The sequence below is a fragment of the Pinus tabuliformis genome, chromosome 8 (genome assembly GCF_031772625.1).
Source record: "Pinus tabuliformis cultivar Carrire ecotype Pingquan chromosome 8, CPIR1, whole genome shotgun sequence".
Taxonomy (NCBI): Eukaryota; Viridiplantae; Streptophyta; class Pinopsida; order Pinales; family Pinaceae; genus Pinus; species Pinus tabuliformis.
Window position 1 is genome coordinate 1563614246 of NC_142294.1, and position 144179 is coordinate 1563758424.

General features: G+C 39.1%; 1 protein-coding gene across 1 annotated transcript; it reads left to right on the top strand.

Moving 5' to 3' along the window:
• The first annotated feature begins 31953 nt into the window (after window positions 1–31953).
• LOC149241959 (cytochrome b-c1 complex subunit 9, mitochondrial-like) lies at window positions 31954–62823 on the top strand. Its single transcript, XM_089374089.1, has 4 exons — window positions 31954–32192; window positions 32366–32490; window positions 32731–32778; window positions 62362–62823. Exons 2-4 carry the CDS (start codon window positions 32383–32385, stop codon window positions 62410–62412), a joined length of 207 nt encoding a protein of 68 aa, XP_089230215.1. The 5' UTR covers window positions 31954–32192; window positions 32366–32382; the 3' UTR covers window positions 62413–62823.
• The last annotated feature ends 81356 nt before the right edge of the window (window positions 62824–144179 follow it).

The window sequence follows — 144179 nt, forward strand, 5'->3', positions numbered from 1 at the left end:
AATTTGGGCGTCTAACCGGTAGCTTTTGAATCCTGGTATTTTGATGGAAATTGGAATGACCATCCTGTCTCCAATGCCACTGATTTCTTTCACTGGTTCTTCTTCTGTATTCAGCCCAGTTGTTATGTGTGCTTTGTAAAATATAGACAATATAAATTTGGAATTGAGTTCATTTAGTTTCTGGACTTTAATTTGAATTTGTTCTGTTATGCTGACTAATTGTTGTATGTCTCTCCGTAGACTTTCTTCAAGTTTTCTGATGTCTGTTAGGACAGCATCATGGCCTGATTCTCTGTTGGGCTCTGGTGCAGATTCTATTGTAAACCATTTTGTAGGATCAAGGTCTTCATGAAGATGGGATTCGATAGTTAGTGCGTTAATTTTCTCTTCGATATGTCTCCTTGGGATAACTAGGCTTGGATTGAGAGAATCCATCTGCCTCTTGAGACTAGCTATCTGTCGTTGAGTATTATTATAAGAAAACATAAGGAAATCAGAGAGATATGTACAATCACCTTCACTTGTAGCATCATCTATTACTAAAATTTTCTTAAATGCATTTTCAGTGTCACTATCAGAGTCAGTATTTATAGAAAAGTATTCAAACTTAGAATTTGATTCAAAGACTAAATCCCATTCAGCTGGATTATGTGAGAAGTTGAACATTTCCATAACTTTGTTTTAGATCCCTCTTTTGTTCTTTTATGGACATTTATTTGCCTAGTGATCTTTTCTCCCGCAGATGAAACATTTTGATTCTCTAGTTGGTTTTGATCTCCTTCTGAATACATATCTATTCTTGGGGAATTTGCTTCCTTGATGTTCTTTCCATTTGGAGTGATTAGGGAATCTACGTCTTGGGCTGGAGCACTTACACTTTTTTCTTTGGGATATATGAGAACTCTTACTCGAGGAGTTCTTAAAGCATCTAAAGTGGTAAGTTTCTAAGAAAGAGTTGCAAAGATTAGGACTGGAACTTAAACTTCTTCTTGACATTCTTTCGGCTCTTATAAGCTGCACACTTGTTCCTAAGAATCTGAAGAATATGATGTTGTAAAGAACCTAAGGATATAGTATCTATTGAGATACTTTGAGAAGATAGTGCCTGGTGAACAAGCTCTGGAATTTTTTCGGGAATTGATGCTATATAATGACGCAGATATGCAATATTTTGGTGGTCTGGGATTTTATAGTACAACTTTTGCATGGTGAAATAGTATTCATATAACAAATCTAGGTTGCACAACCTTTGACTCATGAACATTTGTTCATAAAGGTCTAAACCTGTTGATAGAGTACCAAGAAACTCATGGGATAATGCCATTAACATTGCTTCAAGGGGATCTTCATTGTCTAAAATTGCAAGTTGTTCAGATCTTTTCAATGTTTCCCACCAAAGTCTTGCATTACCTGTTAGTGCCCATGTCACCTGTATGACTACATCCTTCCATGTGGCTTTGAGGTCAACTTTTCTCTGACTGGACCATGCATTAATCCTTTGCAGTAAGATCAGTGTTTGATCTCTGTTCAAACAATCAAAATTAATAAAAAAGGTTGATCCTTGGCTACTGAGAGTAGGAGTAGTTTCTTCTTGAGCTTCTGTTGACGACATGAAACAAGCCCATTTAGAAAATGGATTGGTTTGGGACTGAGATCCAATATCAGACCCTGAAGTTCTTGGAGCTTTATGTGAGAAGTGAAATGATTCATTTCTTTTATGTTTAGAAGACTCACCAGTGTCTTCTTGTCCTGCCATCTTGATTTCATAAGTTTTGAATCTTTCTAACTTGGTTTTAATCAAATCTAGCTTTTCTCTAGCTAATCTAGCTCCATCTGTTATTCTTGTAGTATCTACAAATTCATCAGAAATAGCTTTCAAAGATAAGGTAGAAGATGACTTAGAATTTTTGAAATAAGAAAAATTCAGGCCTTTAGCTTCGACTTCTTCATAATTGGGAGGAGATCTAGGTCTAGGTAAAGAGTCTTGAAAGCTAGACACTGCCTTATTGATAACTCCTAATTGAGTTATGATTTCTTTTAGTTGCTCCTCTTGCACATTCTGATGAGCATACATAGTATCATATGTCTGGTGTATCATTCTAACATGATCTTTGACTTCAAGAACATCTTTGGCTAAATCATCTAACTTTTGAGGCAAACATACAGACTGATAATTATTGTCATTGAACAATTTGACTGGTTCGGTGTTCAGCTTCTGAAGATGATCGATAATGCAAGAACTGAAGATCACTTTGAACAGAACCATTTTTTTATTTTGGGGCAATATTTGTTGGCTCTAAGCTTCTCTCAGGAAGTGTGATTCTGTTTCTAGGTTTTTCTCTGGGAAGACTGTACATTTTTATGTCAGATGTGGGAATCATGACACAATCAGGACAATCTGAATGTTGACCATGGTGTGACTGAGAACTGAATGGAGTATCAATAGTATGATATTTCATTTTGGTATTTTTTTGTGTTATTTTGGCAATACACACATGACTGAGAAGAAATGGATTTATGCATTTGTACATGACTACCAAAACTAATAGTAGGTATAATAGAAACTGACAATCTCGGAGGAATAGGTGTTTTTTCAAGTTTTGCTGACAAACTTCAATTTAAAGGATTAGGATTTTGGAATCTGAGACTGGTTCGACCATCTCCTATGGGTACAACTCTCAATTGGTGGGATGTGTTAGCTAATTGGGGATAGTTTTGAGAGAGAGGTTGGTATGAACTTGACCATTCTTAAGGTAGAGTTAGCTCACTAAATCCAATCCCGAGTGGAGTTGCATTACCTGGGCCGACTATAACTCCCTCTTTTAGTGCTCTTTTATGCAGTCTGCAATTTATAGGGTGCATGCTTGATGTGACAAAACGGATACAAAATGTGGTATGAAGTTGAGCTATCTGGGTATTTGGAGCAAAGTTAAACCCATGGAATTGGATAAAGGTTTGCAGGAATTCATTAATATAAGGGTCTGTCAATGAGACTTGATAACGGGGGATTACTGATGACCATGCAAGATCATTATTTAAAGGACTTTGAAAACCTCCTATTAGTGCATCATTAAAATCATTAGCTCTGGAATCAAGGACACAAGTTAAGCATGAAGTATTTAGTATAGGTCGCACAAGAGGATTGATTTCGAACTGTATAAGCCCAATATGAATGTATTTAAATCCATTTTCAAGACCCCATTCTATATCTTCCTTATGGATCAAAGGAACCTGGTAGACTTGCTAAGACAAGGAAATGGGAATATTTACATAGGAATATCGAAAGAGACTAGCATCTCTAAATTAAAACACGGGCATATTATATATCTTATCCACATCAATATCTGGGAGAGTCCAGTTTGGTTGGGGATCAAATTCTTGAGTGATAGATCGTGTATTATACAAAACATCCTTATTTTCCTTATTTAATAACCGAGACAACCAAGACCATTTTTTCTCATGTGCTTCTTTACGTGTTTCAAAAAACAAATAATTTTTCCTAGAATCCATATTATCCAAAGAGAGAAAGTAAGAGACACCTGAAAAATCGCAAGAATACTTTGCAATTCATTGTCTAACGCCTTCATGCCCAAAACATGACCTCAACTAGTCTTCAACAGGGACTTATCACAACATATGACCTTCCGCTTTCGCCTACAACAGGTGACCCTTTCTACCTCTACCTTGGTTTGGATCTAATACGAGATAACCTAGATTGATTGTGCAGACGAGATAACCTCCCTTGAACTTCACTAAGGTATGATTTTGATTATGTCTATATTTGGTTTATCTAACATGACATGTTTGTAAGAAGAAGATCGGAGATGATGAGCAAAATGGTGGATTACAGTTCACGTGACTCTCCTTATAGATCAGCTGAGCAGCATGGGGAAGAGTATTCTCCTGACATAACAGATACCTTGAGAAGTCTATAGGAAAAAATCAGAAGTTGCAAGGTAGATAATGATAGGATAATTTAGTCATAGGAAAGGCTTGCCAGAGCTCAGGAAAAGCAATCAGAGGCAAATGCAATGACTCTTCAAAGCTTATCAGATTTTCAGAGATAAATACTATCAAGAATAAGTTATGGATAGGAGGAAAGGACAAATGTGGCATATGGTAGCAGGTCTTGTGGAGGGCATAGGTCAGACAGGGATGACATGGTCAGAGGTGGTAGATGAATGGATACACCTGATAGGAGAGGTAGTGGTTATGTGTTCTATTATAGTTCGAGATCATAAAGACATCGTGGTCATCATCAATATCATCCTTATAGGAGGAGTGAGAAGCAATACTTACCGGAGTTCAAGAAAGACAAGCCTCCTACCTTTTATGGAGAGGTGAAGAAACTAGAAGATGCAGAAGCATGGCTACTTGGGATGAAGAAGTTCTTTGATCTGCATGATTATTCAAAGAATATGAAGGCCATGATAGCTATTTTCAGTCTCAAAGGGAAAACAAATATTTGGTGGGAAGATGTGAAGTGTGTCAGATGCATCAGGATAGAGGAGTTGAGTTGGCATGACTTCAAAAGCCTCTTTAGGAAGAAGTACTTGTTAGAGAGATATTGTGATGGAAAGGTTAAGGAGTTATACAAGTTGAATATGGGATCAATGACATATGAAGAGTATATGACTAAGTTTCTAGAGCTATTGTTGTGTAGGCAATCCTTTCTATGGATGTAAATGATCCCTCTAATCCTATGGGAGTATCTAGCAACAAACAAAGACAAATATGTGCAAACTTTCCTAGTTTATACTATAAAACATAAAGGATGATAGATGACCTACCTCACTCTGATGCTAACGTTTGTTAGTGTCGTCCTTGATTCTTCCGCTTCCAAGTTGAATCTCCTCTTCGTTGTTATGGATGAATACCTGCAAGGAAAATCACATGGAGACAACAAACACATACATAGAAAACACCATTCCAATATAAACCATATAATAAATCAAGGAGTATTATACTAAATGAGAAATGATTGACACATTTATGGAAATCAAACACATAATGTATTATTAATAAATGGTAAAGGGATTTTTTTTTTTTTAATGAGAGCTCGTGAACCATGGCAGACTAGGGTTTCTGACAAACCCTACCACAGCAGGAGCACAGGTGCGGTAGGGTTCCAGTGTAGCGACGTGGTCTCTCGAGCACTGTCTTAGATGCACTGACAGAGGCTACATAATGAATATTCAGATGGGGGAGGCCACAGAGCCTCCACCCATAGATAACAATGACAACCGAAATAACAATTGGAATAATGATGAAACTGAAAATCCATCGTCTAGAACAACGACATAGTAGCAGAATCAATTCGCCCAGCAGCAGGAGATGGAAGATCTGAACAACAGGAAGGAGAAGACCTCCAATGGAAATGTAGAACCCATGAAGGCGACATCGTCCACATGCAAGCCCATAGCAGCAGATCACCCCAAGATCGACTTACCAAGCCATCGAATCAACGCCCAAATACAATTCATGAAGGATCATGCACTTATAGGTAAATTCATTGGTTTCTGGCCCACCAAGAAAGCCTTGCAAGGATGGATTACTTCAAAATGGAAACCAAAAGGACATGTTACCCTACAGCTAGGGCCAAAAGGTTTCTTCACTGCTATATTTAATTGCATTGAAGATAGGAACAAAATCTTAGATGGTGGCCCTTATTTCTTCAATGCAACGAGTCTATATTTAAGGGATTGGATTGAAAGATTTAATACAGATAAAGAGGACTTCAGCTGGGTGCCAGTCTGGATTCGAATGTACTCCTTGCCTCTAGAATATTGGGATGAAGAATTGCTAAAAGCCATTGGCAACGTACTAGGAGAATTCATAAAGATTGCAAAGGAAACAAAGCTCCGAAGACACACCTCGTATGCTCACATCTGTGTCTACATGCGACTCGGCAAAGCCTTCACGAATTCGGTAAGCCTTCTTCATGATGACCTTGAATGGATTCAGCCCATCGATTATGAACATGTTCCCTTCAGATGTAGAAAATGCCATGCTCATGGCCATCTATTCCGCGACTGTCCATTAAACGCTTCCCCCAAAACCAGTGATAACTCGGAAAAATCTGACTCTGAAGGATTCACCAAGGTCGCCAATCGAAAGAAGCACACCAAAAAGCCCCCATCTGTCCCCAAAAACCCCTTGCCCACTTCCTCTACACCCTCCACCAGTAATAGCTTTGACATTTTGTCACAACATTCCATGCCTGAAGCAGATTTGTCCAAAACGATTGAACCATCCACCATGCCATCCACCTCACCTCCACTTACTGAGTCTAGTCTGCCTTTGCATGATCATAAAATCAATTCAAAGTGAGCAGCCTCTCATCCATACCCATCCAAGCAACAGACATAGTACTATGGCAAGCAAAAGGAATGGATATTGACAGCTTTTCACTAGATCTAGCTAAGACAACTGTTAAGTTATGGTATGTTCTATGCTTATAACAGTTTACTTCTTTTTCTTATTATATTCCACCGATTAGAAATCACATGTACATAAAGTAAAGTGCAGATAGAACATTAAACGATCGACAGAAAACAAGCCAAGACAAGAGACACAAGATGTGGTGGCTAGCCAGGGACAAACCCCACAATGTGTGGGGAAACCCTTTGATCAAATCTTCTTTTATCTTCAATAATTCAGTAGAGAGAAATAGTACAATAAATCTGATTCATATCAGCAGTAGCAAACCCTAGATCAGTAGCATCAGCATTAGCGGCTTCATTATCAAACTAGGGCAGACCATATCTCACAAACCGACAGTCGGATTGACTTCATTCCACCACCAAAAGTTTCGACTTCCAGAGGAGGTTTAGATGAACCTACAGCGCAGTTCAGATGAGGAGATCTTCTAGGCCACGCAAGTCAATCTTTACTTCTGCAGTTGCAGCTTCAGTTTCAGCAGTTTCCGGCTTCAAACTAGGGCAGTCGATATCTTGCAAACCGTTCGTCGGATTGACTTCATTCCACCACCAAAAGTTGCGGCTTTCAAAGGAGGTTCAGATGAACCTACAACACAGTTCCAAAGAGGAGATCTTCTAGGCCACGCAAGTAAATCTTTACTTCTGCAGTTGCAGCTTCAGTTTCAGCAGTTTCCGACTTCAAACTAGGGCAGTCGATATCTTGCAAACCGTTCGTCGAATTGACTTCAGTCCACCACCAAAAGTTGCGGCTTTCAAAGGAGGTTCAGATGAACCTACAACGCAGTTCCAAAGAGGATATCTTCTAGGCCACGCAAGTCAATCTTTACTTCTGCAGTTGCAGCTTCAGATTCAACAGCTTCCGGCTTCACATGTGTGAGAGAGAGAGACCCATTTCAACGCAGTAGAGAAGAGACTCATATCTGCGCAGTAGAGAGAGAGAGATGTGATGAGATGAGTGAGTCTAAATGAGGAAAAGTCCTCTTATATTTATACACAACGTTGGTGGGTGAATCGATGCGACTGTTGGGCTTCTGAGCCTACATGAGTTGTAGGTCGGCTTGATAATAATTCCATAATCAAAATAAATTCATATCTCCATGAATACTTATCGGAATTGGATGATCTTTATATCAATCCTACACCTCTCGACGAGAGGAATCTAATAAAAACATTATTAGCCATGAATAAGATGACCCACATGAAGTTTTTCCCTGGTTGCCAATTTTAACAATAACTAACTCAATGCCTGAGAGCAGCCAACAAAGCCACATGGAAGAAGAACCAGAGAGCTTTGACCTCGGAGACCTAGACATCTTCAGTCTTGAACAAGCCTGCAGAAAGAAAGAGTTTGACAAAATTCTGGACAGGCAGCTCGAAAATCTGGAAGTAGTCCTTTCAAGAGTGCATCAACAGAGAACCTTAGGCATACAACCAGGCAGCAGCTGGGATGGAAAAAACATCCACAAAGATGGTAAGAAAAGGGGAAGAAAGATAGATCTGCAAAGAACCATCATCATTGGGGAAATGCTGGTGGAGTCAAGCAGATGCTCCAAGTTAACTAAGTACTATAGACCGTTACCCACTGGTCAACCATGAAGCTCATCTCATGGAATTTAAGAGGGCTCAATAGTCCTTGGAAATACATAATGATAAAAAACATGATACAACATGAAAAACCACAAATCTTCTTCATGCAAGAAACAAAATGCAACAATAAAACATTGAGTTCTACTCTATCCAAAGCTTGGCCAGGATGTCAATCAGTTACGGTGGATGCTTCTGGTGCCTCGGGAGGACTTGTCATCGCTTGGAATACGCAAGATATCTTACTCATAGAATTTCATGCCTCTCATCATCTCATATAGGCTACTTTCCATATCATAGGAACTAAATATACAAGTTCATCTATCAAATGTATGTTTTCCTCAAGACTCACTGCAAAAGATCACGCTGTTAAACACATTGGAAGCTCTCAATTCCACCAGAACCCACCCATTGTGGATTATAGGCGAGGATTTCAACATGATTACCAAACTGGAAGAAAAAAAAGGAGGCAGAGTCAAATTGGACAATGAAAGCAATCGTTTCAGAGATTACATACAAAACAACTGGCTGATAGATTTTCCATTCAATAATGGAATCTATACTTGGAATAACAAAAGGTCAGGCTCCCAACAAATTGCATCTCAGTAGGATAGATTTCTCATTTCAGACAATGCCATTCACCTGGGAGGAGACATCACAACCTCAATCTTGCCTCTGTCAGGCTCAGATCACTGGCCCATTTCACTTCAGTGGCAAAGACTGGGAGACTCTACCAGAAGGCCTTTCCGATTTGAAACTTTCTGGCTTTCTCATCCAGACTTCAAAAATATAGTCAAAACAGCCTGGGAAAACTTCACTCCTCCTGAAGGATCAATAATGTTTCAATTCCAACAACGACTAAAGAATCTCAAAAGGAAAATTAAGCAATGGAATCACTCCACCTTCAGTAATATCTTTCAAGCTCAAAAAATGCTTGAGAAAAGCATGATTGAGCTCCAGCAGAAAATTATTGAGGAAGGGAGAACTGAAACACTAGCAAATCAAGAACAAGATCTTCTCACTAAGCTAGAAGACAGAAGAAAGCAAGAGGAGATACTTTGGAAACAAAAATCGAGAATCATATGGTTAAAAGAGGGGGAAAGGAATACCAATTTATTTCATCACACAACCATCTAGAGACAAATTCATAATCACATTGCACAACTTCAGAATCAGCAGGGAGAAAGAGTAGAGGAACATGATGACATTGAAAGAGAACTCCTCACCCATTTTAAATCTGTACATCAAGAGCCTCAAGTAAACAGGCAACCGGCCATAAACAAAATTCTTCAGCATGTGCCAAAGATTATAACAGAAGAGCACAATTAGCTATTACTTCGACCGGTCACTCTTCTGGAAGTCGAATCAGCAATAGCTCAACTGACATATGGGAAAGCTCCTAGACCTTATGGGTTCACCTCCAACTTTTTCCATCACTTCTAGGATCTCATCAACCTAGAGGTTTGGAAGGTGGTGGAAGAATCTCGGACCATGCACTGGCTTCTTCCGTCTCTAAATGCAACCTTCATAGCTCTCATCCCCAAAGAAGAACAGCCAAACACTCTAGAGAAGTTTAGGCCCATAGCACTCTGCAATGTTATATACAAAATCATCTCGAAAGTCATCACCAACAGACTCAAGCCGCTGCTCCCCTTACTCATCTCGACGTCAAATTCTAGATGGCATAGTCCTGACGCATGAGATCATCCACTCACTAAAGCACAACAAATAGGCAGGTATGCTTCTCAAAATTGACTTATCTAAAGCATTTGATAAATTAAGTTGGACATATATAAAACAAATGCTTACAGCTTTTAGCTTTAGCCCAACCTGGGTAAAACGGGTTATGAATCTCATATCATCCACCTTTTTCTCCATCTTGGTAAATGGCGTCCCCTCTCGCCCTTTCTCCCCCTCTAGAGGCATTCGACAAGGCGATCCTCTCTCCCCCTTTCTTTTTGTCCTCATGGTAGAAGGCTTAGGTCGCCTTATAAAGCATGCTCTTCATTCTCAAAACCTTAGAGGCATCTCTGTCCATGGAACCTCGGCCATCACTCATCAACAATTCGTGGATGATAATATGATATTTGGGCACCCTTCAGTCCAAGAAGCTCATACACTCAAATCCCTGTTAGATACCTTCTCTGAGGCTTCAGGAACCACCATTAACTCTGTTAAATCTCAAATCTTCTTCTTTCACACTCCCCCAGTAACACAAAGAAATATTGCTAGAATCCTAGGTTTTTCTATCGCCAATCTTCCCTCCAAATACTTGGGCGCACCATTGATCGACTCTGCTATAAAGCACGCATCCTGGCATCTACTCCTAGAGAAACTTGAAGATTGCCTATCTTTATGGACTTATAGAGCCCTCAATATGGAAAGCAGGCTTGTTCTGATCAAAGCGGTACTACAAACTATGCCTCTATACCTCTTCTCTATTCTCACAGCGCCGAAATGGGTGCTCAAAAAGATCAAGGACCTACAATGCAACTTTCTATGGGGATCCTCAGGGCATAATCGCAAATGGGCCCTAGTTAAATGGTCGATAGTTTGCACTCCAAAAAAGCAGGGAGGCCTTGGATTGCGGGATCCTCAACATAGTAATGCAATGATGGGGGCAAGATTATGGTGGCAATGGTTATCAACCCCACACACACCATGGGCCAAATTATGGGCTGCAAAATATGCAAATAATCGACCACCGGAAGAGCTTATCAGACTCACAAATAATGATGCAGGCTCTCTAATTTGGAATGCAGCAAAACAACACAGGGCAATGATACAACAACACAGTTTTTGGGAGATAAGAGACGGTGGCACTGCCCATTTTTGGGTTGACTCATGGCAACAACGACCCAAACTATTAGAAGCCATCCCTCCCCAAAATCTTGAGGAAAATGCTATTCATCAGAATGAAAAAGTCTCTCAGCATTGGACTCAACATATCAATCAGGGATATAGGCAATGGAAAAAGGTCGAACAGATCATTCATCACGAAACGGACGCCTTCTACAAAGAAATCCACTTAGAGCTCAACAATAGGAAAATCAGATATTTAGACAAAAAAGACATTTTAAGATGGGGATACACCTCACGGGGAATATTCTCAACCAAGGAGGCATATGGGTTGATGATTCAAGCTCAGGCACCAGTGGACCCAGTCTGGGAATGTATGTGGACACCTGGAATATGGCCCAAAGTATCTACTTTCATATGGCTGCTTTGTCATAAAAGAATTCTCACATGGGACAATCTCATTAAAAGAGGGTTCCAAGGACCCTCATATTGCCCCAATTGCAAGCAGCAAAGCGAAACCATTCAGCACCTCATGGATTCTTGCAACTTGGCCAACAAATTATGGGAAAAACTTAGCTTCAGATGTCAAAGAGCCTGCAGAATCTCAGGGGACATTACAAGTACCATCCGTAACTGGGCCTCCGCTCCCTATAACAACAAGCTACTAAATTCTCTATGGCAAATCCTTCCAGGTCTGCTTCTTTGGACAATTTGGAAGGAAAGAAATAAGCGAATCTTTAAGAACCAATGTACCCCCTTGGATATTATATGGAGAAATTTTTGCCAGAACATTCAGGAAACCTTGGCTTTCCAGCAATGGCAGGCAGATGACCTTCCCACTCAGGCATAGGAACGGAATATTTGGGAGAACTAGAACATCCAAATTTCGTCGGTTCAAGATGATCACAACATCTCTACCACCACTTCTAGGCCTTCCACTCAATGGAATTCCCCTCCAACAGGTGTGATCAAATTAAACTTTGATGGGGCCTCAAAAGGCAACCCAGGCAAGGCAGGCTATGGAGGCATATTCAGGAATCATGAAGGCACCCCTCTTCTACTGTATTTTGGATCAATTGGCTGGGATACGAATAACTCAGCAGAACTGGAAGGACTATGGCAGGAATTATGTTTGGCTCAACAACATAATTTTCACCCTGTTATAATAGAAGGGGATTCCCAAATCCTCATCAACATGGCTACCCAAATTCAAATGGGGACCCCGGCTTCTAAAGTGGCTACTAGTTGGAGACTGGTGGCTTGTTTAGAACTCATTGAGCAAAGGTTAAAAAATAGAAGAGCTATCACCTTCAATCATGTCAAGAGAGAAGGCAACAAGGTAGCTGATCTACTGGCAAATACAGGGGTAGACCACGATCAAGTACTTAGATCAGGAACACTCAACATCCTTAATGATAGCACACAATTGCAGGAATGCACTGACCTGGTGCACAAAGAAGCAAAACTCCTAGATGCAGGTGTACACAAAGGATGACATGATGGCAGAAGAACGGGCCAGCAAGTGGCATCGCCACATAGCCACCTGTAGGCTCGCACACAAAGTATTAAACTCGTCTTACAACAATAGTAAAGGCCATTCAATGCGGCACTCGAACCAATTCACCAGCACCATCCCACCTCAGCTCTGCATCATGGAAACCTCAGGTAATATTCGGCCCACCTCCTCTGTTTTTGCCCCTCTACCTGTGAATTGCAATTGCCCTCTGGCCGTAGTGGAGCCAAGCACATGCACTGCAACAGGCAGGCGTTGCCATATTCTCTGCTGCATAGAATTTGGAATAGGCAACCATTACTCTCAGAGTCTGATATGCAACCTGACTCTCGCTTCTGAGCCCTCTGAGCCTTCTGCCTCTCACTTCAACTCAGTGCCGGCTTCTCACAAGCAGTCCCTTCCTCCCCACGCCAATATGCCTTGACTGCGCCAGCGAATGTGTAGCAGGAGGGGCAGCAGCAGAGGTAGATTGCTCCGTCCTCCGCCATCAATGGTCTCTGACTCCTCTTCCCCCTCGTCTAACTACATCTCAGCTTGTTATCCTGGTACACGTAGCGGTAGAGGCTGCACTCGCGCTGTTCGCACCCAACCCACACAAACATGTCCATCAGCTTCAACTCCCCCTCCCAGCTCTCAGCATTCCAACCATTCGGCCCAATTCACTTACCATTGCTCTCTGAATCGACCTACTATCACGGCCACCATTATAGTCACGTTTCAGGAGGAGCCTTCCAGCGATGAAGGACGTCCCACCTGCGCTTCGGAGAAGAGTGACACTGCTCAGGGCGAGCCACTTGCAGCAGAGCCAAATCGAGAAACTCTGGTGAAGGAAAACACGGGTGAGCAGCCAAAAGACGAGGAGGACCTCGACGCCTACAGATGTCTGATTATTGAAGAACACCCGTCAGCTTCAAATGACACCTAAAACAACACGCGTCTTCAAGATTCAGGTTCCCAGATACCAAGTCTATGGATTTACTTTTGCATTTTTGAGCAAAATAGCTAGTTTTGCAATTGAATTCAATATAATATCACTTTCTGTTCATATGTTGGTTTCCCCTACGAGGGTAGCGAATTTATTTTGGATTGGACTGGTTTCCCACTTCTGGGCAGTCTTCATTTTTTATTTTTTTTGCAATATGCCATGAACCTTTGCTAAGCACTGCAAAGGTATGAGCCTCCTTGTATCAATTTGTTACAATAATAGATTTTAGACTTATTTAGAAAAAAAATAGATGGTAAAGGGAGCATTACAACCACTTAAGCCTTCATGTTGGAAGCCTCCTTTAGGTGAGTTTCCAAGTCCTAGCCTTAACCTTCGAGCACTCCTTTCTCCTTAGCAAAATGGGTGGCATTCGGGCATAGTTCAACACTAGGAAGGCAACCAAGCAATAGCCAACTTGTTGTGGATAGTAGGGATCTCATTTATAAGGAAGGAGAGGGAGTTAAGGATTTGTAAAAGGAGGGAGAGGTTCCACATCTTAAGGGAAAGATCCATGAAAGTAGGATCAAGGACCAAGAATGGGAAAATCACGTTCCAATCCTTATTCACTTGTAACCAACTCGTCATTCTCAAGACTTCTGGTAAGAGAAGCTTCTCCTCCACTTTAGGAAAAATTGCCTGAAGAGATTCAATGCGAGTTTTCTTGATAAGAGTCGCATTGGCAATGCTAAGACAATATAGTGCAACACGGTACCAGCACGGGTCACTAGTGATGAAAAAAGCATTGATCCTGAAAACAAGGTTTTTGACAAGTTTCTTAAGAATTATTTCAAGGCAAGTTTTCTTCTTTTTTTTTAGGGATGCTTGTGAACATGTTTCATGGTGAATACACTGAAAACTATCGTCATTTTGACACTTCAGGATATGATATAGGGAGTGTGACCAAATAATGTATAACAGATACCCCCTAAAGCATGAAGGCGGAATGGGAAGTGATGGTTGAAATGATTTACAAGTCAAGGCAAAGACCTGAAGAAATACCGCCATGAGACTTGCAAATCAAACACGATACAAGATATTTGATGTCTCTGATGCAAGTATGCCTAATAATACATCTCTGAATAGGCATCTAACAATATATGAATCCACAACATGGACGCAGCTATCTGAATAGAAAGGATCATGTGTATGGATCCACGGCATGGAATCCACCATCTGAATAGAAATGATCATGTGTATGGATCCACGACATGAACGCAATCATCCGAATAGAAAGGATCATGTGTATGGATCCACGATATGGATGCAACCATCTGAATAGAAAGGATCATGTGTATGGATCCACGGCATGGGCGCAACCATCCAAATAGAAGGGATCATGTGTACAATCATGAATATCTAATAACTCCATGCAACCTGGAATTTTTCAGACGAAACCCAAGGTCTTCATCTTTGTCTCGATCCAACCAAAGTACGAATCCCACCATGTGAATAGATGTGTCGAAGTCAAACATGGTAGAAACCACTTGATTACCGGTCAATGATTTGAACCATTAACAAGCACAAGAAAAACCACCAATAATGGCGATGGTCCTCAAGGTACAATAGCACAATCCAGGAGTGTGAACAATGAAGTTGAAATCGAACACTCACAGAATCATTCGATTAAAGGTCAATGATGTGAACCTATCATTGAATGTGAAGAACTTGCCATTGAGGCATGCAAGCTCCAAGGTACTGAAAAGGAGTTTCCAAACCATCTTCCCCGATAATGAGTTGGGGTCGACATGAAGTGATCCATCGAAGGAGGGCCATAATGTTTCCCACATCATCGACACGAAACATAGTATTTTGCAGAGTTGGCAAGAGTGATTCAGGATTGTTGCAGAAAATTCAAACATGGTACAAGTGGTTTGAATTGCAGAGGGGACTTCTCTTTAACATATCGGTGACACGACTCCAAAATTTGGCAGCATTTGACTCAACATAGGATCAGAGGTCATGGTGACAATAGGATATAATCAAATGAGAGGCAAATGGATTCCCAAAACCGAGCAGGCAAGTGACAAAGTAAGGATAACTCAAACCCGTCACGAGATACATACAAGTGTCATGTTCAAGAGCGACATGCTACCTTTATACAAAATACGTGATATATGTTTACTTCCATTTTTCCCCACTATTTCTGCGAGCACCTCATTATTTTTAATCTCAAGCTTGAAAAGGATACCATATGCTTGTCGTATAATTTCATCCTTCGGATGAATCCATCCTAGTATTTTTAATGAGCCCGACAGAGGGGTAACTTAGTCTCGTCATGGTGACAAGTCCTTCAACGTTTTAGTTTTACGAGCCCGACAAAGGGGTAACTCGACATATTTTTCATGTTTAGAGAGTTTGAAAAAGAGGCAAAAAGAAAACTCCAAAGGTCCCTTTTCATAGATAGTCTCTCGAATATGAAAAGGTAGAAAACAATATTCAAGAGAACCTCTTAGCCACGTGTGACTAAGGTATTCCTTCTTCGTACCTAGTCTATCTTAGTGCGGAAAACGGTTAAACTTATGCTGAGTAGGCATCTTTTCATTTACTTTAATGAGTTCGAAAAGGAAAGTGTTAGACAATATTTTCATATTTTTGGAGTCTGAAAATAGTTGAAAGAGGACTCTTCCTAGAGGAACAAGTGGTATAAAGGGTAGCAATTGGTTCCAGTCACGATGGAACTGCTCAAAACATGTAAAGATCAAGAGGCTAGCTAATAATACCACTCTCACAAATGTTCCTCAGGCAAGGGTAAAATAACCAAGTGAAAGTGTATGATCGGCCAAAGAGATGGTGACGATGGAATGAAAAAACAAAGGGCTCATCTAGCAAAAACAAGCTGATAAAAAAGGCAATCAAGAGAGGTAAAGTGGAAATGGTTTCATCTTTACACAAGCTTGAAACATGGGAAACTATGCTTGGGGATACTTGAACACGATTTCATTTTTTCACAAGCTTGAAACATGAGAAAAAAGCTATGCCTGGATTTGGTTTCATTTTTACACAAGCTTGAAACATGGACAAACTATGCTTGAGATTGGTTTCATTTTTACACAAGCTTGAAACAAAAAAAAACTATGCTTGAGATAAGTTTGCATGCCCCCAACATAATGACTCAATTCGAGGTACATGCCCCCCAAGCTTCATCTAATTCACCTAAGTAGACTACTGGTTGCTAACGGGTGGATGGAATGAAGGTTCATTTATGAGATCAAGTGAAAGACTCGACTCAGAATTTACGAGATCTAATCAAAGACTCGAATTGGAAGGGGATTTGTTTCATTTTTTAATGAGCTTGACACATGAACAGAACCATGCTCATGACACCTTGTTTCATTTTTTAAGGAGCTTGTCACAAATAAAATAACTCTGCTCCGACACCTTGTTTCATTTTTTAAGGAGGTTGACACAAGAGAAGGAACTCTGCTCTGATACCTTGATTCGTTTTTTAAGGAGCAAGAAAAGGAATTGTGCTCTAGGAACCTTGATTCATGGCCCATAAGAAGCCATGGCTTCCAAGAGGTTCTCATCAAATGAGAGAACAACGCTTTGGAAGGGATACATGTCAAGGGATCTAATGGAAAGATCAGGCTCCAATGCCCCCAGTACATGATGCACTATATCACTGACTAGATCATCAATAGACGCAGGCATGGAACAGGTGGCCACATAATTAACTTGTGGCAAGGGTGATACCACTTGCATATAAGGACCATTTAGGGATGTTGGTTGATTGAGAGCCAAATTAGGACCAACGAATGAAAGTTGATCAATGGTCACAATTCTTCCTTCATGCGGGAAACACATTACTCGAAAGAGAGAAGAGACAAGAGCTCCTGTGACATAAACATAATCATGGCTGAGGAGTAAATTAAAATATAAAGGGCCTTGGAAAACCATCACGTCGATATAGATGATCTTTCCTCCCAAAGTAATAGGAAACTTAGGAAGGATCCCTGACGGTTGATTGGTTCCTTTGGTTAAAGCTAACAGATTTTGGGTAATAGGCACAAGTTGTGGAGAACCTAAAACTTGCCAAGTAGTTTAGGACAAAGTACTAACCGATGTTCCTTCGTTTATGATTGTGCCAGGCACATGTATATTATAAGGTTGTACCATGATCTATAAGGGCACATAAGAAGGAACACGATATCCTGTGAGTCGACTCCAATCAAAGGAAGCGACCATACTACTTGGAGGGGGTGCCATGGGAATGGGAGAACTACCCCCTTGCATTAATGGAATGAAAGGATCACGCCCATGAACCGTGGGAACGGGAGGATTTCCCCCCAATCATTGGAATTGGAAGAAATAAGAAGAACTTGAGTAGTATGAAGTTCAATCTCTATGGGAAAGGTACGATTAGCTGAAGGTGGAATCAAGTCAACCACTTTCTCAAGCAATGGTTGGTCGGGAACAGGCTCATGGGATTCACATTCAGAGAGAGTGGGATTGACTAGAGATGAATTCTGATCAATCACTTGATCAACTAGTGGAGGATCAGGGGAAAGCTTTCGATAACCAGTCGGAAGACGAGGCTGAGAAGTTGTAAGGTTGTCCAACACTTTTGAGGCTTCATCCATATAAGGACAAAGGTGAATAAGATGATTCCCTTCACATAAATTACAAGGAAATTTGACTTTACCCTTTTTCCCATGGACCTTACTATCACTAGTTGAGGGTTTGTCACCAACATGATCTCCAGAGGCTGATGACAAAGGCCGATGTGAGCCTGTAGACCACACTTCTAATACCTTGGGAATACCAGGACAATCTCTAAGAAGGTGGTCACCCTTACAAAGCATGCAAGGCAATTTCACTTTTTGGGGTTGATTGGAAGGTTTCTCCCTACTAGTTGCATCCATAGCAATGGATGCTTGGTTGTCCCCCTACTTATTTTTCTTCTTCTTAATCTTCCTTTACTTCTTCTTATTATCCACCTGGTTACTTACTTGTAGGCCTTCATCAAATGAAGAGGAAGAAAAGGAAGAAGACCGAATAAGCGAAGAAGGCAAAGAGTCAACTTTAGGATTGGCTGGAGGTTGATATGGTTCAAGTGGAGGAGAAACCGATTGAGAGGCAGTTTGGAATTTTCGGAACCAAAGGGGTAAAAAACAAACAAACTAGCAAACCAATGGTAAATCTGGGAAGGGACAACGTTGCCATATAAGGAGCACCAATATTTCCAAAAGAAGGAAAAGGACCAGGATTCCCATCAGAGGGATTTCCTTGATTGGTGGACTCAGGAACTATTGCCATTAGTCTCAACCTAAGATCTACTAAGGATTATTTCCACAGGAAGGATGTTGTTCCATGGTCAATTAATTTTAGAACTTAACAAAAAATAAATCAAAAAAGGGTAACTAGGCATAAAGGTTTACCAAGCAACCATGAACTGCAATATACACCTTGGTGAACCAAGGACTTAACATACGACATCCAATCTCCCTGAATGTTGTGTTCGGTGTATCACAGTATACAAGGCGATAGACTCGGTTACCTATGGATGGATAACAACCTATAGGGGACTCCCAAAATATGCACGACAGTATGTGGGAGTGCATTTCGTAGTAGTGTTGTCTAATGCATAACCATTCGATGAGATCATTCCCATATACTTACCATGCGTGGAGCACCTCCTATATACCCAAAAGTACTGGAGAATGGTCCTATACACTTCCGTATGTGGAACGAGATTTCACCCCCAGGATGCAACGCTGGAAAACAACGACAGCTCCTACGTTTAACGACGTCGGAACACGTCTCTAGCCTATACCTCTAAATGTTTTCGTTAATGTTCCAAATGCTCCTTAGGTTAATTGAGGTCAATTTTAAAGTTGATCTTGAATTTAGTTTCAATTTCAAGGCTCAAAATCGAAGTCACCTGAACACACCTACAATGCAACTAATATGAAAAAATGATTCTTTCCATTTCAATGAAGGTTATCTAGCATAGGGAAGAAGTTTCAAACATTGATACAACAACCAAGTATGTGACAAACAAAACTTCCTAACTAGATCTTTCACTTTCACTATTCCAATGCACCCACCAAAAGTAAAATGAATTTCAATTCACTAAAATGCACCTACGTTAATTTTTTCGATTTTTCTTTTCAATGAAAGAGAATGCACTTTTCAGCTTTCAACACTAAGCAATGTAATATATGCTCAATGATAATCCCAAAAATGACTTTTCAATGCAATGTAATCTAATGCAATTTCAAAAAGTAAACTTTGAGATGAAACCGAAGAAAATGCAAATGCCATTTCTTTATGGTTTCTAAAAGAACTAATAATGCTTTAACCATCAACAAATCAATATTCCTTCCACACATGCAAGCAACAAACAATAAATTCAATTGACCCAAAGAACTAAAGACTCAACCAAAATTCTCTTTCACTACTTCAAACAATGGGATGGACTTTTGCAAACGCATAAGATATCAACAAAAATAATGGAAAGTTCTATGCACATAGAGCAAGAGGACACTTAAGAGATTAAGACACACTCAACCTTTCTGGTATAAACCCTAAAAATTCTCATTTTTTGGACCAACGTTACTTTAATGGTTAAAATCCGCGCTAACAGGGGTTTTCAGCACTACTTTAATGGTAAAAGCCTGTATTGACATGTTGAAAAGGTCTTTAGCGCAACTGTAATGGGCAAAATCAAGCTTACAGTGCCACTGTTTCTAGAGAAAACATATTTGGCAAGAAAGACTTAGGAAAATGAAAAAAGAACTCAAAGAGATATCCAAAGTTGACACTCTAAAGAACATACTACTTAGAATGTGGACCTATAATGAACCTAAGTTACACATCATTAGGAGGTTGGCCAAACTAATAAAAAAGACCAAACATAAAAATGAGGCTTGAAGGTTTATAAGCTCCCCAATGGAGTTGCCATTTTTTTGTGTAGGCAATCCTTTATGCGGACAGAAACGATCCCTCTAGTCCTATGGGAGGATCTAGCAACAAACAAAGACAAATATGTTCAAAATTTCCTAGTTTATACCAGAAAACACAAAGGAGGATATATGACCTACCTCACTTTGATGCTAACTTTTGTTGGCGTCATGCTTGATTCTTCCGCTTCCAAGCTCAATCTCCTCTTCGCCATTATGGACGAAAACCTACAAGGAAAATTGGAAAATTGCATAGAGACAACAAACACATACATAGCAAAAACCATTCTGATATAAACCGTATAATAGATCAAGGAGTATTATACTAAATGAGCAATGATTGACACATTTATGGAAATAAAACACATAATGTATTATTAATAGATGGTAAAGGGAACATTACAACCACTTAAGCCTTGATGTTGGAAGCCTCCTTTAGGTGAGTTTATAAGTCCTAGCCTTAACCTTAAAGCACTCCTTTCTCCTTAGCAAAATGGGTAGTATTTGGGCATAGTTCAACACTAGAAAGGCAACCAAGCAATACCCAACCAGTTGTGGATAGTAGGGATCTCATTTATAGGGAAGGAGAGGGAGTTAAGGATCCATAAAAGGAGGGATAAGTTCCACATATTAAGGGAAAGATCCATGAAATTAGGATCAAGGACCAAGAATGGGAAATCTTGTTCCAATCCTTATTCACCTGTAACTAGCTTGTCATTCTCGAGACTTCTAGTAAGAGAAGCTTCTCCTACACTTTAGGAAAATTTGCCTGAAGAGGTTCAACGTGGGTTTTCATGATAAAATTCACGCTGGCAACGTTGTGACAGTATAGTGCAACAAGGTACCAACATGGGTCACCAGTAATGCAAAAAACATTGATCCTGAAAACAAGAATTTTCACAAGTTTCTTTAGAATTCTTTCAAGGCAAGTTTGTTTTTTGTTTTTGTTTTTTTAAGGGATGTTTTTGAACATGTTTCATGGTGAATACACTAACATCTTTCGTCATTTTGACACTTTAGGATACGAGACGGGGGTTGTGACAAAATATTGTATAACATCTATTGAGGTATGTGCTGTATCTTAAGGATGAGAAGACAAAGGTTCAAAGATTCATCAGTGGGTTGCCTTTAACATTTAAGGATTAGATTGAGTATGATGAGCCTCGGTCATTGGAGGAAGTCATTGGAAAGTTGAAGCATTGTTATGAGCAGTCTAAGCATAAGTCTGAGCCTAAGTGTGATTGGAAAGGGAATGACAATATTAAAGGAAAGTGGGATAAGAAGCGAGGAAGACCTTAGGATGCAGGTAACAAGGAGAATGCAACGCCATACAAGAACTTCAATGCAATTGTCAAAGGACATCGGTCTCAATCTAAGGAGCAGAACAAATGCGATGGCAAGAAGCCTCTACAGTGTTGGACTTCTGGTGGAGAGCATCGTAGGAGAGATTGTCCACAACATCAAGGTGACATACCTTAGATTTAAAGTGCTCGGGAGGTGTAAACAGTTGGGGATGTTGGTCAAAGCATTCCTCGAATTTATCCACCAGTGGATAATAGGTAGCCTGATCAACATACATCTATTATCAAGATTGAAGGTAAGCTTTGTGATCAAGTTGTTTATATTTTGATTGATCTTGGGTCTGACTGTAGTTATATCAGTCCTGGTTTGGTGGATAAGTGTGGCTTGAATAAAGAAGTGCATGCAAAATCTTAGTTGGTGCAGTTGGCTACAGGGACCAAGAAAAGAGTTCATCATTGGGTGAGATATTGTGCATTTGAGCTTAATGGTATGTCTATTTCAACTCATTTAAATGTGCTTCCTTTGGGTTCGTACGATACGCTTTTGGGCATGGATTGGTTGTACATTCACATGACTAAGGTAGATTGTTATGATAAGGCTATTGAGTGTTTAAATGATGATGGGGAAAGAAGAATCCTCCATTAGTGAGAATGGTTACAACTATGCAGTCAAAGTGCGGTTACATGAAGGGATGTGTATTGTTTGTAGTTCATATTTCCAGTGACAAAGGGAAAGATGTTGAGGATGCTAAAGGCTTGAAGAGGTATCCTATTTTGCAACAGTTTCAAGATGTATTTCCAACAAAGATTTTAGAGTTACTGCCTCATAGGGAAGTGGATTTATCTATTGAGTTTATACCAGGGGAAACACCAACATCAAAGGCACCTTACAGAATGAGTACTCCAGAGTTGGTGGATCTAAAGTTACAACTTAAGGAAATTCTTGATAAGTGATACATTAGGCCAAGTGTGTCGCCTTGGGGTGCACCAATGTTGTTTATAAAGAAGAAGGGCGATATTATCAAGTTGTGCATTGATTATAGACAGTTGATCAAAGAAGAGGACATCTATAAGGCTGCATTTTGTACTGGGTATGGGCATTATGAGTTTGTGGTAGTTCCTTTTGGTCATACTAATGCTCCAACTATTTTCATGTGTTTGATGAACAATGCGTTGTGTCCTTGTCTAAATAAGTTTTTGATATTGTTTATTGATGACATATTGATATATTCTTAGAATGAAGAAGATCATGCGAAGCACCTAGCATAAATATTAAGATTGTTGAGAGAGCATCAGTTATATGCCAAGCTTAGCAAGTGCAATTTCATTCAGACTGAAGTTCATTACTTGGGACATGTTGTTTCCAAGGAAGGTATGGCATTGAACCTGGAAAAGATGAAAGCTATCATGGAGTGGCTAACTCCTAGGAATATGGATGAGCTCGAATTATTTATGGGACTAGCAGGTTATTACAAGAGGTCCATTAAGAACTTTTCACTGATTTCCCATCCTATTACATCTTTGCAATCAAAAGGAAAGAAGTTTGAATGGACATAGGAGTGTGCAACTGGTTTTGAGCAGTTGAAGCATTTTCTTACAAATGCTTCGGTCTTGAAGATTGCAGAACCTAATAAGGAGTTTGTGGTATGTACAAATGCTTACAAGAGAGGACTTGGTGGAGTCCTGATGTAAGAAGGACATGTGGTGTGCTGTGAGTCAAGGAAGTTGAATGAGCACGAGCAGAAATATGTGACTCACGATCTTGAGTTGGTAGATATCATTCATGCCTTGAAGATGTGGAGGCATTATCTTCTTGGTAGGATATTCATCTTGATGAGTGACCACAATGAGTTAAGGTACTTGTTTGACCAACCCAATTTGAATTCCAGACAAGCTAGATGGTTGGCTACCCTCAACGAGTTTGACTTCGAGATCAGGTACATCAAGGCTAAAGAGAACAGGGTTGCAGATGCTCTCAGTAGGGGAGTGCAGGTGAATTACATTCCAACAGTGAGTTCTTATGGGATAGACTTGCAGGAGTGGATGTTGCAGGATGGGCAACATGATGACAGGTATCAATAGTTGAGGCACAAGTTACAATAACAGGGTGAAGAAGATAGGGATGAGGAGTATCCTCTCACGACAGATGGCTTGGTTAGATTTAGGAAAAAGATTTATGTGACGGTTGACAATGAGCTCAAGAATCTTATCTTCAGGGAGTTTCATGTCAAGTCATATTTAGGTAACTCGGGATATCACAAGACATTGGCAACGATTAAGAACTTCTATCGTTGGTTGAAATTAAAGAAAGAGGTGGCTAAATTTGTTGCGAGATGTTTAGATAGTCAACAGGTAAAAGCAATGTGTAAGCATTCAGGTGGTTTAATACATTTGATTTCGATTCCAAAGTGGAAATTGGAGGTCATTTCCATGGACTTCATTACAATTTTTCCAAGGACATCGAGACAACATGATTCCATCATGGTTGTGGTTGACAGGTTAAGTAAAGTAGCGCACTTCATTGCAATTAAGACTATGAATTCTGCTAGTGAGGTAGCTTAGATTTTCATTAGGGAGATAATGAGGTTGCATGGTGTTCCTAAGAAGATTATATCAGACAAAGATGTCAAGTTCACTTCCAAGTTTTGGAAGGAGTTGTTTGCAGGTTTGGGGATAGAGCTCGCTTTCAATACATCTTATCATCCACATACATATGGATAGACAAAGAGGGTCAACAAGATTCTTGAGGACATGTTGATGATGCATGTCATGCATTAGCAACGAAAGTGGGAAGAGTATCTTCCACTAGTGGATTTTGATTATAATAATGGGTATTAGGAGTCCTTAAAGATGAGTATGTTTGGGTTCTTTACGAGTAGAGTTGTAATACTCCTATAAGTGGAGTGATCTAGTGAACATGGTGTTGATCAGACCGGACATGTTGGCAAATATGGAACGAGAAATGTGGGTTATTAAGAGGAATTTGAAGGCAACACAGGATAGGCAGAAGAGTTATGCAGATTAACACAGGGAATTTAAGGAGTTTCAGGGTAGGGAGCATGTGTACTTGCACACCAAGCCCAATAGGAGCTCCTTGAGGATTGGATCATGTGCCAAGCTAGCACCTCGATATTGTAGGCCTTTTGAGATTCTTGGAGGATTAGACCAGTGGCCAACCAACTTGCACTACCTCTTACAGTGAAAGTCTATGATGTTTCCATGTTCCATTGCTTAAGATATATGTCCAGGATGTTGATCATGTGGTTGACTAGTCTATATTGCATGTGGAACCAGAGCGAGAATTCCATCCAAAACAATAATGCATATTGCAGCGGAAACAACTCATGCTCCAAAATAGAGCAATCGAGCAGGTTAAAGTGCAGTGGAAGCACTTTGGGCCCGATGAAGCTACATGGGAGATGGTTGATCAGATGCAAGCTTTATATCCTTCATTATTTCCTGGTTCAAGAAAATGGGTTTTTGGTATATGTATATGTATATGGAGGTTGTTGTAAATATCACAATGAGCTGGGTTATAAAGCTCCAATGAGAAGATTTTTTTTTTCCAAGTTAGATGTCATTGTAAATACTGCATCTTACTGTGTTATAAATATCCATGGGGAGTATGTTTTGTTTTTCAGCGGTTTGTTGGTAATAGGTGTCATAAAACCCTGAGGGCAGTGTTCCCCTAAGGGGAAGGGTTTGTAACAACTCCTAGTTGATTTTCCATGTAAATAAAATAAGACCAAGGTCATGTGACGTGTATTCCAAGTTGAATGTTGGGAAAAACACTTTAGTGGACATCACTTGTGATTAATTAATGGCTATGGAAATTGGCAAAGGCATATAGGCAATAATTAGCATTTATTTATGAAAACAAAGGAAAATAGGAGAAAAGGAAGGCGAAGAGACACAAATTTGCATGCTAAGGGAAATTAGAGGAAAAATGAAGGAAAATGAAGAAAATAAAGACCTCAATAATAAAAAATCTTATGAGGATTAGTTCACAACTTTTATTAGTTGATCCTTTTGATAGTTTTGGGTTGAGCTCTCTTTCATTCTCTCGTTCTATTGAACACTTACATAAATCTTGGAGCATTCTTGGAGCACTTGGGCATTCACTTGGATTGGGAGAAAGAAGGCAAAGGAAAGCAGGGAAGTGCAAGGAAATAGTTGGATCAACAACTACAACTGGATTGATTTGAAGGTAAAATGTTGTATGTGCGACTTCCTTGCTAATTTTTGGATGCATTGTATATGCATGTGAGTCTTTGGTTATGTGTTATCATTGGCATGGAGATTTGCCTAGATTGACATTGGGTTTTAGCCTTGCCTTGCCATTTCCTAGATAGCCATGGCGTTGTGGGTTTATTCCATTTGTTGTTGTTGTTGGTTTCTTTTTTATTTTATTTTATTGGTGCTCAGGTTCCTTATGGTTGTGGGTTGGAACAAACGCCTTGGAACAACTTGGGTTGAGTTACTAGTTCCTAGAGCTATTGGTTGGGACAAATTCTCTGGAGCCCTTGGTGGGTTGAGTTACTAGTTCCTGAAGTCGCGATTGGAACAAATTATTTGGAGCCTTGGAAAGCCGTGGGTTGAGTTACTTGTTCCTGGGACCCTAGACAATTTGGGTAGAGACTGATCTGGTTGATGTTAGTGATTTCGGAACTATAGAGGTGGAATCACTATGGTTGAGGGTTGAGGTGGTTAGCCTTTGGAAGTTCTGGTTTGGTTTATTCCATGAGATCCCACATTTGTGCTTGGAATATGGGGCGGGGGTGATTGGATAAAAGAGAGATTTGGTTTAGCCCAATCTATGGTCGGGTGGGACATGTAAGTCCCTAACTTGGTTAACATTTTCACATGTTAATATGAGATAAATTCCTATTATGATCTGTGAGCATTTGTAGTGATTGTGTTGGTGATATTATGAGTGATTTTTCATGGATTCTATGTTGGTTATTTACTGGTTATATGTTGGTTATGATGTATTCTATCTATGGCTCTTGACATGTTTTGATAAGTTATGGAATGGTTGATGAATACATGGACTAACAAGTGTTATTGCAACTAGCTAGAGAGGGTTTAGAGCCTTCTTGGTGATTCTTAGATGAAGACCATCAGTTTATGATCAAATATGCATTCATGACTTCTAGCTTACATGGTTGCTATATGTTTGACCAAATACCTAGTGTGTTCTAGGAAGTCTAGGTCAAGTTTCTAATTCATGTTAAATATGATTCTGGAAAGTTACAGGAGGTTCTGGGTAGTGGTATGGAGGCTAGCTTGAAAAAGTGGCTTAGCTCTTGGGACCGCAGGTACTGAACTGAGGAATTTAGTCCATAACTGCATGGAAGTAGGCCTATGCGTGCAATCAAAGGCCTATAACCATATCCTTACCTTGTTGTGTGTGCGGTTGGGGTGTTGGGTTAGTGAAAAAGGGTTCCAATTCAGGGATTGATAAGTTGAGGTGGTTGTTTAACTCCTGAGTGATCTGTAGTCCCTATAGGATGTTAGTAAGTGTTCAGTTTGTAGGCCCCACTTCCTTAACTAGAACATTGGAGGTCGGGTCATGTCATAATGACACTCATCTCATGTTTATCCCGACGAGCTTGTGAATTAGGGTAAATATGGGAGGGGTGGTTACAATGAGTATGAGTAAGAATCACACCTTGAAATTCACCTCTCCTCTTTTCCATCACTAGCATATGACCAAGAACCTCAACCATGAGTAAAAGAAGGATCAGAGACAAAGGAAAACCTTGCCTCGGGCCTCTTTGAGCATGAAATAATGGCAAAGCAAAGTCATTTATCAGGATGACAAAGGATATATAATTTAGACAACTCATGGTCCAATTAATAAAAGGAACCTAAAAACCCACATTAGTTGGAAGAAGTTTGTTGAACAACCAATTTACACGATCACACGCTTTTAAGAAGTCAGTTTTAATAACAACACCTTTTACCCTTTGAGTTTTTTTGCTATGCATCCCTTCTTGAGCAACTCCAATTGCTTTGTGTATTTGTCTTCCCTAAAGAAAACCAAATTATTCCTTTGAAATGGTTTTTGAAAGTATAAGATTAATCCTTCTAGGAATCACGTTTGATATGACCTTATATACATAGTTGCATAAAGAAATAGGCCGAAACTCTTCAAAGGAGCAAGGATTGTCCACCTTAGGGATGAGGGTTATGAAAGCAAAGTTGAAGGTTGCTAGAACCCTACACTTGCAATGAGATTCATTTACAACTCTTAACATATATTTGCCAATTAGATCATAAAACCCTAAAAAAGAATCAATAACCCATCCATTAGGCCCCGAGCTTTTGTCCTTTTGGAAGCTGGAAAGCACTAACTTCAACTCATCCTCGGACACTTCCTCCATATGAGTTCTATTTTTTTCCTCCACCAAAAATCTTGGAAAGAATCAAGCCACTCTGATAACTTCTGCAATGTTAACCCCCTTATGTTCCTAGAAGAGGGTTTGAAAATGGTTCCTGCTGAGAGTAGCAAGGCCTTCAAAGCTTGAGATCGCACGTCCCTCCTGATCCTCCATGCTCCAAGTATTCAATTTTCTACCATTTACATAGACATGAAAAAACTTTGTGTTCTCATCACCACAATCCAACCAGATTGCTCAGCTTTTTAAATGCCAAGTAGCCTCCTTATTAGCTAGAATCTCCTTCCTTCTAGCTTGAAGTATGCTCAACTCCTCTCTAAACTCCTAAGAACCAAATCCATCTTCCCTTGATTTTGAAAAAGCCACAATTTTATGTTCCACCTCCACCAAGTCTTCCTCCTCCCTTCTATGATTAATTGTAGCCCACTCCACAGTCAAATACTTGATATGTTTTAGATTGGCCTCAAATTGTTTGGCAACAAACAAACCAGATTGTACATCAAAAGAATGGAAATTGTCTCTAAATAATGATAGGAAACTCTCATCTTCTAACCAACTATAATTCATCTTGAAAGGATCGACATGCTTATAATTATGCCCTTTCAACTCTAACAAGATAGGGGAGTGATCAAATTCACCACCAGAGCCTACCCATTAATGAAGAAGAGGGAACCTATGCACCAAAGATTCTACCACAAGAAAATTGTCCAATATTTTGTCACACGTCCTTCACCTACATGATGGTTCCTCCATGTGGTTTTTAACTTAATAGGTTTTAGATCAATCAAGTTCTTTGTGTTAATTTTGTGTGAAAAGAAATCAATGAGAGAATCAACTATGGCACGATGACCCCACGATTCAACAACTCTAAAAGAGTAATTTAAGTCTCCTCCAATAATCAAATTCTCTTCTCCCAACACATATTTCTCAAAGAAGTCATTCCAAAAGGACACTTGATCTTTATTCAACCCATACAGATTGATACATGTAAAGGTTTTGTCCAATTCCATTGAAAAACCCACTAAAGCTAAACCAAAGGTAATATTCCAAGAGTTATGTGCCAAGATCTTGCAAGAATCCTAGCCCAATGCCAAGCCACTTGATATACCTCAGGCATCCAGAGCAATGAATTTAGGAAAGAAAGAAAGACCCAAGGATATTCGATATACAATCTCCCTCACCAAGAGTTTCTTGAAGAAAAAGAATACCAGGATGCTCCAGCTAAACCAATCTCTTTAATGCAATTTTTTTGGGGTTACTTGCTAACTTGCGATAGTTGAAAAAAAGAGCTTTCATTGGAAAACCCCTTGCATGGCATTCATGGCTCTAAGTGCCCCATATATGGAAGTTTTTCTACTTGTTGTCATCCCCTCATTGGCTTTGGTTTTGGCTAAAGAAATATGATATTTTCTCCCCTTACCCTTCATAGATAAAGAAGAACCAATTAATTGACCAAGTCCTCCATGAAAATTCTCAGAGGCTGGAGGACTTGTCTCAGCCTAAAATTATAGAGGGCATCACCCTCATCCAAATCACCATTTCACCCCAAAGAGACAAAATCTACCAGTATAGAATACTCTGACATACCACCAGAAATTGGAAAAGAGACTTGCACAAGAGAATGAGAACGGAGTGACTTTTGAGTGACCAACAAATTAATTCCTAAAGAAGATTCACCACCATCTTTCCCTAATTCTAAAAAATAACTTACAAGTAAAGTAACAGGAGGAAGGGAAACAACATTACCAAGTTCCGAAGGGGGCACACTAATCTAGATGTCTGAAGCCAAAGGACCTAGTCCAAGAGCATCCACCAAAGTATCCTTCAGAGTGTCCACCATGGAGCATGACACAACGAATCCAGTCGACACTGAGGCTCACCCCCAACCCAAACCTTCCTTTAGAAACTTGCATTAGCAACCCAAGCCCCTACTGTTATTCGTTGATACTTAATTCCTTCATCAGAAGCTGAGGGTTTTTTGAAAGGAAGACAACAATTGAATATTGAATGGTCGTATTTATGGCACCTCTTGCACCTAAACAAAAGACCTTCATAATCCAACATTTGAATTAGATCTATACTCTTTCCAATATTCATGGTCTCATGTAGGTTTTCTCGAAGATCCAAGTTCACAAGTACATGAGCCAGTAGGAAAATATTTGGTCTCTTTGAAAGAGAAATCCGCATCAAAAAACCGACCCAAACTATTCCCCAAATTTTCAAATCTTTGTCTATTCCACATATGTGATGACAAACCTGGAAAGTGAACCCATATCGAAACCACATCTAGCCTCTCTCTGCTAGCATCAAATAATGAAGACCAAGGCTTGAATATTAAAGGAGTGGAATCAATGGCCCATACCTCTTTGGAAATCTTTCCTGCCTCCTCATGAGATTTGAAGTTATCTGTATCGAACCCTTGGCAAGGAGAAAGATTCTTGACACATCTTAAACCAATGGGTTGATATTTTCATTCCTCCACTGCTTAAGGGTCTTTAGACAAAATTTATGGCCGCTGGTCCTTCCAACCAAGGATTTCTCCACATATTCCACTGCATGAGCCATCTCCACATCATCTCCTAAACAAAGTTTGTAAGCAGCCAAAGTTTTTTCACTTTTCAAAACTTGATTCTTCTTTCTTCTAGGTGCAAAATCACGACCAATCAAGGAATGTAGGCGAGGTACTTTTGTCTCCACCCTAATCTTTACCTCTCTAAATCCATTATTAGCCCTCGACACAAAACCCTCATGAATTGCTAAGACTTGTGATAAACCTACCTCAACAGTAGAAAAATTTACACCCGATAGAGGAACCCCAAAGATCAAACTCGAAACCGTTGGAAAAACACTTGCAACAGAGGGGACCAATCTTGACAAAACCCCACAATTGCTTGAAAAATAAGGGAAGCTTAGATCCGGAAAACCCACCAAAAACAACTTCTGAAACCCTAGAAAATAATCCCTAGAGAAGGGTGGGTATGTGGAAGTAAAACCCCACAAATTAACCGCATGAGAAAAATTACCATATGGGGGGGGGCACATTTACTTGAGAGAGCATTGAAAAAACCCACAAATATATGTGAAATGAAGGGAGGGAATCACCTGCATGTAGTCGGTTCTATGTCATTGTGGGCCGCCCAGTATCAAGAACAAAGTTTTTTTTTTGAGACTTCATGACCAACCCTAAAACCCAACTCTTGATACACCATGAAGCCAAACACCCTTCATTCTTCGCTCAAGATGATGACTTCCTGGTTCATAGCCAATATCTTTCCTACGGTTCAAACCATGTTTCATCCCTTCATGGTGCTGCTCCTTCTTCCATTCACCTACATTTTACATTACTACCAACCCGTCTAATTAATAAGCAAATAAAAACTTAATACTTACAATAAATTTACAATATAATAAGATTCTTAACCATGGATGTTGACCCCCACTTTTACCATGGACATTATTAACTTCTAAATAGGGTTTATTACAATACCATGGCTTATCAATACTAAAAATATTTCATGGATATTCCATAGAGATTAAATAAAGGTTTTAATAAAATTTAAAATTAGAATACTTATAGATGCCAAATTTAAATAAGAGCCTAGATCCATCTTAAATTTGGATCTACCAATAGCCAAGAGGGATCAAATCTCTTTTCACTGCAAAAATAATTTACAACTTAACAAATTTAATCCTTCTAGACACTTAATAAATCTAAAATTAATAAAATCTAAACTATATTAGATCTAAAACTTTTGTGATCCATAATGTAAAACAAATCTTAACAATATGATTAATGAGAAAAACTTTCTTCTACACAATCTAAACTAATTTATAAAATAAAATATATATATATAAACTTGGTTAAATCTTTAACATTAAAACTTAAAACTTAAAACACACCGATATAAGGAGCTTTACTGCTAATTTGATTGGTTCATTCAAATGTTTTAGATATAATAATTTATCAATGTGGTGATAGCATTGCATTCCTTTTAAAGAAAAAGGGCGAAAAAAAGATATCTCATATCATCCACACATCATGTGATCGAATCCTTGCCCTTTTGGACCACTTTGTTCCCGAACCTGAGAGAAAGAACCGAGAAACTTCACATCAATGAAAAATCAAACATTCTATTCGCGTGGACTATTAAGAACACGCCCACATCTCTGCAACTATTACCCTAAAGTTTCAAATAACATCTCAATATAGACGACGGAGGGCACTTGGATTGCCCTCTTTTCCACACGCATTGCTTCTTCTCCTCCGGTTCATCACTTGCCGTCACCTGCCTCGTGTTGATTTATATTATTGTTGTACATATGGAAAGATATCTAGTCCGAAAGTAGCCACAGGAACATAGACGATTTATTTTTGATCTAGCATTATCTTAAAGTTATTTTCTACATATTGGCGAGGGTTCTGATAATTTTCTTTCACAGATCTGATAGTGGATCTAATGGCCAAGACAAGCGGCGGCCTGTTGGAGGGGGCTTATCGCCTTCTTATGAAAAGGAATTCTGTCTACGTGACTTTCATTGTCGCCGGCGCTTTCTTTGGAGAACGGGTAATGATTTAGTCTCATAGAGGGTTCTGATTTCACCTAAAATAATACGACCTATGCATTAGATGGGTTCTGCTTTTGGTTATTTTCATTTTATACCTTATTTTCGTTTTGTTGTCTACTAGTGATTTCTGAATCAAGCTTTTCAGTCTTTGCATTTTTTTAGGAGTTGAACATAAGATTGTATTGATGAGCTGTATTATGCATCGTGGGCTAAGATGCCTCTTATATTTTGGGTTGCAGATGGTCGACTATGGAGTGAACAGAATATGGGAATACAACAATATCGGGGTAGCTTATTCACTTGCAGTTATTTTATAAATCTTGTGCTTTAACTTTCACATTTTGGTCAAATTGTATGCTGCGTTTTATCTTCCTTGTCTTGTTTTAAGCAATGTTTTAAAACTCAGACTCGGATTCGGAACCGGCTGAGGGTCAACTCCGACTCGGACGAGATGATTCCAATCATTCGGTCTTTATAAAAAGTATATCAAATATTTAATTTTAACCCAAAAAAAACATATTTTTAAGATTTTCATTCATGTTTCTAAACTCAAAGCATTAGAGTAATAGAAAGAAGACAACATATGATCAAAATATGCTCATGAATATATCTCTTATATCAAAATGGCACCCAAATGCACTATCCAATATATGTATTATATGGAGATTAGAACAAAAACACATAACCAAGGAGGCTCTAAATGGCCTCTACAACAAAACAATACAACTGCAAGACTACAAGTCACTAATACATAATACTATCTCATTGATCAACATGATCAATGATCGATCATCAGTGATCACCACTGCTAGACATGGCAACATCACTTGGCTCAGACTTTGAATCAGAGTTAGACAGGGAGGAAGTGCCTGTAGTTGGAGGACTTGGGGCTGGTACTAGTGGATCTGCATCTAATTGATTAGTCCCTAATGCATCCAAGTCCATATCAACATCAAGATCAATATCCTTGTCAAGGCCAAACTCTACCGGTTGAATCTCCAATACCCAATCTGAGCTCTGATTCAAGTCGGACTAGTTCGGTACCGAACCGGTCCCCGAACTGACTTAAGGGCCTAGTCAGACCGAAAGGGGGTTTTGACGAGTTGAATCGACCTAGTTTAAAAACAGAGGTTTTAAGTTGATTACACTTTTTGGTCAACCTTGATGCTACCCTTTTATCTGTTGAAATTGTAACTAGGTTCTGTCTCCATAATGTATAGTTTGTCATTGATTATAATTTGTTTGACATGTTTTTAATGTTGGAGCCAAAAATATTTTATTATAAGAAAGAAAAAATGAATTTTGCCCCTCAAGTAGGCCAAGTCGACAGTCCAAGAAGATAAGTTGGCTCAGCTTCATGTGGCACCCGTTCACATGACTAGAAGGCTATAAGCCCAAACATATCCCCCAAAATGGCACTTTGAACAAGCATATACATCTTTGAATAACCCTGTTACCTCATAAGCTTGCCCAGCCTTATACCTTAGCAGCGATCTAAGCCTACTACCGTAGCTAGCTTGGTGTTGATAACTTTATCAGTAGTAGTGCTTAGCCCTAGCCCTTGTGTATCGATGTGCAGTTGCTCTGTGTATCTTTTTTTGAGTGTAGCTTGATCTCTGTATCTTGCCCACCCCTGCTGGCTATGCCTGTGCTCTAGTTGCTTTCACTCGGGCAACTTCAATTTCTAATGCAACTTTCACTCCTGCCCTTTCCCGCTCACATCCTTTCAACCAACCTACGGGACAACCAACCATAGCTTTTCATAACTATGTGGAAGGCGAAGATTTGAGGTAAATCTCTTTATGATGCGAAGTCTCTCTGAGGAAACTTGAATTATCTTTGTGGAATGCCAGCCTGTGACAAATGTAATGGTTTAAGGCAGAAGGTGATTTGTGGCTTGTGACAGACCTCAGTACAGATCTTTTTTGGACCATGTTGACGCATATTTTGTCTTGGATCTTGGAGGGTGGACTTGGCACTTGGAGGTTGGTTATACTGGTCAGTATGTCTATGACTTTGATTTTTCTTGTTAAATTGATTCTCTAAGGAAGGATTGTTGGGTTTTCCCCTTGCCACTGACTTAATCTCTAGTGTCTATTGTCTCTTGTGTACTATGACCTTTACTTTCTTTATGTTTTTGAATGTATAATTGCTTGATGACATAACTGAATAAAGTAAACGCTAAAAGGAAATGTATATATTAGTCACAAGTAATTATCATGATTAGAAATTCAACTTTGCAATTGAATTTCAACATGGGATTAGAGTTGATGGTGAAAAAGCAACCTAAAAGTTGGAAGTCATCTCAATTTAGTTCCACATCTCATGAAGGGTGAAGTCATCTAATATCTGTCTCAGTCCTCCATATATATATTGCTGGAAGGCATAAGCTTCTGGAGGGCGAGATATTCTGTGGAAAATATCTTTGTTTTCCAAAAGTTATGTATAACCTTTGTGCCAAAATGTTGAAAAAGTTCAAAGCTAATTACTGGAGGAAGAGCGTCTGTTCTATAAGAAATTGTAGTTCGATCCATAGAAATCATTCTTAAAAGATTGAGAGTCTAAAGGCCCTAGAAGGGATACCTCAGAAATTTGAAAAATTGAAAGGCCTGTTTAGATGTCCCAGAGCCTCAGGAAGGTGATCAAAGCAACCAAATTGACAAGTTAGCATCTCCAGTGTCCATTCTTCAATGATCAAAGTTCTTGTAAAGGAGAGTCTGAGATTGCATCTCAAACCTAAGTAAAGAAAAAGACAAATCCCTCTTTAAGACTTAAGACCGAAATCATCAAAGGAATCAGATTGCTCCTCAAGGTGTTGTAATTGAAGGCCATCAAGAATGAGTTGATCCTTCAAATCAAGGTCTTATACCTACTCCATGCAAGTTATGTTTCAGTAAGTTGTTTATGCAGTCCCAACGACAAAGATTGTCTATGGAAAATCAAAGGAATTTATCATCAGGTTTTCAAGAATGAGGAAGGTCAAAATCTAGTTTTAGTGGGTTGAAAAGCTTGAGTCCTCTTCTAGTATTCAAAAGTTGTCTCAACCAATTCTCAATCTTAGAATTTATGATTGAGAAGAAACCTCCTCCATCTAAGGTATAAGTCCTAGGTTGAAGAATATAACATATTCAAAAGTCTGATCTCTATTTAAGACATCTCCAAACCAAATCAGTGTCTGAAGATTGATCTCATTACAGGGATGGGATGTTTTTGATCCAACGATGATCTCAATTCCATATATAATAGAATGTGACACGTCATCAAAAAGAGCTGACCTAATAATGGAAGCTACTCAAAGAGATTTGAAGATCCTCCGATCTGGTATGTATTTCTTATTATTCTCATGGATTTGATATTTTCACCTTGTTTCTATGTGTGCTCCTTTGAGGACCAGAAGGCCAAAATCTCGAGTTACAACGAGATCTGAAGTTTAACATGTAAGGAAATTAAGGAGATTGGTTGACTACAAATTTGAAGGAAACTTCATGGAATTGATTTGATGCCGAGGTGTCTATTTTAGAGGCATGATAAAAGGGGTGCATCTATTGCTACTATCTATCAGTGAAAAAGAGGTTGTACTCCTCTTAAGAAGAACAAGTCTTTAACTTGAGGCCAAGTTCCTCCTCAAGGCTAAAGGTTGAGTTACAAAACTTGTTGAAGCAAAAACTCTTGGTTTGATGGACCGGATCATGTTGAATCTGTCATATGTCTCTCTTAATGAGGACATCTTATTTGATATCTTGCTAAATTGGATTTGAACATATGTATCTAGGGTTTTTTGATATAGGAATATCTAGGGTCTGTGAAACCCTAGCAAAAAGGGTTTTGAAAGAAAACCATAGATTGTTAACCCTAACAAGGGTTGGATCAAGAAAGGCTTAGGGTTTGTGGACAAAACCCTAGGATTGCACGTTTCTATTGAAGATAAAAACCCTAGAAGGTATAACATCATGCTGAGGACGAGGATGATGAAGTTGCAAGAATAATGCAAGAGGTCTAAAATCATGAGGGAGCTGGCACTCTCAAAAGATAAGTATTCTCTCATGCAACACATCTAGTATGCAACACATGATAACATGGGAGCAAGATTTGAGAAGGTTCTCCCAGAAAGAGGGAGAGGATCATGAGAAGACGTTTGTCTCAATTTTTTGAAGAATATGAAAAGAAGTCTTAAGATTGAAGAAGAGTTTGTAATTTGGGTTTGGTTGAATGGATCAAGAATGATCCTATATGATTTGTCTCTGACAAAAGAAGGACTCATGTGTTAGAGGGAACGACTGTGAAGAAGATATTGCTTCTGTTTGGGCTTAGTTATAATTTCTTGGATGATCATGAAACTGTATGGCGGAGGCTGAGTATATTGTAGCTGAATTGGCAAGTTGAGAAGCAATATAGCTTCAAAGGCTACATGCAGGCTTTGATCAAGTGTAGATGTCGACCATAATGAAAGACATGGTGCAGAAGGGAGTAGTAAAGCTTGAGATGTGCAGATAGCCAATATGCTGTTGAAGCATCTTTCTAGAGGGAAGTTTGTGTATTTCCGGAACAAGCTTAGGCTTATGGATTGCATCTCTAATTGAGAGAGAGTGATGATTACTCATGGATATGGTTTCTCCTTGTGTCTTGTACTTTGAGCGAAGTTAGGAAGATTATCCCTGTGTCAAGTACATTGACCGAAATTAGGGAAAATGGTTTGAAAGATTAGATAACATCATGGACGACATTCTTGCTGTGTCATGTACTTTGACCTGATTAGGGAGGTTATCCTTGTGTCAAGTACATAGGTATGATTAGGAAGAATGTTCTGGTTGATAGACATTTTCATGTGTCATTGTATAGTGACCTAATTAGGGTTGTATTCTGTGTGTCACTTTGACCTATATAGGACAATGGTTTGGCAGAGGACAATCATTCTCTCTGTGTCATTGTACGGTGACCTGATTAGGGATGTTATCCTTGTGTCAATTTGACCTGGATTAGAGAGAATGGTCCTAGAGGCTATAGCCTCCCAGTATCATGCTTTGACCTCTTTCAAGAGTGAGCTTGTTTTGGCATCGTGCTCTGATCTCTTGCTAGAGTGAGCTTGTTTACCAAACAATGCATATCTGCCATACGTCAAGGGCACTGATTGAGTTATGGCAATGTGGATGATGCTAGTGACGATATTGATAATGATGCTTATCTTAATCTTGATGATCCTTCCTTATAGAATTGTCAATCTAAGAACATCCTGATAGTCATTATGAATACCTCCCTAGTTAAGAGGGAGTGTTGAAATTGTAACTACGTTCAATCTTCATAATGTATAGTTTGTCATTGATTATAATCTGTTAAGCATGTTCTTCATGCTGGAGTCAAAAAGATTTTATTATAAGAAAGAAAAAATGAATTTTATTCCTCAAATAGGCCAAGTTGGCCCTCCAAGAATAAAGTCGACTTAGCTTCATGTGGCACCCATTTACATGACTAGAAGGCTATAAATAACCCAGACATATCCTCCCAAAATGGCACTTTGAACAAGCATATACATCTCTGAAATGCGAGGTCTATCTGAGGCTATATATCTCTGTGGAAGGCGAAGATTTGAGATAGACCTCTATGTGATGCAAAGTGTCTATGAGGAAACTCGAATTATCTTTGTGGAATGCGAGCCTGGGACAGATGTAACGGTCTGAGGAAGAAGGCAATTTGTGGCTTGTGACAGACCTCACTGCAAATCTTTTGTGGACCAAATTGATGCATATTTTGTCTTGGATCTTGGAGGGTTGACTTGGCACTTGGAGGTTGGTTATATTGGTCAGTTTGTCTATGACTTTGAAGTCTCTTATTGAATTGGTTCTATAAGGAAGGATTGCTGGGTTTTCCCCTTGTGGGTTTTTCCCTTGCCATTGGCCTAATCTCTAGTGTCTATGATCTTTAATTTCTCTATGTTTTTGAATGTATAATTGCTTGATGGCATAATTGAATAAAGTAAATGCTAAAAGGAAACATATATATCAATCACAAGTAATTATCATGATTAGAAATTCAACATTGCAATTGAATTTCACTTGCTGCTATTTTATAACTCTTATGCTTTAACTTTCACATTTTAGTCAACCTTTATGTTGCACTTTGTCTTCCTCGTCTTGTTTTAAGTTGATTATGCTTTTTGGTCAACCCTGATGCTGCCCTTTTATCTTCCTTCTCCACTAGCTTGAAGGCCCATGTTATTAGTTGTTGAGAATGGAAAGTTTGTTGAGGTTAGAATGTACAATTAGTTTAAACTTTAAACACTCTTGATTCTACTCTCACGAGAAACCAATGGGAACAAGCATATATATATATTCAAAACCGGAATCGGTGACTGGATAGATCCATCTAATAAACCGGATTTCAAACTGGAATCGGTCAAAGTGGGATTGGTCAGATCTCAATGAAGCGATTTAAAAAAAAAATACATGAAATAATTAATTTTTAATGAAAAAACTATTTTAAAGATTTAAAACCATGATTCCAAACCAATAGAGACAAAATATGCAAAGTTTGCTCATCTATATACCATGTAAAGGTGAATATATCAAAATGGCACCGAGTGCAATATATATCATTGACAAAATATATAAGCAATGAGGCTCTAAATGGCCTAAAAAGTCCAAAAACAATGCTACAAGCTATGGGGCCATTGACCTACTACAAGACTACAAGTCTACAGGTACATATCAATGATCAACACGATCAAACTCATCACCACTACGAGACACAAGATCATCGATAGGAGCTACATAAACATCATCTGAATCAGAGTCTGAGGATGCCTCAACCTCATTTGCAGCCTCAGTAGTAGCACCAATAGCAATAGAACTAGACCTAATGGAAGCATGAGTTGGTTGAGCTGCATGACTAGTGCCTTCCATTGGTTGTTTGCCCTTGCTTGATTTGGCTACTAGTTCTGGTTCCAATGGCGTTACTAGATCTGCATTGGGATCAACCGCCCCAACTCCATGTCAATATCAAAATCAGGATCAAATTCAGCTTCTTCAGTCTCCTCCACCCATTTTGATGTTGGGTCAATATCGTCCAACACAATGGGATCTAGATCAAGTCTTTTGTTCATCAATTGGTTGCACCTTAGTCGAAGCTTGTATTGCACGAAGACAAGATCATTTAACCGGTTTTGTTCCAAAAAATTTCTCTTCTTTGTGTGTATGCGCTAAAAAACAGAGCAATTGCGCTCACAACCTGAAGCACTGCAAGTTTGGTTGAGGGTTCTAACTGCAAACTTTTGTAATTGAGGACATTGGCCGCCAAATGACTGCCACCAATGTGCTGCAAAGAAAAATACATTAATTAGTAACTTAGTTCATTTTATTACTTATTTAAAAGTATTTACAAATAGTTTGAATTGTAAATTTGTAAACAATTGAACTTCAAAAGAAAAACAAATTGGAATTGCTTACCTGGTTGATCCACATCTCTTGCCATCTTTACCATGTTTTTGCCAAAGGTACCTGTTGCCATACTGAAAAGAGTAAGTTGTTTATGTATTTCCAACTGGTCGGAATGGTTAGGGACCATGTGCTCCAAGCAATCATACAACCATCTCTAAACTCCCCAACTTGCACATCTCCTAGTGGAGCTTTATAATGATACTTTGGGTTCAAAAAATACCCAGTTGCATTTATTGGACGATGGAGTTGATTGTTCCATCTGTTATCAATGATCTCCCAAACACACCCATATTTAGGTCATTTATCCTTGTAAGCTACCCGTATCTACTCCTTTGCCTGATCCATAGCCTCATAGATGTAGCCCATGGCCATTTTTCCCCATACACCATTCGTAGCACCTTAATGAGGGGCTCGGTAATTTTCACAATCTTTGTAGACTTTTTCCAAAAATTATTGTCATAAACTTTCTTTTTGGTGTCTTTGCCATCTTGTCTACAAGCCCACCGAGATGAAGTCCATTCATCAAAAGAAAACGTTTTTTGCAAGTTTTTTTGTTGAGAATTGAGACATTGCAACGTAAGGAAGTGAGTTCCAAATCTTGTAATTGCAGGCCTAACACGCTCTTTGCCCCCACTATTTTTCCTCATTAAGTTCAATACCCATGAGTGGTTGTAGATGTATTTTGTGATGCACTTGGCATGCTCTATGGTGTTTTTTACCCACTCCACTTTGCCTATGTTCTCAAGCATAAGGTCTATGCAATGTGCAACACATGGAGTCCAAAATATGGCCTTATATTTGGACTCTAGCATCTTTCTAGCAAGAACATAGTTTGAGGCATTATCTGTGATGACCTACACATCATTCTCCTCCCCAATAGCTTGAATAATCTCATCTAAAAGCTCAAATAGAAGGTTTGCATCCTTCACCTTATCAGATGCATCAACTGATCTAAAAAACACGGTTCCCTGAGGGCAAGAAACAAGGAAATTAATGATAGTGCGGTTCTTTCCATCGGTCCATCCATCTGACATGATGGAGCAACCTGTTTTGACCCATGACTCTCTATACCCAGCCAAATACTTAGCAATGGAACAAATCTCTATTTGCAAAAGAGCTCCCCTCAAGTCATGCACACTAGGGTCTTTGAAGCCCTTTCATGTAGCTATAACAGAGTCCCACATAGCTTGATAATAAGATGAACGGGTAGCATTAAATGGGATATTTTCATCATACCACCATCTAGGAATGTATTGAAAAGAAAATTCTTGGCATTGCTTTTTCCAATGGTCATCCAAAGTGGGTTGACGTTGAGTTAGACTTGGTTGGGAGGAAGTAGGATTAGCAGAGGCAGTCGTGGCAAAGGTTGAGAAATAACTCTAGATGTTCGTTCTCTTTTTTCCTTTATATTGTTGGCCTTGATTATAAGACCCAAGAGCATGAGGAACATAGTGAAAGGGGTCATTGGTGGAAGGGATAAAAGAGGAGTCTTGAATCTCAAAATCGTCATACCCGCCATCTTTCATGGCTTCTAAAATTTCCTTCTTCCTTGCAATTTCTTCATGGATAACCTTTTTCCTCGCCTTATTCTCCTCAAACTTCTCAAATTTGGCAAGGTATTCTACCCTAACAGGACCTATCACTTCCTTTGGTGCGTCACATGGCTTTACTTGGCCTCTTATCCTAGCCAAGTGTTTGTTTCAACCTGAGAATACTTGCTCCCCCCGCCCCCTCCAATAGATTTATTGCAAAATTTGCATATCATTTTTTCATCAATCACATCACAATGAGGACAGGTAATGTCCTTGGCTTTTGGAGGCATGGTGGCTAGAAATATTTGAAATTTGCAAATGAAAGAAATCTGCAAATTAAAAAAAATTGTAGCTAAGTAAAATGGAAAACCTAAGATAAATTTGGGAAAAAAAGGGGCATATTTAGCCTACAAAATTTAAGACTTGAAAACTAACAGTTGAACTTGAAATTTGATAGCATAGAACACATAAAAAATTAAATACATGGACAACAATGAAATATGGATTTTTTCAAGTGAAAATCCTTACCTGGAAATGCAAACTAGCTCCCTTAGCCTCCTCTTGAAGATGCCAACTCCACTAACAGCTCCAAACTAGCTCCAAGTCCAACTCCAAGCCTCCAAGATGACTACTCCAACAAAAACTCAACACTCTCCAAGCTCCCAATGAAGCTCACAAAAACTCCAAATGAGATGTGTGAGGCAAATGAGAGGGGAGACCTCCTTTTATTGGCTTGGAGGGGTTGTTTTTGGAGGGAAACAACCCTTAGTTTCCCTCAAAACCACCTCACAAGCCCCAAAAACCGTGTTCAGTGGGTTTGTGGCCGACTTGGTAGTGAACCGATTGGTTCCGTCATAAACTGGCTAGTTTATGCCCAATTTGACCAAAAAAACGACGAGGAGGGCAGTCTAACTGGGTTTTTCTATTGGTCCAATGGAGTTTGCTAATGAACCGACCAGTTTGATCAGTTTCCAGTTCGAACTGACTGATTTTGAATACTATGATCTTAAGTAGTGGCGAGAATCATTCTTACATTGTGAGGAGGGGCATCCCTAAATCATTGTTAACAAATTTAGGGTCTGGGACAATGGGTTCCCATCCATCATTTCATTGCTTGAGCATAGGGGAATTATTAGGTTAAGAGATGGAAAGAGCCATTAAGGGGAATATGTTAGTTTGTCATTGGTGTGGGACAAATTGTTTATGTCATTGTTCTCTTCTCTCCCAAAAAACCTAGCTAACCTGATGGTGGGCCTATCTTCAAAGTTTTGAGATTAGTTGGAGCATGTTAAGGGGGCAAAGAATTAGTAAGTGGTTCCTTGTTGAAGGTGCATGGCATGCCCCTCATTATTTTAATAGTTATTGTAAATACCCCATGTCTATTTAGACTTTTTGTACTTGAATAATGATCTATGAGTGAAGATTTGCAAATATCAGGGAGTTGTCATTTAAGGAAAAAAGTTTAACAAGTTGTTCTTTTTAAAATAAAGCTTCATTACTTTTCTCCTAAGCAAGATGGAGGACTTATATCTTAAGAAGTTGTCATGCTACATTGAACTCAATGGCCCAAAGGAGTTCGTTACCTAATACAACAACATTCCAAGAGATATATACAAGAGGTAATAGTTAAAAAATTTAGAAACGCAATCCCAAGAAGATTTAGTGAAAGATTAAAACCAAAACAAATGCCTCAAACTTTTAGTTTTTCTACAAAGAGAGCATTTGGGTTGTGGTAGGCCCAACGAGACTAGCCTTTGGCCCAAAGCCAAGCTCCAAGAATCAAAGACTAAGTAAAAAAGACCTTCATAGTCTCCACAAGTGGCTTCCATACTTTGTGAAGCTAGAAGAGCCAAGTCTTTTGTTTAAACTTAAGTCTCCACTACTTGTTTAATCAACCATCCAAGATTTGCATCCATCAACATGTTTGTATTTTCTAAAGTCTTTTGCTCAGCCAAGTCTTTTGTTTAAACTGAAGTCTCCACTACTTGTTTAATCAGCCATCCAAGATTTGCATCCATCAACATGTTTGTATTTTCTAAAGTCTTTTGCTTTATTCTATCTTCTACCAAGCAACTAGAGCCTTTTAGTCCCAAATTAAACATAAGGTTACAAGGAATTATCTCTTTGATGTGTTTGATAAAAATCCTATTTGGGTTTGACATATAAGATTGTGTTTAGATTCGACCAAGGTACCTAAACTTGGGCATGCTTGTCAAAAATATCCTTAATCATGTTGATGCCCCTCATTGAGCACTTTACCATTTTGAAGCAACATAAGGGACTGCCACTAGTGAGAGTGATCATTAAAAATGTGCCTAATCTAAAGACTTCACCTTTTTATCTCAAGTAAGGCTTGACATCCTCCCAAGCTTCCTATGTATTGAGCCATGAAAGTGCTTCTTATCTTAACTTAGGCTAGAGTAACACAAGATACAGAGGTTTAGGTCCTTTTAGAAGTTTTTAATCAAACGTGACCTAGACAAAGATACAATTTATGAGCAAGACTTTCCATTTTTCCTTCCTCGACCCATTTTGTCATGTTCCTAGAGCTTGCTCCCTTGAGGATCAATGTATGCATATAAATCCAAATCAAAGTCTATAAAAACAACATAAGAACATGTAGATAACGGACACTAGTAAAACATGTTTTATAGTAGGAAATCCACATGGTGAAAAAAACTTGCATTAAATCCTTTATATTCATCAATTTGACAAACCTTAAGAAATCCGAGTTTTTCCAACAATCCCTAGTATACTTGGGGTATGTGATTCGTGGAGAACTCAAGATTGATCCTATGCAGATGGAAGCCATCATCAAGTGGCAAGATCCTACCAATATGACTAAAGTAATGGGCCTTGTGGGAGCAATCCAATACATTTGATAGTTCATATCATTATTTTTAGCTGTAGTTGCACCACTACATGCTATAACAACTAGTGAAAAGAATTTTTAGTGGGGAAAGAATTAGCGAAAGGTTTTGAAAGAACTGAAATGTAATAACAATCAAGCAGTAGTTATGGCATTACGCAATTTGCATAAGCCCTTCAAAGTGGAGATAGATGCAACAATATTGATTCAAGTAGGTAAGTCAATTGATTACCATTTTGAGTTTTTGGAGCAAGTTTGAACTATCCTAGGAGATCTACACGTTGGCACACGTTGTTAAGAAGTGGAAGCATCATCTATATCTATTGGTCAAGGTGGCCAACATACATAGCGATCACCATTGTTTTGAATATTAGCAATCCTTGCATAAGCTTCATCAAGGAAGACACTACAAATGGATGATATATTTGCAACAATTTTCAAATGTAAGGAGTGTTGTTTTCCACGACACTGGAGTCTAGGTTAGAATCTTACAATCACTAACGCTACCAATCCAAGTATCACAACAAACTGCTTTGCACAATGGAACAATAAATAGCAGTAAATCAACACGTGCACAAATATAGACAACCTTTTACAAATTTTACAACCCAACTTCGTTATATTGATCAACCTGTCAATATAATTGTCTAGGGTTCCCCTACTAGGGATAATGGCTCTCATACATCCACTGGTACAAAGAGATACAACTAGGGTTTGGTGTTGATCACTACGACAACCATTCTACCTTGAACAAGATACATTGACCATCTAGCTAATGTAGCATGCTCTCTTAGCTCTTCTCAGTCGTACCCTGAACACACCTATGCAGTCCTTCGGCGCTCGATTTGCAACAAATCCAATCTGCCTCTATCAATGAACCAACTCCATTAGGCCTCTGAACTCGACTTCACCTGCACTCTAGTTGATTGTGCGTCTTTCAACGCATCAACACATTGAGACTCTTGTCGAGTTGTTCACAACTTCGTTTGTGACCAACTCTCAACTACCCACAGCTGCTCCTCAGCTCCTTGGGGACTTCTTGCTCAACTAGCTGCTCTTTAGTTCTTCAAGGACACAAATTCTTAAGGACTTTCTTCCCACTAGTGTTTTCTTGTGTTGCTCGATGAAGACACACTTAGGGCACGGAGGGTTGCCACTTATCATTGCAAAATGTCCTTCTCCCACAATGAACTTGCGCTGAATGTGATCTGCTCCTTTGACCTCCTCTCTTTGTCCTTCAAGAATCAATCATGAGCTCACCTTATTTCTGCCTCTTCTAGTAGACCCTAAGTCCTTCTTAAGTCTGTAGTTTTGGTTTGGAGCATGCCACTGCAACCCTCCTAACTCTTGCTCTTTTGGCTGCTGTAACGACAAAACTGTAGCTTGTTGTACTTTAAAATGTAAAATACACAATGTATTATAAATAATATTTTTTATTAATAAGACGAATGTACAAGGATGAATGAATTTTACAATGAGGGCTTGCTTATATACCTAGGCAGGTGCCCTTTCATGATTGGGCATGTCCTTTAGACACACCTTTCCATTTAACTAATGACTTTAATTAATCATTACTATGATTATTTATTATTTATATTTATCTGCGTTTATTTTATTTTTTATATAAATTATATTCATAACATTGCCCCTCTTCAAAAATGCTTTGTCGTCAAAGTTCAATTGCTGACACTTCTCTTCACTTGCTCATGTCATTTTTTGAAATGTGTAAATGGTACAATTGGGCTTATCCATTTCTTCTCGATTATTTTTTTTAATTTTAATTTTAATTTTAATTTTTTTCATGTATATATATATAGGTTTAATTAATCAATTATGTTTTTTTTTTAAAGTAACTTTATAAAAACTTATTATAAGTTGATTTTATAATTTTAATAAAATTACTTTATAATTACTTTACAATGGATTTATAAAATGACTTTTGTTAAATTTATTTATATTTTGTTATGCCCGTATTCCAATCGTTGTTGTTTTTCCACGATCTTGGGTCTAGGATAGAATCTTAGAATCTCTGACGCTACCAAACCAAGAATCACAACGATACTACTTTGCACAACAGAATATAAACAATAGTAAATCTACTAGTGCACAAAATATGGACAATTTTTTACAATTTTCAACCCAACTTCGTTATATTAATCAACATATAATACAACAGTCTAGGGCTCCCGTACCAGGGATAATGGCCCTCATACATCCACTGATACAAGACACAAAACTAGGGCTTGGTGTCAGTCCATCGACAACCAATCTGCCCATACAAGATACACTGACCATCTGGCTGATGTAGTGTGCTCTCTCAACTCTCAGTCATACCCTGTACCTGCCCGGTCCTTCGGCTCTCGATTTGCAACTCCTGGCTCTATCAATGCTCTAAGACCATCTAGCCGCTGACCCTCAACTATCAATATGCTCACTAGTTGTGCCTTAGTCAATCAAGGGCATAACACATTGAGACTCCTTTCGAGTTGTTCACAACTCCGTTTGTGAACAACTCTCAATTTGCCCACTGCTGCTCTTTAGCTACCCAGGGACTTCAACCCACTATGGTCTTCCCGCGCTACTCCAGTGAAGACCAAGATAGGGCACGAAGGGCTGCCACCTATCACTACAAGATGTCCATCTCCCATAGTGAACACGGGCTAGGAGGACTGCCCATCATTTGCTGTAGAAGTCCTTCTCCACACACAAGTCTAGGGCTTCTCAACTGCTCCTCTGGTTCGTCAACCCTTGAGCTCAACAACTGCCACTCTAGCAACCATCTAGGTCCATGAAGATGGTGCACACCGGGCTCCAACTTGGGCACTATCACATTGTCCTCCAACGGTCCATAAATGCCCAATCCACGTTCACACTTGGCCCACTCTCATGCTGCCCTCCAACACTCCACGAGTGACTAATACTTGCTGTAGCATTTGCTCCTAGTTAGGGCATCCCGTCATCTAGGAGACCCTCCTCTTGGCTGCCAACAAACTTCACCAACAATCCTCTCCTAGGACACCCATTACTCCACTATGAGATCTACTCCTAGTTGGGGTTTTGTAACACCCAAGACAACCCCAACACATGGCTCCCACAGGCTGCATATGAATCTGATCCAATCACCAATCTTCACTGTGGAAATTGCTCACTGGTTAGGGCTTCTAACCTCCACGTCATCCCTCCCTCCTTGGCTTCCACAAGCTGCAATAATTATGATCCAAACTGGTCTAACTCTAGACCCCACACAAGGCAAAATAAACACCTTACAACTCACTGTTTGAGGGTCTGTCCTTTGCTGTTGACCTCAGCCTGGTTAGGGCAAGACACTAGTCCCAATTCAACCCCTGTTCACAACACTTAAGCCTTCCTAACAACTACAGGTTCCATCATATGATAGGATCCTTCCATACGCTGAAGTTCTGGGCTATTTCCAGCCCCTTTTAACACCTAACAGACCTCTGTTTGGGCTGCAACCCTCCTTCAGAATCTTGTACAGACCTGTGGCATTCTATCACAGGATTAACCACACATAAAATTACCCAAAACAATCTTGACTTGCCTTCCCTTACTCGGCCTTCCTGCTAGATAGATTCCATACCCAAACAATCATGAAAAAGTGCTTCGCCAAGCCTTTCTCCTCTTCGCTGGTGCTCCTCTTCTATCTGCGGCCAAACAGAGATATTTCTTCCTTCAACAAACTCCTTTACTCTTTGTGTTGCACCTTGGATGTGTTAAAATGAAACCATCTCATCTTTTATTTATATCATATACAAGGGCTCCATCAAAACATCCAAGAGGGCTTGACAAGCTATCATAAGGCCTCTATAACAACTAGCCGACCTTAACTCTTCTTGTGCAAACCCACTCCTTAACTTAAAAATTTCACAACTCATTAAGGACAACTCAAATTTTGACGATTCCCAAAGCATTGGATTCTCCTCGCCGTCCTCTATCGTCTCCATCCATCACATGTCCAAATATCTCCATGGTTTTGTCCCCAACATCGATGAGTGCAAAACCCCAAGTTTGGGTTTCAAGCCCACAAGGCCACTTGTGGAGCTCTTTCCTCCCAACCATCGATCCTTAAGGCTTGGAGTACCTCCCAAGCTACAAAAATCAACACAATCAACACTCCCTCTTAGTGAGGGAGGTACTTCCAAGACTAGGAAGTAACCACTATCATCATCTTCGGTGACACTAGCCCATCTGGCGTCCATCATTGCAGTATGCTCTGCAGAATGAACCCTACAGTCTCAGTGGTGCTTCTGCCTCATCTCATATGAACCTGAAGATCCTAAACCTCCATAGGGTTGCTCCCTCTGAGGCTAGACTCCCTTTGAGCCTACACGATCTCCATTGGCTCAGTCCTGCGAGCACTCATCCTCCTGGATCAAATACCACTCGTGCAAATCCCTCCAATCTCGGATATGCAACACTATGTCACAAGGTTCATCGAACTTTAACCTTTAGGTTCGAATTTTGGCGAACCTTAAAAAAATTTTGGGGTTCGGCGAACCTCACAGCCATTGACCAAATCCGTAGATCAAAATTCATAACTTCATGTCACAACTCAAGATTGTAATTTATCCTTGTAGTTTCCATGTCCGTGATAGCATTTTTTATGTGTACTGATGTTGATCTCTTACTATTTTATCCTATAATTCATTATATATATATATATATAGATATATATGGCGAACCTCATATGAACCTCATCAAAAATTCAAACTCAAACCAAACCTAATCATTGTCGAATCCGAACTCGAACCCGAACCATGTGACATTGATGCAGCAACACGATCTGATGAAGACTCTAGCTTGCCAATCTGTAGTCCATCGCATGAATCCATCTCAATCAACCTGATCTCGTCTAAGCCAAAGAAACCTTCGAGCTGTCCCAACCATCTATGACAAATCAACAAAAGTCCATGATCAACAATCTACTCTACAACAAACTGTTGTTCACCAGGCTCACCACCAATCCACCAGAACTCCCAGCTAATCTCACTTTCAAATTTTCAATACAGTCAAGACCACATCTCCATGTCTTCTGCTGAACTCTCTACTCCATGATCTAGACACCCACAACTCCCTCTAAGTTGCTTCGCTATGCACACTCTTATTTATTGTCCCTCAAAGTAGCTTAGATATGCTCTAATACCATGTTGTTTTTCTACGATCTTGGGTCTAGGATAGAATCTTGGAATCTCTGACGCTACCAAACTAAGAATCACAATGATACTACTTTGCATAGCAGAATATAAACAATAGTAAATCTACTAGTGCACAAAATATGGACAACTTTTTAAAATTTTCAACCCAACTTCGTTATATCAATCAACATATAATACAATAGTCTAGGGATCCTGTACCAGGGATAATGGCCCTCATACATCCACTGATACAAGACACAAAACTAGGGCTTGGTGTTAGTCCATTGACAACCAATCTGCCCATACAAGATACATTGACCATCTGGCTGATGTAGTGCCCTCTCTCAGCTCCTCTTGGTTGTACCTTGTACCTACCCGACCCTTTGACTCCCGATATGCAGCTTTTGCCGCTATCAATGCTCCAAGTCCATCTGGCCACTGAACCTCGGCTATCAATCTGCTCACTAGTTGTGCCTTAGTCCATCAAGGGCACAACACATCGAGACTCCTATCGAGTTGTTCACAACTCTGTTTGTGAACAACTCTCAATCTGCCCACTGCTGCTCCTCAGCTACTCAGGGACTTCAGCCCATTATGGTCTTCCTGCACTGCTCCAATGAAGACCAACATAGGGCACCGAGGGCTGCCACCTATCACTGCAAGATGACCATCTCCCACAGTGAACACGGGCTAGGAGGACTGCCCATCATCTGCTGTAGAAGTCCTCCACACACAATAGGGCTGTTCAACTGCTCCTTTTGTTCGTCAACCCTTGAGTTCAACACCTGCCTCTCTAGCAACCATCTAGGTCCATGAAGATGGTCCACACCGGGCTCCAACTTGGGTACTATCATGCTGTCCTCCAGCAAATCATAAATGCCCAATCCACGTTCACACTTGGCCCACTGTCACACTGCCCTCCAACAGTGCACGAGTGACCAATACTTGCTGTAGCATCTGCTCCTAGTTAGGGAATCCATCATCTAGGAGACCTCCTCTTGGCTGCCATCAAACTTCACCAACAGTCCTCTCCTAGGACACCCATTACTCCACTGCGAGATCTGCTCCTAGTTGGGGTTTCTTAACACCCAAGACAACCCCAACACATGGCTCCCACAGGCTGCATATGAATCTGATCCAATCACTAATCTTCACTGTGGAAATTGCTCTCTGGTTAGGGCTTCTAACCTCCACGCCAGCCCTCCCTCCTTGGCTTCCACAGGCTGCAATAATTATGATCCAAACTGGTCTAACTCTAGACCCAACACAAGGCAAAATACACACCTTACGGCTCACTGTTTGAGGGTCTGTCCTTTGTTGTTGACCTCGGCCTGGTTAGGGCAAGACACCAGTCCCAATTCAGCCTCTGTTTACAGCACTCAAGCCTTCCTAACAGCTGCGGGTTCCATCATATGATAGGCTCCTTCCATACGCTAGAGTTCTGGGCTATTTCCAGCCCCTTTTAACACCTAACAGACCTCTGTTTGATCTGCGGCCCTCCTTCAGAATCCTGTACAGACCTGCTGCGTTCTATCACAGGATTACCCACACATAAAATTACCCAAAACAGTCCTGTCTTGCCTGCCCTTACTCGGCCTTCCTTCTAGATAGGTTCAATGCCCAAACTGTCATGAAAAAGTGCTTCTCCAAGCCTTTTTCCTCTTCGCTGGTCCTCCTCTTCTATCTGTGGCCAAACAAAGATATTTCTTCCTTCAACGAGCTCCTTTATGCTTTGTGTTGCACCTTGGATGTGTTAGAATGAAACCATCTCACCTTGTATTTATATCATATACAAGGGCTCTATCAAAACATCCAAGAGGGCTTGACAAGCTGTCATAAGGCCTCTATAACAACTAGCCAACCTTAACTCTTCTTGTGCAAACGCACTCCTTAACTTAAAAAATTCATAACTCACTGAGGACAACTCGGATTTTGATGATTCTCGAAGCGTTGGATTCTCCTCACTGTCCTTTATCGTCTCCATCCATCACATGTGCAAATATCTCCATGGTTCTGTCCCCAACATCGATGGGTGCAAAACCCCAAGCTTGGGTTTCAAGCCCACAACGCCACTTGTGGAGCTCCTTCCTGCAAACCCTCGATCGTTAAGGCTTGCAGTACCTCCCAAGCTACAAAAATCAACAATCGTTACTGTACAGATTCGTACTGTCATGTCCCTTTCTTACACTGGACATCATGATCAAAGTCTGCCGAGCTTTAGTCATTCCATGTTCGCCATCACCAAATCTGAAAAGCGAAAAAGGTACCATTGGCTGTATAGTCATGTTCCCAACTGAACACCATGTCTAAAGGATAGCGGCATCATTACTGACAGTGATACGACAATGTTCCCAAGCTGATCACTAAGTTCCCAGATTTGCAGCAGTGATACTGGTAGAGGTACTACCATATTTGTAAATTGACCACCAAGTTTGTTGAATGCTGCAGAGGTCTGATTATGTATGCAGGAAAACATTGAATATGGTGCCCTTACTCCTCTGTGGGTGATACTTGTCTCGCTTGCTCGTTCTGTTTTGAAATAGCAACACGAACCAGTTTTCTTATAAATCCACAGATATGATGCACTTGTCCGTCTGTGGATTGATCATTACCCCTAACTGCCTGAGCCTCATCATTATCATTAACATTTGCAGTATGCCTTTTTATACCTCGTCTTCTGGTTTGATTGTGTCATGAATTTGAAGAATTTGGTTTGATTTCCCAACAAAGGCTGTCATAGTATCCATATGGCTTATGCCTGTTAAACATTGTTTCTCAAGCATAAACCCAATCCTAATTTTCAACACGTTCGTTGGGCCCAATTCCTTATTCCGACGAACAATGTTGTCGTTGTTATCAGACAATGTTAAATTAATGAGATCAATGCCATTAATTTCATTTTATTTTGGAAGCATATGTCCACTAAGTAGTTGCAGATCCATGCAGGGAGGCACTTCTTTCAATTTAGTAAGCATTTTTATCAATTTACCAGTTGCACAGCTATTTCTAGTGGCTAGAATATTAGTATGATAAAGAGAGTTATCTCGCTTTTTTCTGGCAGTCTTACTGCAACATGCTTCTTTTGTTTTGTTACGGTTCTGATTGATCTGGGGCTGAACATTAGAATTGTGAGAGGCTATGACGTTACTTGGAATTCGATTTTGAATGACCTGCCACCTTAAATGAATTGTTTCAGACAACTTTCTTGACTCGTCTGCACAAAAATCATCATTCGGTTCTTTTAACATCAACTCATCACCATCATTATCATAATTTGTAATTGACATAACCTTTTTGTGATCTTTTGTGGAATGTAGTGATTCTTCATCAATAACTTCTGTAGATTCATTTTCTTCTTCCCTGTTTTTATTTTCAGCTGTCATATATGTCACCTTGAAGAGATGCTAATTCAACACGTTCAACATCATTTTCCATGTTAGAATGTTAGAACATTCTTCACTGTTAGTTTCTTTCATGTCAATGCCCTCTTCCGTTGTAGATGTTGAATATGCTTCAAAATATTTTATTGATTTTTCAAGTATTTCATTCATTCCTAGTAATAATTCTCGATTAGTCATATGTTCATATGCTCCCATGATTTCAGACTCTCTGGCTTAATAGACAGACTGTGTAGCGGTTAATGTCCAAAGGACCAGATGGCTCTGATACCACTGTAACAACAAAACTGTAGCTTCTTGTACTTTAAAATGTAAAATACACAATGTATTGTAAATAATATTTTTTATTAATAAGATGAATGTACAAGGATGAATGAATGCTACAATGAGGGCCTGCTTATATACCTAGGCGGGTGCCTTTTCATGAATGGGCATGTCCTTTAGACATGCCTTTCCATTTAATTAATGACTATTTAATTAATCATTGCTATGATTATTTATTATTTATATTTATCTGCATTTATTTTATTTTTTAAATAAATTATATTCATAACAGTTGCTCCACCAACTGTCGTATACTAAGACCTCATCCTCTTAGCAACAAATCGCCCTCAAACACATCATCAACATACCTTAGGATTCTTCCTGGCTGGTGTATACTGTTGTACCAAAGGCTGACTGGTTAGGGCTACTAACAGTCCATGTTTTAGCACTCTCATGTGCCCAACTAGCCCTCTAACAGCTGTGGCCTTCCTTTCTCCAATCTGGGCAATCTGCTCATCAAAACAAGGTCACAGCCTCCCTTAAGGCTGCCCAAACAGGGCTCGGCCTCCCTGTAATTCTACAGCTCCCTGTGACACTTAAAACAGAAGGAAAATATAGCACAAACCCTCACCAAAACCAACCAGGTCTGTCCCAAACAGCGTCGGCCTGCTCCACTTGCTTGGCCCTGTCTAGGGCATCTTTCCTCCTGCAAAAACACAACAGAACCTTCACCAATAGCCCTCCAAACAAGCCTTCCTTCCAACCTGCAAACACACAAAGAAACTCAGCCAGTTCACTGTGAGAATACTCCTTATTTCTGCCTGGATTAGCCCTTCTAGACCTTGGCCTCCTGCCTGTGAATCTCGGTCCCCAAACAGTCTAGCAAGAAGGCATGACCTATGCCTCTTTCACCTTCACTTGGTTCCTCCTTCCTGCAGCCAAATCAGAGATGCTCCTTTAGATTTCGTTGCTCTTGGATGGATGAATGAGGTCTCACAAGGTCTCTTATTTATATGTTTCATGTGGGGATCGAACAACCCTCCAAAGGGCACATCTAACACAAGGCCAACATGCCTTTATGTCACTTTTTGCCCACCATAACATATAAATATTAATATCTTCACTTCCAGACCTCCGATTTCGACGATTTTCACTGCCTCTAGTTCCTCTAGAGGTCCTCTATCATCTCCATTAGTCAAACCAATGAAAGTTTAGTTTTTACCCAACTCCTTTGGGTGCAAAACCCCCCACCCTTGGGTTCTTAGCCCACAAGCCACTTTTGTGTGCTAATTCCTCCACAACCCTTTAGCCTAGGGTTTGGAGTACCTCCCAAGCTACAAATATCAACAAGGAGGACAACACTAACAAGCTAATAGACAAGCTGTCAAGAGCACCAACACCTAAGATGACATGTTTGGGCACTCTTGTGCACATGGAGCCTTTCACACATGAAGCATAGAAAGAGGAATACACAAAAGTTGAGGACTTCAAGGATATCTTTTTGTAGCTGCAAGGGCAAGCTCTTGAAGAAGGAAACAAAGCAAATTGGTTTCCCCAAGATTGGTAAGTTGTGTGTGCCTAAAAGTGAATTAACACAATTTTTAAGATAGGTTCACACCTATGTTGCACGAAACTTCTAGGAACCTGGCATTTCGGGCCGTACCTGTTGATATTTGTAGCTTGGGAGGTACTCCAAGCCTTGAGGATCGAGGGTTTGGAGGAAGGAGCTCCACCAGTGGCCTTGTGGGCTTGAAACCCAAGCCTGGGGTTTTGCACCCAAAGTTGTTGGGCCAAAACTGTGACGTGATTTGGACATGTGATGGATGGAGATGATAGAGGACGTTGAGGCGAATCCAACGAAACAAAAATCATCGAAATCCAAGTTGTCTATGAGGAGATAATAGTTTTTGAAGTTAATGTGTGGTTTTGGACAAGGTCAACTAGTTGTTTAGAGACCTTATGACAAGTTTTCAAGTCCACACATTTGACTTTATGGAGCCCTTGTATTGTGTATAAATATAAGTTGGAGGAGAGTCATTTAACACGTCCAAGAAGCATCGTTCATAGTCTACACATCAAGAAAGCCAACTCGAGTGTGGGTAGCGCGAGTGCAGGAACGCGAGTGTAGGAACGCGCGAGTGCAGGAACACACAAGTGCAGGAACACAAGTGTAGGCAATGCGGGTGCAGTGAGTGCGAGTGAGGGTTGAGCGTGTAGCAGACTGCACCAGGGTGACGCAAAAGCTGAGTAGGGCTAGGTATGTATTGTATTGATGTGTTAAGGTTGAATTGATGCTAGTGGATGATTTCCTAGGAGAGGACAATTTGGAAATCTGTTAGCAACCATGTGGAAGGGTTTCCTAAGTGTTGGATGCCCTAACTAGGAGCAGATGCTACAACAAGGATTGGTCACTCGTGGTCTGTTGGAGGGCAACGTGAGAGTGGATTAAGTGTGGATAGTGGATTGGGCATTTATGGTTTGTTGGAGGATAGCGTGATAGTGTTCAAGTTGGAGTTCGGTGTGCACCATCTACATGGACCTAGGTGGTTGCTAGAGTGGCAGTTGTTTGTTAAAATTTCTAAGTATTACCCGTTAGAATTTTTATTTGTATTCTTCTGGTTTATTTCTCCTACTTGTTAATTACCAACAAGATATTTAAACATATAAACATTGAAATAAACACAATTCAATCTCAACCATCTACAGATCAACAACTGAAAGAAATAGCAAACACACAAGTGACACCGTTATTTTTGGACAACTCATCCCCAGAGAAACCCAACTTGGGAAAACCGGTGGAACAATTCTGAGGTTTTATTTATTATGCAGTCTATCCTTGAGTACAATTGGGTGCCAAACTAGCTCACCCGACAGAGAAAAATAATCGGCAGTAATACCTCTCTATTCGGAAGCAGATATTCAGAAAATCTGCCCCACGAAACCCTCTCCAACACCACTGAAGCACTGCGTCAGCCCTCCTGGCCTCTGCGTTAGCCTCAAACCCCTCTGTGTCAACCCTCTGAGGCACTGCGCAGCCTCTACGGCCTTCTGCGTCACTCCTGTTGCCCTCTGTGTGGATGACATAGGCCCTTCTGGCTCTACGCTATCTCTGCTGGGCTTTGCGTAGCATTCTCTAGTTTCTGCGTCTGCCTCTCTGCCTCTGCGCTGGTCTCAGCACTATCTCTGCCTCTCTGTCCAGTACTCACTGCCCCTCGTTGCAAACTGATCACTGATTCGACTTTACTTAGCAAACCCCGCTCTAGTAAATCGAATGACTGATCACTCTGGTGTGTTCTCCAACTAACCCTCAAGCCTCCTCTTATACTTTTCCTGTTGGTCCTTCAACAACCGAGATTACATCTCTAATCAACGGCTAAGATTAGATTTGGCTTGATCCATGTGTTTTGGAACCTTTTAACCCAATTTTATATTAATACCCATTAATATTTTATTTTTCCTAAGTTTAGACTTAGGAACTCCATTAAAAATATTAATTATTTTAATATCTCCTAAATCGGGTAGAATCTGTCCAAACCATTTATGGGTCTTGGAGATCTCATTTGCTTTAGCCTCTCCCCCAATTTTCATGGTTAGAGCACATTTGATGCTACCCCAAATCAACACTCCCTGTTAGCAAGGACTGTGCCTTAGTAATACTCCACACTGAGCATCACTCTGATTATACGGCACCGATAACTGTGCTGATGGTAGGCCTCCCCGCCCAACATCCTCTGCGTTGTTGCATCCTGTACTGTTGCCCATGGCTTTGCCATTGCCACTGCTACATCCGTATGGCAGCTCCCTCTGCATCCGTGCTGCTGCTGGCCCTTTCTCCCAACATTGCATCTGCACTGCACCCCCTCATCATGTTGCATCGTGCTACTGCATACTGCTACTGCACTGCAACTCAGTTACTGAGAAGTAAGTAACTGATCCACCCAACTTCTGACATCCCTGTTAGGCTAGAAACACTCCCGATGCAGAAGCTCTCTCTGTTGCTATCAAGTGCTCCCTCTATTGCCTCTATGCTGCTGCAACAACTCCCTACCTCTTGCACCGTTGCAAGCCTGTCTGTGCCATCCTGCACTGTTGCAACCTCCTATGTGCCTCTCGCAATGCTGCAGCCTGCTAGCTCTGCGTTGCTCGGGACTCTTGCACTATAGCACTCTCTGTCGCTTCATTCGCATCCATTTCTACCGACATCCGCCAGTCTTGCTACTCTCTCTTCGGGGCTCCCATAGCAAGGTATAATCCAAGAGTTTGGGTACCTCAAGGATCCTGCCCCTCATTGCCTGTAGTCCTCTTGACTACAGCTCGATGTCTCCCCACCTCTTTTCTAGACGTACATGAGCACTCATGGCATATTCGTCATCCTCCTCTACCTCCTTTTCCGCCTTCGCTGGTGCTGCCTTGGAGTCAGACGCCTCTCCCTTGTTCTTCTTATTCAGACACTAGTTCGCATAATGACCCTGTTCCCCACAGTTGAAACACTTAACCTTGGAGAGGTCTTTTTTCTTCCTCTTCTCCTGCTTCTCTGCAGATGCCAGAGCTGCATCCTCTTCCTCTTCCTTCTTGATCCGGAATCCTTTGCTGCTACTTCTTGTCTTGCTCAGCCATTTGATCTCTTCTTGGCAAAGAGCTGCCCACAATTCTTCCCAATCTAGAAGATTTGCCCTGCCCAGTATGCTCTGGACAAATGTCTCCCACTCCTCGGAGACTGCGTTTAGTGCGGTCCTCACCATCAACTCTTGATCCAGCGTGGCCCCTATGGAAGTCAGTTGGTCTCAGATCTCCTTCAAATGACCAAGGAAGTGATCTATCTACTCCCCCTTCTACATCTGGTATGACCACAACTGATTCTCAAGTAACATCTTCCTCTGCACGGAAGTATGCTGGTATAACGTCTTCAAGGTGTCCCACATTTCCTTTGCCGTCTCCTTCTTGGCAATATGTTGGACCACATGATCCTTGACCCCATCAAGGATGATGCATTTCACCTTGGCCATTGCCTCGTACTTCTCATTATCAGCCAAGTCAACTGGTATAGCCACTGTTCTCAAGGTGAAGGCCTTGATGCGATGTCTATCTAGAATGGACAGGATCTTGGCCTTTCAAACCACAAAGTTGGACGCCCCATCCAGCCTGTCCTGATCCCTCAGTCCATTCATGGCCATCTCTCTGCTCCTTCGTTCGAATCTTCCGAGTCTCTACTTCCCTCTCGAAGTTCTCTCTTCGACCCCCTCTGAGTCTCGATTTCCCTCCTGGAAATCCGCCTACCAACTGTCAAGTCGCACCTCTCCAATCTCTTGTGCCCCTGCAACACTGATTTGAATTCCTTTGCTAGAAATCTGCCTCGGTAGCGACTCCCTCTACCTTGTTTTTTCCATGTTAGGTACTGTTTTGCCCACAACACCCCACCAGCTTCACTCCTCACAAACTGCCCACAACTTCCTAAACCCCAACAACTGAAGGACTGAGCCTCTAGGCTCTGCGCAATCCCGACACTGGCTAAAATGCCCCCCTAGCCAACTGCGTCAACTGCGCGAGCCTTTTCTGCACTCCTCAGTCTCTGTGCTGGCCTCTCTCAAGCCCGGACTGATGACGTAGTCCCTCTGCGTCAACCCTTCTTCTGTCGCTTTTTGCAAGGAATAACTTTTGTCACTCGGGACAACTGTTTTCTTTTGCAAATGCTCTACTTCAGCTGATGCCTTCAACTCTCTTGTGATCTGCAACCACGCTTTGATACCATGTTGAAATTTCTAAGTATTACCTGTTAGAAATTTTATCTGTATTCTTCTGGTTTATTTCTCCTACTTGTTAATTACCAACAAGTTATTTAAACATATAAACATCTAAATAAACACAATACAGTCTCAACCATCTACATATCAACAACTGAAAGAAATAACAAACACACAAGTGACACTGTTATTTTTGTATAACTCGCACACGAAAAAACCCAACTTGAGAAAACCGGTGCAACAATTCTGAGGGTTTATTTATTATGCAGTCTATCCTTGAGTACAACTGGGTGCCAAACTAGCTCACCCGACAGAGAAAAATAACCGGCAGTAATACCTCTCTATTCGGAAGCAGATATTCAGAAAATCTGCCCCACGAAACCCTCTCCAACACCACTGAAGCATTGCGTCAACCCTCCTGGCCTCTGCGTCAACCTCAAACCCCTCTGCATCAGCCCTCTAAGGCACTGCGCAACCTCTACGACCTTCTGTGTCACTCCTGTTGCCCTCTACGTGGATAATGTAGGCCCTTTTGGCTCTGCGCTATCTCTGCTGGGCTCTACGTGGCCTGCTTTGGCTTCTGTGTCTGCCCCTTTGCCTCTGCGCTGGTCTCTCGACACTATCTCTGCCTCTCTGTCTAGTATTCGCCGCCCCTCGCTGCAAATTGATCACTGATTCGACTTTACTTAGCAAACCCCGCTCTAGTAAATCAAATGACTGATCACTCTGGTGTGTTCTCCAACTGACCCTCAAGCCTCCTCTTATACTTTTCCTGTTGGTCCTTCAACGACCGAGATTACATATCTAATCAACGGCTAAGATTAGATTTGGCTTGATCCATGTCTTTTGGAACCTTCTAACCCAATTTTATATTAATACCCATTAATATTTTATTTTTCCTAAGTTTAGACTTAGGAACTCCATTAAAAATATTAATTATTTTAATATCTCCTAAACCGGGTAGAATCTGCCCAAACCATTTCTGGGTCTTGGAGATCTCATGTGCTTTATCCTCTCCACCAATTTTCATGGCTAGAGCACATCCGATGCTACCCCAGATCAACATTGTTGAGCTTGAGGGTTGACGAACCAAAGGAGCAGTTGAGCAACCCTAGACTCGTATGTGGAGAAGGACTTCTACAATAGATGATGGACAATCCTCCTAGCCCGCGTTCATTGTGGGAGATGGACATCTTACAGTGTTAGGTGGCCGCCCTCCGTGCCCTATGTTAGTGTTCAATGGAGTAGTGTAGCAAGACCATAGTTCGCTGAAGTCCTTGAGTAGCTGAGGAGCAACAGTGGGCAGAGCGAGAGTTGTGAACAACTTGATAAGAGTCTCGATGTGTTGTGTCCTTGATGGACTAAGGCACAACTAGTGAGTAGATTGATAGCCGAGGTTCAGTGGCCAGGCAAGAGCTGTAGATCGAAAGCCGAAGGACCCAACAGGTACAGGGTACGACCGAGAGGAGCTGAGAGAGTCGACCACATCAGCCAGATGGTCAGAGTATGATGTTGCGGGTAGATTGGCTGTCGATGGAATGACACCAAGCCCCAGTTTTGTATTCTTGTACTAGTGGATGTATGAGGGCCATTATCCCTAGTACGGGAGCCCTACACTGTTGTATTATATGTTGATTAATATAGCAAAGTTGGGTTATTGTACAAATTTGTGTAAAAAGTTGTCCATATTTTGTGCACTAGTAGATTTACTGTTGTTTATATTCTCTTGTGCAAAGTAGTATCGTTGTGATTCTTGGTTTGGTAGCGTCAGAGATTCTATGATTCTATTCTAGACACCAGTATTGTGGAAAAACAGTAGTACCCAAACCTGAAACTTCGGAAGTTGGCCAAAACTCGACCATCATGTAATCATCTATGAAAATTATTATAGACTTGGTTTTCTTTCTAAATTGTCATCTATGGGTCTTATCAAGTCTAGTGTGCTTGATAGAGAGTGCAAAAGCCAAGCACAAATGCTTAAACAGAAATATACATGTGTGCCTAAGTGAAAATAGCCAAACACGAGAGAATGCAAAAATTATGTACCCTCAGGCTTATAACACTTATATTTCAGATCAAGAAGATCACAAGATGATATGACACAAATGAGAGCTTGAGTTGTGTATAAATGTCATTTTATTTGAACGCCACTTATGGATGGCATCCCTTCAGCAGGAGTTTATGGCTTCACAGAACAGAGGCACACACTCAAAGAAGGTTATTGTGCCTACATATCAAATTTGACTAGGTTGGCCATAACCATACAGAATAATATAATAAAAGAATAAAAAATATAGTGTTAGCCATGATTATAACTACATAATGATGCATAGTCTGAGGGGGCAGCTCAATTGGTGATTGAAATAATGTGAAAGTCAAGTCCCACTAGAACAACCGGATGAGGATGGGCCTCGTTAGAAAGGCAACCTAGGATCGAACCTCACAGAGGCTGTTGTGCCAGTTCTAAGGGGAGGAGACATGCTAAAATCCAGTGATCTTTGGGCTGGTGTGGCCCAGGCTGGGGATCGAGGCCGGGTGTGATCCCTGGGTGATTTTGACGGCTTAGATGCCCCTGGGTCGCGGTTTCTCAAGCCACAAGTCAAACCCGGAACAAAAAAAAACTACATAATGATACATATGAATGGGCCATGGTCACATGTACAGATTACGATATACACAAATAATTCCAAAAGGGAATAATGGCTTCGTTGGCTGTTCTAAAGCAGTTTAAATATAGTGCCTTTTGGGCATACTTTCTTACTAGAATTTCCAGAATTTATTAATTTTGGCATATTAAAAGAGTGAAACATATGTGCCCGTGGGTGCTTTCGTGTTTAGCAATACCAATTTCTATTTCTGGGTGCTATTCCTTCTTTATAGGTCTTTATTTAACAGAAAAAAATGAGATTTTGGGATTGGTGCAGTCAAGCTATAGTGATGCAGCATTTTGAGAATTCATATGACAGAAGATATATACAAACAAAAACCCATATGACAGAAGATATATACAAACAAAATCCAATTTCTATTTCTGGGTGCTATTCCTTCTTTATAGGTCTTTATTTAACAGAAAAATTTGAGATCTTGGGATTGGTGCAGTCAAGCTATAGTGATGCAGCATTTTGAAAATTCATATGACAAGATATATACAAACAAAAACCCATATGACAGAAAATATATACAAACTAAATCCTGCAAGTCTTGGTAGCTATTAATTTGAGTAGAAATTATTATCCATCTCTGCCGCAATGAAGTATACCATTTAAACAGCCGAGATTTGCCTAGGCAGCCAACTCCCTTGCATAGGCTATCATAAATTACTTTGAGGTGGTTCCCTGTTGTAAGTCAATTTTGAATTTTAGACCTCTTAAGCTACACTGTTATGCTTTTGTTGTTTCTTTCCTCTGTCCCTAAGATTCCTTGAATTAAAGTATTTATCAAATATATAAATTCTAATGTTGCTCAGCTTACATCTGTTTGCAGAAAAAATATCAGGATATCCCAGTCTTGGGCTCGAGAACTGCTGAAGAATAAGCCGATATTTTTATCTTTGTTGTAATACCGTTCTTGGGGCAAGACCACTTGTAATAAGCTACTATTTTAATAAATTTGTTTGGTGCTATTCCAGTGCTTGGGTTTTGTACTTGTATATTAAGAAATTCATCATGATTGTGAGCAAACTTTAAGAGGCCGGTTTTACTTTTACAACACTTCCTTTGAACTGTCAATGTTAATTGTGGACAGCAATTGTTGAGTAAATATGCCGATACAAAAACATGCTTTTATGCTCCTTTTTGTTGGTCTCGCGGTTTCCCACCTCACAAGGATGCAATTTTGAGAAGCCCATTTCAGACACTGGTGATGCCAAATGGAAGCTTTCATAGACTGCCTTTGTTTACACCCATTCTGAATTTCGAGTAATGAATGAATAGTAAATCGTATCAATATGGTCTGAAAAATTATGAACATGGAAAAAGTATTCTTCGTTCCTGCAAATAGTTTTTATATCTAGTATATTATTTTTCAGTTTATCCATATTAGAGAAGTCAAAGTGATCTAATGGGTTTTTAAAAGCTTTCTGTAAACAAGAATGTTGTTCTGAGGCAAGTAGTGTCTTGGTGGTTATTACAATCACATCTTGGTCCTATATTCTTGTTTTAATCATTGTCACAAATTAAGTATGATTTTGCGTATTTTTCTGAGTCAGTTTTTTAAAGAATGTCATGCAGCAGTCTCTGTCTTTGTTTCTAGCAAATTAAATGGAATCCATTTCTAAGCTGACAGCTTATATATATAATAACCATATTAATTATATTTCTACTGTCGTCTCTTCTTCTTCATATTTTTTAAAACCAGAACAAGAAAATATTATATTATTTAAAAGCTATAGCTATTGCTAACAGCAGTATACATAGGTCTGCTTAAGATTTTCAATGCTGAGAGCTAAACAGATCTCTGTTACTACATAACACAATTTACTACATACCATTAAAAGGGCATTCCATAATTTTCTGCATTGTGCCACCTTGACAAAAACACTGATAATCTTATGGTTCTAAAGAACATTCCTATTAATGAGAAACATGTAAACTATTAACTCCATCCTAATCAGAGAGAGGAGAGTGTTGTTGCCCAATGTCCATTAGTTCCTTTAGCTGATGAACTGTCTCTTCTTCCTTTAGTTTAGCTTGAGCATAGTGAGCTAGACATTTGTCTGATGCACATGACATGGAATCTTTATGAAGTTTAAGGGCTAAGTTCTGTAGCATGCTACGTTTGGCCTCTAAGATATCAAGCATCTACTTTTCATGTACCAAAAGGTTCATAATAGTTGCATGTTGAGAGACACAATGGTGCTCATTCTCGTGCAGCTTAATAGTTGCATGTTGAGAGACACGATGGTGCTCATTCTCGTGCAGCTTAGTGTTACTGAGAACAAAGGTATATTGTAGGATTGAATATACTTATGTTTCCTCCATATTCTAATGAATTCCCAGACATCCCTATTCTCCATATCCACACTCTATATACCTGAAAACCAAACCGGGTAGAAGATTAGATCGCTTAACCTTTGCCCCTTGAAACCAAAGGAACAAGCTACTAACCACACACATAGAGACCTAATAGTGTTTAGACCCTTAACTAGTAGTACCTTGCAAATTTCACTGCCTAAGACAATCTTGGAAGAAATAGCACTAAGAAAGCCTTAAGCCCTTGAATTTGCTTAGTAAGTCTGACAAAGAACCAGACTAACACATCCTCAACGAAAGAAAACAAAGGAGAAGGCTATAGACTCCACAGTGATTCACAGAGAACTGACAACACTAAATCTTTTAAGCAATAATTTCTTCACCATTGACCCTGAAAACGACTATCCAGTGAAGTATAACATAGGAAACCAACTGAAAAAAGAAAGGGCATGTTTCCACCTCGTTTGCACACCTAAGTTAATGTGGAAAAAATCCTCAACCCCACTAGGTGTGGCCTTGGTGACAAAACTCAGAGAATGGGCTATCACCTAATCTCAACACTCTCTGTTTACGATCTCTCATAGCTTAAGCCAAAGGGATGGACCCTAAATAAGGTTTTAAAGGCAAGACTTGTTGAAAACAAGAAGTTCCAGGAGACTAAGAGCAAGGAAATTACTTATAAGTAACTTGAATTTAAGAATGATTTAGCAAGTATAATTATTTTAATGAGCAATGTAAATATTACCGAGATAGATTCCAATAAGATCAATATGACAATGGCAAAATAACAATGATAAACCAATGCCTTGAAACAATGCTCAATAAAGAAATAATACTTGCAAAATGAAATGATACTTCAAGTCACAACAAAAGACAATTGCTACAAGACAAGTGTTAGTACAAGAAATACCTGAAATATGAGCAAGAAGACTTGAAATATAACTTGCAAGAAAAGAAGGCTTGCACTTCAAATGGAAAATGTTCAACAATGATATAGATAATAGACAAGTACAAGTATGAAGTAAAGTTGATAAATGAATTAGCCCACAATTCCAATTACTGTAACAAATTAAAAGACAATGCTAGATGAATGAATGCAGAATATATCTCTGTGTGATGCAAGGATCTTGGTTGATTTTAATTAAATGTCTACTCTATGGTAATAAATCTCCCCTTAATTTCTCAAAACTTGGCAAGGATTGAAGTGATTTGCAAGAATGATAGATTGAAGAATCACAACTCTGTCGTTAATAATACCCTTTTTGACCTCCTTGCAATCCACGTGTCTTTGTTCCTACAAAGGCTTAGCACAAAGGAACTACAAAGTGATGTGTTTTAACCATACTCCAAACTCAAGTTGAAAGAAAGTTAGGAAGACTTATCATAAAGTTTTTATTCACCCAAACTTATGCTTGAAAATAAATTTTAAAAATAAAAGTCTAAATCTAATGTGTAAATGGGATGTCGAGATGTTAATGCAACACTTCAAATGAGATATAGTGATAACAATATGCTTCAAAGAAATGAGATAACAATCCACTTATGATTAAAGTTACTTTGAGCACAATATGATATTGAGTTTTAAGAATAGTCAATGAAGCATGTCATAACTTCTCAATGAAACAAGGCCAATGAAAGCAAAATAGATCACAAGCTAAATTAATAACTCAATTGCCTTGAAAGTGCTATACAAAATGTATTTTCACTTATAATATAATATGACAATTAAACGAAGTGAGAGTAATATAACAAAACACAAGTAAATATAGGCAAATGAGATGCTAATAATAAAATAGAAATATTAGATGAAATGTGAGTTACTCAAAAGCAACGAAAGCATATAGCAAATTAGACAAGGATGCAAAAGATTAAATCCAAAGACAATGAAGACGAAACTAATATAATTAGAGCCAAGAACAAGTTAGCAAATAGATCTAAACTAAACTAATCTAACAAGCCAAAAGAAAAATCCTCCTTTTTAAATAAAGAGGTGGAATACCATGGGAAAGCTCCTAGGCCCCCTCAAGAAATAAGAAGGTTTTATTATTAAAATATTACAGAGGAGTCCCTTTGACAGTGAGAAGGGCTCAAGTCCTCAAGGAAAACTTTACAATGATATTGGCCTTTGTAAAGAGAGCTTTTTCCTTAAGAAAACAACGAAGAGATTTTACAATCTTACGACAATGAGGCACAAAACTCCTCAATACAACTCTGTTTTTTTATGAAGGAAATTCATTCAAAACAACGCCACCTTTTTAGAGTGAAGAAGTCTGTGAGAGAGAGAGATGGGCATCTTTTTTGCTCATTGTTTTGACAAAGATCATAACAACCCTTTATGCTAATGACTAGGGAGAAAGAGCAACCTCAAGGGCTCACGCCTAGGCAAGAAATGAGGCCTCCAAAAGGTCACTGAAGGAGAATTCTCTTGCTCCAATAAGCAATTTGCAGCCTCCAAAATATTGAAGATAGTTTCCAGTGTTAAGCTCTATATTCTGTGCCCAATTTGCGAGAGAGAAACCCCTTAGATAAGTTGTTATATCTCTACAAAATGAACTCAAGGATTAATGGATGACAACAAGAGAATAATGCAAATCTATGTACAATTGATTTACAAGAACTAAATCAAAGAGTGGGAGTATAACTCCTCTCTTTGATTAGCTAATAAAATACTCTATCTTAGCAGATTTGTTCATTAGAAGCACACATATTTGAGGAGACTAAAATGTGAATAGATTTTTGTCACAAACCAAGGCCAAGGAAATCCCTGCACAAAAAATCAAATGATAAGCCATTGGAAATTAATATGTAGATTCTTCCACTTATTTGCTCAAGAGTGGGCTAGTTCAACTGAAAATACCCCCTCACGCTTGAGATTTGATTCAAAAGATTTATACACAACTTCAAAGTAAATTATCAGATCCATAGAGTTAGACGATACAATGAAAATGGAGTTTTAGAAATTTAACCGAAAATTTAGTAAACATCTCAATTTAAAATACTGCTCTAACCTAAATACTAGTGCAAGGTAATAGTACATTATCAAATCTATGAAAGCAAATGGAAATAACAATATATTTATCACCAATAGAGTAATAGGCACATAATCAGAAAGATCATACCATATCCATGGAAGAAGAACACCACATATGAACTCCAAAGTATTTATTATTGCATGAAAATGTGAGTACATAAAGTGGGAGAGTCTCCCCAAGCACAAGAGTTCGTTTCAATATGATCAACTATGAGCCCAATGGGTTTATTTACACAAAAAAGGGAGTAAATCCCAATGCAAACTAATTCAACAAGTGGCAAAGGAATGACAATCCCAATGCCAAGGTCAAATTATAAGTGGCAAATATGGTTGTCCCATGTGTATCCAAACAACTGTAGGTGGCATCCAAAATGGGTAGCGTATCCCTATTTTAGCCAACATACAAGCTCTTCCCATGTGCACATTTTCCATGCGCTGTCAAGTATGTCTTTCGAGTGGGTAAAGGGAGACAAATTCCCATACAAATCTCCAATCAAAACTTGTGATTTGACACCTTGCCAATGAAGTGTCATGCCGTTCCATAAGTCTGCATGTTATCTTTGTTGAATAGGGTTGCGTATAGATATGAAAATGAAAAATCCCATTAAAATGATTTCAAACATGTGCTAATTCTTCATGCCATATACTGACTGTTTATTTGGTTGATCCGTTGATGCGTAAATATCATTTACTAGTCGTGCATATAACCATTGGCTGATATGTGTGCCAATCTGTGGTTTAAGTGGCGACAAGAGCAAGTTACTAGGGACAAGACCTGTCCTATGTGGCAGTGTTGTCCCCTCACTAAAATGATGAACTCCATGAATCGCTAATGTGATAGATTCGAGCCTCAATTTGGAAACACATTCATATGTCCCCCACTTAACACATTTTATTGATTTCATTTTGTCTCATATGCCACATCACTTTATTTCATTCACATTTAAATTAAATTAGATTTGGAACTTTAGCCATACATTGCCTCATGGATTTCAACGTGATGCCAGTTGACTGCCTTTTGACCACCCTTTGACTTTAACCATGAATTAGGCCTCATGTGGTGGGCTCTACGTGGCTGCCACATCATCTTTGTGTTGAAAAATATAGGGCAAAGTAGTAGTGTGATTCTTCGTTACTTGATAACAATTTGTGGAGTATTTTTACTTTTCCTTATTAGCTTAATCTTCTTCTTCTTCTTATTAATGCATGTGTGTACGTCATCAAACTGCTACCAAAACATAAGAACAAGAACACAAGATGTTGGCTCTCTTCCAGGGCCAAAACCTCTCTTCTCTTGAGAGGAAAACCATTTAGTGAATTCCTCTTATTGAATCTTCTATTGATCAATGCCAAACCCTAGACCCTTGACAAGAGTATCCTCCAAGCACAAGTCAAGTCCTTCCTTCTTTCTGCACTTTATTTCTCGACACTTCTTCTGGCACTTTGTTCTCTGGCACTTCGCCCTCCTTTTGCCACTTCGTTCTCTTACTATGATTCTTGTCTAGAGATAGACCTTCCTTGAGTGAGTCTTCTAGATGAGGTGTTCCTCTTCTATCCCTTGCTCAAGTATACTTCAACTTTGACCAACCGAGATCCTCCTTGAGTGTATGACTGTTCTGCTATTCCACTGTTGTAGTTTTCCACGTGTGGAGAGTACCCTTAGTGAAGTAGGGTCTTTCTTCCTTCGCTAGAGAGAGGGACTTCATCGCTCGAATTGGGAGGCCTTGTAGGCCTAATGACTAGCCCAAATACCAACGAATCTTGCACTAAAATCTTGTTGCTGCTAAAATCGCAGTCTATCTTCCTTATCCTCGCACGTGTGACTATTTCTTGGCCCTAGAAACAGTGCCTAACTCTCGTTGAGTTTCCTTTTTTCTTTGCTGCACTTTTGGAGACCCTTTAGACTTCCCTTAACTTCCTTTTCTCGACTTATCTCCTCGCTAATTTCATAGCTTCCTTGAATGCGTTATGTAGGAGTGGACAACCTCTATATATAGAGGCCTATCCCTCCATTTAGGCCGACTTGAGGACTGTTAAGAGGCTGATTTGTTGAGCAGACTTCAGATAGTTTCCGTGGTGGTGTAGCATGCTTGAAGGAGCTTCTTGATGGTGCCATTGCAGAGGAGTAGACTTGAATTTGCTTGGAAGTTTTCCCTTTGACTTTAATATATATTTATACATGGTGTAACTTGCCCTTAAGGTCTTCAACATAATTCTTTTGATTATTTGACTCACCTATAGCACTTTAAATAGTGCTAGACCCATTTCAATGAGCAAGAAACTCATTGACATATATTATACAAATAATATTTCTTTTCTTGAATAAATACAAATATCCAAAGTACATTTATGAAGACCTAACCTAGTTACATTTCCTTCAACACTTTAACTTTCATTAAATTTGCTTTGGTCCCTTGTTTGACTCTTTTTTTACTTTGGGAAGAATAATTATTTTCTCCAATTATTATTTTTTGAATTTTTTCCTCATTTTTGCCACTAATATTAAAAAAACTGACTTTTGAGGGACTATAAGTCGCTTTTTAAGTGGGGCCTTAGGATAATTCTAGGCCCTTGAGGATGAATTTTGAGTAGTCACACACCCTAGACATTTCCCAGAACCACTTATTTACATCGTTATAAAGAAAATAATTAAAAAATCTTGTTTTGTGGGAAGTTTTAATTATCAAAAAATCCTACTTAGACCTAGTCAAATTCGATGAAATTTTAGAGATGATCTAACATGGTAATATACACTGACCCTAGACACTAAGATGGATTTAAGACACGATCTTCAAGCCATCACCCCAACTTTGGGGTATGCGGTGAGTGAAAAAACCTAGAAAATTATTTGCTGCTAAAAAGTGGGAATAATTAACCAAGTGAAAAAAAAACACTCCTTAATCATTTGAGTCAACTCCTTGATGATATCCTTATCATTATCATTTGTTTTCTCTTTGGCTTCGATCTATTTTATCTCCATATTTTTCTTCAAAGGCATCAATGATTGATTCTAGAGAATCAAAACTACTAGCAGATAATTTTATGAACCATCACCATCTAATGAAAAGATGAAAAGTCCCATTTTAACGTCCTCATGATTAATACCATGGCACCATTTTCTCACACAAAGGTTGCAATTCCTTAAGTGTGTTTCAGTGATAATGCCATTGTTACCTAGAAAACTAGGCAACTCTTCAATGGCTTCTTTGGGAATATCATTCAAATAACTATTAATGTTAGTAAAATCACAAGGGGTAAACAAGTCAAACGTGATGTCATGTTCACTTGACCTTGAAAGAGAAAATGGATGTTAGAGAGAGGCTTCTGTCCAATATTAGCAAGAAATCTATGAGAAGAAAGCTTCTAGCAGAAATTCTTGCAAAAAAATGAAACAAATGGAGTTGCCACTTGAACAAGAATCTAACTCTAAAAATCCAAAATGAAAGAACCGAAAGTTAGTCATATTCCAGGTTCAAGAGGACTTGTCCTCGACAACGACGCTAAAAAATGTTGTCGCCTTTCTTGCACACCTAAGTTAATGTGGGAAAAATCCTCAACCCCACTAGGTGTGGCCTCAGTGGCAAAGTTCAGAGAAGGGGTTGTCACCTAATCTTGACTCTCTCTGTCTAGGCTCTATCCTAGCTAAAGCCAAGGGGGGTGGACCCTAAAGAATGTTTCTAAAGGAAATACTTGTGGACAACAACACTTTATGCTCATGAATAGGGAGAAAGAGCAACCCTCAAGGGCTCATGGCCAGGCAGGAATGAGGCCTCCAAAAGGTCACTGAAGGAGAGTTTTCTTGCTGCAATAAGCAATTGGCAGCCTGAAAAATATTGAAAATAGTTTCCAGCCTTAAACTCTAAAGTCCCTGCCCAAATTGTGAGATAGAAACCCCTTAGATAAGTTGTTACATCTCTGCAAAATGAACTCAAGGATTAATGGATGATAACAAGATAATAATGCAAAATTATGTACGACTTATTACGTCGAGAGGTGCTCTACAACCCAATATAGGGTAGATGTGTAGGTGTAATGTAAGAAAGTTTGTCAACATTTCGACTTAATATGTTGAATTTATAAGATGTAAAAGATTTGTAAAAATTTAATAAAAAATTTAGAATAATATAGAGTCCACTACAAGAGACATGTTGTAGATCCCAAAAAAATTAAAACTAATAAAATTCAATTTGTTATAGTGTAATTTTGTTTATGAATAACTTTTTAGATTAAATAAAATAATAATACATATCACATTAAAATGTATAACATATAAATAGTAATTATAAGTTAAGATCCATTTTACCATATAAATTAACATAATTAATTTTAACCATTGCTAGAAGACAAAAGGGTGTTGCTAGTAAAGGTGGAAACTTTGAAGAATACTGCAGATGCATTGACAAAATCTATGAGCTCTGAGAATTTCTCTTGGTGTAGAGAAACAAGGGGCGTTGCAGGGCTGGATAAATGACTAAGCTCTCTTGTGGCCCCCAGTGGAAAGAAAACAACAAGTGGGAGAATGTTGGGTTGTGTTATATTCTTTCTGCGACTAGCTCGCGTAGTTAACTGGGGGGGTTAGAAAGGGGGCGAAGCCCCCCCTTCGTTGCGTCGATTGCGTAGCGGGGGGAGTCACAAGGGATTTGAGGGGTGCAGGTAACCCCACTCTATGGGTTCCGAGGCAAGGCCCCAGAAATTTTTGGTTTTGGACCCTATGTTAGGTTGGGCGGACCTACCTATGGTTTTGTGCATGATTTTCACACATGGTTTTGGACGCTTTTCGGTTCATGGTTTTGGATGCGATGGTTTTCAGTCCATGGTATTGGATGCTTCGACATGTATAAATATGTATTGTAACATTGAAAGGAATATAATGAAAAATCAAGCTGGTAGTCCCGGTTTTGGGATCCAGGGGAAAATCTCTGTGTATATGTGTTTTATGTGTTATGCTCTCGCATTGTTTATTTTATGTGTTTTAGAATTCATATGCAGGTAATTTCTACACAGAGTTAAAACCTACCTTTGGTAACCAACTATTATGTTTGCATATGATCAAACCAACTATTATGTTTTCATATGATCAATCACCTTCCATGTATCTTCCTCGGCCCAAAGTGCTTATATGCACTTTAAATTTCTCTATTTCTCGATCATGGGGCATGAACTTATTCCGTTGTAGGATGAATTGAGGCTCTGCCTAGAACTCTCCCTCTAGTTCCACCTTCCATCTTGATAATGGATGTCTCATGATCTGCATGTTTGTTATCCACTGCTGCTAGATCTGGGGAATGCTCTGACCTACATCCTTAACTTTATGTGCCTCCTGAGAACTATATATTTGATGCCTAACACCTTGATATGATGGAAAATCCCTCTTTCGATGGTCTCCACCACATGTCCAACACTTTAATGGTTTTATTCCATTGCCTTTATTTTTTTTCTCCTCGGACTGATACCCATGTTCTTTCTTAGTTGTATTGAATTCCTTATGAGGTGCCACATTTTCCTTATCATCTGCATCTTGACACCTTCCTCGCTCCTCATACCATTTTCCTTTAGTCTTCTCATTACCCTTTTGGTCACGCTTGAACTTAGGGTTGCGTTTTGACTATTCATAACAATGCTTCAACTTCCTAATGGCTTCCTCCAAATACTAAGGCTCATCAAACTCAATCTAGTCTTTGAATGATAATCACAGCCTGTTGATGAACCTTTGGATCTTTCCTTTCTCATCCTTTATATAGGGCACACATCTCAATAACTCTATAAATCTCGTTGTATACTCTTCATATGTCATGGAACCCATCCTAAGCTCATATAATTCCTTAGCCTTTCCATCATAATATCTCTTAGACAAGTACTTCTTCCTGAAGAGTCTTTCAAACTCATCCCAAGTCAACTCCTCTTTCCCGATGCCTCTGACATGCTTCAAATATTCCCACTAGATATTTTTTTTTCTCTTGAGATTGAAGGTATATATCTTGGCTTTCATATTATCTAAGTAATCATAAAGTCTGAATAATTTCCTCATCCCAAGCAGCCATGCTTATGCATATTTTGACTTAGTAACCTCACCATCAAAAGTAGGAGGCTATGCTTTCTTGAATTCCTCTAGCAAGTACCCCCTCTCACTCCTCCTATAAGGATGTTGGTGATGATGATGATGCTGTCTCATGGAAGAAAAACTAAAATAAAATCCACGAATATTATCCCTCCTCTCAGGTGTATCCAAGAGTCTGACACTCTTCACTGTATCATCCTTTTCCAACATGTGCCTTTTCTGAGCTCGCTTCCATCTACATCGTTAGTCTTTTCTTCTTGCATGTCCCCATGACTTATTCCTAGTTGTCCCTGCTTCTGCAAATCTGAAAGGCTCTGGGGGATGATTGCATAAACCTCAACTTGCTTTTCTTGAGTTTTTCACAAGCCTTTCCTGTGCTTCAATCAACCTTTCATTATTTGCCTTACTTTTGCCTTCAAGATTCTCAATGTATCTACTAGATCAGGAGAGTCTTCCACTCACTCCTACTCAAATGATCTCTTCCATTCCACCAATGTCTCTTTTTGTTTGTACGGGGAGTCATATGAACTGTACTCAACTATTATGCTCTTCATCCCTAATCTTCTATTGTCCTGCAAACATACCATGTTAGATAAACCAAATAGAAGACATAATCAAAATCATACCTCAATGTATCTCAGGGGAGGCTATTACATCTGCAAAAGTCAATCCAAATTAACACGATACATAATAATATCAAGAATTTAATTGTCATGCAAGCAACCGCAATGACAATATTGATCATGCATGTTACCATAATACATATAACACCAAATGAACTATCATACATGAATAATTGATGCACATGCATATGACCGTACTAATTAACTAGAATTTATCATGCATGTAACCACAATAGCAATAAAATTATTGGCATGCATGTGACCACAATGCATATAACAATAATTAACCATCATGCATGCATGCCAAACATATAAACCTTCATGACAACCTACTTTTACCCATAGGTCCAGTGTTGGAACCTCGCTCTGATACCACTCTGTAACACCCCACCCCACGTTTACCCGCTTTTACAAGTTCACCAGGGTAAACATGAGCTTAGAGTTACTATACATGACCCGACATCCAATTTTCAGTTATGGAAGTGGGCTCTACTATCCCAAAACTTACTGCAACCTTCCAGGGACACATCATCACCCAAACATCAAACAAATTTCACTTGTAACCATTCCCTGAGCTTAAACCACCTTTTTCACCCACTTTGCCTCCTAGCTGCACTCATTCAAGTCAACACATGCAACCAGAAGGATCCATTCACACTCATAAGCTTCCCTCCATGTAGCTACAACCAAAATTCTCTAGTTAAGAGGGTGCAACCAGAAGCCTTGTTCCGAATTTTTGGGCTAGTGTTCAGGCCAACTGCCTATATTTGCCTAGAACCTTCCATAACTCTATCAACAAGGTTCGTATATACTTAATTACATGCTCTACTCCTGCTCTAAACTTGTCAAATACGTGATAATCATTCTTGCAAACACTTGGTAAACATAACACCTACAAGCCATAAATGCATAATTATTCACTCTATCCTTCGTTTTATAAGATAATCATTAAGAAGGATCATTGGCCTCTCAAGCTAGCTACAACAACACTTGTTAACTCATACATTCATATAACCATTCAGTAACTCATTGAATCATGAACAAAGATCCATAACAAGAGCACATCATTTAACCATGTGTGTAACAATCATTTAACCATAATGAAGCCATGACAAACCAGTCATAAAATCAACATAATAACAAATATATGTGTTCATTGATCTCATTAAGAAATAACATATAATAACATATGCAAATTTCAACCAAGCCAGGGACTTCCACATACCACCTAACCATAGATTGGGATGAACCAAATCTTTCTTTCAACCAATCACCCATGTGCCATATTCAAAGCATGAATGTGGGATAACAAGGGACAAACCAAAATAGAACCAAACAAGGCTTCTAGAGGCTACACAACCTCAACCCTCAACCATAGTGTTTTCACCTAAACCGATCCATAAATAACCAAAACAAAACAAGCTTGGATGCCTCAGGATTTCTTCACCATACCTAGAGGAATTTTTCTGCCTCCACCCACCTATCAAGAGTTCTAGGAGAAAACCATTGCCACCCTTAACCCTTGAGAATTTTCCTGAGACCACTTCAACCAAGATATGAAATCTATCGATAATTCAAAACTTAACCAAAACAAGGAACCCACTACATTATGGTTGTCCAAGAAATGGAAAAGCCAAGCATGTACATCACTATCAATCCAGGCAAATCTCGTGCCAATGACAACAAACATAACAATAAACCAACCCATAAACCATGCATCAAAGCCTAGCATGCTAAATCACACTTGCACATTGTTACCTGGAAATCCACATCTATTTCCTTCCTATACTTGCTATTGTCCAAACTTCCTCTTGCACTCCCTTTCTTCCTCCCATGCTTGTTCTCTCTCTCTTGGAGTTCGATTTCTTCCTTAGCAAAACTAAAGTTGTCAAAAATAAAAACTGATCAAAAGTTGTCAATTGATTGTGAGATACATTTTTATCATTGATGTTTGGTGTCTCTTCCTTTCCTTTCCTCCTTTCTTTCATTTTCCTTTATTTTCTCTTTAATTTCCCTTGCATGCATATTTTTGTCTCTTCATCTTCCTTTTCTCCTATTTTCCTTTATTTATTGAATTAATTTCCATTTATTTCCCTTTGCCTTTTGCCAATGCCAATGCTAATTCCATAGTCATTAATTAACCACAAGTAACCCCTAATGTGATATCCCCCCCCATTCAACTTGGAATATGTGTCCTATGACCTTAGTTTATTTTTGCCTTTTTACATGGAAATATAACCAGAGGCTGTTACATACACCAAAAAATGAAACACGTCTTTCTCTTAGCAAGTGGATTTGACATTTTGTACATTGGAATCAGTTGTTAGGCTAATTTGAGATTCTTTTTTTCTTTCTTGGAAACATAAACTTTGGTAAGATTTTGGACACAAAATTTCATAAATGTATAACATGTAAACAAAGCATTTCATGTCGACACATGACATGCACATATGGCACGTGTATGCTTCTAAACAAAGGTACAATGTGAACTTATCATTTCATAGCGTAGGTAAAAAAGCTAGATATTGCTATAGCTTTCGCCTTGGCGGTCAAGGCCCTTTGACCTTTAAAATTTCATAAAAATTTAAACTTATATCCAAATTTTATGTTAATATTGCAATTTTATGATTTATTTCACAATTTAAATTAAATTTTTATATTTATTCAATTTAAGGAATGGAATTTATGATTGGTTGATGTGACATTATTACCCTGGCGTGTGTAATTTATTTTTGTGAATTATAACAATAAATAATTTATTTGTTTTAGTAATTTGTTAATGGTTGAACACTATGGCTCTGAAAATGTGCTTCAATCAAAGCTTCTAACAACTCAGACTAAAACAATGTGCTTCAGTCGAGGCTTCTTGGTCTCGCCATCTCCTCACCACCTAAAAATATTCTCAGTCTTGTCATCTCCTCACCACCTAGCACTACTCATCTTTACACCTATATCACCATGCACATAATTGTGCTATAAAAAATCACTATAAAACTACAAAGTAAAGGAATTGCCTATGTTGAGCTTGATTTTCTCCAAGATATGACTCTAATTAGCAGGTTTGCAGAAACGGCATTTCTCCATAATGAGTCAAACATACATGCTTGTTTGTCCCTAGCCAGATCTACCATGGGATTCTGATTGTTATCCTAATCCTAATTTGCCATGGGATTCTGATTGTTATCCCAAACCTGATTTGCCATGGATTTTTTATTATTATCTTGAGCCTAATTTATTTTAAAAATATGTTTATTATCTATTATCTAAATAAGATGAAGATCATTGTTAGATTCCTATAATACTAGTGTATACCCCTTATTGTTATTGTTAGTGTAGCCCCCTATTATTATTGTTTTTCCCATGTATCCCCCATATTGTTATTATTGTTCCCCATAAAATATCACTATTGTTATTGTTGTTCCCTTACATTTTTATTGATGTAAGCTCTTATTACATTGTGACCCCTTACACTCCTATATATACCAAAGAGGTATTATCATTTGTATCATCCAAGAATTGTTCATTTATGTAATGTAAAGGAGGTTTCCTCATAGAAGAGACTAATTTTTAAGTCATTGATTTATCTTTTCTTCTGTTTTGTGAGTTGGTTCCATAACATTTGGTATCAAAGACCTTTGGATTCTAGGGTTTTGCTGCTTCAAATGGGTCAACTTATAATTTTCGCTATAAAAAATTTCTACGAAGGTTCATAAGCTAAAATTTCAACCACATGGAGCCAAAATCTTGATGATATTTATGTAACAATTTAAGATCTTGATTCGCTACAGTTTATGAGATATGGTCCGAAGAAGTTAGGGTTTTTTCATGCTCCAGAATTCAGTCTCAAACAGGTGACCTTGGGAAAATCATCATAAGTTTCTCTACGAGCATCAGATTTGAATCTAGTAAAAAGTGACTGAAAGTGCACGGACTTTAGTTTTTTTTTATCATTTTCAGCACTGAAGGTTCAAAAAGTGACACGTGGAATTCCTTAAAAATGAGCTCTACTGAATTAGTCCATAATCAGGACATCGTGGGAGATTGGGCATAACTTTAACTTGAAGAATACAATTTTGGTATCAATTTTGACGTTGGAAAGAAAACTCAAATAGATACCACAGGAAAAAATTTCAAATCTTAGAGAGCTTAAATTATAGAGATACAACAGTTTCAATATCTAGCTCCAAAAAAGCAAGAAAAATGTGTGTATTTTTAATTTTATTTTTGCACAACTTTTGTTTGAAAAATCAGTTTGAAGTTATTCAAAGGGAATAGTAAAGCATAGATATCATTGTTTGATTCCAAAATGCCTCAAAGCAAAAAAAAAAATGGACACACCTATTAATCAACCAAAAAGATCTACTATGATGCATGAACAAGAGGAAGAAATGCAACATGATATATCAAAATTACGAGACCAAGTGCAATAAATTTCGCTCTCGCAAAGAGTAACCAAAACTGAAATGGAAGCTAAGATGGATGACTTGAAGAATGGTTTAAAAGCATATGTGGAATATTTTAAGGATGGCATGAATGTTGAGATGGAAGGTTTGAAGGCAGATATGGAAGGTTTGAAGTAAGGTTTGACAAAGTTGGTACAAGAAATGTTTCCTAATGGTGACAAGATATTCCATGAAACTCACGATGAGAATAAAATGAATTTTAATCATGAATTTAGAGACTCTAACTTTGGTTTTAAGACCAACCACATTCCAAAGATAAATACGAGGAAGTTTGATGGCATAGATCTAGTAACATGGATACTATAGATGGAACAATATTTTGATCTACATGATGTGCACACACACAAAAGGTACACACTGCATCTTTATATTTAGAACCCAATCAATTTGTATGGTATTGATGGCTTTGTTCTTGCAAACCACTTGTCACTTTGTCAATTTTTACGGAGAAAATTATAGCACATTATGAGGATACAAAGAGCAACACTTTCTTTAGCCAATTAATAAATCTCACACAAAAGGGTTCAATGGTAGAGCACATTGAGGACTTCCAAAAATTGAATATTAGAGTAATTGATATTCCATAGGAGCGTAGGATTGATCTATTCATAGGGACTTTAAATGATAACATCCAACATGACTTTCTCCTTTAGGAACCAAAATTATGGCAACAAGAAAGTCTACCACTCACAACTATAAAGATGGAAGTGTTGCTGCTCCTAGTCTACCACAACCTACAAGGTTGACACCACAACAATTGATGGAAAAAAGAGCAAAAGAGTTTCGTTACAATTATGATAGAAAATATACTAAAGGTCATAAGTGTAATGAGAAGAAATTATTTTACATAGATTGTGAAGAGGAGGAAGAAAAGGAACAAGAAACATCAAAAGGGGAAGATATACACCAGGAACCAACTCCCAAAAAAATAAAAAAAAATGAATTTGACTATATCTTGTAATGCATTGGTAGGAATTACCACTCCTCAAAGTCTCAAGATAGAAGGATATATCAAGAAGAAAAAGGTAATAGTGTTGATTGATTCGAGTAGTACCCATAATTTTATTCATTGTAACATAGCCAAGGAATTCAATTGCTTCATATATCCAACACCAGAGTGTCAAGTGATGGTTGCAAATGGAGGAAATATAAATTTCTCTGGAAAGTGCCATAATATCAAGCTAACAATTGGGGAATATGTATTGAACAGTCCAATGCTTTCCATTCCAATGGGTGGTGTTGATGTTGTACTAGGATTCCAATGGTTACAATCTTTGGGGACGATAGCTTTTAATTTTCAAGAACTTTTCTTGAATTTTTTTTGGGAAGGAAAGGAAGTTGAATTGAGGGGTGTCGCAGGGAAACCATGAAATATAAACTGCTCTGATGGCATGACAAATCTTCTGAAGAAAGAACAACAGGGCGCAATTTCACAATTATTCTCTAGAGGTTCAAACATCGAAATAATTTATTTTTCTCAATATCTCTAAAAAGTCTTGGACAATCATTCCAAGGTATTTGTGATTCCCAAATGCCTCCCACCTATTTGTGGTCATGATCATGCTATTCATTTGATTGTAGGAAGTGTTCCTCCAAACATCAAACCTTACAGATATCCCTATGCCCAAAAGAGTGAAATTGAATGTATGGTTGCATAAATGCTAGAGTTCAGTATAATTCAACCTAGTCAAAGTTGTTTCTATGCTCCAGTAGTATTGGTGCACAAGAAGGATGGATCATGGCATACGTATCCGGATTATAGGGAGCTCAACAAGCTCACTATTAAAGATAAATTTCTCATTCCTATCATTGGTGAATTTGGATGAATTGCATGGATCAATTTACTTCACCAAGTTGGATCTGTGTTCAGGATATCATCAAATTAGAATGAAGACTGAAGATATTTTGAAAACAACATTCATAACTCATGAGGGTCATTATGAATCGTTGGCTATGCCTTTTGGCCTTACTAATTCACCTTCCACATTTCAAGGTTTGATGAATTCCATTCTCAAAACCTTCCTTAGAAAAATTATGTTAGTTTTTTTTATGATATGCTAATCTACAACAAGTCTTGGAATGATCATGTTCAACATGTTGACCGGGTGCTCAAACTATTGGAGGAGAAACAATTATATGAAAAAACCTCCAAAAGTTTCTTTGGAGTATAGGAGGTGGAATATTTGGGCAATATTGTATCTCATGAGGTTGTTAAGGTCAACCCCAACAAAAATAAAGCCATTAAGGAATGGAAAATCCCTACAACCATAAAGCATCTTCAAGGATTTCTTAGGTTGACAAGGTATTATCACAAGTTTGTTTAGAATTATGGGATAATAACAATACCTCTAACAAAATTACTAAAGAAAGTTGCATTTTCTTGGACTTCATAAGCAACTAAGGCCTTTGAACATCTTAAGGAGGTAATGTGCCAAGCATCGGTCTTAGCTACGCCAGAATTCACAAAAACCTTTATTGTGTAATGTGATGCCTCAAGAAATGGAATTGATGTTGTTAAGAAAGACCCATTTCTTTTGAAATTTATCCAATCAAAGGAAATTATTTACACAAACCTATTTATGAGAAGGAAATGTTGGTAATACTACATGTACTAAAGCAATGGTGACCTTACCTAATGGGAAGACACTTCAAGGTAAAAACAAAGAATGATAGTCTTAAATGCTTTTTGGAATATTAAATATTATCTTCAGAAGAGCAGCAAATATGGGTCGCAAAGATGTTGGGTTATGACTTTGAAATCATCTACAAAAAAGGGAAGCAAAATTTCGTTGCAGATGCACTCTTAAGAAAGGATGATGATGTGGAAACATTGCTTTATGCCATTTCTATTATCCATTCTGATTGGATAACCAAAGAAAGGATGAATGGAAGAATGATGAATAAGTGTGGACATTCATTCACAAGTGGCAGCAAGATCCCAGTACATATGATACATTTAGATGGAAAAATGATACATTATGGTACAAAGATCACTTATATCTTTGGATAATTCCAAACTCAAACAAAATATTCTTTTAGAATTACACACCTCTCCCTTAGGATGGCACTAGGGATTTTTAAAAAGTTACCACATATTCAAGAAGGAATTTTTTTGGGATGGCCTTAAATATGATATTCAAAATTTTATGGCAGAATGTTTGGTTTGCTAACAAAATAAAGTTAAGACAATTAAGACCCCAAGTCTATTGCAACCTTTAGCCATTCCAAGTCGGCATTGGGAGGAGTTCTCAATGGATTTTATCACATGATTACCCAAGTATGAAGGAAAGAGTGTCATCGTAGTGGTAGTTGATAGACTTACCAAGTATGCAGACTTTTGTGCATTATTTCATCCTTTTAAAGTGAGTACAATTGCTACTGCATTTTTGGAAACAATTCAAAAGCTACACGGAAACACAAATATTATTGTAAGTGACAGAGATCCCATTTTCACTAGAAATTTTTGGACGAAATTATTTTCTTGTCTTGGTACTAAATTAACTCATAGCTCATCTTATCATCCTTGATCCAACGAGTAAACTGAGATAGTGAACAAATGTTTGGAAGGATATATTCATTGCTTTGTATCTGGTAAACAAACACAATGGTTAGAACGGTTACCTTTAGCAGAATGGTGGTATAACACTTCCTTCCATATTGCAGTAAAAATGACCCCATTTATAGTGCTTTATGGATATCATCCACCATCCATCACATCATCTTTAAGAGAAAATTCTAAGGTTCAAGTAGTGTAAGATCACATCGAGCATCAATAACAAGTTCTCCAACTCTTAAAGGATAACCTCACTCTAGCGCAAAATTGAATGAAACAACAGGCAGATCAACATCGCAGTGAAAGAAGTTTTAATGTAGGCAACTGGGTATGTTTATGGCTACAACCATACAAACAAATGCGCCTAAAGCAAGCCAAGGATAATAAATTATCACCCAAGTATTATGGTCTTTACAAGGTGTTGCAAAAGATTGGTACTATGGCATACAAATTGGAATTGGCAGCATCTTTCCGAGTACACCCAGTTTTCCATGTTTCATGCTTAAAGAAGGTCATTGGTGACAAGCTCCTAGTTCAAACAGTGTTGTCAGAACTTGATGAAGAAGGAAAAATCATATTTGAGCCTAAAGCAGTCACGGAAACAATAACCCGACAGCAACAGAATCGATTAATTTCAGAGTATCTCATTAAGTGGAAGAACTTACCTGCTAAATATTCCACATGGGAGGGTGAGAATTTTATATAGAAGCATCCAAAAATACTCAAGCATTGAGGACAACACTTTTTTTAAGGAAAGGGGCATGTTAGGTCCCTCTAATTTTAATGTATCCCCCTTATTGTTATTGTTAGTGTAACCCCCTATTGTTATTGTTGTGCCCCATCGAAGCCCACTATTGTTATTGTTGTGCCCTTACATTATTATTGTTCCGTAGGCTATGATTATATTGTGACCCCTTAGACTCCTATATATGCCAAGGAGGTCTTATCATTTGTATCATCCAAGAATTGTTCATTTATGTAATGTAAAGGAGGTTTCCCCCTGAAATGCTAATTTTTAAGTCGTTGGTCTATCTTTTCTTTTGTTTTGTGAATTAGTTACATAACAATCACTTTTCTTTTTTTATAAAAAAAATATGATAAAAATATGAATTACCCACAATAATTAATAGTCTTTGGTTTTTTTTAGTTTGTCCAAAATCATATGAGAAAAAAAGTATTTAATTTTTTTATTCTAAATTTAAAAATACAATTTTTAAATAAATATCAAAAGCATTCCAATCTTACTAATCATATCTCCCCATTCTTTTAAAAAATAAAAAATCAAATACTAATAAAACCACCACCATGCAATGGCCTTGCTCATGTTTTAGACCTATGATAAATATATTCTTTAAATAGAAATTTAGTCTAACATTCATTCTACCAATTCTAACGCTAGGTCGAGTCCACAACAAAATAATTACAAGTTTATTATATACATATTCATTTAATAAAAAATTGCATTAAAAAAATTACGACACGATAAACACAAAGGCCTCGATGTGGCATTTTTGTTTTTAATGTTATAGTTTCGAGTGTATTGATATGATCTAAATTTAAAAAATTCAAATGTTTTCTCCACCCATATTCGATCACAGGGCTGAAACGAAACCAATGTCCAAGAAAAAAAACTATCAACACCATGCCAAGTGAATTTAAAGTCTATAATTTACAATTAGAGAGAAAATTTACAATTAATGTATTATAACACACGAATTCTCTTTCGCTTATTTCAAAAATCACGGTGGCAATTATGGAAAGCCCTATTTTCAACCTTATTGCATAATAAATGCAGCCTGATATGGGGCCGATATAACACGCCGTTATTTTTTTCTCTCTTATCACCGCGTGGCATATTATATCGTGTTATATCGACCCCATGTTAGACCGCATTTACTATGTAATAGGATTGGAAATAGGGCTTTCCTGGCAATTATACTCAATTCTTATAGCACTTTTTAGATTGGATGTTCCAATCTTGAGTTGGAGATGGTTGTGAATATTTAATGTTTACTTTTACTGCCTTTTTTGTTCCAATAAACTTTTTTATTATGCACATTTTTTATTCATTTTCAAAATCTTCTCTATTAATAAATTGAACGAGCCAACCAATATACTCATGTGTCTAATTTCAAGATATGGATATGCGTTGTTGTTAGCGTATATACACTTTTCTAGATTTTTGTCTTTACTTTATATCAATGAAGTGAATGAAATAGTAGAGGAATTTGTAAATATGCAATGGACAACTACCAAGGAAACCAAAATGAAATGGACATATATGTTATGCCATTTGTGATCATTACAAAGATTCAACCCATTAAGCATTCAAACTTAATGTTTCTAATCTCTTTAGAATGCAGCGAGTGAGAATTGTTCTCTTAACATTCATTGATGTCACCTTGGAGTGCATAAGTTTTGAATGCTCGTATCTAGTCTTAAATTACAATTTGATTCTGGTAAAATAAGAATACGCATTATCTAAACAACTTGTTTTTTTTTTTCTCTGTAAGACTAGTCTAATTTATATTACAAAAATCAAAAATTACATCAAAATTACACCAGGGCCGTGGCCCTGCATCTCCAGCGAGATTTTCTCCATGAGAGACCCTTCTGAGTAGCATCATTACAAAACAGAGACATCTGAATCGATATAGCCAGCGATTGAATCGACACAATAAGCTTGTAAACCGCCACTATGGACATGTGAACCGACACGGTGGATTGACAAACCGACATAATGGACACATTGACTGACACGGTGGACATATAATCCGACATGGATGACACATAGACAGATTGACAAAGAGAGTAGTAAATCGACAAAGAGCTTGAGAGACAAACAAAGAGTTGCTTTCCTGGCAGCGGAGGACAGAGTGACGGAGGAACTAGTCCTCATCGGTTGTATGGGGCTCATCCTTCGTCGGTCCTTTGAGCTTCTGCGAGACCTCCGCATCCTTTGCCGGTCCTTTGAGCTTCTGAGAGCCCTCCATTTCCGAGCGCAGCTGCCGCTGAACCGGCTCACTAGGGCCAGCTTCCTCAGCTTGAGTTGCTTTGGTTGGCCTCCGCGTATCAACCGCAGGGACCTGCATATCAACCACTGGCACGCCCAGGTTGTCCAGAGGCCCTCTGTGACTATTACAGTGTTCCACCATGACGGAAACTATAAGTGTGTTGTTCTCCAGCGTGCACGGAATACGATAACGAACAGCCGGGTGCTCCAAATGACCGCATTCAGGAATTTCTCCCCACCCACGCACAGTGTCGCGTCCAACAGTTCTGTATGAGCCTCTGTTGTGCTCAGAAGCAATTTCCGCCGAGGAGGAGGGCGAATTGACTGGGCGCTGAGTGGCTGAGCGGCCCCTAGAACCTCCCCGTCGACTACTCATCCTGGGCCTCTCCCTCTGCATTGTCAAATTACCCTTCGGACAAGAATTCCACTGAGTAATTGTGCTCTGAACCAGGGAATGTTCCTCCTCTGCTAACATCTGCTCGGAATTTTTGCAGGAATGAATCCAGGCGACCGGGGGAGCGGAGATAATGAGCGCCATTTGCCTCGATCTCTGCTGCACAATGAATGCCCTCTGAACCAGCCATAAAACCAGCAATAAAGCCGCGTTAACGAAGCCTCCCATCACCTTTAATGCCTCTGCGATCTGGTGTGTCGTGGCTCATCCGGCCTTACATCTGCCCATGTGACGAGCCTCTTCCGACACCTGCCTATCGCGCCATGTCATCACCCGCATCCGGGATCTAAACAACTTGTTATAGCAAAGACTTTCATAATAATTAAAAACTTGTTCTATATTCAATGTTAAACATAAACTATTTTTATATCGAATTTTTTTGTGATAACAAGGATGAGATTCCTAAAATAACCAAAATTTATCATTATTGATTCCTAATTTTGTATATCATTGTCTAATTCAAGTACTCATTGTTCTAATAACTTAAAGGATGGTAACTCAAAGTTCATCATCTGACGAAGTCTGGGGCCTCGACATTTGGCGAAGATCGAAAGACACAAAAGGTGAAAAATGTTTAGGACCTCAAACCAGTGTGGGTCCCAACAAAGAGTAGATCTGATCAGGCGGAATCTTGTCCCCTCACAAATTTTTCCCCCTTAAACATCCTCGACCACTAAATTATCTAGACCGACAGATAAGTCGAGTGAAGGATATTCGATGTGGGCCGCATAACAGAGTTATCTAGACTAATTTTGGCCTCAACGAATTCAGATTCAAGTGGAATTTAGACATGGAGGCATCCAACCCTTCGTGGACTTGCTCCTTGGTAAAAAAATTCTAGATCACTACATTGTCCCAAATTGGCCTAAACATGTCCAGGACTTAAGAAATTTGGGGTTCAAGCATGAGCATACAAGATTTGGAGTTTGGAAAAATTAGTGCATGGTACATGGAAATTTGAGGCTGACTCGAAAACATAATGAATGAGTGAGTGCCATGACATATCATCTAAGCCTCATTAACTCTACAGAAGCCCATAATATCTTGCTCTACCTCCTCCATTACTACGGTCGTGCTCTTTCTCCTTATGAGAAGGATGGAACATTGTGAGTTTCGATGCGCAAAAACTGAAATAAAGATTAAGGGGATGAACCTAAAACTTGAGGATGAAAAAAAATTGGAAGCTTTGTTGGATGCTTGCAAATAGATGGAGAGCCTCCAATTAATTTTTTTGGTGAATACTTTAAACAATAAGCATATCGCAAATTTCTTGACCTACAATTTCTAAAACATGCTCTACGAATGTAAGGCGTGGCATAGTTGGATAACAAAAGTTGAATTTCACTAGCTAATTGACATAAGGTCCCATCGGGATTTGACCTACAATTTCTTAAATATGCTTTGTGACTGGGTCTCATCCCAATGACGTTGAACAGTGGTATTAACAAATCCCACAAACGGAATGCGGGGGAAGGGCACTTGCTCTGCCATTGCACGTATAAAAAATGGTTTTTGAATAAAGACAAAATGTGGACCCCCCTTGCGCTCGTTAAAGCTCGAAAGGTGGAGGGAGGCTTGCATTGCTTTCTTCACTGTTGATTAGATCTTGTGGCCTCGATGGAGTTTAGAAGGTGTGCACATTTTAACAAACGTGCCAACACTTTATTACAATAACACTAAAGTTTATTTAAAATCATTAAAAAATTTAATTGATCATTTACAAACTCCTTGAAAATAAAATATATACAAAAGTTTTTGAGATTTTTGATAAAAAAAGTTACAACGGGGTGTTTCTAAAAGAATTACAGCTCAAACAAAGTTGTCAGAAACAAATGTAATGACTTGTATAAGTTCGATATCAATGAAAGCAAGTGAAGATGTGGTAGATTCTATCAAGCTACCTTACTACTTCTTAGCCACCTATGGATTTAATGCAAGTTTTTATATTACATTTGTGTAAAATATTTAATATAAATAAAGTGACTTTGAACAAAGTCGTGCACCTTTTTAGCTACTTTCCATTCTAATCAATAAAATTTAGCAATTATTTTTATGAACCAATAACTACCAAAAAAAATTTTACAGAGACTATACTACTATATAGCTATCCAAATTGTTGTGTCAATAGTCGTATCTTCTTGAAAATGGTTAGGCCAACTTTCGTCTATTGTTTTGTTTTTGGGCTGACATCTACCTTGTGCTCTAAAAATGACATATATCCCCTTCAGGTGTGTATTTTAGCACTATGTGGACCACGGGGAATTTGTCTCCATCGTTGCATTGAATCAAAAAATGATTTGGAGCATTGCTCTGCAAACTATCAGGAATCTAATGAGCCTTGTGATGGAATTGAAGGCTTTCGTGCCTTTAAAATATTGTGCTAAGAAAGTGTCGTTTCCTCTTGCTGTAGACATGCCTTGCTGGTGGTCGATGAGGAGACTTGATATCGCGACTCAGGTAATAGTGGAAGCTTTGAAAACCATGGGTGCCCACAAATGGGTTCCTCAACAGGACGTCAGAGATGTTGTGATGGCTTATATAGGAGACACTAGCTTGCTGGAATTTGTGCTTAATCGCTGGAAAATCGCATGGTTGGAGGTCACATTGTGCACAGGGATGTGAATCCCAGCACCAAAGTCCTGGAATACTGCATACAGGATCTCAACTCAGCCCCTCTAAGCGGTCATTGTAACACCCTCCTCCCAAATTTACTTAAGTTAACCGGTCCACCGGGGTAAACATGTGATGAGAGGCTACTATTATGTGATTCAATTCCCCATGTATAGTTAAGGAAGTGGAACCAACAAAACAAAACCATTATGACCTTCCACACATGCTACAGAACCTTTAGGAGCCAACCAACCCTTCCAGGTGACCAACCCCTGAGACAACTTAACATTTCACTAATCTTGACCCCCGGGTGCTCCCATGATAAGCCATGCATGTGATTGAGGCCTTCCAGTCGCTCCCACAATAAGGCATGCCAACGACTATGAACATTTTCAACTAGTTTTGAGCCCGTGACCCAAGATTTTGTGCCACTTTTTCAAGGCCAAGACTCAGGCCACTGCCCAAAACTTCATGAAAACTTTAGAAATGATAAATAACATTGGACGAGATTATTAATGCAAACATTTGATCAATGACTTAACTGGACCCCTACTAGCCATGACAGGAATTTCATCAATAATATCACAAATATGTAATCTACAGGCCATAACAACAAATCTGAGCATAGGAAGCATTGATGCCTTATCACAATAGATGCATTATCATCTATTACGTCTTATATTCATTGTTCATTCTTTTTCTAATCAAAACATGATGAGGGCCATACATCAAGTCTGTCATAAAACATATTCATAACCAACATATAACCAACAAAATTAACAAGGATATAACAACCATAAGTATCATATATGAACAATCACATTTACACATGAAATAACAAAGAGAAGGAACCATTATTAATGAATGCAAAATCACCTTTGGGATTCCCAAAAGTGGTTGGATTCCTCTTGCGCTTTCCTACCCTTCCTTTGCCTTCTTGCTCCAAATGCCAACTATGCCACACTCCTCCAAGAGTGCTCCAAGAAAACTCTAAGTGTCCAAGAGTATGAGAGAGAGAGTAGAAAATGAGAGCTCTAAAACTGAATGAAAAAAAAAAAAGCTACAAACTTATCCTCATAAGTCATTTTATTAATGAGGCCTCTATTTTCTTCAATTTTTCCATTATTTTCCTTCATTTTCTTCCTCACATGCAACTTGTAACCTTTCACCTTCCTTTTCTCCTATTTTCCATTATTTTCAAAAATAAATACCAATTAATGCCACTTTACCTTTCCAAAGCCTTTTCCATTTGCCTTTGCCAATTTCCATAGCCATTAATTAATCACAAGTGATGCCCATGACTATGTTTTTTGCCCAATATTCAGCTTGGAATATGTGTCCCATGGTCATGGTTATTATTTTTTCCTTTATTAACTTTATTACACGAATTTTTAACCAGGGGTTTTACAGAACCCTCCCCCTTGGTGGAACACGGTCCTCGGTGTTCAATAACAACTACAACCAACAAGACTACTGAAAAGAAAAACATATTGCCCATGGAGCTTTACAACTTAGCTCGTTGCAGTATTTACAATGACCATCCTGCTAAGAAGCAAACCAACATGAGATACATAACCAAATGATAATCATAATGACATGACACCCATACCGCTTATTGGAGATTTATAACATAGCTCATGGCGGTAGTTACATCCATATACATATATACATATACCAAACATCACACCAAAACATATGCCAAAAACATTTGCTCAACCAGTGAATAGAGAAAGATACATAGCCCGCATACGATCCACCATCTCCCATGTAGCTTCATCGGGCCCAAAGTGCTTTCATTGCTCGATTGCTTGGTTTCAGAGGATGAGCATCTTTCTCTGCAAAATCCACTGAGGTTCTGGATGGAATTCTCCTTCTGGTTCCACCTGCAATATAGACTAGTCAATCACATGATCAACATCTTTAACATACTTCTTAAGAAATGAAACATGGAAAACATCATGGACTTTCACTGTTAGAGGCAGTGCAAGTCGACAGGCTACTGGTCCAATCCTCTAAAGAATCTTGAAAGCTCCATAAAACCGAGGTGCCAACTTTGTACATGATCCAATCCTCAAAGAGATCTTCTTGGGCTTGAAGCGCAAGTACACGTGTTCCCCAACTTGAAACTCCTTCAACAACTTGTTCCGATATGCATAACTATTTTTTCTATCCTATGCTTGCTTCATAATTTTTCTTGATTACCTGCATTTCCTGTTCCATCTCTGCCAACATGTCCAGTCCAATCAACACCATGTTCACTGGATCAATCAAACTGATAGGAGTAGTACAACTCTGCCCATACAATGCCTCAAACGGACTCATCCTCAAAGATTCTCGGTACCCATTGTTGTAAGAAAACTTAACCAGTGGAAGATTCCCACTTCCACTGTCGATGCATCACATACATATTCAACGTATCCTCTAGAATCCTGTTGACCATCTTTGTTTGTCCATCCATCTGCGGATGATAAGTTGTGCTGAAGGCCAACTCTGTACCCAAACTTACAAATAACTCTTTCCAGAATCTCGAAGTGATCTTAGCATCCATGTCTGACATAATTTTTTTTGGTACACCATGCAACCTCACAACATCTCTAATGAAGACCTGTGCTACATCATTAGCTGAATATGTAGATTTTACTGGAATGAAGTGTGCTACCTTTGTCAATCTGTCCACCACAACCATGACATAAACATGTTGTTGAGACGTCCTTGGAAAACCTGTAATGAAGTCCATAGATATGACCTCCCATTTCCACTCTAGAATTAGAATCGGCTGTGGTAGACCACCTGGATGCTTACACTCTTCTTTTACCTATTGACAATCCAAGCACCTAGCCTCAAATGCTTCCACTTCTTTCTTCAAATTCAGCCAATAGTAGAATTTCTTCACCATTGTTAATGTCTTCTGATATCCTAGGTGACCTGAATAGGGCTTAGCATGGAATTCCCTTAAGATAAGCTTCTTCAGCTCACTTTCATTTGGCATATATATCTTGTCCCTAAACCTAACCAAGCCATCTATTGTGAGACGATAGTCCACAACATGATCACCTGTACCTTGTTGTAGGCTGTGCATAAGCTCCATGTACCTGTCATCCTATTAACCTGCCTGCAATATATGATCATGTAGATCTTTCCCACAGGATCTCATAGTTGCTATATGATTTACCTATATCCTCCTGCTAAGAGCATATGCAACCCTATTCTCTTTCCCCTTGATGTACCTGATCTCAAAGTCGAACTCATTGATCCTGGCCAACCATCTAGCTTGTTTGGAATTCAGATTTGGTTGGTCAAATGTTAGGCCCCTATACTACTAGAGTAACCCCTTATTGTTATTAGTACAACCCCCTTATTATATTGTTGTATCCATGTAGTCCCCATATTGTTATTATTGTGCCCCATAGAAGCCCACTATTATTATTATTGTGCCCTTACATTATTATTGTTATGTCGACTCTGATTATATTATGACCCCTTAGACTCCTATATATAGAAAGGAGGTCTTTTCATTTGTATCATCCAAGAATTGTTCATTTGTGTAATGTAAAGGAGGTTGCCCCCTCGAAGAGGTTGAATTCTAAGGTGTTGATCTATCTTTTCCATCTTTTTGTGAGTTGGTTTCATAACATTTGGTATTAGAGCTGTGGATTCTAGGGTTTCGCTGCTCCAAATAGGTCATCATGGGATTTTCGCTCTAACTATTTCGCTACAAAGTTTCAGAAGCTAAGAAAAAAAACCCATGTGAGACAAAATGAGTCTGAACCTTGGCTCTAAATTTCAGATCTTGTCTCGCTATATTTTCGGAGATATAGTCTGAGGAAGTTAGGTTTTTTTGTAGACCCCCGAATTACATTCCAAACAGGTGACCTGGGGAAAATCATCATAACTTTCTCTATGAGCATCGGATTGAAATTTCGTAAGAAGTTGCGGAAAGAGGACATGCTGTAGTTTCTTGTGTACATTTTTTAGATCCAAAGGTCGAAATAGTGACATGTGTCATGTCTTACAAGTTCGATCTACTGAACTAGTCTATAATTAGGTCACCGTGGGAGATTTGGCATAACTCTTCCTTGGAGAATCCAATTTGGATCAGACTGGTGGCATTGGAAAGACGACGCATAGGGCTACTGTAGGTCACAATTTCAAAACTTAAAGATCCGAAAGTACAGGGTTACAATTGTTTCAAGATCGAGCTCCTAAAATCAAGAAAAAGCGAGATGAGGAAGTTTGATGGCAAGGACCTGGTAAATTGGATACTACAGATGGAGAAATATTTTGATCTACATGGCGTACCACTGTTACAAAAGGTATGTATTGCATCTAATTATTTAGAACTGAATCAATTTTTATGGTGTAAAAGGCTTTGTTCTCGTAAACCACTTGTCACGTGGTCAATTTTCATGGAGGAAATGATAGCACATTATGAGGATACAAAGAGAAACTCCTTCTTTAGCCAATTGATAAATCTCAAACAAAATGGTTCAATGGAAGAGCACATTGAAGACTTTCAAAAATTGGATAGAAGGGTAAATTATATTCCAGAGAAGCAAAGGATTGATGTCTTCATAGGGACTTTAAAGGATAACGTTCAACATGAGGTTCGTTTTTGGGAACCTGATTCATTGGAGGAGGCATTCGAGTTGGCAAGAAAAATTGAAAGCGAAATTATGAAAACAAGGAATCCCACCACTCATGACTATAATTATGGAAGTGTTTCTTCTCCTAGCCTTCCACAACCTACAAGGCTTACACCACAACAATTGGAAGAAAAAAGAGAAAAAGGGCTTTGTTACAATTGTGATAGAAAATGCACTAAAGGTCATAAGTGTGCTGAGAAGAAATTATTTTACATAGAGTATGAAGAGGAGGAAGAAAAGGATCAAGAAACATCAAAAGAAGAGGATATATGCCAGGACCCAACCCCAGAGAAAGAAGAAGTGAATCCGACCATATCTTGTAAAGCATTGGCAAGAATTACCACTCAAACTATCAAGATAGAAGGACATATCAAGAAGTGAAAGATCACATCGAGCATCAAGACATGAATCCGACCATATCTTGTAAAGCATTGAAAGAAATTACCACTCCTCAAACTCTCAAGATAGAAGGAAATATCAAGAAGAAAAGGGTTCAAGCAGTGAAAGATCACATCAAGCATCAACAACAAGTTCTCCAACTTTTAAAGGATAACGCCACTTTGGTGCATAATCGAATGAAAAAATAGGTAGATCAACATCGCAGTGAAAAATGTTTTGATGTAGGTGATTGGGTATTTTTATGGTTACATCTCAAGCAAGCTATTTATGAGAAGGAAATGTTGGCAATACTACATGCACTTAAGAAATGGCGACCTTACCCAATGGGAAGACACTTCAAGGTAAAAATGGATCATGATAGCCTTAAATACATTTTAGAACAAATATTATCATTAGAATAACATAAAAAATGGGTCATAAATATGTTGGGTTATGAGTTTGACATCATCTACAGAAAAGGGAAGAAATTTTTTGTTGCATATGCACTCTCAAGAAAGGATGAGGATGTGGAAGCATTGTTTTGTGCTATTTCTATTATCCAACCAAATTGGATAAACAAAGCAAGGGATGAATGGAAGAAGGACAAAGAAGTGTGGTCACTCATTCAAAAGTTGCAGAATATCCCAATTCAAACAATATTGCCAGAACTTGAAGAGGAAGGAAAAATCGTATTGGAACCTGGAGCAGTCATAGAAACAAGAACCCGACAGCTACGAAATCGATCAATTTCAAAGTATCTCATCAAGTGGAAGAACTTTCCTGCTGAAGATTCCACATGGGAGGACAAGAATCTTATACAGAAGCATCAAGAACTACTCGAGCATTGAGGACAACAATTTTTGAAGGAGAGGGGCATGTTAGGCCCTTATACTACTAGTGTAACCCCTTATTGTTATTAGTACAACCCCCTTATTATATTTTTGTACCCATGTAGTCCCCCTATTGTTATTATTGTGCCCCATAGAAGCCCACTATTGTTATTATTGTGCCCTTACATTATTATTGTTATGTCGGCTCTGATTATATTATGACCCCTTAGACTCCTGTATATAGAAAAGAGGTCTTTTCATTTGTATCATCCAAGAATTGTTCATTTGTGTAATGTAAAGGAGGTTGCCCCCTCGAAGAGGCTGAATTCTAAGGCATTGTTCTATCTTTTTGTGAGCTGGTTTCATAACATCAAATAGATACCTCAAACCACTATGATCACTCATCAAAATGAACCACCCACTAAGAACAAAGTGCCTCCACATCTTCAAAGCATGGATGATCTCTACCAACTCAAGATCATGTGTCGGATAATTCTGCTCGTGCTCATTAAGTTTCCTTGATTATTATAATACTACCTGTCCTTCCTACATCATGGCTCCACTAAGACCTCTCTTGAAAGCATTTGTACATACCAAAAACTCTTTATCTGGATCTGCAATCTTTAGAACTGGAGCATTTGTCAATAACTGCTTTAACTACTCAAAATTGGTTGCACGTTCCTCTATTCATTCAAATTTATTACATTTCCTTTGCAACGATGTAATAGGATAAGAAATCTGTGAGAAGTTTCTAATGCACCTCCTGTAATAGCCTGATAACCCCATGAATGATCTTAGATCATCCACATTTCTAGGAGTTTCCCACTCCATGATAGCCCTTATCTTTTCTGGATTCATTGTTATGCCTTCCTTGGAAACGACATGCCCCCAGTAGTGTACCTATGTTTGAAAGAAATTGCATTTACTAATCTTGGAATACAACTAATGCTCTCTTAGATCAATTTTCGAGAACATTGCTTCTCCCTTCAACTAATAAAGCAAGTCATCGATCCTCGAAAACAGATACCTTTTCTTAATGGTCATCTTGTTCAACTGCCTGTAATCATCCATAACCTGAGAGTACCATCCTTATTCTTCACAAACAACACTAGTGCACTCCAAGGCGACACAATTATCCTAATGTATCCCTTGTCAACCAACTCCTTCAACTGCAACTTCAATTCCACCAACTTTGGTGTGCTCATCCTGTAAGGTTCCTTTGATGTTGGTGATGCCATTTGTACCAACTCAATAGAAAATTCCACTTCCCTATGAGGCGACAAATTTGAAATCCTTGTTGGAAACACATCCTAAAATTGTTGTAGAACTGGGTGCCTTCTCAAGACATCTGCATCCTCAACTTCCTTACCTTTGTCACTAGAAATATACACTGCAAATAACACACACCCTTTTCTACAACTGCGCTTTTCTTGCATAGTTGTCACCATTCTAACTGATGTTGCCTTCTTCTTACCCTTCAAGATTCTTTGTTCCCCATTGTCATCCAGACACTCTATAGCCTTCTCATAACAATCCACTTTGGTCCTATGAAGATACAACCAATCCATGCCTAATAACATACTATATGATCCCAATGGAAATAGATTCAAATATGTTGATGTAGGTATACCATTCAACTCAAATGCACAAGCTCTTACCCATTGATGAACTCTCTTCTTTGAACCTGTAGCCAACTACACTAACCAAGATTTTTCATGCACTTCTTTATTCAAGCCACACTTATCCACCAAGTCAGGGTTAACATAACTCTCATTAGATCTGGGTTCAATCAAAATAGAAACAACTTGATCATAAAGCTTATCATCCATCTTGATCATAGATGCTTAGTGATTTGTCTGCCTGTTCTCCAATGCTGCATAGATTCGAGGGATACTCTATCCAACATCCCCCACTATTTGTGCCTCTTGCGCAATGTAGATCTGCGATCTACCACCCTGATGTTGTGGACAATCTCTCCTACAATGCTCTCCACCACAAGTCCAACATTGTAAAGGCTTCCAACCTGCACCGTTGTTTTTCTCCTTAGAATGAAACCCCTATCCTCTATCATATGCATTGAGCTTCTTATGTGGTGTCACATTCTCTTTGTTACTTGTATCCTTAGGTCTTGTTCACTTCTTGTCCCATTTTCCTTTATTCTTTGCATTACCTTTTTAACACCCTCATCCGACATTTACCCAAGTAATCAGTCAACCGGGGTAAAAATGTGATGAGAGGCTACTATGATCTTATTCAACTCCCCATGTACAGTTAAGGAAGTGGAAGCAACACAACACAACCAATCTAACCTTCTACACATGCAACAGAACCCCCAGGAGCCATACAACCCTTCCAGGTGACCAACCCCTGAGACAGCTTGACATTCTCATGCATTAAAGCTTCAGTCGCTCCCTTGACGTGGGCATGAATGCAACTGGGACCGTCAAATCGCTCCCACAGCAAGGGATGCATGTGACTGGGGACTTTTCCAAGTATCTATATGCCAGCGACTCTGGATTATGTGCCACTTTTATAGGGTCGGGACTCGGGCCACTACCCAGAGCTCCATGAAACTTCCATAAATGAAAAGTAACATCAAAACAATGATACATATGAAAATACTTGAACAAGGACTTGACTAAACCCCTAGTATCCATGACATCCATTTTGTCAAATATGTCGCAATTATTCATTCTACAAGTTTAAACAACAGATTTGAGGATAGGGGTCTTATGCTTATCTGAGAATCGTTAAGAAGCATTGGTGCCTTATCACATTAGCTGCATTGTCATCTATTAGGTCATACATCCATTTCTCATTCATTTACAAATCAAAACATGATGACAACCATACATTGTCACTATCATAGAACATATTCATAACAAGCATATAAACAACAGAAATAATGAGGATACAATAGCCATATATTCCACAAATGAACCAATACATTTACACATAAAATACCAAGGAAAGGAACTCTTATTGGTGAATGCAAAATCCAACCTGGTATGGGACTACCACATTCCACTCGACCATAGATTGGTTGAGCCAAATCTCTCTTCAACCAATCACCCCCATGCCATATTCCAAGCATGAATGTGGGACTCATAACTGAAAGAAGAACCGAATGAGCATGGATTCCACCGGATTTATCCACCTACACCATGAAAATTTTTATAGCCTCCTAGTGCCTAGGCTTTACCAAAACCCAAACTCTAATTCAAGGGTCATCAGGGCACAATCGAGACATCACCCTCCAGGATTTACTGCATATCCCTCCATTAACCGGCAAGGATTCCTTGGCCTGATCAAGGGAAACCACCTCTAGGATTTACCGTATATCCCGTCATTCACCGATCAAGGATTCCTAAGCCCACCGAGGCACCCAATACCTGACTTTACTGCAACCCACAGTCTGGCTCAGGGGTTACTAGGCTAATGGCTTTACCATAATCCATAGTCTGGTTCAGGTATCACTAGGCCATGTGTTTTTCCTTTCAGAGATCCACCTCACTCAGTTTTGAATCTATCCGACAATCCAGCTCCACCAAAACATGAGAACCCATCGCCTCAAGGCTATCTGAAATTGGAAGGCAAGGCTGAAGAACACTGTCACACCTAGAAAAATGCATGCCAATGATAGCAAGAGAACCAAGAACACACATGCATGACCATGCATGCCAAATCTAGCAAGGAAATCACACATGCAAATAAACCCATTGTAGCTGCTTGATCTTGCTCTTCCTTGCTTGGTCTTTGCTTCCTCTTTCCCTCTTTTCATTTCTTGATCCAATGTTGAAGTGCTCCAAGAAAACTCTAAGTCTCCAAGAGTGTGAGATAGAGAGCTCCAAAATTGAACTAAAAAAAGGTTACCAACTGATCCTCATAAGCCTTTTTATCAATTAGGGCTTTGTTTTCCTCATTTTCCATTATTTTCCTTCAAATTTCCTCCTCACATGCAACTTGTGACCTTTCACCTTCCTTTTCTCCTAATTTCCATTATTTTCATAAATAAATTCCAAATAATGCCTCTTTCCTTTCCAAATCCTTTTCCAATTTCCTTTAGCCTTAATAACCAAAGTGAACGCCCACTAGGATGTTTTTCCCACCATTTAGCTTGGAATACATGTCCCGTGACCGTGGTCTTATATATTTTTACATGTATTTTTAACCAAGGCTATTGTAGAACCCTCCCCCTTGGAGAAACATCGTCCTTGTGCTAAATGACACCTACAAACCAATAAACCACTGAAAACAAAACATACTTCCTGTGGAGCTTTATAACACAACTCATTGCAATATTTACAATGACATCCTGCTGAAAACATAACATACCGCTTATTGGAGCTTTATAACACAACTCATTACGGTATTTACAATAACAACCACATATAATTATTCACATTTGCTTCAACCAACATATAACCATACCGCTTATGGAGCTTTATAAATCCAGCTCAATACAATATTTACAATGATATAAACATATGCACATTTTCTCAACCAAAAAATAAAAGGATATGATACCCATATCAGAAACAAGGGAATCTAGAGGCTCACACCTCCACCCTCAAAGTAATACCAAGATTCACCTCCTTTCGACAAAGTCCAAAATCCACTGCCAAATTCAAAGTTGCATCCAATGTCCAACACTACAATCCTCGCACCACTTGTCCTCTCAATGTGTTATCACTCAGGTTGTCCCTTGGCTCCTTAAGGGATACGACTGAGGTAACCACAAACCAATCTTTGGATTGCAGGTTCTAGCCTACCTGCAATCAGAGAGGGCTCTCTCTTTAAAATTTAGCTTTGTTTTGATATGATTTTAGGCTAGTTATGGTGTACATGGGTTTTGTTTTAAGTTTGGTGGGATGGGTGATGTTTTTCAAATAGAGTTGGCATGAAAAGTGAGAAGTTCAGACCATTGGGCATGGAGTCAAGGATTATGGGCTGCTGGGTGTGTTTCTTTGGCAAAGAAGGATTACAGAGAAAGATAGCTAAACAAGGAACAATTTCAAGCTGGAATAAGGGTGAAATGGAGGTCAGGGAATGAAAGGCAACTAAGTAACTTTCATTATGCTAACAGAGGGAAGGTGAGTGAACATTATATAGGAGCAATCAAGGATTCCTAAATAGCATTCATGTATGAAAGAACTAGTGTAAATATGAGCAATGAAGTATTCATATTCAGGCCTAATTCTGAAGAAAACATAGAGAAATCACAGAAATTGAGAACATAATACAACTAAGTAATTTCTGAACTATTCTTCTTTCCTGCAATCTAGAGCATGATACATAGATGATAGACTAAACATAGAAACTGAAAGACAAGTGAGAAAGACTTATTGATCCATGAAGAAGCACTAGAATTCTGCAATCATCTCTTCAGCCATCAAATCCACAACCAGACATTTCATAAGCAATGCATTCCAGCAATCTTTGTTCATAAAATTTCTCAAAATATACAGCACAAGTCTAGAATGAGTTTTTCAACTAACAATCAACCAACCAACACTTAATACATTGCTTAGGGTGGTATATATAGGAAAAATATCTACAGAACAGATCTGGGGGAAGATCTGGGGAAAATAACTCTGATTAACCTAACTTCTGCTGAAATAAATGTAACAAATATCTATCTAAGCTGCGCTGGAGGCAGTTGCATTCAAAAATGAGTTAATATGTGTCCTTATGGCTCTGTGCTGTTCATTTTACAATAATTGTGCGTTGGGCTCTGATCCGCTGCCCTTAAGTGGCTTTGATGCACATTAATCTCTGATCTGATGAGCTTTAAATGGGCTTTACTGCTTCTTTGACTTCGTTGGGGCTCTTTAATGTTCATCTGCCTTGGCTTGAAGTCTTTCACTGATATTCTTCAATCTGATACTCTTTGCCGCAACTCTGATACACTTTAATACTTGAATCGAGGCCTTTTCTTTCCACCGATACTCTTTAACTGTCAAATCGCCCTTTTTCATCTCTTTTATGGTAAAAATAGGTGCTGTGGCGCTTTCTGTGGCTTTTAGAACTGTATCGGCACTAGCCAATCAAATATCAACAACAATGAAGAAATCCTGCAAAAAATGGCAGAGGAATGCAAAAATATAACTGTGCTAGGCCATGCTCGTTGTCTGGAGGAAATCTGGGCTTTGGAGCAATCAAAATAGTTGAGAAATGCATGTTTCCCTTGAACTGGAGCGCGTACAGGCATACACAAGAAAATATGAAGAAATGCCTCTTTTTCCTTTACAAAGAAAAAGACCGATTTCTACGTAAAATTCGTGAAAAACCAAGGCGGGAGCGATACTATAGCGGGGAATAAATCCTGGCCGTTGAATCGCGGGATGGCAGATCCAACGGTTAAGATTAAATCGCAATATTGCTATCGGCAGGGACCGGGGGGCGGGGCTTTATATATGTGCGCGATGCGATATAGCGATCGCCGATATTGCATCTTTGATCGGCTATCGGGGGAAAGGCTTTTTAAATATAAGCGATGGAGCGATGCGATGGGAGCGATGCGATATAATCTGGGCCATTGATTTGGGCGGGGGCGATCGGACAGCTGATATGGCATCGTTGTATCGCGTCAGCAAAGGTCAAGGGGTTTGGAGCCTTTACCTTTGTGCGATGCGATAAGCGATAATGCATGCATTTTATTATAATATGGAGAATTGCGGTAAACCTAAGTTTTGCGGTAAAACTTAGGTTTTGCGGTAAAACATGAAATATGCGGTAAAGCGGAAAAAAATGGAAATATATGGACTATGCGATAGGGGGGGCCTCCGATAGTGATATCGCTTCGGATGCGATAGCGATTTCGCATCAGAGCGAGGGGAATGGGAGTTATATATAAAAGGGCCAACATTGCTACCACCTCCGACAGCGATATCATGTCGGAGGGGGGGGGGATTTCATCGGAGGAGGGTTTATGCCTTTAAAAAGGGGTTTTTTAAGCATCAGAAGGGTTTTCAAAGGATGGAAGAGGGTTGTTAATGCATCGGAAGGGGTCCAATGCATGAAAAAGAGGGTTTTATGAAATAATAAAGGGGTTTTATGCTTTTGGAAGGGGTCCAAAGCATCAGAAGATGGTTTAAGGAGGAAAATGAGGGTTCTTACTAAGTTTCAAATAAACTTAGTAATTCCCAAGGCATATTTATGGTTATATTTCAACCAAAGGAGGGGATATGTATATAAAGAGGATTTATAACATATTTTTAGTAGGGGAAGGGGAAATAGCTAGGGATTTACATAGTAGAGTTAGAAATTAATATGGATTTTGTGAAGAAAGCACCAAGTATAGAAATCTTAGGCTACAAAGGGGAAATAGGACTTTTAGAAGAAATATGAGCACTCCTAAGTAAAGCAGGTCTTTACTTAGGCAAATGTTTATGGAATATGATGAATTTTTGAGATATTAAGCAGATCTTAACATCTTTTAGGAGAAATTAGTGAATGATTTGGGGAAAAGGAAGAAGGGGAAGTTAGTCATGCCTCGCTTGAGCTGATCCAAGGGAAAATTGCCTTGCACTTGTGATCTGAAGTAGATTAGCACTTTGAAATACAAAAATGATCACAATCCTTGATTCTGCAACCTCAAAAATGCCTACCCAGCCTACTTACCTAGCTTTTTGTCTTCTTTTTGTTTGGGTGCACTTGAACTAGCAAACCCAGCTTTTCATCTTTTCTTTTGGCTATCCTCCTATCTAAATCTACCCTTATATCTCCCCGGGGCTCAGATTAAGCTGTTGAGCACCCTTGCTTCTCTACCTAGCTAATAATCTGCCAAGATTAAACAGTTTGGTTAGATCTTTATTCTCTATCTTCTAAAACAAGCAATTTAAACCTAGGGAAGCCAAGATTAAGTTGTTTGGCCTTCCCTTAAATATGAAACTCTTCAAAAATGGAAAAAATTCATCAAAAATGGAACAAGTAGTGGCATTTGAGCTTGCACACTTTCCTGGCCTTTGTTTGGGGTTCATTTTCTTTTATTTTTCTCTTTGGCCAATTCTTCTTTTTGCCCTTTGATTATTCTTTTAGGGCATACCCTCTTTACATTTTTTAATTTTTCTGAGTTTTTCTTGGAAATATGGAACCTTTGCAACATGAAAAAGATGACTTATTTGGCATTTAAACAGTCAATCATGAAATATGAAAACCTATTGCAATAGGAGGCTAACACAATGAACAGTTACCAACTCATTATTCCATGACACACTCCCAATGTGCATCTGATTCCATTTGAAATGCCAATGACCAAACAAATTCATCCTCGACCTTCCCTTCTCTACTACACAGTCCCTCGGGAAATATGGTCACCTCCTTCCATGTAGTCACATACCTTCCAAGTTCTACAGACATCCCCTTCTCTGTTACACAGTCCCTCTAGCAACCCCTCCCTCGGCAAGGTTTCATCACATCGAAAGTCCAAAAACCAAGGCATATCCCTGCCTCAAAATCATCATACTGGTCATAGCATGTTCATGGAAATTAATGGACACTATTGGGTACCAGTGTCCCACAATGGCCCTATTCTTGAAGTGCTTTACCAACATACTACTTCCTATTTCAATTCCTTTTACTATTATTGCTAAATTTCTTGCAATCGGTTTCAACCATCTAATCAAGCATTTTCATGATTTCTTCTACCAAGCACATAATTTCCATTAGATTTAAAATAAATTAAAATAAATTCACATCATACCTCATCGGTAGCTCGTCAATAAGGTACACTTGCAATCATGTTCACTTCCTATCATAACAAGTTAAACTAGTTGTATAAACATATCACATATGGTTATCTTAAAACACAACCTTCATAGATCAAAATCATGAATCACATGTAACCATCATAAACTAGAATCAAAGATCACATTCATAATAAAACAGAAATGAAATACTGGTACTTATCCTTTAATCATTCCTCTGCTTCTACTTTTATCCTTTGCCCTTTTTGTACACACACCGGATCGGTTGCCACACCCCGCAAACACACATTACCTTTTTATTTTCTTGAATCATGTACACATACACAATGTACGTCACAACACATACAACCACACACAACATATGGCACCACACAATACATACACCTACACCTAATATACATCACGACAAATACACCTACACATCTGGTGTACAACACAATACACATACGTGCACATAGTACAACACAACGAATACACATGTCATGATACCACAACTACACAATGCACATACATAGTACCACATGCCTATAACACAACATGTATGGCATGCACACAATACCACATGTACACGAGTACATATGTACAATGTGTGCACAGTACCACCTATACACAAAACTACTTTCATAATGTGTGCACAGCATCACATGTACACGACACCACCTGTACAACGTGTACATAGCACCACATGTACACCACACCACCTGTATAATGTGTACACAATACCACATTTACACAGCACCACATGCACGACATGTACACAACACAACATGTACACAGTGCCACATGCATGAAAAGTACACAACACCACCTGCACACAACACCACATGTGCATAACACCACATGTACAATCATGCACATGACACCATATGTACATAGCACCACATGTACAACATGCACACAACACCATATGTACATAATGCTACATATACAACATGTACATAGCACTTTATGTACACAACATTGCATATCCAACATGCGCACAACATTGCATATCCAACGTGCGCACAACACCACATATCCATTATGCGCGCAATACAATATGTACACAGCACCGCATATCCAACATGTACATAACACTATTTATACCCAACACTGCATATGCAATATGCACACAACACCATATATACAAATGGCACTCAACACCATAAGTACAATAACTGAATATACAATATGCACAACATATACACAACAGTAGCATTGCACATCCAAAACCACACTGTCTCTACCAAGCAACCTTTCTTCCAATGTCTCTCTGCCATCCATGCTTCTCCTAGTGATCCGAATTGGATCCTAGAACACTCTCTAAGTTTTCATGAATTCTTAAAAATCATGCCAAAGTTTCAAAGTCTTATAAAGGTCAAGCTTATCATAGATATCCTCATGACCATGGCAATTTGTGATCAGTGCGGAGCAACGAGGACCCTTGGTCGAGTGTGCAGACCGTTAGCCCATGGTAACGCGCGCTGGCGCAAATTGGCAAAACCAGAGGTTAATTCGAAAAATGAGGGCAGTTTCTGATATGTGATGAGTGACAAGTCGCTAATCACATATCGCAGGGAAAACCCCTCAAAGAAGGATAAGCCCCGAGCACCCGAACCCGAAATGTTATAAAACACGGAAAATGATGCCTCGGTTCCGACAGAGTGGGATTCCACAAAATTGGCAGAATATCGGAAGGGATTTGAGCGTTAAGCAGTTTCAACCGAGTTTCGCCCAATGCCATACAACGAGTGCCACGCGTTCGGTGGAAGAGAGAGAAAACTGCTCACATCGGACAGGTAACCATCGTGCTACTTAGCCGCCCGATATGAGCGATGACCGTAGGATCTGGGACCCCCAGATCGACGGCAAAGACACAATCCAATGGTTGACCGGATTCAACAGGGTAAACAGGCAGAATTATATAAGATTTGAAGTCCGATATGGACGATGCATTGGCAAAGATTCGTATTTCGCGGGCAATCTTGGAGCAAACGGAAATAACAGGCGTTCAAACATTTCCAGTGAACCTGACACACTCATCCGTTACAGAATAGGGTGGCCACCTCCCTGTGAGGCGTTATACAGTGACGATTATGCCAAGCAAATGGATTCAGGCGAACAAAGGCAGGGAAACTAGAAAGCCGAGAAGTGGAAACGAACAGTCAGGAAGCCGATGGCTTTAAAGCCACGAATTGACAGAGACAAAGCAAGCAAGCAGGAAAGAGAGTTAGCTAAGAGCAGAGAGAAGGAGCTGAGTTGACCTGCAGAAGCAAAGGCAACATCGAGCCAGACAGAGCCAAAGAGAGTCAAAGGGTCTATGTAATCCAGAGAAGGCTTAAGAGGTTCAAGCGAACTCTTTTGTGTATGTCTGTCATGTATGAGTCTCAGATTGGACTCATACTATTGTGACCAATAAAGGTCGAGTTTCAGTAAGTAGAGTCTGTGTACTCCCGAGACTTGGGGGGATCCAAGTACAATCTTGTTGATCCATATATGTTGTGTGAGACTCAAACTGAGCTCACTGTTGTAAAATCTCTACTTTGAAAACATAATAGAGAGGCCATCACTGAAGGCTAGACCAGGAGACGTAGCCCAAGAGCATTGGGTGAACTCCTTATTAAACTTGTTTTGTTTACATGTTTTCTTGTTATGTTTTCTCTAACTGCTTTAGTGTTTGTGTATTTCGCAATCTTATCGATCCGTTGCATAAAATAACATAGGCACATCCATGCACATGACTCTGTAATACCTTAATTGTTTGTCTTAGATCAATTTCAGATCAAGTGGTATTAGAGCTCTAGGTTTGCTAAGGTTAGACAAGCTTGTGCTGGATTTCTTTTTGTTGAATGTTAACTAGATCAAAGCTTAAATTAGGAGAAGGAGAACTGGTTGAAACTGTTGGAAATAATACTAAGAGGGGGGGGGGGTGAATCAGTATTATCAAATTCTTATCAATCTATCTTCCTTATTTATACTTTGAATAATTCTTCAAATATTGATCATTACTTTGTATGTCAGTATCATAAAATAATGAGCAGGAACAAGAAAAGCAAATAGTCACACAAAAGAACACCAGATATAAGGTGGAAACCCAATGTGGGTGAAAACCACCTGCTGCAATATGTCTCTATCTTCTTTCAATTAGAAACTCCTTTTACAATGATTTTGTACTTGTGCAGTCCTTTACCAGTACGCAGGCTACAACCTGCAGAGAGCTACAACCCTCTCTCATTCTCCAGCTTCTCCTGGAAGGGAGCTACAACCCCCTTAGCTCTTGTACTAGCCAAGATACTAGTACATAGTGCTGGCCTACTGAAGGCTACAACCTTCTCTTTTTTCCAGGGACCACGTTTCATAAATTTTCAGACTGGATCCATGAACATCAATCAATCATCAAGTATATCTGCATCAAACAATCTCCTTTTCCCAATTAGCGCTGAATCAAGTAAACACTTCTCTGACAGCTGTACCCAGAACACAGTAACAGTAACCACACACCAAATTCTGAACCCAGAATACTGCAGCAATAGACAGAGGCAGCTAGATCATAATTTAAAGATATACGCTACTTCAACAACCTGAAACCTGCGTGCAGATCTATAAAGGATAATTCCTTCTTTCAAATATTCAGACACTAATTAACCCAGATTGTCAGATTTATAGATCAAGCATGCGCCTCATATAACAGATCAAAATCATGCAAAGATACTATTATTCAAGCATAAAGATTATGACCCATCAAAAGAACTTATCCTTCTTTATGCGCTAAGATTCCTCCTTCATTCAGATCCAGATCTGCACCATAACCCAATCACAAATATTTCAGATCTAGCACTTATTAGATATTCAATTCATTCGATGATACTTTGCCAAATGATCTCCTTCCTCTTTTATAGTCTTAGGCCTTCCACAATACCACAGTCCAAAACCATAGGATCAAAAAAACTGTTGGACTAATACCATGAACCAACCATGAAAGTGCGTGAGATCAACACTTTTGGATGCAATACCACGAGCCAAAACCATAAGATCAAAAACTATAGGACTAATACCATGAACCAACCATGAAAGTGCGTGAGATCAACACTTTTGGATGCAATACCACGGACCAAAACCATAGGATCAAAAACTGTCGGACTAATACCATGAGCCAACCATGAAAGTGCGTGAAATTTTCTCTTCATGAAAGGAACTTTTCTCTGCATGAAAGTGCGTGAACTTTTTCTCTACATGAAATAAACTTTTCTCTGCATAAAAGTGCATGAACTTTTCTCTCCATGAAATAAACTTTTCTCTGCATAAAAGTGTGCAAACTTTGCTGCACTATAATTTATCATCTGAGATGAGTGGGTTTCCATCAAGTACAACATATGTATCATAATTCCAACAAAAACTAACCTAGAAATTGGAAGAGTATATCCTAAGAGGAAAATGGCCGAAGAAAGTCCCTTGGAATCAGACCCTCAGTTCATGGATAGTTTCATGACCATGAGAGCCATGGTAGAGGAAATGTATTGAGAATTTAAGAAAGGTAGAGAAGAAGATCCATCAAACTCCAAACAAGATAAAGGAGGAGAAGAATCTCTCCTCCATGGCCATTCTAAAGGCAAAGGGAAAGAAGAAAAACTTCCCACACCTCCTGATACCCCTGAAAATAAAAATAAGACATCTTTGATTAAATTAGATGTTAAATTTGATTTGCCGATATATGATGGAGCGCTGAATGCAGAGAAGATGGATAATTGGATTAGACAGATTGATGTGTATTGCAGGGTGCAGAGCATTGTTTCAGACAGTAGTAAGATTCAGCTGGCCAACCTACGCCTTGGAGGCACTGCCTTGGTATGGTGGGAAGGCAGGACACAAGTTGACATGAAGAAGCATGGTAAAATTCTTTCTGTCTGGAGTGAATTTGTTTCTGCAATTAAAAAACAGTTCTACCCACTAGCTTATATGCAGCAAGCCATGATGATTTGTAAAACTCTTCGACAATTAAAAGGAAAAAGTGTACAAAGTTACACCCAAGAATTTAGGAAAAGAGATTTGATTCTAGGAATTTCTTTAGACTCACCTGAAACTTTGTTGAAGTATATAGGTGGTCTACACAACTATTTAAAGCATACCATTCTCATGTTTAATCCCACTAGCATAGATGAGATATTTGTTTAGGCTACACATCTAGAGGCTAGAGGCAAGAATGTGAACCCAGAAGTTAGGGGATCATCAAAACCCACTGCAAGCAAGAATAAGGAAAAGAAAAAACAGAAATGGAAAGAGAGGAAGGCAAATGTTGTACAAAAGACCAAACCTTCGTGCACTCATTGCAAGAAGGATGGGCATGATGATGAACACTGTTGGATTTTGCATCTAGAGTTGAAACCCAAGAAGTACGATGGCAAAAAGAAGAAGACTGTTGTAGCTATTCAAAAATATTTGGGGTCAGACTCCGGGGATGAAACAACAATCACAACCACAGGTATAAAAGGTAAAAATTCTTAAGCATCTACTAGTAATTATGTACAATCTATTGATAATGAAGAAAATGAGAGGAAAAGACATGAGCTTTTTCATATTAGAGTTATTTCCAAGCATCAAAAGATTGATACTTTATTTGATAGTGGCTCACAAGTAAATTTAATTTCTGAAGCAATTGTAAGGAAATTGGGATTAATAACCACACCTCACAAGAAACCATATCCATTAGGTTGGTTATGTGATAAAGCAAAGCTACAACTGACTAGACAATGTAAACTTAGTTTTTATTTTGGGTTAGCATTTGTAGATGAGGTTGAGTTAGATATTATTCCCTTGGATATATGTGGAATTGTTTTAAGAAGTCCTTACTTGTATGATAGAAAAGATATTTTCTATAGGACAGAAAACAAGTATCAGCTCATTAAAGATGGAATTGAATATATTGTAAGAGCTCATAAACTCAAGGATAATTATACTCTCATAAACTCAGGGCAGATGAAAATAATTGTAAATTCATGCAAACAATTTTTACTGATGGTTTTAAAGGAAAAGAAACCTGATAAAGCCAATGTATTTGAGTGTTGTAATGCTAAACAACAAACTGATTTAGAAAAAGTTGTTTCAGAATATGATATACTATTTCAAGAACCTAAAGGTCTGCCACCCAAAAGGAAATAATACATGATATTAATTTTCAGCAAGATGCTCCATTGCCTAACATTGGAATGTACAGGTTACCCGCTTTAGAGAATGCAGAAATCAAGAAGCAGGTACAGGAGCTGCTCGAGAAAGGATTCATAAGACCTAGCACATCACCATGTGGATCTCCAATTGTCTTGGTGAGAAAGAAAGATGGCTCATGGAGAATGTGAATTGATTACTGAGCACTGAATAAGATAACGATAAAAAATCGTTATCCCCTTCCTCGCATAGATGATCTATTAGATCAGTTGAAAGAAGCTGTTTACTTTTCCAAGCTGGACTTGCATAGTGGTTACCATCAGGTCAAAGTTGCAGAGCAAGTTGCATGGAAGACTGCTTTCAAAAGAAAGCAGGGATTGTATGAGTGGTTGGTTATGCCTTTTGGCTTAACGAATGCTCCTGCTACTTTCATGAGAGTAATGAATGATGTACTCAGGCCTTTTATTGATGATTTTTTCATTGTATATTTAGATGACATTCTTATATTTAGTAAAACATGGGAAGAACACTTGAAGCATGTAAAGCAGACTCTATATGTTTTGAAAAGAGAAAATCTTTATGTTAAGCTCTCAAAATGTGAATTTGGAAAAACATCTTTGAATTATTTGGGACATATTATAGGGGGTGGTGAATTGAAGATAGATCCCTCTAAGGTTGCGGTCATTGTAAACTGGCCTAAACCCAAATCTGCTACTGAAGTTAGAAGCTTCCTAGGAGCAGCACAGTATTGGAGAAAGTTTATTTCTAACTTTTCCTTGATTGCAGCTCCCTTACATGCTTTAACATGATTGAACAAGGTGTTTCAGTGGGGAGGCAAATTGCAGAAAGCCTTCGACACCTTAAGAGAAAAGATTAGTACAACACCAATACTAGCATTGCCTAATCTTCAAAGATCATTCGAGATTGAAACCGATGCCAGTGACTATGCCATGGGAGCAGTGTTGATGTAGCATGGTAAACCCATATGTTATCATTCTGAGACATTTAATTCTACAATAGTTAATTATCCCACATATGATAAAGAATTGTATGCATTAATACAGAGTATGAAGAAGTGGAAACATTAACTAATGGGAAAAGAAACAATTATACATACTGATCATCAACCACTTCAATATTTACACTCACAAACTAAGTTGCAGCAATCAAGACACTATAGGTGGATGGGTTTTCTATAACAGTTTCATCTTGTCATTAGATATAAAAAGGGCATACACAATAAAGTTGCAAATATGTTATCCAGACCAATCATAAATGCATCCCCTATTCTTAAGCATAATTCAGTACTACATGAAAGCTACATTAAACAGTATGCTCAAGATATAGATTTTAAAGATGTATATGCAACTTTAAGTCATGGCAAACAAGTAGAAGAATTGGATTATAATGTTAAGGACCAACTCTTGTATCATTTTGGAAAGTTATGCATTCCATAAACTGAAAGAGTAAAGATAATTCGAGAAGCACACACTTCTTTAATATCAGGTCACTCTGGGGTAAGTGAAACAGTTGCATACCTACAAAGATTTTGTTATTGGCCAAAAATGCATGAAACAGTTTCTAGATACGTAAGAGGGTGTACCATGTGTGCTAGAAGCAAGCCCAGTAATAGAAAACTAGGCTTGTACACTCCACTACCAGTTCCTTCTCATCCTTGAGAAAGTGTTTCCCTGGACTTTGTTGGGGGACTGCCTAAATCTAGAAAAGGTCATGACTATTTATATGTTATTGTGGATAGGTTCAGCAAAATGTGTATTTTAATACCTTGTAATAAACATATTACAGCTAAACAAACACCAAAGTTGTTCTTTCAACATGTATGGGCTCATTTTGGATTACCCACTTCCATTGTATCTAATCGAAATTCCCGATTTGTTGGGAAATTTTGGTCGAGTCTGTGGGAACTGATGGACACCAGACTAAAGAAGAGCATAGCCTTTCATCCAAAAACAGATGGCCAAACAGAAGTAGTCAATAGGACAGTGATCCAGTTGCTCAGAGGCTATTGCAGCAAGCATCCCAAGCTTTGGGATGAACACCTGTGCTATGTGCAGCATACTTACAACCGAGCTAAACATTATTCTACGTAGAGATCTCCTTTTGAGACCTGTTTTGGTTTCACACCAAGGTCTCCCTTGGATTTTGTCTTTGGTAAAGACATAGCGGTTGAAGAACACAATGATGTGGACAAAGCAACCAAGTTCATTGAACAAATCTAGGAGATTCACCAGGTAATACAGGAACAACCGGAAAAGAGCCAAGCCAAGTACAAGGCAAGGCATGATAAGCATCGGATTGAGCATAGTTTCCAAGTTGGTGATCAAATCTAGCTGTATATTAGCAAAGACAGAATGCAAGGTGAAGGTAAGAATTTGAAGCCAATAAGGTATGGACCTTTCAGGATACTTGAGAAAATTGGTGAAAATGCTTTTCGCCTTGATTTTCCAGCTTACATGCACATCTATTTCATAGTTAATGAAGAAATCTTGAGACTGTTTGAACCTTCATTGGTTGAAGATCCTGAAGAGCAGAGTCAATTACCTTCTATTGATGATCTGTTGCCTAAATATCTCAATGAATTGCAGGAAGATACAGTTCTGGACAAGAAGGTAAGGACAACGCACAGAGGGGATGTTGAGTACCTCAGGATTGGGCTCAAAGGTTCAAAACCAAGCAGTGCGAAATGGATAGAAATTGGGCAAGCGAGGAATTTATACCCTCACTTGATTGATGCTTAAAAACCAACTTTTGGTGGTCCAAAAGCTTTTTCAGTGGGAAGGCCGTGATCCGAATTGGATCCTAGAACACTCTCTAAGTTTTCATGAATTCTTAAAAATCATGCCAAAGTTTCAAAGTCTTATAAAGGTCAAGCTTATCAGAGATATCCTCGTGACAATGGAAATTTGTGATCAGTGCGGAGCAACAAGGACCCTCGGTCGAGTGCGTAGACCATTGGCCTATGGTAACGCGCATTGGCGCAAATTGGAAAAACCAAAGGTTAATTCGAAAAACGAGGGCAGTTTCTGATATGTGATTAGCGACAAGTCGCTAATCGCATATCATAGGGCAAACCCCTCAAAGAAGGATAAGCCCCGAGCGCACAGACCCAAAATGTTATAAAACACAGAAAATGATGCCTCGGTTCTGACGGAGCGGGATTCCACAAAACCGACAAAATATTAGAAGGGCTTTGAGCGTTAAGCGGTTTCAATCGAGTTCCACCCGATGCCATACAACGAGTGCCACGCGTCCGACGGAAGAGCGATAAAACCGCTCACATCGGATGGGTAACCATCGTGCTACTTAGCCGCCCTATATGAGCGATGACCGTAGGATCTGGGACCCCCAGATCGACTGTAGAGATGCGATCTAATGGTTGACCAGATTCGACGGGGTAAACAGTCAAAATTATATAAGGTTTGAAATCCGATATGGACGATGCGTTGGCAGAGATTCGTATTTCACAGGAAATCTTGGAGCAAACGGAAATAACGGTCGTTCAAACTTTTCTAGTGAACTTGACACACTCATCCATTACAAAATAAGGTGGCCACCTCCTTGTGAGGCGTTATACAGTGATGATTATGCCGAGTAGAGGGATTCAAACAGACAGAGGCAGGGAAACCAGAAAGCCGAGAAGCGGAAACGAACAGTTAGGAAGTCGATGGCTTTAAAGCCACGAACTGACAGAGACAAAGCAAGAAAGAGAGTTAGCTAAGAGCAGAGAGGAGGAGTCGAGCTGACCTGCAGAAGCAAAGGCAGCATTGAGCCAAACAGAGCCAGAGAGAGTCAGAGGGTTTGTGTACTCTAGAGAAGGCTTGAGAGGTTCAAGCGAACTCCTCTGTGTATGCTTGTCATGTATGAGTCTCAGATTGGGCTCATACTATTGTGACCAATAGAGGTCAAGTTTCAATAAGTAGAGTCTGTGTACTCTCGAGACTTAGGGGATCCAAGTACAATATTGTTGATTCATATCTATTGTGTGAGACTCAAATTGAGCTCACTGTTGTAAAATATCTGCTTTGAAAACATAATAGAGAGGCCACCACTGAAGGCTGGACTAGGAGACATAGCCCAGGAGTATTGGGTGAACTCATTATTAAACTTGTTGTGTTTACATGTTTGCCTGTTATGTTTTCTCTAATTTCTTCAGTGTCTGTGTATTTCGCAATCTTATCAATCCGTTGCATAAAATAACATAGGCACATCCATGCACATGAGTCTGTAATACCTTAATTGTTTGTCTTAGATCAATTTCGGATCACCTAGCATGACGTGGATCATGTTGTTTTCATTTCGTTAATGTATCTCTCAACATTACTAATCCATAACGTAAAACACATAGTATAAACACATAATATCAACTCATATCCACATGATATTAACCTCATCAATTTGTTGAGGCTATTGTTCCCACATGATTCCCCATAATACAAGGAACCTCTTTCATTCCCTTCACCTGCATAAGCAATCATTCCTCCATAGAATGATCCCTGAAAACCCTGTCAAACAGTGACATAGATACATAGATACATACAGATATATAAACATTAGCATAAAACAATCATGACTCCGTCAAAAAATGACATACCTACATACATTTATAGATATAAATATTAGCATTAAACAATCATGATTTATGACTACCAGACAGACAATGACATACATGTATACATATATAGACATCAACATAATTATAATCACAACATAATTAACAAATAGCACAAAGTCAAGGTTAAGAGAACTCCCTTTATTCATTCACAACATGCACAACATTGAGAACAATAGTTCCCAACTTAGCCAAGGCATCTAACACCTAAAGTCCATTTACTTTACCTTTCATGTTACCTTTCTCATGACTAATCTAGCATCGTCCATTTATTCCAATGGACCTAACCAACTCAACCGACTGTCATACTCTTGCCTTTCACTGCCCTTATACGTGCAACGAGCTTCATCTAGGCCTTACATCACCTATCAGGTTCCATTTAGTGCTTCCTGAGATTTTTTAACTTTCCTCTTTCCCAACCAATTCCCAAGAATCACAAAACATAAAAGGAAAGAACAAGGACAAACAAGAAGAAACCATGAAAACCAATACAATGTGACACCACAAACAAAGTGGCGTGATCATGCACTAGACACAATCAAGACCGCAAATCAAGCGTAAACAAATCACAAAAGACCAAAAGCACAAGTCTAGCAACGAACACCATGACTCAATTCCCATGGTTCCCAGTGCTTCCAAGGGAAAGCTCAACCTGAGACTTCTTCAATATTTCATGGTAGTCTCTTGCAATGCAATCCCCTGCATCATACTACCATAAACACATAACTGTCAGTGCATAAATAAATATAACAATATACCATTTATCTTACCTTGTTGTGCCAAGCAAGTTTCCTTATAACAGGACACATCCATGCTATCTCTCAAGGGACTCTGGTTCCCTTGACTGATCGAGCTATAACTAGAAACTACCTAATATACCTATCAAATACATGTTCATGAATCTAGCACATATCCACATAATGTCAGACAAGATTAGGGTTAAGAAGACTTCATGTATTCAAAGTATTCATTCATTTGGGATTGCGGTTTCCAAACATAGCCAAAGGAATCCTCACCCAATTCCCTTCTTTTACCTTTTTACCTTGTTGCAATCAAGTCTGACTATGTACTATCACATCTCCCCGTTGTTAGTTATATAAGCAATTCAACTATTACCTGGGCATGCTAATACCAAGCAGGTTTCCCGCCAACTGTTCACACATGTTAGTCACATGTTCCACACATCAAGGCATCATGTCTATGATTTTGAAATCAACCTTTACCAAGCCTAGCAACCATGTCACAATCTGCAATCAACTCATAGTCACTAGACATAATGCTACAACTACCACCTACTTACACTCAAGTACATATCAGTTATCTCAACACATATTGAGTTAGTACAACCATCTTAAAACAAGATCATTCCTTCATGAAATAATATAGACACATACTCATACCATGTAATTAATCAAACATTCAAGAAACTTGTAAACATACCATGTTAGATAAACCAAATAGATGACATAATCAAACTCATACCTTAATGTATCTCAGGGGAGGCTATCTTGTCTACACAATCAATCTAGATTAGCACAATACAACTTCATAACATATCAACTCAAGCATAAATAAGGACATGATGTCCATACCAATAACTAGCTAACATGTTCACATCATAACTCATAAAAATTTTCATTCATGCATAAAAATCACATATGCACAGTCAATCTAGATCAGTACAACACAATATCACAAATATGTCGGCCAATACCTGAATATCATACCCATAATCATATGCATAGACCCATCCAGGTTAGTAAGATACATATAACATCAAGATCTTAAATTCAATAACCCTAATCATCAAGTTAACTAACATATAACAACAAGAAGTTAACATATAGCATACTCATCAAGTTACCTATCATATAACAACAACAACAATGCATATAACAACAAGTTACTACCATGCATGACTATCTGGCACATGTGCATATGAATGCACCAACCAACTAGCATCTATCATGCATGTAACCACAACAATAATAAAATGACAAGAATGTACATAACCCTAATGCTTATAACAGTCATTAACCAACATACTTGTATACCTACCATACAAACCTATATGACAATCTTCTCTTACCCCAAAGTCTAGTGTCGCAACCTCACTCTGATGATTTGCATCTCTTGGTCTATCTCAGCCAACACAATAGCATGATAACATACCAATAGCATCATGATGACCTAATTTCATAAAATGACCACAAGATGCATGCTAACCTACTATACATGCATAACCATAACCATGACAATGCATGCATAACAACACGAATGCATATACAACAAACATGCATTCATGACAAATGCATGCCAACAACAACATTATCAACCTCTACATGTCAAAATAACTACAACAATCACCATCACCATGCATACACAACAAACACATACACCATAAGCATGAAGAACACATATACCACTGACATGTATGCATGACCAACACACCGTCCATCTAGTCCAAGGGGTGAACCATGTGCTGATACCACTCTGTAACACCCTCCTCCCACATCTACCCAAGTAACCAACTAACCGGGGTAAACATGTGATGAAAGGATACTATGATCTGAATCATATCCCTATGTACAGTTAAGGAAGTGGAACCGACACAACACAACCAATCTGACCTTCTACTCATGCAACAGAACCCTCAGGAGCCATCCAACCTTTCCAGGTGACCATCCCTTGAGGGAACATGACATTCTCATGCATTAATTCCTCAGTTGCTCCCTTGACATGGGCATGCATGCAACGGGGACCTTCTATCTGCTCCCACAGTAAGGCATGCATGCGAGTGGCGAATTTTCCAAGTAGTTTTGTGTTAGTGACTCCAGATTCTGTGCCACTTTTTCAGGGCCAAGACTTAGGCCACTACCCAGAACTCCATGAAACTTCCAGAAATGAAAAATAACATCAAAACAATGATACAAATGCAAATACTTGAACGTGTACTTGACTGGAACCCTACCAGCCATGACAAGCATTTCGTCAAACATGTCACAATTATGCATTCTATAGGTTTAAACAACATATCTAAACATAGGGGTCTTATACTTATCTGAGAACTGCTAAGAAGCATTGGTGCCTTATCACATTAGCTGCATTGTCATCTACTACGTCACATATTCATTGCTCATTCATTTACAAATCAAAACATGATGACAACCATACATTGTCACTGACATATAACATATTCATAACCAGCATATAAACAACATAAATAATGACAACACAACAATCATATATGCCACAAATGAACCAGTACATTTACACATAAAATACCAAGGAAAGGAACTCTTATTGATGAATGTAAAAGCCAACCCGGTATGGGAGTACCATGTTCCACCCGACCATAGATTGGCTGAGCCAAATCTCTCTTCAGTCAATCACCCCCGTGCCATATTATAAGCATGAATGTGGGACTCATAATCGAAAGAAGAATCGAATGAGCATGTATGACACTAGATTTCCCCACCTACACCATGAGGAATTTTACTCCCTCCTAGTACCTAAGCATTACCGCAACCCACAGTCTGATTCAGGGGTCACTAGGCCATGATCGAGACACCACACTCTAGGTTGTACCGTATATCCTTCTATTCACTGACAAGTATTCCTAGGCCTGATCAAGGGAAACCACCTCTAGGATTTTCAGTATATCTCTCCATTCATCGGTAGAGGATTCCTAGGACCACCGAGGCACACAATACCTGGCTTTAGCGCAACCCACAGTCTGGTTCAGGGGTTACTAGGCTAGTGGCTTTACCGCAATCCACAGTCTGGTTCAGGGATCACTAAGCCATGTGTTTTTCCTTTCATAAATCCACCTCACTCAACTTCGAATCCATCCAACAATCCAGCTCCACCAAAACACGAGAACCCGTCACCTCAAGGCTACATGGAAATGGAAAGCCAAGGTGGAAGAACATTGTCACACCTGGAAAAAGCCATGCCAATGATAGCAAGAGAACCAAGAACACACATGTATAGCCATGCATGCCAAATCTAGCAAGGAAATCACACATGCAAATCGATACCTGCAAGTAAACTCGTTGTAGCTGCTTGATACTTCTATTCCTTGCTTCCTCTTTTCCCTATTTTCCTTTCTTGATCCAATGATGAAGTGCTCCAAGAAAACTTTGTGTCCAAGAGTGTGAGAGAGAGAATAGAGAGAGAGCTCCAAAACTGAACTAAAAAAAGGTTACCAACTGATCCTCATAAGCCTTTTTATCAATGAGGTCTCTATTTTCTTCATTTTCCGTTATTTCCCTTCAATTCTCGTCCTCACATGCAACATGTGACCTTTCACCTTCCTTTTCTCCTAATTTCCATTATTTTCATAATTCCAAATAATGCCTCTTGCCTTTCCTAATCCTTTTCCATTTCCTTTTCCAATTTCCTTTAGCCATGATAACCGAAATCAACACCCACTAGGATGTTTTTCCCACCATTCAGCTCAGAAAACGTGTCCCATGATTTGGTCTTATATATTTTTACATGGATTTCTAACCAGGGTTGTTACAACCTTTCCAGTCCAGCTTAGTCTCAAATTCGTGCTTTGATTGCTCATAACAATGCTTTAGCTTCCGGAGGGCCTCCTCTAATGATCTAAGCTCAACAAACTCAATCATGTCCTTCAATGCTACCAGCAACCCACTGATGAATCGATAGATCTTGGCCTTCTCCTCCTTGAAGTAAGGCACATATCATAATAGCTCCAAGAATCTACTAGTGTACTCCTCAATAGTCATAGATCCCATCTTCAACTCATAGAACTCTTTTGCCCTATTATCATAGTATCTCTTTGATAGATATGTATTCTTTAATAGTCTCTCAAACTCACTACAAGTCAACTCCTCTTCATGAATACCTTTTACATTCTTCACATCTTCCCACCAAATATTTGCTTTACCTTTGAGATTGAATGTAGTTATTATGTCCTTCATGTTCTCTGAGTAATCATGCAATTTGAAGAACTTATTCACCCCAAGCAACCATGATTTGGCATCTTGTGACTTCTTCATTTACCCATCAAATGTAGGTGGCTTCGCTTTCTTAAACTCGTATGGAAAATATTCCCTGTCACTCCTCCTGTATGGATGATAACAATGATCACCATGATACATGTCTGAACCAAAGCTAGAGTAAAGCTCATGTCCACTACTTCGTCTATCAGGTGTATCCAAGAATCTATCATCTTTGACTGTGTCATCTCTATCCAACCTATGCCCACCATGTGACCTACTACCATATGCTCCACTAGTCCTATCCTCCTATCCACGATTGATTTTGTGACAGCCTTGGTGAAAATTCCATGTAATAAATGTTAATAAAGGCAAAAATAATCACCACGGTTGATGGGACACTTATTCCACGCTGAAAGTTGGGCAAAGTGATGGGGATCAATTGTGATTGATTAATGGCTAAGGAAATTGGCAAAGGTAATGGCTAAGGCTTTGCAAAGGCAAAATGGAATTTTTGGCACATTTATTTACGAAAATAATGGAAATTACGAGAAAAGGGAGGTGAAAGGTCACAGGTTGCATGTGAGGAGGAAAATAATGGAAAATTAAAAAAATAGAGGCCTCATTCATAAAAAGGCTTCTAAGGATCAGTTGGTAACCTTTTGTTAGTTCAGTTTTGGAGTTCACTCATTATTCTCTCTCTCTCGTACTCTTGGATACATAATTTTTTATTGGAGAACTCTTGAAGGGTGTGGCACACTTGTATTTTGGGGCAAGAAGGCAAAGGAAGAGTAGGTAAGTGCAAGAGGACATTGGGATCAGAAGCTACAACAAATTTGGCTTGCAGGTACCGAGTTGCATGTATGTTTTCCTCACTAGTTTTGGATGGCATATGCATGTGGGTTTTTGGTTATGATCTGTCACTCGCATGGAGGATTGCCTGGATTGACAGTGGATTGCCTAGCCTTACCATTTCCTGGATAGCCATGGAGATTGTGGGTTTATTTCCTCATTTTGTTTTGGTTGGTTCTCATGTTTCCTTAGCTTGGGTTGAGTTATTAGTTCCTATAATCCCTGGTTGGACAGACCCTCTAGAAGCCATGTAACAGCTTGGGTTGAGTTACTAGTCCTGGAAGCCTTGGTTGGACAAATGCTATGGAAGCCCTTGGTGGGTTGAGTTACTAGTCATGCAAGCCTTAGTTGGACAAATGCTCTGGAAGCTCGGTGACAGTTGTGGGTTGAGTCACTAGTCTTGGAAGCCTTAGTTGGAACAAACACTCTGGAAGCCCTATAAGGCTTAGATGGAGACTAATCTGATGATGGTTTTACGATGTCCAACCATGAGGTGGAATCATTGTTTGATGGGTTGAGGTGGATTGACTTTGGAAGCCCTGGATGGTTTTCGATTGATTTGTTCTATGAGATCCCACATTCATGCTTGGAATATGGCATGAGGGTGAATGGTTGAAGAGAGATTTGGTTCAGTCATTCTAAGTTGGGTGGAACATGGAAGCCCAACCCCGGGTTTGGATTTTGCATCATCAATATGAGGTTATTTATCCTTGTATTTCTATGAGTATTATAATGGTTTATATGGTTGTGATTTTATTGGTATCTTCTGTTATTATTATGTTGGTTATATATATGTTTTATGACAGTAGTTATGTATGTCTCTCATCATGTTTTTACTTGTAAATGAATGATTAATGTATCTATGACCTAATGGATGAAATGGAAGTTTATATGTTGAGGCATCAATGCTTCTTAGCAGTTCTCAGCTAAGTATGAGAACCCTACGCTCAGATCTGTTATTTACACCTGTAGATTACATATTCGTGATATGTTTGATGAAATGCCTGTAAAGGCTAGTAGGGGTCCAATCAAGGTATTATTTAAGTAATTGCATTTGCATTGTCATTTCCTTGTTATTTTATTGTTATGAAGATGTCATTAAATTTTGGGTAGTGACCTAAGCTCTAAACCTGAAAAAGTGGCTCAAACACTGGGGACGCTGGCACAACACTGTGAAAAATAGTCCTTGGATGCTGACTTGCAGGCCCGTGAGAGTGTCCAAAGGTCCCAAGATGCTAGCATGCCCATAGTATGAGAGTGTCTAGAGATCAAGTGGTCCAAATTCTTGGTGGGACCCAAGGGCTGGCTGGCAGAAAGGTTGGGTTGGTTCCTAAGGGTCCTAATGTTGATGTTGAATGTCTATATGGTGTGCTTCCATCGGTTCCACTTCCTTAATATTACTTAGGAGGTCGAATCATATTATAGTGGCCTCTCGTCGCATGTTTACCCCGGCTGGCTGAGTTCTTGGGTAGATGTGGGAGGAGGGTATTACAGAGTGGTATCAGAGCATGGTCCACCCCTTGGACTAGATGGCCTATGTGTTGGTCATGCATGTATGTCGATTGCATGTGTGTCTCTTACGCTTGCATTCCATGTGCTTGTTACATTTGCATGATGCTGATCATGGTTGTAGTGATGTCGTCATGTGGAAGTTGATGTTGTTATTGTCGAGTGCACCGTGATGAGTGTATGACTAGTTACATGTCGCTTACATGTATCATTCTTGTAGGTTGGTTACAAGTATTGTTCGTTCGTGCTTAATTACATGTGTTTATGCATGTATGTGGTTGGTGATGCGTTGCTTATGCACGTTAATGTTTTCATGTGGTAAAGTGTAAAGTGATGTAGTGGTTGTTGTCATGCATGAGGTTGCGGTATGATTTGTTGAAAAGGTCATGCATTGATGACTGGACCCTAGCTATAATGATGGTTGTATGGTTATATGCCTATGTGTTATGTTTCTATATGTTGTCATGATTATGCAATACATGTATCACGCAGATTTGTTGATATTGCAGACAAGGTATCCTCCCCGAACTATACTAAGGTACGTTGGTTTATTGTGATTTGGTTTAGTTGACATGATATATCTTGCAGGAAGAAATATCAAATGGATAACAAAATGGTACACTACAAAGACTCTGCCTATGAATCAAGTGAGCAGTATGGTGTTGGGAATTCTTCTGATTTGGCAAAGACACTAAGAATATTAAAGGAAGAAATAAAGAGTTGTAAGGTAGATAATGGTGGAATCATGCAGGCAGAGGAGAAACAAGTAGAGGTAAATGCATTGATACTTCAAAGTTTTTCATATTTGCATCGACAGGGACCACGTTGGATCATCTATGAGCAAGAGGACAGAACTAATGGGGCATATTGTAGTACGTTGCATGTTGGTCATAGGTCAGATAGAGATGACACGATCAGAGATGGCAGACCGTTGGACACTCTGGATAGGAGGAAGGGTGGACACGGGTACTATTGTAGTTCTAATTCAGATAGGCACTGTGATCATCATCGTTATCATCCTTACAAGAGGAGTGATGGGGGATACTTGCCAGATGAATTTAAGAAAGCAAAGCCACATGTTTTTTATGGAGACATCAAGAAACCACGAGATGCAGAGGCATGGTTTCTTGGCACGAGGAAGTTCTTTAGGTTACATGACTATTCAGAGAACATGAAATCCAAAGTAGCTACATTCAATCTCAAAGGTAAACTAGACATTTGGTGGGAATATGTGAAGAATGTCAGATGTATTCATGAGGAGGACTTGGCTTGGAGTGAGTTTGAGCAGTTATTCAAGAAGAAGTATTTGTTAGAGAGATACTTTGATGACAAGGCAAAATAATTGTATGATTTAAAGATGGGATCCATGACAAATAAGGAGTACAATAGAATGTTCTTGGAGCTACTAAGGTATGTGCCTTACCTCACAGAGGAGAAGGCTACAATTCAAAGGTTCATTAGTGAATTATTGACTGCATTCAAAGATAGGATTGAGTTCGAGGAGCATAGATAATTGGAGGAGGCCATTTGAAAGTTAAGGCATTGCCATGAGCAATCGAAGCGAGATCTGAGACTAAACCAAACTGGAAAGGTAATGCAAAAAACAAAGGAAAATGGGGCAGAAAGTGAGAAATACCTCACGATACAGGTAATAAAGAGAATGTAGTGCCACCTGATAAGTTCAATGCATTAGAGAGAGGACGGGGATTTCGATCTGAGAAGAAGAATAAGGATGCAGGTTGGAAGCCTATAGAGTGTTAGACTTGTGGCAAGGATCATCGCGGGAGATATTGTCTGCAGAATCAGGGTGGTAGGCCTCAGATATATAGTGCACAGGATGCACAGACTGTTGGGGATGTTGGTCAGATCGTTCCTCGTATACATGTAGCATTGGATAACAAATAAGGAGTCCATCAAGCATCTATCATTGAGATGGACAGTAAGCTTTGTGATCAAGTTATTTCTATTTTGATTCACCCTGGATCTAGTTATAGTTATGTTATTCCTGACTTGGTGGATAAGTGTGGTTTGAGTAAGGAATTGCATGTATAATATTGGTTAATGCAATTGGCTACAGGTACAAAGAAGCGAGTTCATCATTAGGTAAGAGCTTGTGCATTTGATTTGAATGGTATGTCTACCGCAACACATTTGAATGCATTACCATTGGGATCATACAACATGTTGTTGGGCATGGATCGGTTGTACCTTTATAGAATCAAGGTAGATTGTTATTACAAATCCATTGAGTGCGTGGATGACAATGGGGAACCAAGAATCTTACAAGGCAAGGAGAAAGCCACATCATTTAGGATGGTAAGAGTTACGTAAGCAAAGCGTAGTCGCAAAAAATGGTGAGTGTTATTTGTAGTACAAATTTCTAGTGATAAACGTAAGGAAGTTGAGGATGGAGATGTTTTGAGTAGGTACCCAGTTTTACAACAGTTCGAGGATGTATTTCCTGAGTACATTACAAAGTTGCCACCTCACAGGGAAGTAGACTTTTCTACTGAGTTGGTGTCATGGGCAACTCCAACATCAAAAGCACCTTACAAGATGAGCACACCTGAGTTGGTAGAGTTGAAGCTACAGTTGAAGGAAATGTTGGACAAGGAATACATTAGGCCAAGTGTATCACCTTGGGGTACACCAATATTGTTTTTTAAGAAGGATGGCACTCTCAAATTGTGCATTGACTACAGGTAGTTGAACAAAGTGACCATCAAGAACATGTACTCGTTACCGAGGATTGATGACTTGTTCGATTAGTTGAAGGGAGCAGCGGTGTTCTTGAAGATTGATTTGAGATCCACATATCACCTGGTACACATCAAAGAGGAGGACATTTACAAGACAAAATTCCGGACCAGGTATGCGACTTATGAGTTTGTTGTAGTTCCATTCAGTTTAACTAATTCCAACTACATTTATGTGCTTGATGAATAGTTTGTTACATCTATATTTGGATAAGTTTTTTATTGTGTTCCTTGATGACATATTAGTATATTCTAAAAATGAAGAAGAACATGTCGAGCATTTAGCGCTAGTGTTGAGGTTGTTGAGAGAGCATCAGTTGTATGTTATGCTCAGTGAGTGTAGTTTCTTTCAAACTGAGATACATTACTTGGGACATGTTGTCTCCAAGGAGGGCATTGCAGTAGATCCAAAAAAGATCAGGGTCATCATGGAGTGGGTAGCTCCTAGAAATGTATATGAGGTGAGATCCTTCATGGGGTTGGCAAGTTATTATCGGAGGTTCATCGGGAAGTTCTCGCAGATTGCTTATCCTATTACATCATTGCAAAGGTATGGTAAGAAGTTTGAATGGATGGAGGAGTGTGAGGCTAGTTTTGAGCAGCTTAAGCAGTTGTTGACACATGCACCAGTGTTAAAGCTTGCAAATCCATACAAAGAGTTTGTGGTATGCACAGATGCTTTCAAGAAAGGACTTGGTGGAGTCCTTGTGTAGGATGGACAGTTGGTATGCTATGAGTCGTGAAAACAGAATGAGCACGAGCAGAACTACCCCACAGATGATCTTGAGTTGGTAGCGATCATACATGCATTGAATATGTGGAGACACTATCTTCTGGGCAATAGGTTTACATTGATGAGTGATCACATTGGTTTGTGGTATCTATTTGACCAAATGAACATGAATGGTAGGCAGGCTCCGTGGTTGACTGTGATCAGTGAATTTGATTTTGAGATCAGGTACATCAAAGGCAAAGAGAACTAAGTGGCATATGCTCTTAGCAGGAGGATCCAGGTAAATCACTTAGCAATTATGAGCTCCTATAGGAGAGACTTACAGGATATGATCTTGTAGGCAGGTCAGCAGGATGTCAGATATATGGAGATTATGCACAAGTTGAAGCAGAGTTCTGGTACAAGTACATGTGGTAGTACATGTACAGGTAAAGGTGATAGTACAAGTACAAGTATAGGTACAAGTAATGGTACAAGTACAAGTGCAGGTACACAGGATGTGGATTATTGCCTTACAACAGATGGTGGCTAGGTTCAAAGACATGATATGTGTTCCAAAAAGTAGTGAGCTCAAGAAGGTGATCTTGAGAGAGTTTCATGAAAAACCATATTCAAGTCACCCATATTATTAAAAGACATTGACTGCAGTGAAGAAATTGTATTATTAGTCGAATCTGAAGAGGGATGTAGCAAAGTTTGTGGCTAGGTGTTTTGGTTGTCAGTGTGTGAAGGCAGATTGTAAACATCCAGGTGGACTACTACAACTGATTACAATTCCAGAGTGGAAATGGGAAGTCATTTCCATGGACTTCATCACAAGTTTTTCCGAGGATAGTGAGACAGCAAGATTCCATCATGGCTGCCATGGACAAGTTGACAAAGGTTGCGTACTTCATTCCAATGAAGTCTACATTCTCAACTAGTGATGTAGCATAGGTATTCATCGAAGATGTGGTCATATTGCATGGTGTTTCGAAGAAGATCATTTTAGATAGGGATGCAAAGTTCACTTCCAAGTTTTGGAAGGAGTTATTCACAGGTATGGGCACAAAGTTGGTCTTCAGTACACCTTATCATCCACAAAGAGATGAACAGATAAAGAGGGTCAACGGGATATTGGAGGACATGTTGAGGATGTATGTGATGCATCAGCAACAAAAGTGGGAATAGTACTTTCCACTGGTAGATTTCTCTTACAATAATGGGTATCAAGAATCTTTGAGGATGAGTCCATTTGACGCATTATATGGGCGGAATTGAAATACTCCCATCAATTGGAGTGATCTAATTAACAGGCTGTTGATTGGACCGGAGACGTTGGTGGACATGGAATGGGAAATGCAGGTGATCAAGAAGAATCTAAAGTCAGCACATGATAGGAAGAAGAGCTATGCATATCAGAACAGGTTGTTCAAGGAGTTCCAGGTTGGGGAACAAGTGTACTTGCGCATTAAACCAAAGAAGAGCTCCTTACGGATTGGATCATGTGCCAAGTTGGAATCATGGTTTTGTGGACCCTTCAGTATCATTGAGAGGATTGGGTCAGTAGCCTATCAACTTGCACTATCCCCGACAGTGAAATTCCATGATGTTTTCCATGTGTCATTGCTTAAGAAGTATGTTAAAGATGTTTATCATGTGATTGACTGATCTATATTGCAGGTAGAACCAGATGGAGAATTCCAGTTGGAGCCTCAATGTATATTGCAGAAAAAGGTGCTCATTCTCTGAAATTGAGAGATCAAGCAGGTTAAGGTGCAGTGGAAGCACTTTGGGCCCAATGAAGCTACATGGGAGATGGCGGATCAGATGCAGGCTATGTATCATTCCTTGCTTTCCGGTTGAGGCAAAGAATTTTTGGTATCGTGTTTGAGTATATGTCTTAGTATATGTTTTGGTATATGTTTTGGTGATTTTAGTATATGTACACATGTATATGGATGTAAATACCACCACGAGATATGTTATAAAGCTCCAATAAGTGATATGGGTGTCATTTCATTATGATGTTATGTTGTTAGGTTTTCATGTTGGTTTGCTTCTCAGCAGGTTGATCATTGTAAATACTGCATCGAGCTAAGTTATAAGGCTCCATCAACATATATTTTGCTTACAACATTTTTTTGGTTATAGGTGTTGTTGAACACCGAGGACAGTGTTCCCCCAAGGGAGAGGGTTCTGTAACAGCCCTTGTGAAAATTTCATGTAATAAAAGTTAATAAAGGCAAAAATAATAACCATGGTTGATGACACATATTCCAAGATGAATGTTGGGCAAAATCCTAGTGACAAGGATCACTTGTGATTAATTAATGGCTAAGGAAATTGGAAAAGGCAATGGCTAAGGCTTTGGAAAGGCAAAATTGGCATTTTTATTTATGAAAATAATCTGAATTAGGAGAAAAGGGAGGTGAAAGGTCACAGGTTGCATGTGAGGAGGAAAATGAAGGAAAATAATGGAAAATGAAGAAAACAAAGGTCTCATTCATAAAAAGGCTTATGAGGATCAGTTGGTGACCTTTTTTTAGTTTAGTTTTGGAGCTCTCTCATTATTCTCTCTCTCTCATACTCTTGGATACTTAAAGTTTTCTTGGAGCACTCTTGAAGGGTGTGGAAACTTCGATTTTTGGGCAAGAAGGCAAAGGAAGTGTAGGTAAGCGCAAGAGGACATCGGGATTAGTAGCTACAACGAATTTAGCTTGCAGGTACCGAGTTGCATGTATGTTTTCCTCACTAGTTTTGGATGGAATATGCATGTGGATTTTTGGTCATGATCTATCACTAACATGGAGGATTACCTAGATTGACAGTGGATTGCCTAGCCTTGCCATTTCCTGGATAGCCATGGAGATTGTGGGTTTATTTTCTTGTTTTATTTTGGTTGGTTCTGATGTTTCCTTAGCTTGGGCTGAGTTATTAGTTCCTGGAAGACCTGGTTGGACAAACCCTCTAGAAACTCTGTAACAGCTTGGGTTGAGTTACTAGTCCTGGAAGCCTCAGTTGGAGAAACGCTCTGGAAGCCATTGGTGGGTTCAGATACTATCCATGGAAACTTTAGTTGGACAAACGTTTTGGAAGCTCGGTGACATTTGTGGGTTGAGTTAATAGTCCTGGAAGCCTTGGGTAGAATAAACGTTATGGAATCCTTATAAGGCTTAGATATAGACCAATCTGATGATGGTTTTGTGATGTCCGACAGTGAGGTGGAGTCATTGTTTGATGTGTTGAGGTGGATGGCCTTTGGAAGCCCTAGATAGTTTTGGATTGATGTGTTCTATGAGATCCCACATTCATGCTTGGAATATGGCATGGGGGTGAATTGCTAAAGAGAGATTTGGCTCAATCATTCTACGGTCGAGTGGAACATGGAAGTCCCATTCCTGGTTTGGATTTTGCATCATCAATATGAGGTTATTTCTCCTTGTATTTCTATGAGTATTATATTGGTTATTATGTGGTTTATATGGTTGTGATTTCATTGGTATCTTTTGTTGCTATTATGCTGGTTCTATATATGTTTTATGACAGTAGCTATGTATGGCTTTCATCATGCTTTTACTTGTAAATGAATGAGCAATGTATCTATGACCTAATGGATGAAACGGAAGTTTATGTGTTGAGGCATCAATGCTTCTTAGTGATTCTCAGTTAAGTATGACACCCCTATGCTTAGATATGTTATTTACACCTGTAGCTTACATATTTGTGATATGTTTGATGAAATGTTTGTCATGGATAGTAGGGGTCCAATCAAGGTCTTATTTAAGTAATTACATTTGTATTTTCATTTCCTTATTTTTTTATTGTTCCGAAGATGTCATTCACTTATCGGAAGTGACCTGGGCCCAAAAAAGTGGCTCAAATCCTAGGGACGCTGGCACAACACTGTGAAAAATAGTCCTTAGATGCTGGCTTGCAGGCCTGTGAAAGCTTCCAGAGGTCCCAAGATGTTGGCATGCCCATAGCATGAGAGTGTAGCATGAGAGTGTCCAGAGGTCAAGTGGTCCAAAATCTTAGTGGGGTCGAGGAGCTGGTTGGCAGAAAGGTTGGATTGGTTCCTGAGGGTCCTAATATTGATGTTGAATGTCTATATGGTGTGCTTCCATCGGTTCCACTTCCTTAAGATAACTTAGGAGGTCGAGTCATATCATAGTGGTCTCTCGTTGCATGTTTACCCCTGTTTGGCCAATTGCTTAGGTAGATATGGGACGAGGGCGTTACAGAGTGGTGTCAGAGCATGGTTCACCCCTCAGACTAGATGGGTTGTGTGTTGGTCATGCATGCATGTCAATTACATGTGTGTCTCTTACGCTTGCATTACATGTGCTTGTTTCATTTGCATGATGTTGATCATGGTTGTAGCGATATTGTCATGTGGAAGTTGATGTTGTTATTGTGGAGTGCATCTTGATGAGCGTATGAATGGTTACATGTCAATATATGTATCATTCTTGTAGGTTGGTTACAAGTGTTATTCGTTTATACTTGATTACATGTGTTTATGCATGTGTGTGGTTGGTGATGCATTGCTTATGCACGTTAATGTTTGCATGTGGTCTAGCATACAATGATGTAGTGGTTGTTGTCATGCATGAGGTCGTGGAATGCGTTGTTGATAAGGTCATTCATTGATGATTGGACCCTAGATAGAATGATGGTTGCATGGTTATATGCTTATGTGTTATGTTTCTATATGTTGTCATGATTATGTAATACATGTATCACGCTGATTTTTTGTTCTTGCAGAAAACGTATCCTCCCTGAGCTATACTGAGGTACGTTGATTTATTGTGATTTGGTTTAGCTGACATGATATACCTTGCAGGAAGAAATATCAAATGGATAGCAAGATGGTAGACTACAAACACTCTAATTATGGATCAAATTAGCAGTATGGTGTTGCCAGATACATTGAGAAGCTTAAAGGAAGAAATAAGGAATTGTAGGATAAATAATGACATAATCATGCAAGCACAGGAGAACCAAGTAGAGGTAAATGCAGTGGTACTTCAGAGTTTGTCATATTTACAGCAATAGAGACCACGTCAGATCAACTATGAGTGTGATGAAAGAACTAATGGGGAATATTGTAGTAGGTCGAATGGTGGTCATAGGTCATATAGAGATGACATGGTCAGATATGGCAAACCATTGGACACTCTAGATAGGAGGAGGGATAGACACAAGTACTATTCTAGTTATGATTCATATAAGCATTATGATCATCATCGTTATCATCCTTACAAGAGGAGTGATAGGGGATACTTCCCATATGAGTTTAAGAAAGCAAATCTACCCAATTTTTTGGAGAGATGAAGAAACCACAAGATTCAGAGATATGGTTGCTTGGCATGAGGAAGTTCTTCAGGTTACATGACTATTCAAAGAAATGAAAGCCAGAGTAGTTGCATTCAATCTCAAATGTAAACCAGACATTTGGTGGGAAGATGTGAAGAATGTCAGATGTATTCATGAGGAGCACTTGGCTTGAGTGATTTTGAGCGGTTATTCAAGATGAAGTATTTGTTAGAGAGATACTTTGATGAAAGGGAAAAATAATTCTATGATCTAAAGATGGGATCCATGATAGATGAAGAGTGAACTAGCAGGTTTTTGGAGCTACTAAGGTATGTACCTTACCTCATGGAGGAGAAGGCTAAGATTGAGAGGTTCATTAGTTGATTATTGAATGCATTCAAAGACAGGATTGAGTTCGATGAGCCTAGATAATTGGAGGAGGCCATTCGAAAGTTAAGTCATTTCTATGAGCAATTGAAGCACTAATATGAGACTAAACCAAACTGGAAAGGTAATGCAAAGAACAAAGGAAAATGGGGTAGAAAGCGAGAAATACCTCAAGGTATAGGTAATAAAGAGAATGTAGTGCCATCTAAGAAGTTCAATGCATCAGAGAGAGGACAGGGATTTCGATCTGAGGAGTAGAATAAGGATGCAGGTTGGAAGCCTATAGAGTGTTGGACTTGTGGCAAGGATCATCACATGAGAGATTGTCTATAGAACTAGGGTGGTAGGCCTCAGATATATAGTGCACGGGACACACAGACTGTTGGGGATGTTGGTCAGAGCGTTCCTCGTATATATGTAGAATTGGATAACAAACAGGGAGACCATCATGCATCTATTATTGAGATGGACGGTAAGCTTTGTGATCAATCTATTTCTATTTTGATTGACGTTGGATATAATTATAGCTATGTTAGTCCTGACTTGGTGGATAAGTGAGGTTTGGTTAAGGAATTGCATGCAGAATATTGGTTAGTGCAATTGGCTACAGGTACAAAGAAGCGAGTTCATCATTGGGTAAGAGCTCGTGAATTTGATTTGAATGGTATGCCTACCACAACACATTTGAATGTATTACCATTGGGATCATACAACATGTTGTTGGGCATGGATCGGTTGTACCTTGTTATGAAAAAGCCATTAAGGGTGTGGATGATAATGGGGAACAAAGAATCTTACAGGGTAAGAAGAAATCCACATCATTTAGGATGGTAAGAGCTATGCAAGCAAAGCGTAGTCACAGAAAATGGTGTGTGTTATTTGTAGTACAAATTTCTAGTGATAAAGGTAAGGAAGTCGAGGATGCAGATGTTTTGAGCAAGTACCCAATTTTACAACAGTTTGAGGATGTATTTCCTGAGGACATTACTGAGTTTCCACCTCACAGGGAAGTAGAATTTTCTAATGAGTTGGTGTCAGGGGCAGCTCCAACGTCAAAAAAACCTTATAGGATGAGCACACCTGAGTTCGTAGAGTTGAAGCTACAGTTGGAGGAAATGTCGGACAAGGGAAACATTAGGCCAATTGTATCACCTTGGGGTGCACTAGTATTGTTTTTGAAGAAGGATGGTACTCTCAAATTGTGCATGGACTATAGGTAGTTGAACAAAGTGACCATTAAGAACATGTATCTGTTACCAAGGATTGATGACTTGTTCAATCAGTTGAAGGCAGCAGCAGTGTTCTCGAAGATTGATCTGAGATCCAGATATCACTAGGTACGTGTCAAAGAGGAGGAAATTTACAAGACAACATTTCAGACCAGGTATGGGACTTATGAGTTTGTTGTAGTTCCATTCAGTTTAACTAATTCCAACTACATTTAGGTGCTTGATGAATAGTGTGTTACATCCGTATTTGGATAAGTTTCTTATTGTGTTCCTTGATGACATATTGGTATCTTCTAAAAATAAGGAAGAAAATGTTGAGCATTTAATGGTAGTGTTGAGGTTGTTGAGAGACCATCAGTTGTATGCTATGCTTAGTGAGTGTAGTCTTTCATACTGAGGAAAATTACTTCGAACATGTCACCAAGGAGGGCATTGCAGTAGACCCAAAAAAGATAAGGGTCATCATGGAGTGGGTAGATCCTAGAAATGTAGATGAAGTGAGATCCTTCATTGGGTTGGCAGGTTATTATCGAAGGTTCATCAGGAACTTCTCGCAAATTACTTATCCTATTACATCATTGCAGAGTAAAGGTAAGAAGTTTGAATGGACGAAGGAGCATGAGGTTAGTTTTGAGCAGCTTAAGCAGTTGTTGACACATGCACCAGTGTTAAATATTGCAGATCCAGACAAAGAGTTTGTGGTATGCATATATGCTTGCAAGAAAGGACTTGGTGGAGTCCTTGTGCGGGATGGGCAGTTGGTATGCTATGAGTCACGAAAACTTAATAAGCACAAATAGAACTACCGCACAGATGATATTGAGTTGGCATCGATCATACATGCGTTGAAGATTTGGAGACACTATCTTCTGGGCAAGAGGTTTACATTGATGAGTGATCACAGTGGTTTGCGGTATCTATTTGACCAACTGAATATGAATGGTAGGCAGGTTTGGTGGTTGGCTACGATCAGTGAGTTTGATTTTGAGATCAGGTACATCAAAGGCAAAGAGAACAGAGTGGCATATGCTCTTAGCAGGCAGATACAGGTAAATCACTTAGCAGTTATGAGCTCCTATGGGACAGACTTACAGGATATGATCTTGCAGGAAGGTCAGCAGGATGTCAGATATATGGAGATTATGCACATGTTGCAGCAGAGTATTGGTACAGGTACATGTGGTAGTACAGGTACAGTTAAAATTGATTTTATAGGTACAAGTATAAGTACATGTAATGGTACAAGTACAAGTACAAGTGCAGGTGCGGGTACACAAGATGTGGATTATTGCCTTACAATAGATGGATTGGCTAGGTTCAAATACATGATATATGTGCCAAACAGTAGTGAGCTCAAGAAGGTGATCTTGAGAGAGTTTCATGCGAAACCATATTCAAGTTACCCATGTTATCAGAAGACATTGACTTCAATGAAGAAATTTTATTATTGGTCAAATCTGAAGAGGGATGTAGCAGAGTTTGTGGCTAGGTGTTTTGATTGTCAGCGTGTGAAGGTAGAGTGTAAACATCCAGGTGGACTACTATAGCTAATTGCAATTCCATAGTGGAAATGGGAAGTCATTTCCTTGGACTTCATCACAGGTTTTTCTGAGGATAGTGAGACACCATCATGGTTGTCATGGACAGGTTGACAAAGGTTGCGCACTTCATTCCAATGAAGTCTACATTCTCAGCTAGCGATGTAGCATAGGTATTCATCATAGATGTGCTTATCATACACCATGTTATTGGGAATGGATTGGTTTTACCTTCGTAGAACCAAGGTAGATTGTTATGACAAATCCATTGAGTGTGTGGATGACAATGGGGAACCAAGAATCTTATAGGGTAAGAAGAAATCCACATTAGTTAGGATGGTAACAACTATGCAAGCAAAGCGTAGTTGTATAAAAGGTTGTGTGTTATTTGCAGTACACTTTTCTAGTGACAGAGGTAAGGAAGTTGAGGATGCAGCTGTTTTGAGCAGCTACTTAGTTTTCCAGCAGTTCAAGGATGTATTTCCTAAGGACATTACAAAGTTTCCACCACACAGCAAAGTAGAATTTTCTATTGAGTTGGTGCTAGGGGTAGCTCCAACATCAAAAGCACCTTACAGGATGAGCACACCTGAGTTAGTAGAGTTGAAGCTACAGTTGAAGGAAATGTTGGACAAGGGATACATTAGGCCAAGTGTATTACCTTGGGTCACACTGATATTGTTTATGAAGAATATGGATGGTACTCTCAAATTTTGCATTGAATACAAGCAACTAAACAAAGTGACCATCGAAAATAGGTATTTGTTACCAAGGATTGATGACTTGTTTGAACAGTTGAAGGGAGCAGAGGTGTTCTCGAAGATTGATCTGAGATCCGAATATCATGAGGTATGCATCAAAGAGGAGGACATTTACAAGACAACATTGTGGACCATGTATGGCCATTATCAGTTTGTTGTATTTCCATTCGATTTGGCTAATGCATCAACTACATTTATGTGCCTAATCAATAGTGTGTTGCGTCTATATTTGGATAAGTTTGCTATTGTGTTCATTGATGACATATTGGTATATTCTAAAAATGAGGAAGAGCATGCCAAGCATCTAGCAGCAGTGTTGAGGTCGTTGAGAGAGCATTAGTTGTATGCTAAGATCAGCGAGTGTAGTTTCTTTCATACTGAGGTACATGACGTGGGACATGTTGTCTCCAAGGAGGGAATTGCAGTAGATCCAGAAAAGATAATGACCATCATGGAGTGGTTAGATCTAGAAATGTAGATGAGGTGAGATCCTTCATGGGGTTGGAAATTTATTATCAGAGATCCATCACAAATTTCTCACGGATTTCTTATATATTACATCATTGCAAAGGAAAGGTAAGAAGTTCAAATGGACGGAGGAGTGTGAGGCTAGTTTTAGCAGCTTAAGCAGTTGTTGACACATGCACCAGTGTTAAAGATTGTATATTTGGATAAAGGGTTTGTGGTATGCACAAATGCTTGCAAGAAAGGACTTGGTGTATTCCTTATGTAGGATGGACAGGCGGTATGCTATAAGTCACGAAAACTGAATGAGCACGAGCAGAACTACCCCACAGATGATCTTGAGTTGGCAGTGATCATACATGCATTGAATATGTGGAGACATTATCTTCTAGGTAGGAGGCTTACATTGATGAGTGATCACAGAGGTTTGCAGTATCTATTTGACCAATTGAATCTAAATGGTAGGTAGGCTCGGTGGTTGGCTACGATCAGTGAGTTCGATTTTGAGATCATGTACATCAAAGGCAAAGAGAGCATAGTGGCAGATGCTCTTAGAAATCGGCTCCAGGTAAATCACTTAGTAGTTGGGCTCTTTTTGGGCTCAATTGGGCCAAAAATTTAAGAAGTTATGCTCTAGGGAAATTTTTCTGCTAACTTCTCTACAAAATGCACTCTCATGCTAACTTTCCTACGGATTGCGCATTTTCCGGAACCGCCAAACAATATTTTCGCCTGGCGCTGACGAGATTCGCATCGTTTTGGTGCAATTTTTTTCTTATGTTAAAATCACAATGACCCCCTATGGCAGAAAATTTGGGACACATGGGACCACGGTTCTATCTACTCCATAGAACCTGGGGTTGTCCCCAAAATCGTGCACGGGCCCAAACTCCGCACCCATGGTAATATTGACGCATGTGACCTGTGCTTAGGGATGATTCTAGCCCCTTTCCCGAAGCTCCTATTGGCCTTCCACTGTGTGAGCATATGATAGGCCATGGGACCTCGGCCTTGAGCCTTGGCCCAAGCCCCCTCTTCGCACATGTCTCCAAACTCCCTTCTTCAACTGCCCCCGGTTATATGGCTAATGGTAAGATAGTGGGTTGGGGCTAAACCCCGAGCCTTTGGTCGCTTCGTCCATGGTCTCGTGGGTAGTGTAGTGACCAGGGGCTAGGGGCTTAGCTCCAACCCCTTCCCCCAACATTTAACCGCATAAAATTTAAATATGGTTTCGCTGCAATGATTAATAAGAATCACCAAGCAGTCTAGCGGTAAGACGTAGTGTTGTAAAGCTAAAGGTCACGCATTCGAATCCTATAGAGGCGAGTTTGGCCCTTAACCAAATTTTGTGCCAACCCCATGTTGCACGCGGCAGATTATGATTAGGCCACATGGCACCCAACCATTGGGTCAACACAAATTTCATCAACCAACCAGAAATTTCCACATCGAGCTAGTCAAACGAGGCCACTCGGAAGCTTGCCTTTGGAATCTGAGGTACAACCAAATTTCCCATTCACCCTGTCTAGTCAGCGTACAGACTGCCAAATCAGCAGTCCTACATCTAATCTACAAATTTTTACCTGTTTGGGAAAATCATCATAATGCAATATCAGGAGCATATGATATCGGTTTTGAGCGATTCAAGTTGCGTTGGATTCAAGTCGGTGAGATTTACGCTTTGGAATTGGTTTTGAGAACTTTTAAACACTTTGAATTTTGAGCACTTTACTGATACCCTGGATCACTCCTTCCAAATGGAAGCTTTTGGACCTCCAAAATACTATTTTCAGTCAACAAACAAATGAGGGAACTATTCCCTCACCCTTCCAATCTCAATCCATTTGGATTTTCTTTTATTTGTATCTTTGAACCCCACACGAAGGTACTCCACGTTCCATGTTTGTGAATTTCTTGTTTTTTTGTCAAGGATAATATCTTGTTGCAATTCTTCAAGAAATTTAGGAGAGAAATCTTCTATTAAAGGAACCTGAACATTCTCTCCTTTATCTTCAATCAAAGGAGGCAAACCCAATTTGAAGTTATTTTCACCTTGAAGCTTTTCTTTGCTGATGCAAAGCCATACTTCATCTCCAACCTGAAAATTGTGGTCAACGCGATGCTTATCATGTCTAGCCTTTTCCTTGGCTTGACTCTTCACCAAATGTGATTGCCATCACCATGCACCATCCTTCTTCAAAGACAAAATGTTAGGAGATCCATAAGAAGATGCATTAGAACTAATGTTCCCTTTATCAAGTAACTCTTGCATCTACTTCTTAATCCCCGCATTCTCTAACACTGGCATCTTGTTCATATCAATGTTCAACAATGATGCATCCTGTTGCAATTGAACTTCATGTTGTTTTCCTCTTTTAGGAGGTAGCACATTAGACTCCTAAAACATCTTATCACATGTGTTAACAACTTCAACTAAATCATGTTTGATTTTTTCATCACATCCTTGGAAAGCTTCATATTCCTCAACATATTTATGTTTTATCATTAACAATGAAAAATTATTACTAACATTTACAAACCTCTTCATTTGTCTAACATTCACAAGAGACAAATTCAACTTCTTGCAATGTGCTCTAACAATATACTCAATCCCATTTTTAAACAATGATACTTATTCTCATGGTGATGAAAGATGGCTTTCCTATCATATAAGTATGGGCTTCCCAAAACAATCCTACATATGTCAAGTGGTACTACATCAAGTTCTACCTCATCAATAAAATTTGTAGTGATGGAAAATTTAAGTATGCATTTTCTTGTCAATTGCAATTTGGCATTATCAAATACCCAACCCAAAGGATAAGGTTAGTATGAGGAATGGTTTCCAAATTTAGTTTCTTGACAATGTCTTTTTTAAATAAGGTTTGCTTGTGATCCACTATCAAACAAAGTATCTAATTTGTTATGTTTTGTGATGACTCTAATATGGAAAATGTCTATTCTTTCTCTTTCATTTTGAGTTACAATGGGCTTGCTAAAAGAAATAGTACTTTCAATAGAATCCTTACCTTTCAATCCCATGGCTATGATTTTTGTTTCATCTCCATAATCAGATCCTAAATCTTGTTGTGTAGTTGCAACAACATTTTCTCTCTCCTTGCTATTAAACTTTTTGGGTCTCATCTCAGGATGAAGTTTCCAACAATGGTCTTCATCATGGCCTTCTTTGGAACAATGTTTACATGTGGGTTTTTCTCCCTCTTTCTTGACTAAAGCATTATTTTTATCCTTGCCTTTGAACTTCCCTTTTCCTTTTTCTCCAGACTTAAATGACTTCTCACTAGTTTCTTCATAAACAGTCTTCCCTCTTTCTTCTAAATGAGTTTCCTGTACACAAAGTTCATCTAGATTTGTAGGGTTAAACATGAGAAATGTGTGTCTCAAATATCTATGAAAACCTCCAATGTATTTTCGTATAGTGTCTTGAGAGGATAAATCTATACCCAAAATCAAAGCTCTTTTCCTAAATTCTAGAGTATATATTTGCACATTTTGACCCTTAGCTTGCTTAGAGTTTCGCCAATCCATTCCTTCCAAGAGGATAAAATCTTACCAATTTTCTTCATGTCCTCTTGAGTATTGGCCTCCCACCAAATAAGTGCTACACTTTCCAACCTAAGAGAAGTAAGTTGAATTTTGGTTTCATCATCCTTGATTCTTTATATCATGTAATACACTTCAATCTAATAATACCAATTATCTAATTTCTCAGCATTTACCTCTCCATCATACATAGGAAATTCAAACTTTATGTCAAGCTTTCACAAAGGAGTTTTACCATGTCCCTTTGGAGAATTTGAAGGTGTTTGTGAAGTGGTAGAAATAGAAGAAGATGAGGATGAGGATGGAAGTGAAGGTGGTGGCTTGTCACCATTCCCTCCATTCCCTTTTGGAGGTATGTCTCATTTTCTTCCATCTCCTTTTGGAGGTTTTGAGCTCTCTCCTTGCAACCTTGAGTTCCTCTCATAAATAACTTTCACCATTTCAAGTATTTCAAAGAAAACTTTTTTTTTTCTAAAAGTTCTCTCATCTTCAAACATCCCTTTATGACCTTCTTCATGTGCCATGACTAGTGAAGCTTAAGATATGTGTGTTCTCCTTGAAACAATTTGAGACCTTGGCTCCACAATCTCTCCTTCACCTCTTTTGAAATTTAACCTTGTAAGCATCAAAAAACACTTGCAAACAAAATTAAACCTACAAAATAACCTTGAGCTCTGATACCAAACTGATTTGTAATGAAAACTTGAAGGTGATGGGAAAATTTGCAAGTAAAATTTTATGTCTTTTAGGCAATTGATCACTTTGCAAAAGCACACAAGATAATGGTTTTAAAACTCAATTAACAACATAAAAATAGAGACAAATATACCATATCAGAAACATATGACAACAAAATGATAAAGGAGTTCACCCCTCTCCTGGGCTACATCTCCTGGTCCAGCTTCCAATGTTGGACCTCTTTCATTAAGTGCTAAAATTTGTCTTTACATACATTTACAATTCTCAGAATGTAAAAATTATGTCTCTAATGGCTCAAGAATAGTAAAAAACCCAAGTTGGGCTCTTGTTGGGCTCAATTTGGCCAAAAATTGAAGAATTTATGCTCTAGAGAAGTTTTTCTGTTAACTGCTCTACAAACTGCACCCTCCTGCTAAGTGTCCTATGAATTGCGCCTTTTGCAGAACCACCAAGCGCCATTTTCGCCCGGCGTCGATGAGATTCACGTTGTTTCCGATGTAATTTGTCACTTACTTTAAATGCGCAATGACCCCTTCTGGCGAAAAATTTGGGCCACATGGGCCCATGCACAGAGGGGATGGGGCTAACCACCCACCCCCATCGGTATAGCCCTAAATTCCCTAGGCCATGGTTTTATCTACTCCGTGGAACCCGAAGCTAGTCCTCAAAATTGTGCACTAGCCCAAACTCCGTGCCCACGGTTCTATTTACACATGTGACCTGTGCCTAAGGCTAAGTCTATCCCCCTGTCCGAAGCTCCTATCAGCCTTCCACTGTGTGGGCATATGATAGGTCATGGGACCTCGGCCTAGTGCCTTGTCCCAAGCCCCCTCCTCGCACTTGTTGCCAAACTCCCTGCTCTGACTGCCCCCGGTTATATGGTTAATGGTAAGACATGGACTGAGGTTAAGCCCCAAGCCCTTGGTTGCTTCACCCTTAGTCTTGTGGGTAGTGTAGTGACCAAGGTCCAAGGGCCTAGCCTCGACCCCTTCCCCCAACACTTGACCACATAAAATTTAAAAATGGTTTCACTGCAATCGTTAATAAGAACCACCCTACGGTCTAGTAGTAAGACGTTGTGCTACAATGTTAGAGGTCACGTGTTCGAATCCGGTCAAGGACAATTCGACCCTTAACCAAATTTTAGTCCACCCCAGGGTGCCATGTGGCCGCCTGTGATTGGGCCACGTGGCACCCAACCATTGGGCCAACGGAAATTCCATCAACCAGCCAAAAATTGCCACATTAAACCAGTCAGACGAGGCCACTTGGTAGCCAGTCATTGGCCTACAAGCTAAAGTCAACTTGCCCAGTCACCCTGTCTAGTCACCGTACAGACTGCCTAGTCAGTAGTCCTGCATCCAATCTGTAAATTTTTACCGATTTGGGAAAATAATTAGAATGCAATATCAGAAGCATACGATATCGGTTTTGAGTGATTCAAGTTGCGTTGGATTTAGGTCAGCGAGATCTACGTTTTGGCACTATTTTGGAGCACTTTTCAAAACTTTGAATTTTGAGCACTTTATTGATACCCTGGATCACTCAGTTTAGCTTAGGGGAGGATAACTCGTCTGCAAGACCAACCAAATTAGTGCAATACATATATAAACATAATCATATCAACATTTAATCATCATTTCAATCATTATCCAGACATTAATGCATGACTATACGAACCACATACCATGATCTCATGCATGACAAATATCATCGTGCTAATGTATTTATAGCAACATATAAACACTAACATGCATAACCAACACACATCGTCCATCCAATCCAAGGGGTGAACCATGCTTTGATACCACTCTGTAACATTCTCCTCTCAAATTTACCCAAGTTTACCAGTCCGTTGAGGTAAACATGTGACGAGAGGCTACTACAATGTGATTAAACTCCCCATGTGTAGTTAAGGAAGAGGAACCAACAAAACAAAACCATTATGACCTTCCACACATGCTACAGAACCTTCAAGAGACAACCAACCCTTCCAGGTGACCAACCCCTAAGAAAAATTGACATTTCATTGGTCTAGACTCCCCAACTGCACCCATGACAAGCCATGCTTGCCACTGAGGCCTTCCAATCGCTCCCATAATAAGGCATGCCAGCGACTGTAGACTTTTTCATCTAGTTCTAAGCCAGCAACCCCAGATTTTGTGCCACATTTTTAGGGCTAGGACTCAGGCCATTGCCCAGAACTTCATGAAAACTTCAAAAATGGTAAATAACATTGGAATAAGATTACAAATGCAAACATTTTATCAATGAATTGATTGGGCCCCTACTAGCCATGACAGCCATTTCGTCAAACACATCACAAATATGTAATCTACATGACATAACAACAGATCTGAGCATAGGGGTCTCATACTTATCTAAGATTCATAAGGAAGCATTGATGCCTTATCACAATAGTTACATTATCATCTATTAGGTCATATATTCATTGTTCATTATTTTGCTAATCAAAACATGATGAGAACCATACATCAAGTCTGTCATAAAACATATTCATAACCAACATATAACCAACAAAAATAACAAGGATATAACAACCATAAGAAATATTTATAAACAAGCACAATTACACACAAAATACCAAAGAGAATGAACTCTTATTAAAGAATGCATAAGCCAACCAGGTTTAGGAGTTCCACGAACCACCGAAACATAGATTGGTTGAACCAAATATTTATTTCAGCCAATCACCCCCATGCCATATTTCAAGCATGAATGTGGGATCTCATGAAACAAACCAACCAAAACCAAATCAGGGCTTCCAGAGGCCAAAGCACCTCAACCCTCAACTAGTGATTCCACCTCACGGTCAAACATCACTAACCATCATCAGATCGATCTCTACCCAAGTTTTCCAGGGCTCTAGAGTGTTTGTTCCAACTAGGGCTTCTAGGACCAGTAACTTAACCAGGGCTCTAGAGTGTTTGTTCCAACGAAGGCTTCCAAGACTAGTAACTCAACCCAAGTTATTACAGGGATTCTAGAGTGTTTTTCTAACCAAAGCTTCCAAGAACTAGTAATTCAACCCACAACCAAAGGAACATGAGAACGAACCAGAAAACAAAAGGAAAGACACCCACAACAACATGGATATCCAGTAAATGGCAAGGCTATGCAAATCCACCGTCAATCCAAGCAATCCTCCATGCCAATGACAGATCGTAATCAAGAAACCACATGCATGTGCTATGCATGCAAAAACTAGCAAGGAAATCATACATGCAACTCAGTTCCTGTAAGAAAAACCTATTGTAGTTGTTGATCTTGACGTCCTCTTATGCTTTCCTTCTCTTCCTTTGACTTCTTGCTCCAAATCCAAAGTATGACACACTCCTCCAAGAGTGTTCCAAGAAAACTCTAAGTGTCCAAGAGTATGAGAGAGAGAGTAGAAAATGAGAGCTCCAAAACTGAACTGACAAAAAGCTACAAATTGATCCTCATAAGCCTTTTTATTATTGAGGCCTCTATTTTCTTCAATTTTTCCATTATTTTCCTTCACTTTCCTCCTCACATGCAACCTGTAACCTTTCACCTTCCTTTTCTCTTATTTTCCATTATTTTCATAAATAAAATGCCAATCAATGCCACTTTGTGTTTATAAAGCCTTTGTCATTTGCCTTTGCCAATTTCCATAGCCATTAATTAATCACAATTGATCCCAGTCACTTTGATTTTTTCCCAACATTCAACTTGGAATATGTGTCCCGTGACCATGGTTATTATTTTTGTGTTTATTAACTTTATTACATGGATTTCTTACCAAGGCTATTATAGAACCCTCTCCCTTGGGAGAACACCATCCTTGGTGTTCAATGACACCTACAACCATCAAGACTGCTAAAAAGCAAAACAGACTACCCATGGAGCTTTATAATTTAGCTCGTTGCAATATTTACAATGATCATCATATTGAGAAGTAAACCAACATGGGATACATAAGCACATGAGAATCATAATGACATGACACCCATACCGCTTATTGGAGCTTTATAACATAGCTCATGGCAATATTTACATCCATATACATATATACATATACCAAACATCACACCAAAACGTATGAAAAAAACTTCGCTCAATGAACGAATAGAGAAGGATACATAGCTTGCATCTGATCTGCCATCTCTGATGTTGCTTCATCACGCTCAAAGTGCTTCCATTGCACTTTAACCTACTCGATTGCTCGGTTCCGGAGCATGAGCATCTTTTCCTACAAAATGCACTAAGTTTACGGTTGGAATTCTCCTTCTGGTTCCACCTACAATATAGACCAATCATTCACATGATCAACATCTTTCACATACTTCTTAAGCAATGACACATCAAAAACATCATGGAATTTTATTGTAGGAGGAATTGCAAGTCGATAGGCTATTGGTCCAATGCTCTTAAGAATATTGAAAGGTCCACAAAACCAAGGTGTCAGCATTGCACATGATGTAATCATCAAGGAGATCTTCTTCGACTTGATGCGCAAGTACACTTGTTCCCCAACATTAAACTCCTTAAACAACCTGTTATGATCTACATAACTCCTCTGTCTATCTTATGTTTCCTTCGTATTCTTCTTGATTACCTACATTTCCTGTTCCATCTCTGCCGACATGTCCAGTCCAATCAACACCATGTTCACTTGCTCACTCCAACTGATGGGAGTATTACAACTCCGCCCATAAAATGCCTCAAACAGACTCATCCTCAAAGATTCTTGGTACCCATTATTGTAACAAAACTCAACCAGTGGAAGATACTCTTCCCACTTCCACTGCTAATGCAATGCATACATCCTCAACATGTCCTCTATAATCTTGTTGATCCTCTTTATCTGTCCATCTATCTACAGATGATAATATGTGTTGAAGGCCAAATCTCTACCCAAGCCTGCAAATAACTCTTTCTAGAATCTCGAAGTGAACTTAGCATCCCTGCCTGAAATAATTTTCTTTGGTACACCATGCAAGCTCACTACGTCTCTGATGAAGACTCGTGTTACATCATTAGTTGAATATGTAGATTTTACTAAAATGAAGTGTGCTACTTTTGTCAACCTGTCCACCACAACCATGATGGAATCATGTTGTCTAGATGACCTTGGTAAACCTGTAATGAAGTCCATGGAAATGACCCCCCATTTCAACCCTGGAATCAGAATCAGCTGTAATAGACCACCTAGATGCTTACACTCTTCTTTTACCTGTTGACAATCCAAGCATCTAGCCACAAATTATGCCATTTCTTTCTTCCAGTTTATCCTAGAACTTATTCACCATTGTCAATATCTTCTAATATCCTTGGTGACCTGAATAGGGCTTAGCATGGAATTCCCTCAAGATAAGCTTCTTGAGCTCACTGTCATATGGAACATATATCCTGTCCTTAAACCTGACCAAGCCATCTGTTGTGAGACGATAGTCCACATCCCGATCACCTGTACACTATTGTACCCTGTGCAAAAGCTCCATATACCTATCATCCTATTGTTCTGCCTACAATATCTGATCTTGTAGATCTGTCCCATATGATCTCATAATTGTCATATGATTTACATGTATCCTCCTGCTAAGAGCATCTGCAACCCTATTTTATTTCCCCTTTATGTACATGATCTCAAAGTTGAACTCATTGATCGTGGATAACCATCTAGCTTGTCTAACATTCAGATTCAATTGGTCAAATAGATACCTAAATCCACTGTGATCACTCATCAAAATGAATCCCCTACCAAGAATAAAATGCCTCCACATCTTCAAAGCATGTATGTGTTAGAAAATTATATATTACAGAGCAATGGAACAAATAAAATATTGCAGAAATATAAACACAGAAAACACATAAAACAAGAGAGACACAGATATATGTGGTTCAACCAGTTTGGGCTATGTCCACGAAGAAATAGCTAGTCCTTCTATTTATATTATCTAGCAAACTGAAGAGATACAACCTACAGCTGATTCGTTGTAACTCCCTCTTCGCTCTTAATCTCCTCTCTCTTCCTCACTCAGAATATAGATATACATAGACACAATACAATTCCCTCATATATAGCGAGGGGATGCCTTCTAGGGAAAAAAAACCCTAAATTAAACACAACTTCTACCGTCAGCTCTCTGCCTAATGAATGGCCCAGATTGACTACGAAATTACAACATTTTACAAGGCAATTTTCCATCTATTCTTAGCTTCGATGGTGTTGCCCCCGATCCCCTCGCCAAGGGGGGGGGGCTCCCGAAAGGTCGTAGCCACCCCCCTGGACCCCCCTGCAGTGAATATTTTACGGGCGGCAACGGAATTGGGGTCCAATGCGGCAATACCTTTGAATACAGGAGATAATCAGGCTCCACACCCAACAGTATGATTGTTGCCAACTCAAGATCACATCTCGAATAATTCTTCTCATGCTCATTAAGTTTCCTTGAT

Excerpts from the sequence above, each read along its gene's own strand:
- LOC149241959 (XM_089374089.1), top strand. The coding sequence starts at position 32,383 with ATGGCCAAGACAAGCGGCGGCCTGTTGGAGGGGGCTTATCGCCTTCTT. Across the intron at positions 32,491-32,730 it reads GCGCTTTCTTTGGAGAACGG|ATGGTCGACTATGGAGTGAA; the intron begins GTAATGATTTAG and ends TTTGGGTTGCAG. Across the intron at positions 32,779-62,361 it reads GGGAATACAACAATATCGGG|AAAAAATATCAGGATATCCC; the intron begins GTAGCTTATTCA and ends ATCTGTTTGCAG.